At 26.8% G+C, this 144179-nt stretch overlaps 5 long non-coding RNA genes across 5 annotated transcripts; 2 read left to right on the forward strand and 3 right to left on the reverse strand.

Moving 5' to 3' along the window:
* Positions 1 to 11173: 11173 nt before the first annotated feature.
* On the forward strand, positions 11174 to 25814 carry LOC126313200 (uncharacterized). The gene is made up of 2 exons (XR_007555073.1): positions 11174 to 11866; positions 25341 to 25814. It is a non-coding gene; the product is annotated as an uncharacterized LOC126313200 (long non-coding RNA).
* LOC126313204 (uncharacterized) lies at positions 24642 to 40808 on the reverse strand. The gene is made up of 2 exons (XR_007555077.1): positions 40017 to 40808; positions 24642 to 25059 (listed from the first exon to the last, which is right to left on the reverse strand). It is a non-coding gene; the product is annotated as an uncharacterized LOC126313204 (long non-coding RNA).
* On the forward strand, positions 29980 to 46083 carry LOC126313208 (uncharacterized). Its single transcript, XR_007555080.1, has 2 exons — positions 29980 to 30088; positions 45515 to 46083. It is a non-coding gene; the product is annotated as an uncharacterized LOC126313208 (long non-coding RNA).
* An 8941-nt stretch (positions 46084 to 55024) lies between these two features.
* LOC126313203 (uncharacterized) lies at positions 55025 to 71720 on the reverse strand. The gene is made up of 2 exons (XR_007555076.1): positions 70795 to 71720; positions 55025 to 55175 (listed from the first exon to the last, which is right to left on the reverse strand). It is a non-coding gene; the product is annotated as an uncharacterized LOC126313203 (long non-coding RNA).
* A 1068-nt stretch (positions 71721 to 72788) lies between these two features.
* Positions 72789 to 101734, reverse strand: LOC126313207 (uncharacterized). Its single transcript, XR_007555079.1, has 2 exons — positions 100739 to 101734; positions 72789 to 72864 (listed from the first exon to the last, which is right to left on the reverse strand). It is a non-coding gene; the product is annotated as an uncharacterized LOC126313207 (long non-coding RNA).
* Positions 101735 to 144179: the final 42445 nt, after the last annotated feature.

Raw genomic sequence — 144179 nt, forward strand, 5'->3', positions numbered from 1 at the left:
CTACCACCTTCACTAACCCTTCTTCTTACTTCTTCTATAGTAGATAATGGTGCTGGTACAGGATGAACAGTTTACAATCCTCTAGCAGGAGCTATTGCACACGGGGGTCATCTGTAGATCTAGCTATTTTTTCACTGCACTTAGCAGGTGTATCATCTATTCTTGGTGCAGTGAATTCCATTACAACAGCAATTAATATACGATCAGAAAGTATAACTTTAGATCAAACACCTTTATTTGTATGATCTGTAGCTATTACAGCATTACTTCTCCTTCTTTCACTTCCAGTTTTAGCAGGAGCTATTACTATATTATTAACAGATCGAAATTTAAATACATCATTCTTTGACCCTCTAGCTATTTTTTCACTGCACTTAGCAGGTGTATCATCTATTCTTGGTGCAGTGAATTTCATTACAACAGCAATTAATATACGATCAGAAAGTATAACTTTAGATCAAACACCTTTATTTGTATGATCTGTAGCTATTACAGCATTACTTCTCCTTCTTTCACTTCCAGTTTTAGCAGGAGCTATTACTATATTATTAACAGATCGAAATTTAAATACATCATTCTTTGCCCCTGCAGGAGGGGGTGACCCAATTCTATATCAACATCTATTTTGATTCTTTGGACACCCAGAAGTTTATATTTTAATTCTACCGGGGTTCGGAATTATTTCACATATTGTATGTCAAGAAAGAGGAAAAATTGAATCATTTGGAACATTAGGTATAATTTATGCTATACTATCAATTGGACTAATAGGATTTATTGTATGAGCACATCATATATTTACAGTAGGAATGGATGTTGACACACGAGCATATTTTACATCAGCAACAATAATTATTGCTGTACCTACAGGAATTAAGGTATTTAGATGATTAGCTACATTATATGGAACTAAATTCAAGGTCAATCCACCATTATTATGAGCTCTAGGATTTATTTTCCTATTTACAATTGGTGGATTAACAGGATTAGTATTAGCAAATTCATCACTTGATATTGTATTACATGATACATATTATGTAGTAGCCCACTTTCATTATGTATTATCTATAGGAGCAGTATTTGCAATTATAGGAGGTGTCATTCAATGATATCCACTATTTACAGGATTAACTATAAATAATACATGATTAAAAATCCAATTTACAATTATATTCATTGGAGTAAATTTAACATTCTTTCCTCAACACTTCCTAGGATTAGCAGGAATACCTCGACGATACTCTGACTACCCAGACGCATATACATCATGAAACGTAGTATCAAGAATTGGGTCTACAATTTCTATTGTAGGAATCATTATATTCATTGTAATTATATGAGAAAGAATGATTACAAACCGAGCAATTATATTTAGAGCTAACATAAGAAGATCAACAGAATGACTACAAAATAACCCTCCTGCAGAACATAGTTACTCAGAATTACCATTAATCTCTAGATTCTAATATGGCAGATTAGTGCAGTAAATTTAAGCTCTACAAATAAAGGTTTGACCTTTTATTAGAAAATATTTATTAATGGCAACATGATCAAATTTATCTCTTCAAGATGGAGCTTCACCATTAATGGAGCAATTATCATTCTTTCATGATCATACTATGGTCGTATTATTATTAATTACAGTAATTGTAGGTTATGCCCTAAGTTATATATTATTTATTGCCTATACTAACCGTAATATACTTCATGGACATTTAATTGAAACAATCTGAACAGCTTTACCAGCAATTACATTAATTTTTATTGCCCTTCCATCATTACGACTATTATATTTACTTGATGATTCAGTAGATGCAATAATTACAATTAAAACCATTGGACGACAATGATATTGAAGATATGAATATTCAGACTTCATAGACGTAGAATTTGACACTTATATAACACCAGAACAAGACCTAGAAAATGATGGATTCCGACTACTAGATGTAGATAACCGAACAATCCTACCAATAAATACAGAAGTACGAGTATTAACAAGAGCATCAGATGTTCTACACTCATGAGCAGTTCCTGCATTAGGGGTTAAAATTGATGCAACGCCAGGTCGGTTAAATCAAGGAACATTCACAATAAATCGACCTGGATTATTCTTTGGGCAATGCTCAGAAATCTGTGGAGCAAACCACAGATTTATATCAATTGTAATTGAAAGAACTTCAGTAAATTTATTTATTAAGTGATTATCTAAGATAATTTAAGGAGTTAGTTAAAATAAATAACATTAGAGTGTCAATCTAAAGTAACTAAAAAAAATTAGTACACCTTGAAATTCATCAGATGACTGAAAGTAAGTAATGGTCTCTTAAACCAAATAATAGTAAATTAACGACTACTTCTGATGGGGAAATTATATCCAAATCCCTCAAATATCCCCTCTTATATGATTCTCACTATTCATTATATTTTCAGCTACATTAATCTTGTTTAATCAAATAAACTTCTTCTCATTTAAACCTAACCTTATTAAAAGAGCAGAAAAAGGAACAATTGAAATAAAAAACTTAAATTGAAAATGATAACAAATCTATTCTCAACATTTGACCCATCAACTAACATCCTTAATTTATCATTAAATTGAACTAGAACATTTCTAGGACTATTATTAATCCCATCACTATTTTGACTTACACCATCACGAATTAACATTATCTGAAATAAACTAAATTTAACCTTACATAATGAATTTAAAACACTTCTTGGACCAAAATCATTTAATGGAACAACATTCATTTTCATCTCAATTTTTATTATAATATTATTTAACAATTTCATAGGATTATTCCCTTATATTTTTACTAGAACAAGACATTTAGCATTAACATTTGCAATTGCCCTACCCATATGGCTAAGATTTATATTATTTGGATGAATTAACCATACTAATCATATATTTACACACCTTGTACCACAAGGTACACCACCTGCATTAATATCATTTATAGTACTAATTGAAACAATTAGTAATGTTATTCGACCAGGTACATTAGCAGTACGGTTGGCAGCAAATATAATTGCAGGACACTTATTATTAACCTTATTAGGAAACACAGGACCATCTATAGCAATAAACTTAATCTCATTACTAATTATTGGACAAATACTTCTATTAATTCTAGAATCAGCAGTAGCAATAATTCAAGCCTATGTTTTCTCAATTCTAAGAACTCTATATTCTAGAGAAGTATATTAAACCTATGTTAACAACTCACTCAAACCACCCATTCCACTTAGTAGACTATAGACCTTGACCATTAACAAGAGCAATTGGAGCAATAGTCCTAGTATCAGGACTAGCAAAATGATTCCACCTATTTAATATTAACTTATTCATAACTGGATTTGGAATTACCCTACTAACTATAATTCAATGATGACGAGATGTAGTACAAGAAGGAACATATCAAGGATTACATACAGGATTTGTATCAATTGGATTACGATGAGGAATAATTTTATTTATTGCATCAGAGGTATTATTTTTCGTTTCTTTTTTTTGAGCATTCTTTAGAAGAAGATTAGCACCAACAATTGAACTAGGAATACTATGACCTCCAATAGGAATTCAACCCTTTAACCCTATTAAATTCCATTACTTAATACAGCTATTCTTTTAGCATCAGGAGTAACAGTAACATGAGCACATCATAGTTTAATGGAATCTAATCATACTCAAGCACTACAAGGATTATTCTTCACAGTGTTATTAGGACTATACTTTACAATACTTCAAGCATATGAATATTGAGAAGCACCTTTTACCATTGCAGATGCAGTTTATGGATCAACATTCTTTGTTGCAACAGGATTCCATGGTTTACACGTAATTATTGGAACAATCTTTTTATCAACATGTCTACTTCGACACTCAATAAATCAATTTTCACCAAGACATCACTTTGGATTTGAAGCAGCAGCATGATACTGACACTTCGTAGACGTAGTATGATTATTCTTATATATCTCTATTTATTGATGAGGTAGATAATTGTTTTTCTAGTATAAATAGTACATTTGACTTCCAATCAGAAAGCTTGATATAAATCAAGAAAAACAATTCTAATTCTATCAACAAGAGTTTTCATTAGATTTATTATTCCAATAATTGTTATAATCCTGGCAACAACACTATCAAAAAAATTAATTAATGATCGAGAAAAAAGATCACCAGTTGAATGTGGGTTTGATCCAAAAAGATCAGCACGAATACCATTCTCAATACGATTCTTCCTAATCGCAGTAATCTTTTTAATTTTTGATGTAGAAATTGCACTAATTCTACCAATTGTAATTATTTTTAAAACTTCAGACATTAAAATCTGAACAGTATCAACAATATTTTTTATTCTAGTTCTATTAGGAGGACTATACCATGAATGAAACCAAGGAGCATTACAATGAGCAGAATAAGGGGTTGTAGTTAAATATAACATTTGGGTTGCATTCAAAAAGTATTGATATTATCAATCAACCTTAAATAGAATAAGAAGCGAAATATTGCAGTCACTTTCGACCTGGAAGATTGGTATGTACTACCCTTATTCTTATTAATTGAAGCCAAAAAGAGGCGTATTACTGTTAATAATATAATTGAACTATAATAGTTCCAATTAAGGAAATGTAAAGCCAATATGAAAGCTGCTAACTTTTTATATTAGCGGTTAAACTCCGTTAACATTTCTAAAATTTATATAGTTTAAATAAAACATTACATTTTCACTGTAAAAATAATATATCTATATTTATAAATACTTAAAAGTAAAAATACTTCCTTAACATCTTCAGTGTCACGCTCTAATTATAAGCTATTTAAGTAAACGAAAAACAATATTACCAAAATAAATATTCAAAAAATAAAAGTTAAAAGATAAATCTTGAAATTAGAATCATATCAACCTTGAATATAACCAATTAAATAAATAAATAATCTATATAAACCTTGACCACCAAGTAATTCACCTCAACCATAATCAAATGACTTAGATGAATAATAACCTATTTTAAAAGGAATATATCTAATAAACTTAGTTGAAAGAAAAGGTATAAATCATATAGAACCAGCAAATCTAACAAAAGAAAGTATACTTAAAGAAAATAAATTATGAGAAAAATCAAAATTAGAAATAAGATAACCTAAATAAGCACCTAAAATAACAACTGTAATAGTTAAAAACTTTAAATAATAAGGTAAAGCAATCACATGAGGAATAGGAAAAATTAATCAAGATAAAAGACTACCACCAAAAACAGCAACAAACAATAGACCAATTATTCCAAATGAAATATAATAACCCTTATCATCAAAAGAAAATCTAGAATAAAAATTATTATCACCAGATATTGAATAATAAAACAAACGAAAAGAATAAGAAGCAGTTAAACCAGTAGAAAAAAAATAAAGAAAAAAAATTAAACAATTAATTCATCTTAAACAAACCATCTCAAGAATTAAATCCTTTGAATAAAATCCCGCTAAAAAAGGTATACCACACAAAGATAAACTAGAAACATTAAAACAAACTGAAGTTAAAGGTATGAAATTAACAATTGATCCTATAAAACGAATATCCTGAGAATCCTTCAAATTATGAATTATTGAACCTGCACATATAAATAATAATGCCTTAAATAAAGCATGAGCCAATAAATGAAAAAATGCAAGCTTTGGATAACCTATAGCCAAAATTCTTATTATTAAACCAAGTTGTCTTAAAGTAGAAAGAGCAATAATCCTCTTTAAATCAAACTCAAAATTAGCGCCCAATCCAGCCATAAATATAGTTATACAACCAATTAAAAGTAAAAATCAACCACAATTATAAGTATCCAATATTGGTCTAAAACGAATTAATAAATAAACAACAGCAGTAACAAGAGTAGAAGAATGAACTAAAGCAGAAACAGGAGTAGGAGCTGCTATAGCAGCAGGAAGTCATGAAGAGAAAGGAATCTGAGCTCTCTTAGTTATAGCTGCTAAAACAATTAATATAGTAATGAGCTTTATTTCAAAAGAATTAGAAATAAAATCATAATAATAAATATAATTTCAACCACCAAAATTTAACATTCATGCAATAGAAAGTAAAATAGCAACATCACCAATACGATTAGAAAGTGCAGTTAATATACCAGCACTATAAGATTTTACATTTTGATAATAAATAACTAAACAATAAGAAACTAAACCTAAACCATCTCAACCTAATAAATTCTAATTAAATTAGGACTAATAATTAAAAAACCTATAGAAAGAATAAATATTAAAACAATAATAATAAAACGATTTATATTCTTTTCACCAGATATATAATCCTCTCTATAATAAATAACCAAAGAAGAAATATATATAACAAAAGATATAAAAATAAGAGATATTCAATCCAAAATTAAAGTTATAACAACTATAGAACCATTTAAATTGAAAAGCTCTCACTCAACAAAAACTCTATAATCAATTATTAAATAATAAATACCTAAAATAGAAAATTATAGTTCTCGAAATAAACAAAGAAAAAAAACTCAAAGAACAAATAGAAAATAAATTCACGGCCTAAGATGAAAAACTTCATATCATTGATTCCACAAAACAATATTTTTAATTAAAATACTTAAGCAAACTAAACAAAGAAATATTCACCCTTTAAACAGAGAATATTTAAAGGCAATCAATGTAAAAGTAAAAGATGATATTCACGAAAATAACCAAGAGAACAAGTATAAACACCAGAATAATAATTCCCATGCTGAGAATAAGAATATATATACAAAGTATAAACAGCTCTAAAAAAAGATAAAAAAATCAAAGCAAAGAATCTAAAAGAAGATCAAGATATAATTCTATTTAATAATCTAATTTCACCTACCAAATTTAAAGAAGGAGGAGCAGCCATATTTGATGATCTTAAAAGAAATCATCATAAAGCCATTCCTGGCATCAAATTAATTATACCCTTGTTAATTAATAATCTTCGTCTACCTAAACGTTCATAAATAATATTAGATAAACAAAATAAACCAGAAGAACATAAACCATGACCAACCATTAGAGAAAGAGAACCTACACAACCTCATCAATTCATAGTCATCAATCCACCAATAACCATTCTTATATGAGCAACAGAAGAATATGCAATTAAAGACTTTAAATCAACCTGACGAAAACAAATAAATCTTACAATAACACCCCCAGATAAACCTAAAGACAATCAAAAATAATTAAACTTTAAACCCAAATAAGAAATAACCTTTATAACACGAAAAATACCATAACCACATAACTTTAATAAAACACCAGCAAGAATTATTCTACCTGAAATAGGGGCCTCTACATGAGCCTTAGGAAGTCATAAATGAACCAAAAACATAGGTATCTTAACTAAAAAAGCCAAAATTATAAATACATAAAACATAAAATAATAAGAACCAAAATCAACCAATAAAGGAAAATATAAAGTATTAGAAAAATCATACACCTTAAATAAAACTAATAATAAAGGTAATCTAGCAACCAAAGTATAAAAAATTAAATAAACACCAGCCTGCAAACGCTCAGGTTGATAACCCCAACCCAAAATTAAAAGTAAAGTAGGAACTAATCTAGCCTCAAAAAAAAAATATAAAAAGAAAGAAGACTTAATCTAGCAAATGAACAATAAAGCATAATTATTAAAATCAAAACCATAAAAACAAAAAAATTAGAATGATATGAACTTAAATAAACTGAACCTCTAGCAGTGATTATTAAAGAACAAATCCAAAAACTAAGTAAAATTTAACTAAAAGAAAAATAATCAATACCAAAATAATATCTAATTATATTCAAATCAGCATATGAATAAACACAAATTATAAAAACAAAACCCGACAGAAACATTAAAGAATGAACCAACCATCAACAATTATTTAATAAACAAAGAGGGATCAAAAAATAGTTATAAATAAATACTTTAACATAAAGATAAACCAAAAGAATTAAAAAAATCATTACCATGAGAACGAATTATTGAAACTAAAATAGAAAGACCTAAAGCACCCTCACAAACAGAAAAAACTAAAAAAATAACAGGAAAAAAATAATCATAATCAAACTCAATAAGAAAAACAATAACTAACATAAATAAAGAAAGAACAATATATTCTAATCTCAAAAGAACCATTAATAAATGTTTACGTTTAGAAGAAAAAACATAAACACCAGCAAAATAAATCAATAAAGAAGTAAAAATAGAGAATATAAACATTAGTTTTAATAGTTTAAAAAAAACGCCGGTCTTGTAAACCGGAAATAAGTCCAGCCCCCACTTTTAAAACTTCAGAGGTGGAAAAGCTTCCATCATCGGTCCCCAAAACCGGTATTTTAAATAAACTAACCCCTGAAATGATCAAAATAATAATTATATCATTATCAAATGTAATAAATATTAATTTTATTAAATTAAGACACCCAATATCAATAATGCTTTTTATTATCCTTCAAACCTTCCTAGTTGGATTAATAACAGGAACAATAATAGAAAGATATTGATTATCATATATTTTATTTTTAACATTTCTTGGTGGTATACTAGTATTATTTATTTACATTACAAGAATTGCATTAAACGAAATATTTCAGCCTAAATCAATCACTATAATTATTACATTAATAATGTGAGTATTTATCATATTAATATTAATTATTCTAGATATATCTATATTTATAGACTTGTTCAAAAACACCGAAACTATAAATATTGATAATTCAATCAATTATCAAGAAATAACAATATCTTTAGAAAAATTATATAATAGACCAACATTCATTATTACAATAATAATAATAATTTATTTATTTTTAGCACTACTAGCAGTTGTTAAAATCACCAATATTAATCAGGGACCTATTCGTAAAATAAGATAATTACTAATGAATAAACCCTTACGATTAAGACATCCTTTAATTAAAATTATTAATAACTCTTTAATTGACTTACCTGCCCCAACAAATATTTCATTTTGATGAAATTTTTGATCCCTATTAGGGTTATGTTTGGTAATTCAAATCGTAACTGGACTATTTTTAGCTATACATTATACATCAAATATTGAAATAGCATTCAGTAGTGTAGTACACATCTGCCGAGACGTAAATAATGGTTGAATTATCCGAACCTTACACGCAAATGGAGCATCTATATTTTTTATTTGTATTTACTTACATGTAGGACGGGGAATTTACTATGGATCTTATATATATATATACATACCTGAATAATTGGTACAGTGATTTTATTTTTAGTTATAGCAACTGCATTTATAGGATATGTCTTACCCTGAGGCCAAATATCTTTTTGAGGTGCAACAGTAATTACTAATTTATTATCAGCAATCCCATACTTAGGAACAGATTTAGTCCAATGAGTATGAGGAGGATTCGCTGTTGATAATGCAACATTAAATCGATTCTTCACATTCCATTTTGTATTACCATTTATTATTGCTGCTATAGCAGCAATTCATTTATTTTTTCTTCACCAAACAGGATCTAATAATCCTCTTGGACTAAATGGAGATATTGAAAAAATTCCATTCCATCCATACTTTACCTTTAAGGATTCTATTACATTTGTAATAATAACATCATTATTAATTATACTATGTTTAATTAATCCTTACCTATTAGGAGATCCAGATAACTTTGTACCTGCCAACCCATTAGTAACACCAGTTCACATTCAACCAGAATGATATTTCCTATTTGCATATGCAATTCTACGATCTATCCCTAATAAGTTAGGAGGTGTTATTGCATTATTTTTATCAATTAGAATCTTAATAATTTTACCATTTTATAATAAAACACCTTTCCGAGGCATTCAATTTTACCCTATTAATCAAATTTTATTCTGAATTATAGTAGTTGTTGTATGCTTACTAACGTGAATTGGTAAACGACCTGTTGAAGAACCTTATATTATAACAGGTCAAATCTTAACAATTATTTACTTCACATATTTCTTAATTAATGTCCATGTCGCAAACGCATGAGATAAATTAATTAAGGAATAAAGTTAATTAGCTTAGGAAAAGCATATGTTTTGAAAACATAAAATTAGAAGTTTAACTCTTCCATTAACTTTTCTCAAAAAATTTCACTAAACAAATGAGATAAATAAAATCTTTAAACCAACAAAGAAAATAAAAAAATTCAAAGATAAAGGTAAAAAACTTTTTCAAGCTAAGTACATTAATTTATCATAACGGAACCGTGGTAATGTTCCACGAACCCAAATAAAACCAAAAGATATAATAGCAAGCTTAATAAAAAATATAAAAGAATAAAAATCACCGCCCAAAAAAATTAAAGCCAATAACATTCTTATGAAGACAATTCTAGTATATTCAGCTAAAAAAATTAAAGTAAAACCACCCGCACCATACTCAATATTAAATCCTGAAACTAACTCAGATTCCCCTTCAGCAAAATCAAAAGGAGTACGATTAGTTTCAGCTAAGCAAGAAGCAAAACAAGCTAAAGCTAAAGGAAAAGAAATAATAATAAATCAACAATAAAGCTGATAGTTTATAAAATCAAACATATTAAAACTACCAATTAAAATAATTAAAGACAATAAAATTAAAGCTAAACTAACTTCATAAGAAATTGTTTGAGCAACAGAACGAAGAGAACCTAATAATGAATAATTTGAATTAGAAGATCAACCAGCAATTATAACAGTATAAACACCTAATCTAGTACAACATAAAAAAAATAAAAATCCATAAGAAAAAGAACACATTTAAGTTAAATAAGGAAAAATTACTCAAACGGCTAAAGAAATCATTAAATTAAAAACAGGGGAAAAATAATAAAGTAGGTAATTAGATATAATAGGAATTGGCTGCTCCTTACAAATTAACTTAATAGCATCTCTAAATGGCTGAGAAATTCAAACAAAACCTACCTTATCTGGACCCTTTCGAATCTGAATATAACCTAAAACCTTACGCTCTAATAAAGTTAAAAAGGCAACACTAATTAAAACACAAATAACCAATAAAAGAAAATTCAAAATAAATATAAATAAATCATAAAGTATCAATACTATTTGTAGAAAAAATCTACATAAATGAATTCTAAATTCAACACATTAATCTGTCAAAATAGTAAATAAATTAATATTAATCAATATAACAAAAAATATTTTAACCATATGGTCCTTTCGTACTAATATGGATTAACAATCTTAGGATAGAAACCGACCTGGCTCACGCCGGTCTGAACTCAGATCATGTAAGATTTTAAAGGTCGAACAGACCTAATCATTGGGCTCCTGCACCCAAAATTTTTCTTAATCCAACATCGAGGTCGCAATCTGCTTTGTCGATATTAGCTCTCAAAAACAATTACGCTGTTATCCCTAAGGTAATTTAATCTTATGATCATAAATTATGGATCAAAATAACAAACATAAATAAATGATATAATAATGAAGAGTTTATCTATTCTTCATGTCACCCCAACAAAACATCATCATTAAATATAGAAAGACAAACAAAAAACTATATAAAAGTAAAATGTCAAGCTCTATAGGGTCTTCTCGTCCTAAACAAGAATTTAAGCCTTTTGACTCAAAAGTTAAATTCAAAAATTTATTAAGAGACAGTTGATTTCTCGTCAAGCCATTCATTCCAGCCACTAATTAAGAGACTAATGATTATGCTACCTTTGCACGGTCAAAATACCGCGGCTCTTTAAAAATACGCTCAGTGAGCAGGCCAGACCTCAAAATATAAACAAGAGGACATGTTTTTGATAAACAGGCGGAAATCAATTTTGCCTAGTTCCTTATAATAAGTTCACAAGGTAAAAATTTCATACAAATAAATATACTAATTCTATCATTATTACAAAAATTTTAAAATTAAATTAATAATCTTAATAAAAAACCTAAAATATTTATAAAATCAAAATAAAAAATAATGAACTAAAACGTAATCTTAAAGATAGCTGGTTTAAAGCTTACTATTATATTTCTATAAAATAAATTATAGGTTATTAACTTCAAAGCTTATCCCTTAAAGAATAAATAAGTTAATATTTTTACTTAAAAAATTAAATAAAAACAAATAACTTTAAAAAATTAAATTTTTTCTTAAGAAACTAGATATCTTGGGAAACGATTAACATCTCATTTCTATAAATAATTTAATAATAATTATGATACATTAACTATAAATTATTTATAAATCAACCCAAATCGAGACAAGTAAAATAAATACTAAAATTTTGATAAACCCTGATACAAAAGGTACAATAAATAAAATCTACTTAAAAAAATTTAAAATAATATTTCATAAAACACTCACATTACCAATAAACTATAATTTAAAAAATCAATTCTATAAAATATACTAAGACAAAAATACAATAAAATTATTTATATTAAATAATTAAATGAACAAAAAATAAATATAATAAAATAAATAATCAAGATATCCTGATTTGCACAGAAAAATTTTCAGTGTAAATGAAACACTTTACTAATAAGTTATATCTTGAAACTCTTCCTAGATACACTTTCCAGTACATCTACTATGTTACGACTTATCTCATCTAAATTGAAGCTACTTTAAAATAAAATAGAATAATCAATAATGAGAGCGACGGGCGATGTGTACACATCTCAGAGCCAATATCAGTTAAATTAAATAAATTAAATTACTATCAAATCCACCTTCATTAACAGTATTTCACTATCAAATCCGTTATAAACAAAAATCTATTGTAACCCACCTCCTCTTAACTATAAGCCGCACCTTGACCTGAAATATTTTATAATTATAAATCTTGAGAATTATAACTCTAAAAAGATTCTCTGATAACGGAGATATACAAACAAATAAATTAAGTAGAGTAAATCGTGTATTATCAATCATGGGGTAGGTTCCTCTGAATGGAATGAGATACCGCCAAATTCTTTGGGTTTAAAGACCTTAACTAATAGTACCCTGGTAAATATAATTAACATTTAAAATAATAGGGTATCTAATCCTAGTTTATTATTTAAATTTCACAGATTCATAAAAAGGGCCACAAATAAATTTTAACATTTCACCTTACAAATTTATATTTCAACCCTAATAATATAAACAACTGTTTTAACCAATAATATTCACTTGTATCAATCGTATAACCGCGGCTGCTGGCACGAATTATGCCGATAATAAATCAATTGCTAAATCCAAAATCACTTGATAATTAAATCAAATTACTGCAAAAAGAACATTTAGTCTAACAAAACTTACATGTAATACAAAGAAAAAGTAAATAAACAAGCAAGAATAAAACTTTTAAAAATAAAAAATAAGAAAATTTTAAATCTATTAATTCAGGAAAAAATAAAAGATTCAAATATTTAAAGAAAAAAAAAGAAAAAAACCACAAACATTAACAAAAAAAAAGAAACGCCCCTATGTATGACCACAACAACTTCTCTATTATATATAATTAAAGATTAATATGGAACATGTATAGCAATAAATGTATTATATTCTTTCTTATTTAATCTTTCTTTTCACTAATAAATAAATAAAGATTAAATAATATAATAAATATATTTTATACAATTATGTAATTTAATATAATATGTTATTAATATGAATTCTTTTTTATATTAAGTTAACTTTCATATATATTAGTTAAATAATCTAATTATAGATAATTTACATAATTATATTATTATAATTAATATAATTATTTATATTAATTATAATATTTTATATTTAAATTAATAATTTTATTTATTATATCCAATTATAATAATATTAAATATTAAATTACATATTATTATATATATTATATTATAATAACCTATTTTAAGCTAAAAACATAAGTAGCTATAATCCTAGGTAAATAATTGCATTAAAATAATCAATTGATAATGGTAAGATGAACTTATAATACTTTAATTTCAATTAAATGTAATATATTAATATAAATTATTTATTATATATATATATATATAAAAAATAAAATGAGCAGGATAAATTAATCCTAATTAAACAAAATTATACATAAAAGAATTTCAAAAAAAAACTTTCGATTTATATATTAAATAAATGAAGTGCCTGATTAAAGGGTTACCTTGATAGGGTAAATAAAGTAAATAAAATTACCTTCATTAAAATTACTTAAGATAGAATTAAACTACCTCCTTTAGTATCAAAAACTAACATGCATCATACACCTTAATGTAAAAAGGTAAGCTAAACAAGCTAATGGGTTCATACCCCATTTATAGAGGTATCAATCCTCTCCTTTTTAATGACCAACAACTCTACAAAACTTCTCTTCCTATCAACATTAATGATAGGAACGATCCTGTCCATTTCATCAAATTCCTGATTTGGGGTTTGAATAGGACTTGAGATCAACTTACTTTCATTTATTCCGCTCCTAACAAGAAATAATAATATAATAATAAATGAATCATCAATTAAATATTTTATTGTCCAAGCAATAGCATCGACAATATTATTATTTTCAATTTTGCTGATTCAAATAAAATATCCCATGGGATGGGAAACAGAATTTATCCCATCAATAATAATTAGATCTAGACTATTAATAAAGATTGGAGCTGCACCTTTCCATTTCTGATTTCCAGAAGTTATAGGAGCATCAAGATGAAATAATTGTTTAACATTAATAACATGACAAAAAATCGCCCCAATTATGGTCTTATCTTATTGTATTCAATTAAGAACTTTTATTTGAACAATTATTATCTTAAGAATTATTATTGGGGCAATAGGAGGTTTAAATCAAACATCCTTACGACAACTTTTAGCATATTCATCAATCAGACATCTAGGTTGAATAATTAGATCATTAACAGTCAGAGAAAACATCTGAGAACTATACTTCATTATTTACTCACTATTAAGATTAATTATAGTTTTATTATTTAAGCAAATAAATTTATTTTTCATAAATCAAATTTATTCAGCCAGAAATATAAAAACCGAAATTAAATTCATAATATTCTTATCTTTATTATCTTTAGGTGGACTACCACCATTCCTTGGATTCTTACCAAAATGAATTGTAATACAATCATTAATAGAAAACAATATAACAACTATTATAACTATTATAGTTGTATTAACTAGAATTACACTCTACTACTATATACGTATTAGATTCTCAGCTCTAATTATATCATACACAGAAAATTCGTGATCTATAAAGATAAAGTCCCAAAAATCAAGAATCAATCTTCCTATAACAGTAATAATTTCAACAATAGGATTGATTTCAACATCAACCTTAATTTCATTATTCTAAGGACTTTAGACGTAGAATTTGACACTTATATAACACCAGAACAAGACCTAGAAAATGATGGATTCCGACTACTAGATGCAGATAACCGAACAATCCTACCAATAAATACAGAAGTACGAGTATTAACAAGAGCATCAGATGTTCTACACTCATGAGCAGTTCCTGCATTAGGGGTTAAAATTGATGCAACGCCAGGTCGGTTAAATCAAGGAACATTCACAATAAATCGACCTGGATTATTCTTTGGACAATGCTCAGAAATCTGTGGAGCAAACCACATATTTATACCAATTGTAATTGAAAGAACTTCAGTAAATTTATTTATTAAGTGATTATCTAAGATAATTTAAGTAGTTAGTTAAAATAAATAACATTAGAGTGTCAATCTAAAGTAACTAAAAAAAATTAGTACACCTTGAAATTCATCAGATGACTGAAAGTAAGTAATGGTCTCTTAAACCAAATAATAGTAAATTAACGACTACTTCTGATGGGGAAATTATATCCAAATCCCTCAAATATCCCCTCTTATATGATTCTCACTATTCATTATATTTTCAGCTACATTAATCTTGTTTAATCAAATAAACTTCTTCTCATTTAAACCTAACCTTATTAAAAGAGCAGAAAAAGGAACAATTGAAATAAAAATCTTAAATTGAAAATGATAACAAATCATTCTCAACATTTGACCCATCAACTAACATCTTTAATTTATCATTAAATTGAACTAGAACATTTCTAGGACTATTATTAATCCCATCACTATTTTGACTTACACCATCACGAATTAACATTATCTGAAATAAACTAAATTTAACCTTACATAATGAATTTAAAACACTTCTTGGACCAAAATCATTTAATGGAACAACATTCATTTTCATCTCAATTTTTATTATAATATTATTTAACAATTTCATAGGATTATTCCCTTATATTTTTACTAGAACAAGACATTTAGCATTAACATTTGCAATTGCCCTACCTATATGGCTAAGATTTATATTATTTGGATGAATTAACCATACTAATCATATATTTACACACCTTGTACCACAAGGTACACCGCCTGCATTAATATCATTTATAGTACTAATTGAAACAATTAGTAATGTTATTCGACCAGGTACATTAGCAGTACGGTTGGCAGCAAATATAATTGCAGGACACTTATTATTAACCTTATTAGGAAACACAGGACCATCTATAGCAATAAACTTAATCTCATTACTAATTATTGGACAAATACTTCTATTAATTCTAGAATCAGCAGTAGCAATAATTCAAGCCTATGTTTTCTCAATTCTAAGAACTCTATATTCTAGAGAAGTATATTAAACCTATGTTAACAACTCACTCAAACCACCCATTCCACTTAGTAGACTATAGACCTTGACCATTAACAGGAGCAATTGGAGCAATAGTCCTAGTATCAGGACTAGCAAAATGATTCCACCTATTTAATATTAACTTATTCATAACTGGATTTGGAATTACCCTACTAACTATAATTCAATGATGATGAGATGTAGTACGAGAAGGAACATATCAAGGATTACATACAGGATTTGTATCAATTGGATTACGATGAGGAATAATTTTATTTATTGCATCAGAGGTATTATTGTTCGTTTCTTTTTTTGAGCATTCTTTAGAAGAAGATTAGCACCAACAATTGAACTAGGAATACTATGACCTCCAATAGGAATTCAACCCTTTAGCCCTATACAAATTCCATTACTTAATACAGCTATTCTTTTAGCATCAGGAGTAACAGTAACATGAGCACATCATAGTTTAATGGAATCTAATCATACTCAAGCACTACAAGGATTATTCTTCACAGTGTTATTAGGACTATACTTTACAATACTTCAAGCATATGAATATTGAGAAGCACCTTTTACCATTGCAGATGCAGTTTATGGATCAACATTCTTTGTTGCAACAGGATTCCATGGTTTACACGTAATTATTGGAACAATATTTTTATCAACATGTCTACTTCGACACTCAATAAATCAATTTTCACCAAGACATCACTTTGGATTTGAAGCAGCAGCATGATACTGACACTTCGTAGACGTAGTATGATTATTCTTATATATCTCTATTTATTGATGAGGTAGATAATTGTTTTTCTAGTATAAATAGTACATTTGACTTCCAATCAGAAAGCTTGATATAAATCAAGAAAAACAATTCTAATTCTATCAACAAGAGTTTTCATTAGATTTATTATTCCAATAATTGTTATAATCCTGGCAACAACACTATCAAAAAAATTAATTAATGATCGAGAAAAAAGATCACCAGTTGAATGTGGGTTTGATCCAAAAAGATCAGCACGAATACCATTCTCAATACGATTCTTCCTAATCGCAGTAATCTTTTTAATTTTTGATGTAGAAATTGCACTAATTCTACCAATTGTAATTATTTTTAAAACTTCAGACATTATAATCTGAACAGTATCAACAATATTTTTTATTCTAGTTCTATTAGGAGGACTATACCATGAATGAAACCAAGGAGCATTACAATGAGCAGAATAAAGGGTTGTAGTTAAATATAACATTTGGGTTGCATTCAAAAAGTATTGATATTATCAATCAACCTTAAATAGAATAAGAAGCGAAATATTGCAGTCAGTTTCGACCTGGAAGATTGGTATGTACTACCCTTATTCTTATTAATTGAAGCCAAAAAGAGGCGTATTACTGTTAATAATATAATTGAACTATAATAGTTCCAATTAAGGAAATGTAAAGCCAATATGAAAGCTGCTAACTTTTTATATTAGCGGTTAAACTCCGTTAACATTTCTAAAATTTATATAGTTTAAATAAAACATTACATTTTCACTGTAAAAATAATATATCTATATTTATAAATACTTAAAAGTAAAAATACTTCCTTAACATCTTCAGTGTCACGCTCTAATTATAAGCTATTTAAGTAAACGAAAAACAATATTACCAAAATAAATATTCAAAAAATAAAAGTTAAAAGATAAATCTTGAAATTAGAATCATATCAACCTTGAATATAACCAATTAAATAAATAAATTATCTATATAAACCTTGACCACCAAGTAATTCACCTCAACCATAATCAAATGACTTAGATGAATAATAACCTATTTTTAAAGGAATATATCTAATAAACTTAGTTGAAAGAAAAGGTATAAATCATATAGAACCAGCAAATCTAACAAAAGAAAGTATACTTAAAGAAAATAAATTATGAGAAAAATCAAAATTAGAAATAAGATAACCTAAATAAGCACCTAAAATAACAACTGTAATAGTTAAAAACTTTAAATAATAAGGTAAAGCAATCACATGAGGAATAGGAAAAATTAATCAAGATAAAAGACTACCACCAAAAACAGCAACAAACAATAGACCAATTATTCCAAATGAAATATAATAACCCTTATCATCAAAAGAAAATCTAGAATAAAAATTATTATCACCAGATATTGAATAATAAAACAAACGAAAAGAATAAGAAGCAGTTAAACCAGTAGAAAAAAAATAAAGAAAAAAAATTAAACAATTAATTCATCTTAAACAAACCATCTCAAGAATTAAATCCTTTGAATAAAATCCCGCTAAAAAAGGTATTCCACACAAAGATAAACTAGAAACATTAAAACACACTGAAGTTAAAGGTATGAAATTAACAATTGATCCTATAAAACGAATATCCTGAGAATCCTTCAAATTATGAATTATTGAACCTGCACATATAAATAATAATGCCTTAAATAAAGCATGAGCCAATAAATGAAAAAATGCAAGCTTTGGATAACCTATAGCCAAAATTCTTATTATTAAACCAAGTTGCCTTAAAGTAGAAAGAGCAATAATCTTCTTTAAATCAAACTCAAAATTAGCGCCCAATCCAGCCATAAATATAGTTATACAACCAATTAAAAGTAAAAATCAACCACAATTATAAGTATCCAATATTGGTCTCAAACGAATTAATAAATAAACACCAGCAGTAACAAGAGTAGAAGAATGAACTAAAGCAGAAACAGGAGTAGGAGCTGCTATAGCAGCAGGAAGTCATGAAGAGAAAGGAATCTGAGCTCTCTTAGTTATAGCTGCTAAAACAATTAATATAGTAATGAGCTTTATTTCAAAAGAATTAGAAATAAAATCATAATAATAAATATAATTTCAACCACCAAAATTTAACATTCATGCAATAGAAATTAAAATAGCAACATCACCAATACGATTAGAAAGTGCAGTTAATATACCAGCACTATAAGATTTTACATTTTGATAATAAATAACTAAACAATAAGAAACTAAACCTAAACCATCTCAACCTAATAAAATTCTAATTAAATTAGGACTAATAATTAAAAAACCTATAGAAAGAATAAATATTAAAACAATAATAATAAAACGATTTATATTCTTTTCACCAGATATATAATCCTCTCTATAATAAATAACCAAAGAAGAAATATATATAACAAAAGATATAAAAATAAGAGATATTCAATCCAAAATTAAAGTTATAACAACTATAGAACCATTTAAATTGAAAAGCTCTCACTCAACAAAATCTCTATAATCAATTATTAAATAATAAATACCTAAAATAAAAATTATAGTTCTCGAAATAAACAAAGAAAAAAAACTCAAAGAACAAATAGAAAATAAATTCACGGCCTAAGATGAAAAACTTCATATCATTGATTCCACAAAACAATATTTTTAATTAAAATACCTAAGCAAACTAAACAAAGAAATATTCACCCTTTAAACAGAGAATATTTAAAGGCAATCAATGTAAAAGTAAAAGATGATATTCACGAAAATAACCAAGAGAACAAGTATAAACACCAGAATAATAATTCCCATGCTGAGAATAAGAATATATATACAAAGTATAAACAGCTCTAAAAAAAGATAAAAAAATCAAAGCAAAGAATCTAAAAGAAGATCAAGATATAATTCTATTTAATAATCTAATTTCACCTACCAAATTTAAAGAAGGAGGAGCAGCCATATTTGATGATCTTAAAAGAAATCATCATAAAGCCATTCTTGGCATCAAATTAATTATACCCTTGTTAATTAATAATCTTCGTCTACCTAAACGTTCATAAATAATATTAGATAAACAAAATAAACCAGAAGAACATAAACCATGACCAACCATTAGAGAAAGAGAACCTACACAACCTCATCAATTCATAGGCATCAATCCACCAATAACCATTCTTATATGAGCAACAGAAGAATATGCAATTAAAGACTTTAAATCAACCTGACGAAAACAAATAAATCTTACAATAACACCCCCAGATAAACCTAAAGACAATCAAAAATAATTAAACTTTAAACCCAAATAAGAAATAACCTTTATAACACGAAAAATACCATAACCACCTAACTTTAATAAAACACCAGCAAGAATTATTCTACCTGAAATAGGGGCCTCTACATGAGCCTTAGGAAGTCATAAATGAACCAAAAACATAGGTATCTTAACTAAAAAAGCCAAAATTATAAATACATAAAACATAAAATAATAAGAACCAAAATCAACCAATAAAGGAAAATATAAAGTATTAGAAAAATCATAAACCTTAAATAAAACTAATAATAAAGGTAATCTAGCAACCAAAGTATAAAAAATTAAATAAACACCAGCCTGCAAACGCTCAGGTTGATAACCCCAACCCAAAATTAAAAGTAAAGTAGGAACTAATCTAGCCTCAAAAAAAATATAAAAAGAAAGAAGACTTAATCTAGCAAATGAACAATAAAGCATAATTATTAAAATCAAAACCATAAAAACAAAAAAATTAGAATGATATGAACTTAAATAAACTGAACCTCTAGCAGTGATTATTAAAGAACAAATCCAAAAACTAAGTAAAATTAAACTAAAAGAAAAATAATCAATACCAAAATAATATCTAATTATATTCAAATCAGCATATGAATAAACACAAATTATAAAAACAAAACCCGACAGAAACATCAAAGAATGAACCAACCATCAACAATTATTTAATAAACAAAGAGGGATCAAAAAAAAGTTATAAATAAATACTTTAACATAAAGATAAACCAAAAGAATTAAAAAAATCATTACCATGAGAACGAATTATTGAAACTAAAATAGAAAGACCTAAAGCACCCTCACAAACAGAAAAAACTAAAATAATAACAGGAAAAAAATAATCATAATCAAACTCAATAAGAAAAACAATAACTAACATAAATAAAGAAAGAACAATATATTCCAATCTCAAAAGAACCATTAATAAATGTTTACGTTTAGAAGAAAAAACATAAACACCAGCAAAATAAATCAATAAAGAAGTAAAAATAGAGAATACAAACATTAGTTTTAATAGTTTAAAAAAAACGCCGGTCTTGTAAACCGGAAATAAGTCCAGCCCCCACTTTTAAAACTTCAGAGGTGGAAAAGCTTCCATCATCGGTCCCCAAAACCGGTATTTTAAATAAACTAACCCCTGAAATGATCAAAATAATAATTATATCATTATCAAATGTAATAAATATTAATTTTATTAAATTAAGACACCCAATATCAATAATGCTTTTTATTATCCTTCAAACCTTCCTAGTTGGATTAATAACAGGAACAATAATAGAAAGATATTGATTATCATATATTTTATTTTTAACATTTCTTGGTGGTATACTAGTATTATTTATTTAGATTACAAGACTTGCATCAAACGAAATATTTCAGCCTAAATCAATCACTATAATTATTACATTAATAATGTAAGTATTTATCATATTAATATTAATTATTCTAGATATATCTATATTTATAGACTTTTTCAAAAACACCGAAACTATAAATATTGATAATTCAATCAATTATCAAGAAATAACAATATCTTTAGAAAAATTATATAATAGACCAACATTCATTATTACAATAATAATAATAATTTATTTATTTTTAGCACTACTAGCAGTTGTTAAAATCACCAATATTAATCAGGGACCTATTCGTAAAATAAGATAATTACTAATGAATAAACCCTTACGATTAAGACATCCTTTAATTAAAATTATTAATAACTCTTTAATTGACTTACCTGCCCCAACAAATATTTCATTTTGATGAAATTTTGGATCCCTATTAGGGTTATGTTTGGTAATTCAAATCGTAACTGGACTATTTTTAGCTATACATTATACATCAAATATTGAAATAGCATTCAGTAGTGTAGTACACATCTGCCGAGACGTAAATAATGGTTGAATTATCCGAACCTTACACGCAAATGGAGCATCTATATTTTTTATTTGTATTTACTTACATGTAGGACGGGGAATTTACTATGGATCTTATATATATATATACATACCTGAATAATTGGTACAGTGATTTTATTTTTAGTTATAGCTACTGCATTTATAGGATATGTCTTACCCTGAGGCCAAATATCTTTTTGAGGTGCAACAGTAATTACTAATTTATTATCAGCAATCCCATACTTAGGAACAGATTTAGTCCAATGAGTATGAGGAGGATTCCCTGTTGATAATGCAACATTAAATCGATTCTTCACATTCCATTTTGTATTACCATTTATTATTGCTGCTATAGCAGCAATTCATTTATTTTTTCTTCACCAAACAGGATCTAATAATCCTCTTGGACTAAATGGAGATATTGAAAAAATTCCATTCCATCCATACTTTACCTTTAAGGATTCTATTACATTTGTAATAATAACATCATTATTAATTATACTATGTTTAATTAATCCTTACCTATTAGGAGATCCAGATAACTTTGTACCTGCCAACCCATTAGTAACACCAGTTCACATTCAACCAGAATGATATTTCCTATTTGCATATGCAATTCTACGATCTATCCCTAATAAGTTAGGAGGTGTTATTGCATTATTTTTATCAATTAGAATCTTAATAATTTTACCATTTTATAATAAAACACCTTTCCGAGGCATTCAATTTTACCCTATTAATCAAATTTTATTCTGAATTATAGTAGTTGTTGTATGCTTACTAACGTGAATTGGTAAACGACCTGTTGAAGAACCTTATATTATAACAGGTCAAATCTTAACAATTATTTACTTCACATATTTCTTAATTAATGTCCATGTCGCAAACGCATGAGATAAATTAATTAAGGAATAAAGTTAATTAGCTTAGGAAAAGCATATGTTTTGAAAACATAAAATTAGAAGTTTAACTCTTCCATTAACTTTTCTCAAAAAATTTCACTAAACAAATGAGATAAATAAAATCTTTAAACCAACAAAGAAAATAAAAAAATTCAAAGATAAAGGTAAAAAACTTTTTCAAGCTAAGTACATTAATTTATCATAACGGAACCGTGGTAATGTTCCACGAACCCAAATAAAACCAAAAGATATAATAGCAAGCTTAATAAAAAATATAAAAGAATAAAAATCACCGCCCAAAAAAATTAAAGCCAATAACATTCTTATGAAGACAATTCTAGTATATTCAGCTAAAAAAATTAAAGTAAAACCACCCGCACCATACTCAATATTAAATCCTGAAACTAACTCAGATTCCCTTTCAGGAAAATCAAAAGGAGTACGATTAGTTTCAGCTAAGCAAGAAGCAAAACAAGCTAAAGCTAAAGGAAAAGAAATAATAATAAATCAACAATAAAGCTGATAGTTTATAAAATCAAACATATTAAAACTACCAATTAAAATAATTAAAGACAATAAAATTAAAGCTAAACTAACTTCATAAGAAATTGTTTGAGCAACAGAACGAAGAGAACCTAATAATGAATAATTTGAATTAGAAGATCAACCAGCAATTATAACAGTATAAACACCTAATCTAGTACAACATAAAAAAAATAAAAATCCATAAGAAAAAGAACACATTTAAGTTAAATAAGGAAAAATTACTCAAACGGCTAAAGAAATCATTAAATTAAAAACAGGGGAAAAATAATAAAGTAGGTAATTAGATATAATAGGAATTGGCTGCTCCTTACAAATTAACTTAATAGCATCTCTAAATGGCTGAGGAATTCCAACAAAACCTACCTTATTTGGACCCTTTCGAATCTGAATATAACCTAAAACCTTACGCTCTAATAAAGTTAAAAAGGCAACACTAATTAAAACACAAATAACCAATAAAAGAAAATTCAAAATAAATATAAATAAATCATAAAGTATCAATACTATTTGTAGAAAAAATCTACATAAATGAATTCTAAATTCAACACATTAATCTGTCAAAATAGTAAATAAATTAATATTAATCAATATAACAAAAAATATTTTAACCATATGGTCCTTTCGTACTAATATGGATTAACAATCTTAGGATAGAAACCGACCTGGCTCACGCCGGTCTGAACTCAGATCATGTAAGAATTTAAAGGTCGAACAGACCTAATCATTGGGCTCCTGCACCCAAAATTTTTCTTAATCCAACATCGAGGTCGCAATCTGCTTTGTCGATATGAGCTCTCAAAAACAATTACGCTGTTATCCCTAAGGTAACTTAATCTTATGATCATAAATTATGGATCAAAATAACAAACATAAATAAATGATATAATAATGAGGAGTTTATCTATTCTTCATGTCACCCCAACAAAACATCATCATTAAATATAGAAAGACAAACAAAAAACTATATAAAAGTAAAATGTCAAGCTGTATAGGGTCTTCTCGTCCTAAAGAAGAATTTAAGCCTTTTGACTCAAAAGTTAAATTCAAAAATTTATTAAGAGACAGTTGATTTCTCGTCAAGCCATTCATTCCAGCCACTAATTAAGAGACTAATGATTATGCTACCTTTGCACGGTCAAAATACCGCGGCTCTTTAAAAATACGCTCAGTGAGCAGGCCAGACCTCAAAATATAAACAAGAGGACATGTTTTTGATAAACAGGCGGAAATCAATTTTGCCTAGTTCCTTGTAATAAGTTCACAAGGTAAAAATTTCATACAAATAAATACACTAATTCTATCATTATTACAAAAATTTTAAAATTAAATTAATAATCTTAATAAAAAACCTAAAATATTTATAAAATCAAAATAAAAAATAATGAACTAAAACGTAATCTTAAAGATAGCTGGTTTAAAGCTTACTATTATATTTCTATAAAATAAATTATAGGTTATTAACTTCAAAGCTTATCCCTTAAAGAATAAATAAGTTAATATTTTTACTTAAAAAATTAAATAAAAACAAATAACTTTAAAAAATTAAATTTTTTCTTAAGAAACTAGATATCTTGGGAAACGATTAACATCTCATTTCTATAAATAATTTAATAATAATTATGATACATTAACTATAAATTATTTATAAATCAACCCAAATCGAGACAAGTAAAATAAATACTAAAATTTTGATAAACCCTGATACAAAAGGTACAATAAATAAAATCTACTTAAAAAAATTTAAAATAATATTTCATAAAACACTTACATTACCAATAAACTATAATTTAAAAAATCAATTCTATAAAATATACTAAGACAAAAATACAATAAAATTATTTATATTAAATAATTAAATAAACAAAAAATAAATATAATAAAATAAGTAATCAAGATATCCTGATTTGCACAGAAAAATTTTCAGTGTAAATGAAACACTTTACTAATAAGTTATATCTTGAAACTCTTCCTAGATACACTTTCCAGTACATCTACTATGTTACGACTTATCTAAATTGAAGCTACTTTAAAATAAAATAGAATAATCAATAATGAGAGCGACGGGCGATGTGTACACATCTCAGAGCCAATATCAGTTAAATTACATAAATTAAATTACTATCAAATCCACCTTCATTAACAGTATTTCACTATCAAATCCGTTATAAACAAAAATCTATTGTAACCCACCTCCTCTTAACTATAAGCTGCACCTTGACCTGAAATATTTTATAATTATAAATCTTGAGAATTATAACTCTAAAAAGATTCTCTGATAACGGAGATATACAAACAAATAAATTAAGTAGAGTAAATCGTGTATTATCAATCATGGGGTAGGTTCCTCTGAATGGAATGAGATACCGCCAAATTCTTTGGGTTTAAAGACCTTAACTAATAGTACCCTGGTAAATATAATTAACATTTAAAATAATAGGGTATCTAATCCTAGTTTATTATTTAAATTTCACAGATTCATAAAAAGGGCCACAAATAAATTTTAACATTTCACCTTACAAATTTATATTTCAACCCTAATAATATAAACAACTGTTTTAACCAATAATATTCACTTGTATCAATCGTATAACCGCGGCTGCTGGCACGAATTATGCCGATACTAAATCAATTGCTAAATCCAAAATCACTTGATAATTAAATCAAATTACTGCAAAAAGAACATTTAGTCTAACAAAACTTACATATAATACAAAGAAAAAGTGAATAAACAAGCAAGAATAAAACTTTTAAAAATAAAAAATAAGAAAATTTTAAATCTATTAATTCAGGAAAAAATAAAAGATTCAAATATTTAAAGAAAAAAAAAGAAAAAAACCACAAACATTAACAAAAAAAAAAGAAACGCCCCTATGTATGACCACAACAACTTCTCTATTATATATAATTAAAGATTAATATGGAACATGTATAGCAATAAATGTAATATATTCTTTCTTATTTAATCTTTCTTTTCACTAATAAATAAAGAAAGATTAAATAATATAATAAATATATTTTATACAATTATGTAATTTAATATAATATGTTATTAATATGAATTCTTTTTTATATTAAGTTAACTTTCATATATATTAGTTAAATAATCTAATTATAGATAATTTACATAATTATATTATTATAATTAATATAATTATTTATATTAATTATAATATTTTATATTTAAATTAAAAATTTTATTTATTATATCCAATTATAATAATATTAAATATTAAATTACATATTATTATATATATTATATTATAATAACCTATTTTAAGCTAAAAACATAAGTAGCTATAATCCTAGGTAAATAATTGCATTAAAATAATCAATTGATAATGGTAAGATGAACTTATAATACTTTAATTTCAATTAAATGTAATATATTAATATAAATTATTTATTATATATATATATATATAAAAATAAAATGAGCAGGATAAATTAATCCTAATTAAACAAAATAATACATAAAAGAATTTCAAAAAAAAACTTTCGATTTATATATTAAATAAATGAAGTGCCTGATTAAAGGGTTACCTTGATAGGGTAAATAAAGTAAATAAAATTACCTTCATTAAAATTACATAAGATAGAATTAAACTACCTCCTTTAGTATCAAAAACTAACGTGCATCATACACCTTAATGTAAAAAGGTAAGCTAAACAAGCTAATGGGTTCATACCCCATTTATAGAGGTATCAATCCTCTCCTTTTTAATGACCAACAACTCTACAAAACTTCTCTTCCTATCAACATAATGATAGGAATGATCCTGTCCATTTCATCAAATTCCTGATTTGGGGTTTGAATAGGACTTGAGATCAACTTACTTTCATTTATTCCGCTCCTAACAAGAAATAAAAATATAATAATAAATGAATCATCAATTAAATATTTTATTGTCCAAGCAATAGCATCGACAATATTATTATTTTCAATTTTGCTGATTCAAATAAAATATCCCATGGGATGGGAAACAGAATTTATCCCACCAATAATAATTAGATCTAGACTATTATTAAAGATTGGAGCTGCACCTTTCCATTTCTGATTTCCAGAAGTTATAGGAGCATCAAGATGAAATAATTGTTTAACATTAATAACATGACAAAAAATCGCCCCAATAATGGTCTTATCTTATTGTATTCAATTAAGAACTTTTATTTGAACAATTATTATCTTAAGAATTATTATTGGGGCAATAGGAGGTTTAAATCAAACATCCTTACGACAACTTTTAGCATATTCATCAATCAGACATCTAGGTTGAATAATTAGATCATTAACAGTCAGAGAAAACATCTGAGAACTATACTTCATTATTTACTCACTATTAAGATTAATTATAGTTTTATTATTTAAGCAAATAAATTTATTTTTCATAAATCAAATTTATTCAGCCAGAAATATAAAAACCGAAATTAAATTCATAATATTCTTATCTTTATTATCTTTAGGTGGACTACCACCATTCCTTGGATTCTTACCAAAATGAATTGTAATACAATCATTAATAGAAAACAATATAACAACTATTATAACTATTATAGTTGTATTTACTACAATTACACTCTACTACTATATACGTATTAGATTCTCAGCTCTAATTATATCATACACAGAAAATTCTTGATCTATAAAGATAAAGTCCCAAAAATCAAGAATCATTCTTCCTATAACAGTAATAATTTCAACAATAGGATTGATTTCAACATCAACCTTAATTTCATTATACTAAGGACTTAAGTTAATCAAACTAATAACCTTCAAAGTTATAATTAAAATAATAATCTTTTAGGCCTTAGTAAAATTTTACACCTCTAGAATTGCAGTCTAGAATCATAATTGAATATAAGACCTAAATATGATAAGAGAGAAAACATCTCATAAGTAGATTTACAGTCTACCACCTAAAATTCAGCCGTCTTACCGCAAAAATGATTATTCTCAACAAACCATAAGGACATTGGTACTTTATACTTCATATTTGGAGCATGAGCAGGAATAGTAGGAACATCAATAAGAATACTTATTCGTGCTGAACTTGGCCAACCCGGATCTCTAATTGGGGATGACCAGATTTATAATGTTATTATTACAGCTCACGCATTCGTAATAATTTTCTTTATAGTAATACCTATTATAATTGGTGGATTTGGTAATTGACTTGTTCCACTAATAATTGGTGCACCAGATATAGCATTTCCACGAATAAATAATATAAGTTTTTGATTACTACCACCTTCACTAACCCTTCTTCTTACATCTTCTATAGTAGATAATGGTGCTGGTACAGGATGAACAGTTTACCCTCCTCTAGCAGGAGCTATTGCACACGGGGGTGCATCTGTAGATCTAGCTATTTTTTCACTGCACTTAGCAGGTGTATCATCTATTCTTGGTGCAGTGAATTTCATTACAACAGCAATTAATATACGATCAGAAAGTATAACTTTAGATCAAACACCTTTATTTGTATGATCTGTAGCTATTACAGCATTACTTCTCCTTCTTTCACTTCCAGTTTTAGCAGGAGCTATTACTATATTATTAACAGATCGAAATTTAAATACATCATTCTTTGACCTCGACGATACTCTGACTACCCAGACGCATATACATCATGAAACGTAGTATCAAGAATTGGGTCTACAATTTCTATTGTAGGAATCATTATATTCATTGTAATTATATGAGAAAGAATGATTACAAACCGAGCAATTATATTTAGAGCTAACATAAGAAGATCAACAGAATGACTACAAAATAACCCTCCTGCAGAACATAGTTACTCAGAATTACCATTAATCTCTAGATTCTAATATGGCAGATTAGTGCAGTAGATTTAAGCTCTACAAATAAAGGTTTGACCTTTTATTAGAAAATATTTATTAATGGCAACATGATCAAATTTATCTCTTCAAGATGGAGCTTCACCATTAATGGAGCAATTATCATTCTTTCATGATCATACTATGGTTGTATTATTATTAATTACAGTAATTGTAGGTTATGCCCTAAGTTATATATTATATATTGCCTATACTAACCGTAATATACTTCATGGACATTTAATTGAAACAATCTGAACAGCTTTACCAGCAATTACATTAATTTTTATTGCCCTTCCATCATTACGACTATTATATTTACTTGATGATTCAGTAGATGCAATAATTACAATTAAAACCATTGGACGACAATGATATTGAAGATATGAATATTCAGACTTCATAGACGTAGAATTTGACACTTATATAACACCAGAACATGCCCTAGAAAATGATGGATTCCGACTACTAGATGTAGATAACCGAACAATCCTACCAATAAATACAGAAGTACGAGTATTAACAAGAGCATCAGATGTTCTACACTCATGAGCAGTTCCTGCATTAGGGGTTAAAATTGATGCAACGCCAGGTCGGTTAAATCAAGGAACATTCACAATAAATCGACCTGGATTATTCTTTGGACAATGCTCAGAAATCTGTGGAGCAAACCACAGATTTATACCAATTGTAATTGAAAGAACTTCAGTAAATTTATTTATTAAGTGATTATCTAAGATAATTTAAGGAGTTAGTTAATATAAATAACATTAGAGTGTCAATCTAAAGTAACTAAAAAAAATTAGTACACCTTGAAATTCATCAGATGACTGAAAGTAAGTAATGGTCTCTTAAACCAAATAATAGTAAATTAACGACTACTTCTGATGCGGAAATTATATCCAAATCCATCAAATATCCCCTCTTATATGATTCTCACTATTCATTATATTTTCAGCTACATTAATCTTGTTTAATCAAATAAACTTCTTCTCATTTAAACCTAACCTTATTAAAAGAGCAGAAAAAGGAACAATTGAAATAAAAAACTTAAATTGAAAATGATAACAAATCTATTCTCAACATTTGACCCATCAACTAACATCTTTAATTTATCATTAAATTGAACTAGAACATTTCTAGGACTATTATTAATCCCATCACTATTTTGACTTACACCATCACGAATTAACATTATCTGAAATAAACTAAATTTAACCTTACATAATGAATTTAAAACACTTCTTGGACCAAAATCATTTAATGGAACAACATTCATTTTCATCTCAATTTTTATTATAATATTATTTAACAATTTCATAGGATTATTCCCTTATATTTTTACTAGAACAAGACATTTAGCATTAACATTTGCAATTGCCCTACCTATATGGCTAAGATTTATATTATTTGGATGAATTAACCATACTAATCATATATTTACACACCTTGTACCACAAGGTACACCGCCTGCATTAATATCATTTATAGTACTAATTGAAACAATTAGTAATGTTATTCGACCAGGTACATTAGCAGTACGGTTGGCAGCAAATATAATTGCAGGACACTTATTATTAACCTTATTAGGAAACACAGGACCATCTATAGCAATAAACTTAATCTCATTACTAATTATTGGACAAATACTTCTATTAATTCTAGAATCAGCAGTAGCAATAATTCAAGCCTATGTTTTCTCAATTCTAAGAACTCTATATTCTAGAGAAGTAAATTAAACCTATGTTAACAGCTCACTCAAACCACCCATTCCACTTAGTAGACTATAGACCTTGACCATTAACAGGAGCAATTGGAGCAATAGTCCTAGTATCAGGACTAGCAAAATGATTCCACCTATTTAATATTAACTTATTCATAATTGGATTTGGAATTACCCTACTAACTATAATTCAATGATGACGAGATGTAGTACGAGAAGGAACATATCAAGGATTACATACAGGATTTGTATCAATTGGATTACGATGAGGAATAATTTTATTTATGGCATCAGAGGTATTATTTTTCGTTTCTTTTTTTTGAGCATTCTTTAGAAGAAGATTAGCACCAACAATTGAACTAGGAATACTATGACCTCCAATAGGAATTCAACCCTTTAACCCTATACAAATTCCATTACTTAATACAGCTATTCTTTTAGCATCAGGAGTAACAGTAACATGAGCACATCATAGTTTAATGGAATCTAATCATACTCAAGCACTACAAGGATTATTCTTCACAGTGTTATTAGGACTATACTTTACAATACTTCAAGCATATGAATATTGCAAAGCACCTTTTACCATTGCAGATGCAGTTTATGGATCAACATTCTTTGTTGCAACAGGATTCCATGGTTTACACGTAATTATTGGAACAATCTTTTTATCAACATGTCTACTTCGACACTCAATAAATCAATTTTCACCAAGACATCACTTTGGATTTGAAGCAGCAGCATGATACTGACACTTCGTAGACGTAGTATGATTATTCTTATATATCTCTATTTATTGATGAGGTAGATAATTGTTTTTCTAGTATAAATAGTACATTTGACTTCCAATCAGAAAACTTGATATAAATCAAGAAAAACAATTCTAATTCTATCAACAAGAGTTTTCATTAGATTTATTATTCCAATAATTGTTATAATCCTGGCAACAACACTATCAAATAATTAATTAATGATCGAGAAAAAAGATCACCAGTTGAATGTGGGTTTGATCCAAAAAGATCAGCACGAATACCATTCTCAATACGATTCTTCCTAATCACAGTAATCTTTTTAATTTTTGATGTAGAAATTGCACTAATTCTACCAATTGTAATTATTTTTAAAACTTCAGACAATATAATCTGAACAGTATCAACAATATTTTTTATTCTAGTTCTATTAGGAGGACTATACCATGAATGAAACCAAGGAGCATTACAATGAGCAGAATAAAGGGTTGTAGTTAAATATAACATTTGGGTTGCATTCAAAAAGTATTGATATTATCAATCAACCTTAAATAGAATAAGAAGCGAAATATTGCAGTCAGTTTCGACCTGGAAGATTGGTATGTACTACCCTTATTCTTATTAATTGAAGCCAAAAAGAGGCGTATTACTGTTAATAATATAATTGAAGTATAATAGTTCCAATTAAGGAAATGTAAAGCCAATATGAAAGCTGCTAACTTTTTATATTAGCGGTTAAACTCCGTTAACATTTCTAGAATTTATATAGTTTAAATAAAACATTACATTTTCACTGTAAAAATAATATATCTATATTTATAAATACTTAAAAGTAAAAATACTTCTTTAACATCTTCAGTGTCACGCTCTAATTATAAGCTATTTAAGTAAACGAAAAACAATATTACCAAAATAAATATTCAAAAAATAAAAGTTAAAAGATAAATCTTGAAATTAGAATCATATCAACCTTGAATATAACCAATTAAATAAATAAATAATCTATATAAACCTTGACCACCAAGTAATTCACCTCAACCATAATCAAATGACTTAGATGAATAATAACCTATTTTTAAAGGAATATATCTAATAAACTTAGTTGAAAGAAAAGGTATAAATCATATAGAACCAGCAAATCTAACAAAAGAAAGTATACTTAAAGAAAATAAATTATGAGAAAAATCAAAATTAGAAATAAGATAACCTAAATAAGCACCTAAAATAACAACTGTAATAGTTAAAAACTTTAAATAATAAGGTAAAGCAATCACATGAGGAATAGGAAAAATTAATCAAGATAAAAGACTACCACCAAAAACAGCAACAAACAATAGACCAATTATTCCAAATGAAATATAATAACCCTTATCATCAAAAGAAAATCTAGAATAAAAATTATTATCACCAGATATTGAATAATAAAACAAACGAAAAGAATAAGAAGCAGTTAAACCAGTAGAAAAAAATAAAGAACAAAAATTAAACAATTAATTCATCTTAAACAAACCATCTCAAGAATTAAATCCTTTGAATAAAATCCCGCTAAAAAAGGTATTCCACACAAAGATAAACTAGAAACATTAAAACAAACTGAAGTTAAAGGTATGAAATTAACAATTGATCCTATAAAACGAATATCCTGAGAATCCTTCAAATTATGAATTATTGAACCTGCACATATAAATAATAATGCCTTAAATAAAGCATGAGCCAATAAATGAAAAAATGCAAGCTTTGGATAACCTATAGCCAAAATTCTTATTATTAAACCAAGTTGTCTTAAAGTAGAAAGAGCAATAATCTTCTTTAAATCAAACTCAAAATTAGCGCCCAATCCAGCCATAAATATAGTTATACAACCAATTAAAAGTAAAAATCAACCACAATTATAAGTATCCAATATTGGTCTAAAACGAATTAATAAATAAACACCAGCAGTAACAAGAGTAGAAGAATGAACTAAAGCAGTAACAGGAGTAGGAGCTGCTATAGCAGCAGGAAGTCATGAAGAGAAAGGAACCTGAGCTCTCTTAGTTATAGCTGCTAAAACAATTAATATAGTAATGAGCTTTATTTCAAAAGAATTAGAAATAAAATCATAATAATAAATATAATTTCAACCACCAAAATTTAACATTCATGCAATAGAAATTAAAATAGCAACATCACCAATACGATTAGAAAGTGCAGTTAATATACCAGCACTATAAGATTTTACATTTTGATAATAAATAACTAAACAATAAGAAACTAAACCTAAACCATCTCAACCTAATAAAATTCTAATTAAATTAGGACTAATAATTGAAAAACCTATAGAAAGAATAAATATTAAAACAATAATAATAAAACGATTTAAATTCTTTTCACCAGATATATAATCCTCTCTATAATAAATAACCAAAGAAGAAATATATATAACAAAAGATATAAAAATAAGAGATATTCAATCCAAAATTAAAGTTATAACAACTATAGAACCATTTAAATTGAAAAGCTCTCACTCAACAAAAACTCTATAATCAATTATTAAATAATAAATACCTAAAATAAAAATTATAGTTCTCGAAATAAACAAAGAAAAAAAACTCAAAGAACAAATAGAAAATAAATTCACGGCCTAAGATGAAAAACTTCATATCATTGATTCCACAAAACAATATTTTTAATTAAAATACTTAAGTAAACTAAACAAAGAAATATTCACCCTTTAAACAGAGAATATTTAAAGGCAATCAATGTAAAAGTAAAAGACGATATTCACGAAAATAACCAAGAGAACAAGTATAAACACCAGAATAATAATTCCCATGCTGAGAATAAGAAAATATATACAAAGTATAAACAGCTCTAAAAAAAGATACAAAAATCAAAGCAAAGAATCTAAAAGAAGATCAAGATATAATTCTATTTAATAATCTAATTTCACCTACCAAATTTAAAGAAGAAGGAGCAGCCATATTTGATGATCTTAAAAGAAATCATCATAAAGCCATTCTTGGCATCAAATTAATTATACCCTTGTTAATTAATAATCTTCGTCTACCTAAACGTTCATAAATAATATTAGATAAACAAAATAAACCAGAAGAACATAAACCATGACCAACCATTAGAGAAAGAGAACCTACACAACCTCATCAATTCATAGGCATCAATCCACCAATAACCATTCTTATATGAGCAACAGAAGAATATGCAATTAAAGACTTTAAATCAACCTGACGAAAACAAATAAATCTTACAATAACACCCCCAGATAAACCTAAAGACAATCAAAAATAATTAAACTTTAAACCCAAATAAGAATTAACCTTTATAACACGAAAAATACCATAACCACCTAACTTTAATAAAACACCAGCAAGAATTATTCTACCTGAAATAGGGGCCTCTACATGAGCCTTAGGAAGTCATAAATGAACCAAAAACATAGGTATCTTAACTAAAAAAGCCAAAATTATAAATACATAAAACATAAAATAATAAGAACCAAAATCAACCAATAAAGGAAAATATAAAGTATTAGAAAAATCATAAACCTTAAATAAAACTAATAATAAAGGTAATCTAGCAACCAAAGTATAAAAAATTAAATAAACACCAGCCTGCAAACGCTCAGGTTGATAACCCCAACCCAAAATTAAAAGTAAAGTAGGAACTAATCTAGCCTCAAAAAAAATATAAAAAGAAAGAAGACTTAATCTAGCAAATGAACAATAAAGCATAATTATTAAAATCAAAACCATAAAAACAAAAAAATTAGAATGATATGAACTTAAATAAACTGAACCTCTAGCAGTGATTATTAAAGAACAAATCCAAAAACTAAGTAAAATCAAACTAAAAGAAAAATAATCAATACCAAAATAATATCTAATTATATTCAAATCAGCATATGAATAAACACAAATTATAAAAACAAAACCCGACAGAAACATTAAAGAATGAACCAACCATCAACAATTATTTAATAAACAAAGAGGGATCAAAAAATAGTTATAAATAAATACTTTAACATAAAGATAAACCAAAAGAATTAAAAAAATCATTACCATGAGAACGAATTATTGAAACTAAAATAGAAAGACCTAAAGCACCCTCACAAACAGAAAAAACTAAAAAAATAACAGGAAAAAAATAATCATAATCAAACTCAATAAGAAAAACAATAACTAACATAAATAAAGAAAGAACAATATATTCTAATCTCAAAAGAACCATTAATAAATGTTTACGTTTAGAAGAAAAAACATAAACACCAGCAAAATAAATCAATAAAGAAGTAAAAATAGAGAATATAAACATTAGTTTTAATAGTTTAAAAAAAAACGCCGGTCTTGTAAACCGGAAATAAGTCCAGCCCCCACTTTTAAAACTTCAGAGGTGGAAAAGCTTCCATCATCGGTCCCCAAAACCGGTATTTTAAATAAACTAACCCCTGAAATGATCAAAATAATAATTATATCATTATCAAATGTAATAAATATTAATTTTATTAAATTAAGACACCCAATATCAATAATGCTTTTTATTATCCTTCAAACCTTCCTAGTTGGATTAATAACAGGAACAATAATAGAAAGATATTGATTATCATATATTTTATTTTTAACATTTCTTGGTGGTATACTAGTATTATTTATTTACATTACAAGAATTGCATCAAACGAAATATTTCAGCCTAAATCAATCACTATAATTATTACATTAATAATGTCAGTATTTATCATATTAATATTAATTATTCTAGATATATCTATTTTTATAGACTTTTTCAAAAACACCGAAACTATAAATATTGATAATTCAATCAATTATCAAGAAATAACAATATCTTTAGAAAAATTATATAATAGACCAACATTCATTATTACAATAATAATAATAATTTATTTATTTTTAGCACTACTAGCAGTTGTTAAAATCACCAATATTAATCAGGGACCTATTCATAAAATAAGATAATTACTAATGAATAAACCCTTACGATTAAGACATCCTTTAATTAAAATTATTAATAACTCTTTAATTGACTTACCTGCCCCAACAAATATTTCATTTTGATGAAATTTTGGATCCCTATTAGGGTTATGTTTGGTAATTCAAATCGTAACTGGACTATTTTTAGCTATACATTATACATCAAATATTGAAATAGCATTCAGTAGTGTAGTACACATCTGCCGAGACGTAAATAATGGTTGAATTATCCGAACCTTACACGCAAATGGAGCATCTATATTTTTTATTTGTATTTACTTACATGTAGGACGGGGAATTTACTATGGATCTTATATATATATACATACCTGAATAATTGGTACAGTGATTTTATCTTTAGTTATAGCAACTGCATTTATAGGATATGTCTTACCCTGAGGCCAAATATCTTTTTGAGGTGCAACAGTAATTACTTATTTATTATCAGCAATCCCATACTTAGGAACAGATTTAGTCCAATGAGTATGAGGAGGATTCGCTGTTGATAATGCAACATTAAATCGATTCTTCACATTCCATTTTGTATTACCATTTATTATTGCTGCTATAGCAGCAATTCATTTACTTTTTCTTCACCAAACAGGATCTAATAATCCTCTTGGACTAAATGGAGATATTGAAAAAATTCCATTCCATCCATACTTTACCTTTAAGGATTCTATTACATTTGTAATAATAACATCATTATTAATTATACTATGTTTAATTAATCCTTACCTATTAGGAGATCCAGATAACTTTGTACCTGCCAACCCATTAGTAACACCAGTTCACATTCAACCAGAATGATATTTCCTATTTGCATATGCAATTCTACGATCTATCCCTAATAAGTTAGGAGGTGTTATTGCATTATTTTTATCAATTAGAATCTTAATAATTTTACCATTTTATAATAAAACACCATTCCGAGGCATTCAATTTTACCCTATTAATCAAATTTTATTCTGAATTATAGTAGTTGTTGTATGCTTACTAACGTGAATTGGTAAACGACCTGTTGAAGAACCTTATATTATAACAGGTCAAATCTTAACAATTATTTACTTCACATATTTCTTAATTAATGTCCATGTCGCAAACGCATGAGATAAATTAATTAAGGAATAAAGTTAATTAGCTTAGGAAAAGCATATGTTTTGAAAACATAAAATTAGAAGTTTAACTCTTCTATTAACTTTTCTCAAAAAATTTGACTAAACAAATGAGATAAATAAAATCTTTAAACCAACAAAGAAAATAAAAAAATTCAAAGATAAAGGTAAAAAACTTTTTCAAGCTAAGTACATTAATTTATCATAACGGAACCGTGGTAATGTTCCACGAACCCAAATAAAACCAAAAGATATAATAGCAAGCTTAATAAAAAATATAAAAGAATAAAAATCACCGCCCAAAAAAATTAAAGCCAATAACATTCTTATGAAGACAATTCTAGTATATTCAGCTAAAAAAATTAAAGTAAAACCACCCGCACCATACTCAATATTAAATCCTGAAACTAACTCAGATTCCCCTTCAGCAAAATCAAAAGGAGTACGATTAGTTTCAGCTAAGCAAGAAGCAAAACAAGCTAAAGCTAAAGGAAAAGAAATAATAATAAATCAACAATAAAGCTGATAGTTTATAAAATCAAACATATTAAAACTACCAATTAAAATAATTAAAGACAATAAAATTAAAGCTAAACTAACTTCATAAGAAATTGTTTGAGCAACAGAACGAAGAGAACCTAATAATGAATAATTTGAATTAGAAGATCAACCAGCAATTATAACAGTATAAACACCTAATCTAGTACAACATAAAAAAAATAAAAATCCATATGAAAAAGAACACATATAAGTTAAATAAGGAAAAATTACTCAAACGGCTAAAGAAATCATTAAATTAAAAACAGGGGAAAAATAATAAAGTAGGTAATTAGATATAATAGGAATTGGCTGCTCCTTACAAATTAACTTAATAGCATCTCTAAATGGCTGAGGAATTCCAACAAAACCTACCTTATCTGGACCCTTTCGAATCTGAATATAACCTAAAACCTTACGCTCTAATAAAGTTAAAAAGGCAACACTAATTAAAACACAAATAACCAATAAAAGAAAATTCAAAATAAATATAAATAAATCATAAAGTATCAATACTATTTGTAGAAAAAATCTACATAAATGAATTCTAAATTCAACACATTAATCTGTCAAAATAGTAAATAAATTAATATTAATCAATATAACAAAAAATAATTTAACCATATGGTCCTTTCGTACTAATATGGATTAACAATCTTAGGATAGAAACCGACCTGGCTCACGCCGGTCTGAACTCAGATCATGTAAGAATTTAAAGGTCGAACAGACCTTATCATTGGGCTCCTGCACCAAAAATTTTTCTTAATCCAACATCGAGGTCGCAATCTGCTTTGTCGATATGAGCTCTCAAAAACAATTACGCTGTTATCCCTAAGGTAACTTAATCTTATGATCATAAATTATGGATCAAAATAACAAACATAAATAAATGATATAATAATGAAGAGTTTATCTATTCTTCATGTCACCCCAACAAAACATCATCATTAAATATAGAAAGACAAACAAAAAACTATATAAAAGTAAAATGTCAACCTCTATATGGTCTTCTCGTCCTAAAGAAGAATTTAAGCCTTTTGACTCAAAAGTTAAATTCAAAAATTTATTAAGAGACAGTTGATTTCTCGTCAAGCCATTCATTCCAGCCACTAATTAAGAGACTAATGATTATGCTACCTTTGCACGGTCAAAATACCGCGGCTCTTTAAAAATACGCTCAGTGAGCAGGCCAGACCTCAAAATATAAACAAGAGGACATGTTTTTGATAAACAGGCGGAAATCAATTTTGCCTAGTTCCTTATAATAAGTTCACAAGGTAAAAATTTCATACAAATAAATATACTAATTCTATCATTATTACAAAAATTTTAAAATTAAATTAATAATCTTAATAAAAAACCTAAAATATTTATAAAATCAAAATAAAAAATAATGAACTAAAACGTAATCTTAAAGATAGCTGGTTTAAAGCTTACTATTATATTTCTATAAAATAAATTAATGGTTATTAACTTCAAAGCTTATCCCTTAAAGAATAAATAAGTTAATATTTTTACTTAAAAAATTAAATAAAAACAAATAACTTTAAAAAATTAAATTTTTTCTTAAGAAACTAGATATCTTGGGAAACGATTAACATCTCATTTCTATAAATAATTTAATAATAATTATGATACATTAACTATAAATTATTTATAAATCAACCCAAATCGAGACAAGTAAAATAAATACTAAAATTTTGATAAACCCTGATACAAAAGGTACAATAAATAAAATCTACTTAAAAAAATTTAAAATAATATTTCATAAAACACTTACAATACACCAATAAACTATAATTTAAAAAATCAATTCTATAAAATATACTAAGACAAAAATACAATAAAATTATTTATATTAAATAATTAAATGAACAAAAAATAAATATAATAAAATAAATAATCAAGATATCCTGATTTGCACAGAAAAATTTTCAGTGTAAATGAAACACTTTACTAATAAGTTATATCTTGAAACTCTTCCTAGATACACTTTCCAGTACATCTACTATGTTACGACTTATCTCATCTAAATTGAAGCTACTTTAAAATAAAATAGAATAATCAATAATGAGAGCGACGGGCGATGTGTACACATCTCAGAGCCAATATCAGTTAAATTAAATAAATTAAATTACTATCAAATCCACCTTCATTAACAGTATTTCACTATCAAATCCGTTATAAACAAAAATCTATTGTAACCCATCTCCTCTTAACTATAAGCTGCACCTTGACCTGAAATATTTTATAATTATAAATTTTGAGAATTATTACTCTAAAAAGATTCTCTGATAACGGAGATATACAAACAAATAAATTAAGTAGAGTAAATCGTGTAACTATCGTGTAACTATAAGCTGCACCTTGACCTGAAATATTTTATAATTATAAATTTTGAGAATTATTACTCTAAAAAGATTCTCTGATAACGGAGATATACAAACAAATAAATTAAGTAGAGTAAATCGTGTATTATCAATCATGGGGTAGGTTCCTCTGAATGGAATGAGATACCGCCAAATTCTTTGGGTTTAAAGACCTTAACTAATAGTACCCTGGTAAATATTATTAACATTTAAAATAATAGGGTATCTAATCCTAGTTTATTATTTAAATTTCACAGATTCATAAAAAGGGCCACAAATAAATTTTAACATTTCACCTTACAAATTTATATTTCAACCCTAATAATATAAACAACTGTTTTAACCAATAATATTCACTTGTATCAATCGTATAACCGCGGCTGCTGGCACGAATTATGCCGATACTAAATCAATTGCTAAATCCAAAATCTTTCTTTTCACTAAAAAATAAAGAAAGATTAAATAATATAATAAATATATTTTATACAATTATGTAATTTAATATAATATGTTATTCATATGAATTCTTTTTTTTATATTAAGTTAACTTACATATATATTAGTTAAAAAATCTAATTATAGATAATTTACATAATTATATTATTATAATTAATATAATTATTTATATTAATTATAATATTTTATATTTAAATTAATAATTTTATTTATTATATCCAATTATAATAATATTAAATATTAAATTACATATTATTATAAATATTATATTATAATAACCTATTTTAAGCTAAAAACATAAGTAGCTATAATCCTAGGTAAATAATTACATTAAAATAATCTATTGATAATGGTAAGATGAACTTATAATACTTTAATTTCAATTAAATGTAATATATTAATATAAATTATTTATTATATATATATATAAAAAAAATAAAATGAGCAGGATAAATTAATCCTAATTAAACAAAATAATACATAAAAGAATTTCAAAAAAAACTTTCGATTTATATATTAAATAAATGAAGTGCCTGATTAAAGGGTTACCTTGATAGGGTAAATAAAGTAAATAAAATTACCTTCATTAAAATTACGTAAGATAGAATGAAACTACCTCCTTTAGTATCAAAAACTAACGTGCATCATACACCTTAATGTAAAAAGGTAAGCTAAACAAGCTAATGGGTTCATACCCCATTTATAGAGGTATCAATCCTCTCCTTTTTAATGACCAACAACTCTACAAAACTTCTCTTCCTATCAAAATTAATGATAGGAACGATCCTGTCCATTTCATCAAATTCCTGATTTGGGGTTTGAATAGGACTTGAGATCAACTTACTTTCATTTATTCCGCTCCTAACAAGAAATAAAAATATAATAATAAATGAATCATCAATTAAATATTTTATTGTCCAAGCAATAGCATCGACAATATTATTATTTTCAATTTTGCTGATTCAAATAAAATATCCCATGGGATGGGAAACAGAATTTATCCCATCAATAATAATTAGATCTAGACTATTATTAAAGATTGGAGCTGCACCTTTCCATTTCTGATTTCCAGAAGTTATAGGAGCATCAAGATGAAATAATTGTTTAACATTAATAACATGACAAAAAATCGCCCCAATTATGGTCTTATCTTATTGTATTCAATTAAGAACTTTTATTTGAACAATTATTATCTTAAGAATTATTATTGGGGCAATAGGAGGTTTAAATCAAACATCCTTACGACAACTTTTAGCATATTCATCAATCAGACATCTAGGTTGAATAATTAGATCATTAACAGTCAGAGAAAACATCTGAGAACTATACTTCATTATTTACTCACTATTAAGATTAATTATAGTTTTATTATGTAAGCAAATAAATTTATTTTTCTTAAATCAAATTTATTCAGCCAGAAATATAAAAACCGAAATTAAATTCATAATATTCTTATCTTTATTATCTTTAGGTGGACTACCACCATTCCTTGGATTCTTACCAAAATGAATTGTAATACAATCATTAATAGAAAACAATATAACAACTATTATAACTATTATAGTTGTATTAACTACAATTACACTCTACTACTATATACGTATTAGATTCTCAGCTCTAATTATATCATACACAGAAAATTCGTGATCTATAAAGATAAAGTCCCAAAAATCAAGAATCATTCTTCCTATAACAGTAATAATTTCAACAATAGGATTGATTTCAACATCAACCTTAATTTCATTATACTAAGGACTTAAGTTAATCAAACTAATAACCTTCAAAGTTATAATTAAAAGAATAATCTTTTAGGCCTTAGTAAAATTTTACACCTCTAGAATTGCAGTCTAGAATCATAATTGAATATAAGACCTAAATATGATAAGAGAGAAAACATCTCATAAGTAGATTTACAGTCTACCACCTAAAATTCAGCCATCTTACCGCAAAAATGATTATTCTCAACAAACCATAAGGACATTGGTACTTTATACTTCATATTTGGAGCATGAGCAGGAATAGTAGGAACATCAATAAGAATACTTATTCGTGCTGAACTTGGCCAACCCGGATCTCTAATTGGGGATGACCAGATTTATAATGTTATTATTACAGCTCACGCATTCGTAATAATTTTCTTTATAGTAATACCTATTATAATTGGTGGATTTGGTAATTGACTTGTTCCACTAATAATTGGTGCACCAGATATAGCATTTCCACGAATAAATAATATAAGTTTTTGATTACTACCACCTTCACTAACCCTTCTTCTTACATCTTCTATAGTAGATAATGGTGCTGGTACAGGATGAACAGTTTACCCTCCTCTAGCAGGAGCTATTGCACACGGGGGTGCATCTGTAGATCTAGCTATTTTTTCACTGCACTTAGCAGGTGTATCATCTATTCTTGGTGCAGTGAATTTCATTACAACAGCAATTAATATACGATCAGAAAGTATAACTTTAGATCAAACACCTTTATTTGTATGATCTGTAGCTATTACAGCATTACTTCTCCTTCTTTCACTTCCAGTTTTAGCAGGAGCTATTACTATATTATTAACAGATCGAAATTTAAATACATCATTCTTTGACCCTACAGGAGGGGGTGACCCAATTCTATATCAACATCTATTTTGATTCTTTGGACACCCAGAAGTTTATATTTTAATTCTACCGGGGTTCGGAATTATTTCACATATTGTATGTCAAGAAAGAGGAAAAATTGAATCATTTGGAACATTAGGTATAATTTATGCTATACTATCAATTGGACTAATAGGATTTATTGTATGAGCACATCATATATTTACAGTAGGAATGGATGTTGACACACGAGCATATTTTACATCAGCAACAATAATTATTGCTGTACCTACAGGAATTAAGGTATTTAGATGATTAGCTACATTATATGGAACTAAATTCAAGTTCAATCCACCATTATTATGAGCTCTAGGATTTATTTTCCTATTTACAATTGGTGGATTAACAGGATTAGTATTAGCAAATTCATCACTTGATATTGTATTACATGATACATATTATGTAGTAGCCCACTTTCATTATGTATTATCTATAGGAGCAGTATTTGCAATTATAGGAGGTGTCATTCAATGATATCCACAATTTACAGGATTAACTATAAATAATACATGATTAAAAATCCAATTTACAATTATATTCATTGGAGTAAATTTAACATTCTTTCCTCAACACTTCCTAGGATTAGCAGGAATACCTCGACGATACTCTGACTACCCAGACGCATATACATCATGAAACGTAGTATCAAGAATTGGGTCTACAATTTCTATTGTAGGAATCATTATATTCATTGTAATTATATGAGAAAGAATGATTACAAACCGAGCAATTATATTTAGAGCTAACATAAGAAGATCAACAGAATGACTACAAAATAACCCTCCTGCAGAACATAGTTACTCAGAATTACCATTAATCTCTAGATTCTAATATGGCAGATTAGTGCAGTAGATTTAAGCTCTACAAATAAAGGTTTGACCTTTTATTAGAAAATATTTATTAATGGCAACATGATCAAATTTATCTCTTCAAGATGGAGCTTCACCATTAATGGAGCAATTATCATTCTTTCATGATCATACTATGGTCGTATTATTATTAATTACAGTAATTGTAGGTTATGCCCTAAGTTATATATTATTTATTGCCTATACTAACCGTAATATACTTCATGGACATTTAATTGAAACAATCTGAACAGCTTTACCAGCAATTACATTAATTTTTATTGCCCTTCCATCATTACGACTATTATATTGACTTGATGATTCAGTAGATGCAATAATTACAATTAAAACCATTGGACGACAATGATATTGAAGATATGAATATTCAGACTTCATAGACGTAGAATTTGACACTTATATAACACCAGAACAAGACCTAGAAAATGATGGATTCCGACTACTAGATGTAGATAACCGAACAATCCTACCAATAAATACAGAAGTACGAGTATTAACAAGAGCATCAGATGTTCTACACTCATGAGCAGTTCCTGCATTAGGGGTTAAAATTGATGCAACGCCAGGTCGGTTAAATCAAGGAACATTCACAATAAATCGACCTGGATTATTCTTTGGACAATGCTCAGAAATCTGTGGAGCAAACCACAGATTTATACCAATTGTAATTGAAAGAACTTCAGTAAATTTATTTATTAAGTGATTATCTAAGATAATTTAAGGAGTTAGTTAAAATAAATAACATTAGAGTGTCAATCTAAAGTAACTAAAAAAAATTAGTACACCTTGAAATTCATCAGATGACTGAAAGTAAGTAATGGTCTCTTAAACCAAATAATAGTAAATTAACGACTACTTCTGATGGGGAAATTATATCCAAATCCCTCAAATATCCCCTCTTATATGATTCTCACTATTCATTATATTTTCAGCTACATTAATCTTGTTTAATCAAATAAACTTCTTCTCATTTAAACCTAACCTTATTAAAAGAGCAGAAAAAGGAACAATTGAAATAAAAAACTTAAATTGAAAATGATAACAAATCTATTCTCAACATGTGACCCATCAACTAACATGTTTAATTTATCATTAAATTGAACTAGAACATTTCTAGGACTATTATTAATCCCATCACTATTTTGACTTACACCATCACGAATTAACATTATCTGAAATAAACTAAATTTAACCTTACATAATGAATTTAAAACACTTCTTGGACCAAAATCATTTAATGGAACAACATTCATTTTCATCTCAATTTTTATTATAATATTATTTAACAATTTCATAGGATTATTCCCTTATATTTTTACTAGAACAAGACATTTAGCATTAACATTTGCAATTGCCCTACCTATATGGCTAAGATTTATATTATTTGGATGAATTAACCATACTAATCATATATTTACACACCTTGTACCACAAGGTACACCGCCTGCATTAATATCATTTATAGTACTAATTGAAACAATTAGTAATGTTATTCGACCAGGTACATTAGCAGTACGGTTGGCAGCAAATATAATTGCAGGACACTTATTATTAACCTTATTAGGAAACACAGGACCATCTATAGCAATAAACTTAATCTCATTACTAATTATTGGACAAATACTTCTATTAATTCTAGAATCAGCAGTAGCAATAATTCAAGCCTATGTTTTCTCAATTCTAAGAACTCTATATTCTAGAGAAGTATATTAAACCTATGTTAACAACTCACTCAAACCACCCATTCCACTTAGTAGACTATAGACCTTGACCATTAACAGGAGCAATTGGAGCAATAGTCCTAGTATCAGGACTAGCAAAATGATTCCACCTATTTAATATTAACTTATTCATAATTGGATTTGGAATTACCCTACTAACTATAATTCAATGATGACGAGATGTAGTACGAGAAGGAACATATCAAGGATTACATACAGGATTTGTATCAATTGGATTACGATGAGGAATAATTTTATTTATTGCATCAGAGGTATTATTTTTCGTTTCTTTTTTTTGAGCATTCTTTAGAAGAAGATTAGCACCAACAATTGAACTAGGAATACTATGACCTAAAATAGGAATTCAACCCTTTAACCCTATACAAATTCCATTACTTAATACAGCTATTCTTTTAGCATCAGGAGTAACAGTAACATGAGCACATCATAGTTTAATGGAATCTAATCATACTCAAGCACTACAAGGATTATTCTTCGCAGTGTTATTAGGACTATACTTTACAATACTTCAAGCATATGAATATTGAGAAGCACCTTTTACCATTGCAGATGCAGTTTATGGATCAACATTCTTTGTTGCAACAGGATTCCATGGTTTACACGTAATTATTGGAACAACCTTTTTATCAACATGTCTACTTCGACACTCAATAAATCAATTTTCACCAAGACATCACTTTGGATTTGAAGCAGCAGCATGATACTGACACTTGGTAGACGTAGTATGATTATTCTTATATATCTCTATTTATTGATGAGGTAGATAATTGTTTTTCTAGTATAAATAGTACATTTGACTTCCAATCAGAAAACTTGATATAAATCAAGAAAAACAATTCTAATTCTATCAACAAGAGTTTTCATTAGATTTATTATTCCAATAATTGTTATAATCCTGGCAACAACACTATCAAAAAAATTAATTAATGATCGAGAAAAAAGATCACCAGTTGAATGTGGGTTTGATCCAAAAAGATCAGCACGAATACCATTCTCAATACGATTCTTCCTAATCGCAGTAATCTTTTTAATTTTTGATGTAGAAATTGCACTAATTCTACCAATTGTAATTATTTTTAGAACTTCAGACATTATAATCTGAACAGTATCAACAATATTTTTTATTCTAGTTCTATTAGGAGGACTATACCATGAATGAAACCAAGGAGCATTACAATGAGCAGAATAAAGGGTTGTAGTTAAATATAACATTTGGGTTGCATTCAAAAAGTATTGATATTATCAATCAACCTTAAATAGAATAAGAAGCGAAATATTGCAGTCAGTTTCGACCTGGAAGATTGGTATGTACTACCCTTATTCTTATTAATTGAAGCCAAAAAGAGGCGTATTACTGTTAATAATATAATTGAACTATAATAGTTCCAATTAAGGAAATGTAAAGCCAATATGAAAGCTGCTAACTTTTTATATTAGCGGTTAAACTCCGTTAACATTTCTAGAATTTATATAGTTTAAATAAAACATTACATTTTCACTGTAAAAATAATATATCTATATTTATAAATACTTAAAAGTAAAAATACTTCCTTAACATCTTCAGGGTCACGCTCTAATTATAAGCTATTTAAGTAAACGAAAACAATATTACCAAAATAAATATTCAAAAAATAAAAGTTAAAAGATAAATCTTGAAATTAGAATCATATCAACCTTGAATATAACCAATTAAATAAATAAATAATCTATATAAACCTTGACCACCAAGTAATTCACCTCAACCATAATCAAATGACTTAGATGAATAATAACCTATTTTTAAAGGAATATATCTAATAAACTTAGTTGAAAGAAAAGGTATAAATCATATAGAACCAGCAAATCTAACAAAGGAAAGTATACTTAAAGAAAATAAATTATGAGAAAAATCAAAATTAGAAATAAGATAACCTAAATAAGCACCTAAAATAACAACTGTAATAGTTAAAAACTTTAAATAATAAGGTAAAGCAATCACATGAGGAATAGGAAAAATTAATCAAGATAAAAGACTACCACCAAAAACAGCAACAAACAATAGACCAATTATTCCAAATGAAATATAATAACCCTTATCATCAAAAGAAAATCTAGAATAAAAATTATTATCACCAGATATTGAATAATAAAACAATCGAAAAGAATAAGAAGCAGTTAAACCAGTAGAAAAAAAATAAAGAAAAAAATTAAACAATTAATTCATCTTAAACAAACCATCTCAAGAATTAAATCCTTTGAATAAAATCCCGCTAAAAAAGGTATTCCACACAAAGATAAACTAGAAACATTAAAACAAACTGAAGTTAAAGGTATGAAATTAACAATTGATCCTATAAAACGAATATCCTGAGAATCCTTCAAATTATGAATTATTGAACCTGCACATATAAATAATAATGCCTTAAATAAAGCATGACCCAATAAATGAAAAAATGCAAGCTTTGGATAACCTATAGCCAAAATTCTTATTATTAAACCAAGTTGTCTTAAAGTAGAAAGAGCAATAATCTTCTTTAAATCAAACTCAAAATTAGCGCCCAATCCAGCCATAAATATAGTTATACAACCAATTAAAAGTAAAAATCAACCACAATTATAAGTATCCAATATTGGTCTAAAACGAATTAATAAATTAACACCAGCAGTAACAAGAGTAGAAGAATGAACTAAAGCAGAAACAGGAGTAGGAGCTGCTATAGCAGCAGGAAGTCATGAAGAGAAAGGAATCTGAGCTCTCTTAGTTATAGCTGCTAAAACAATTAATATAGTTATGAGCTTTATTTCAAAAGAATTAGAAATAAAATCATAATAATAAATATAATTTCAACCACCAAAATTTAACATTCATGCAATAGAAATTAAAATAGCAACATCACCAATACGATTAGAAAGTGCAGTTAATATACCAGCACTATAAGATTTTACACTTTGATAATAAATAACTAAACAATAAGAAACTAAACCTAAACCATCTCAACCTAATAAAATTCTAATTAAATTAGGACTAATAATTAAAAAACCTATAGAAAGAATAAATATTAAAACAATATTAATAAAACGATTTATATTCTTTTCACCAGATATATAATCCTCTCTATAATAAATAACCAAAGAAGAAATATATATATAACAAAAGATATAAAAATAAGAGATATTCAATCCAAAATTAAAGTTATAACAACTATAGAACCATTTAAATTGAAAAGCTCTCACTCAACAAAAACTCTATAATCAATTATTAAATAATAAATACCTAAAATAAAAATTATAGTTCTCGAAATAAACAAAGAAAAAAAACTCAAAGAACAAATAGAAAATAAATTCACGGCCTAAGATGAAAAACTTCATATCATTGATTCCACAAAACAATATTTTTAATTAAAATACTTAAGCAAACTAAACAAAGAAATATTCACCCTTTAAACAGAGAATATTTAAAGGCAATCAATGTAAAAGTAAAAGATGATATTCACGAAAATAACCAAGAGAACAAGTATAAACACCAGAATAATAATTCCCATGCTGAGAATAAGAATATATATACAAAGTATAAACAGCTCTAAAAAAAGATAAAAAAATCAAAGCAAAGAATCTAAAAGAAGATCAAGATATAATTCTATTTAATAATCTAATTTCACCTACCAAATTTAAAGAAGGAGGAGCAGCCATATTTGATGATCTTAAAAGAAATCATCATAAAGCCATTCTTGGCATCAAATTAATTATACCCTTGTTAATTAATAATCTTTGTCTACCTAAACGTTCATAAATAATATTAGATAAACAAAATAAACCAGAAGAACATAAACCATGACCAACCATTAGAGAAAGAGAACCTACACAACCTCATCAATTCATAGTCATCAATCCACCAATAACCATTCTTATATGAGCAACAGAAGAATATGCAATTAAAGACTTTAAATCAACCTGACGAAAACAAATAAATCTTACAATAACACCCCCAGATAAACCTAAAGACAATCAAAAATAATTAAACTTTAAACCCAAATAAGAAATAACCTTTATAACACGAAAAATACCATAACCACCTAACTTTAATAAAACACCAGCAAGAATTATTCTACCTGAAATAGGGGCCTCTACATGAGCCTTAGGAAGTCATAAATGAACCAAAAACATAGGTATCTTAACTAAAAAAGCCAAAATTATAAATACATAAAACATAAAATAATAAGAACCAAAATCAACCAATAAAGGAAAATATAAAGTATTAGAAAAATCATAAACCTTAAATAAAACTAATAATAAAGGTAATCTAGCATCCAAAGTATAAAAAATTAAATAAACACCAGCCTGCAAACGCTCAGGTTGATAACCCCAACCCAAAATTAAAAGTAAAGTAGGAACTAATCTAGCCTCAAAAAAAAATATAAAAAGAAAGAAGACTTAATCTAGCAAATGAACAATAAAGCATAATTATTAAAATCAAAACCATAAAAACAAAAAAATTAGAATGATATGAACTTAAATAAACTGAACCTCTAGCAGTGATTATTAAAGAACAAATCCAAAAACTAAGTAAAATTAAACTAAAAGAAAAATAATCAATACCAAAATAATATCTAATTATATTCAAATCAGCATATGAATAAACACAAATTATAAAAACAAAACCCGACAGAAACATTAAAGAATGAACCAACCATCAACAATTATTTAATAAACAAAGAGGGATCAAAAAAATAGTTATAAATAAATACTTTAACATAAAGATAAACCAAAAGAATTAAAAAAATCATTACCATGAGAACGAATTATTGAAACTAAAATAGAAAGACCTAAAGCACCCTCACAAACAGAGAAAACTAAAAAAATAACAGGAAAAAAATAATCATAATCAAACTCAATAAGAAAAACAATAACTAACATAAATAAAGAAAGAACAATATATTCTAATCTCAAAAGAACCATTAATAAATGTTTACGTTTAGAAGACAAAACATAAACACCAGCAAAATAAATCAATAAAGAAGTAAAAATAGAGAATATAAACATTAGTTTTAATAGTTTAAAAAAAACGCCGGTCTTGTAAACCATAAATAAGTCCAGCCCCCACTTTTAAAACTTCAGAGGTGGAAAAGCTTCCATCATCGGTCCCCAAAACCGGTATTTTAAATAAACTTACCCCTGAAATGATCAAAATAATAATTATATCATTATCAAATGTAATAAATATTAATTTTATTAAATTAAGACACCCAATATCAATAATGCTTATTATCCTTCAAACCTTCCTAGTTGGATTAATAACAGGAACAATAATAGAAAGATATTGATTATCATATATTTTATTTTTAACATTTCTTGGTGGTATACTAGTATTATTTATTTACATTACAAGAATTGCATCAAACGAAATATTTCAGCCTACATCAATCACTATAATTATTACATTAATAATGTGAGTATTTATCATATTAATATTAATTATTCTAGATATATCTATATTTATAGACTTTTTCAAAAACACCGAAACTATAAATATTGATAATTCAATCAATTATCAAGAAATAACAATATCTTTAGAAAAATTATATAATAGACCAACATTCATTATTACAATAATAATAATAATTTATTTATTTTTAGCACTACTAGCAGTTGTTAAAATCACCAATATTAATCAGGGACCTATTCGTAAAATAAGATAATTACTAATGAATAAACCCTTACGATTAAGACATCCTTTAATTAAAATTATTAATAACTCTTTAATTGACTTACCTGCCCCAACAAATATTTCATTTTGATGAAATTTTGGATCCCTATTAGGGTTATGTTTGGTAATTCAAATCGTAACTGGACTATTTTTAGCTATACATTATACATCAAATATTGAAATAGCATTCAGTAGTGTAGTACACATCTGCCGAGACGTAAATAATGGTTGAATTATCCGAACCTTACACGCAAATGGAGCATCTATATTTTTTATTTGTATTTACTTACATGTAGGATGGGGAATTTACTATGGATCTTATATATATATACATACCTGAATAATTGGTACAGTGATTTTATTTTTAGTTATAGCAACTGCATTTATAGGATATGTCTTACCCTGAGGAAAAATATCTTTTTGAGGTGCAACAGTAATTACTAATTTATTATCAGCAATCCCATACTTAGGAACAGATTTAGTCCAATGAGTATGAGGAGGATTCGCTGTTGATAATGCAACATTAAATCGATTCTTCACATTCCATTTTGTATTACCATTTATTATTGCTGCTATAGCAGCAATTCATTTATTTTTTCTTCACCAAACAGGATCTAATAATCCTCTTGGACTAAATGGAGATATTGAAAAAATTCCATTCCATCCATACTTTACCTTTAAGGATTCTATTACATTTGTAATAATAACATCATTATTAATTATACTATGTTTAATTAATCCTTACCTATTAGGAGATCCAGATAACTTTGTACCTGCCAACCCATTAGTAACACCAGTTCACATTCAACCACAATGATATTTCCTATTTGCATATGCAATTCTACGATCTATCCCTAATAAGTTAGGAGGTGTTATTGCATTATTTTTATCAATTAGAATCTTAATAATTTTACCATTTTATAATAAAACACCATTCCGAGGCATTCAATTTTACCCTATTAATCAAATTTTATTCAGAATTATAGTAGTTGTTGTATGCTTACTAACGTGAATTGGTAAACGACCTGTTGAAGAACCTTATATTATAACAGGTCAAATCTTAACAATTATTTACTTCACATATTTCTTAATTAATGTCCATGTCGCAAACGCATGAGATAAATTAATTAAGGAATAAAGTTAATTAGCTTAGGAAAAGCATATGTTTTGAAAACATAAAATTAGAAGTTTAACTCTTCTATTAACTTTTCTCAAAAAATTTCACTAAACAAATGAGATAAATAAAATCTTTAAACCAACAAAGAAAATAAAAAAATTCAAAGATAAAGGTAAAAAACTTTTTCAAGCTAAGTACATTAATTTATCATAACGGAACCGTGGTAATGTTCCACGAACCCAAATAAAACCAAAAGATATAATAGCAAGCTTAATAAAAAATATAAAAGAATAAAAATCACCGCCCAAAAAAATTAAAGCCAATAACATTCTTATGAAGACAATTCTAGTATATTCAGCTAAAAAAATTAAAGTAAAACCACCCGCACCATACTCAATATTAAATCCTGAAACTAACTCAGATTCCCCTTCAGCAAAATCAAAAGGAGTACGATTAGTTTCAGCTAAGCAAGAAGCAAAACAAGCTAAAGCTAAAGGAAAAGAAATAATAATAAATCAACAATAAAGCTGATAGTTTATAAAATCAAACATATTAAAACTACCAATTAAAATAATTAAAGACAATAAAATTAAAGCTAAACTAACTTCATAAGAAATTGTTTGAGCAACAGAACGAAGAGAACCTAATAATGAATAATTTGAATTAGAAGATCAACCAGCAATTATAACAGTATAAACACCTAATCTAGTACAACATAAAAAAAATAAAAATCCATAAGAAAAAGAACACATATAAGTTAAATAAGGAAAAATTACTCAAACGGCTAAAGAAATCATTAAATTAAAAACAGGGGAAAAATAATAAAGTAGGTAATTAGATATAATAGGAATTGGCTGCTCCTTACAAATTAACTTAATAGCATCTCTAAATGGCTGAGGAATTCAAACAAAACCTACCTTATCTGGACCCTTTCGAATCTGAATATAACCTAAAACCTTACGCTCTAATAAAGTTAAAAAGGCAACACTAATTAAAACACAAATAACCAATAAAAGAAAATTCAAAATAAATATAAATAAATCATAAAGTATCAATACTATTTGTAGAAAAAATCTACATAAATGAATTCTAAATTCAACACATTAATCTGTCAAAATAGTAAATAAATTAATATTAATCAATATAACAAAAAATATTTTAACCATATGGTCCTTTCGTACTAATATGGATTAACAATCTTAGGATAGAAACCGACCTGGCTCACGCCGGTCTGAACTCAGATCATGTAAGAATTTAAAGGTTGAACAGACCTAATCATTGGGCTCCTGCACCAAAAATTTTTCTTAATCCAACATCGAGGTCGCAATCTGCTTTGTCGATATGAGCTCTCAAAAACAATTACGCTGTTATCCCTAAGGTAACTTAATCTTATGATCATAAATTATGGATCAAAATAACAAACATAAATAAATGATATAATAATGAAGAGTTTATCTATTCTTCATGTCACCCCAACAAAACATCATCATTAAATATAGAAAGACAAACAAAAAACTATATAAAAGTAAAATGTCAACCTCTATATGGTCTTCTCGTCCTAAAGAAGAATTTAAGCCTTTTGACTCAAAAGTTAAATTCAAAAATTTATTAAGAGACAGTTGATTTCTCGTCAAGCCATTCATTCCAGCCACTAATTAAGAGACTAATGATTATGCTACCTTTGCACGGTCAAAATACTGCGGCTCTTTAAAAATACGCTCAGTGAGCAGGCCAGACCTCAAAATATAAACAAGAGGACATGTTTTTGATAAACAGGCGGAAATCAATTTTGCCTAGTTCCTTATAATAAGTTCACAAGGTAAAAATTTCATACAAATAAATATACTAATTCTATCATTATTACAAAAATTTTAAAATTAAATTAATAATCTTAATAAAAAACCTAAAATATTTATAAAATCAAAATAAAAAATAATGAACTAAAACGTAATCTTAAAGATAGCTGGTTTAAAGCTTACTATTATATTTCTATAAAATAAATTAATGGTTATTAACTTCAAAGCTTATCCCTTAAAGAATAAATAAGTTAATATTTTTACTTAAAAAATTAAATAAAAACAAATAACTTTAAAAAATTAAATTTTTTCTTAAGAAACTAGATATCTTGGGAAACGATTAACATCTCATTTCTATAAATAATTTAATAATAATTATGATACATTAACTATAAATTATTTATAAATCAACCCAAATCAAGACAAGTAAAATAAATACTAAAATTTTGATAAACCCTGATACAAAAGGTACAATAAATAAAATCTACTTAAAAAAATTTAAAATAATATTTCATAAAACACTTACAATACACCAATAAACTATAATTTAAAAAATCAATTCTATAAAATATACTAAGACAAAAATACAATAAAATTATTTATATTAAATAATTAAATAAACAAAAAATAAATATAATAAAATAAATAATCAAGATATCCTGATTTGCACAGAAAAATTTTCAGTGTAAATGAAACACTTTACTAATAAGTTATATATTGAAACTCTTCCTAGATACACTTTCCAGTACATCTACTATGTTACGACTTATCTCATCTAAATTGAAGCTACTTTAAAATAAAATAGAATAATCAATAATGAGAGCGACGGGCGATGTGTACACATCTCAGAGCCAATATCAGTTAAATTAAATAAATTAAATTACTATCAAATCCACCTTCATTAACAGTATTTCACTATCAAATCCGTTATAAACAAAAATCTATTGTAACCCACCTCCTCTTAACTATAAGCTGCACCTTGACCTGAAATATTTTATAATTATAAATCTTGAGAATTATTACTCTAAAAAGATTCTCTGATAACGGAGATATACAAACAAATAAATTAAGTAGAGTAAATCGTGTATTATCAATCATGGGGTAGGTTCCTCTGAATGGAATGAGATACCGCCAAATTCTTTGGGTTTAAAGACCTTAACTAATAGTACCCTGGTAAATATAATTAACATTTAAAATAATAGGGTATCTAATCCTAGTTTATTATTTAAATTTCACAGATTCATAAAAAGGGCCACAAATAAATATTAACATTTCACCTTACAAATTTATATTTCAACCCTAATAATATAAACAACTGTTTTAACCAATAATATTCACTTGTATCAATCGTATAGCCGCGGCTGCTGGCACGAATTATGCCGATACTAAATCAATTTCTAAATCCAAAATCACTTGATAATTAAATCAAATTACTGCAAAAAGAACATTTAGTCTAACAAAACTTACATATAATACAAAGAAAAAGTGAATAAACAAGCAAGAATAAAACTTTTAAAAATAAAAAATAAGAAAATTTTAAATCTATTAATTCAGGAAAAAATAAAAGATTCAAATATTTAAAGAAAAAAAAAGAAAAAAACCACAAACATTAACAAAAAAAAAAAGAAATGCCCCTATGTATGACCACAACAACTTCTCTATTATATATATTTAAAGATTAATATGGAACATGAATAGCAATAAATGTATTATATTCTTTCTTATTTGATCTTTCTTTTCACTAATAAATAAATAAAGATTAAATAATATAATAAATATATTTTATACAATTATGTAATTTAATATAATATGTTATTAATATGAATTCTTTTTTTTATATTAAGTTAACTTACATATATATTAGTTAAAAAATCTAATTATAGATAATTTACATAATTATATTATTATAATTAATATAATTATTTATATTAATTATAATATTTTATATTTAAATTAATAATTTTATTTATTATATCCAATTATAATAATATTAAATATTAAATTACATATTATTATAAATATTATATTATAATAACCTATTTTAAGCTAAAAACATAAGTAGCTATAATCCTAGGTAAATAATTGCATTAAAATAATCAATTGATAATGGTAAGATGAACTTATAATACTTTAATTTCAATTAAATGTAATATATTAATATAAATTATTTATTATATATATATAAAAAAAATAAAATGAGCAGGATAAATTAATCCTAATTAAACAAAATAATACATAAAAGAATTTAAAAAAAAAACTTACGATTTATATATTAAATAAATGAAGTGCCTGATTAAAGGGTTACCTTGATAGGGTAAATAAAGTAAATAAAATTACCTTCATTAAAATTACATAAGATAGAATTAAACTACCTCCTTTAGTATCAAAAACTAACGTGCATCATACACCTTAATGTAAAAAGGTAAGCTAAACAAGCTAATGGGTTCATACCCCATTTATAGAGGTATCAATCCTCTCCTTTTTAATGACCAACAACTCTACAAAACTTCTCTTCCTATCAACATTAATGATAGGAACGATCCTGTCCATTTCATCAAATTCCTGATTTGGGGTTTGAATAGGACTTGAGATCAACTTGCTTTCATTTATTCCGCTCCTAACAAGAAATAAAAATATAATAATAAATGAATCATCAATTAAATATTTTATTGTCCAAGCAATACCATCGACAATATTATTATTTTCAATTTTGCTGATTCAAATAAAATATCCCATGGGATGGGAAACAGAATTTATCCCATCAATAATAATTAGATCTAGACTATTATTAAAGATTGGAGCTGCACCTTTCCATTTCTGATTTCCAGAAGTTATAGGAGCATCAAGATGAAATAATTGTTTAACATTAATAACATGACAAAAAATCGCCCCAATAATGGTCTTATCTTATTGTATTCAATTAAGAACTTTTATTTGAACAATTATTATCTTAAGAATTATTATTGGGGCAATAGGAGGTTTAAATCAAACATCCTTACGACAACTTTTAGCATATTCATCAATCAGACATCTAGGTTGAATAATTAGATCATTAACAGTCAGAGAAAACATCTGAGAACTATACTTCATTATTTACTCACTATTAAGATTAATTATAGTTTTATTATTTAAGCAAATAAATTTATTTTTCATAAATCAAATTTATTCAGCCAGAAATATAAAAACCGAAATTAAATTCATAATATTCTTATCTTTATTATCTTTAGGTGGACTACCACCATTCCTTGGATTCTTACCAAAATGAATTGTAATACAATCATTAATAGAAAACAATATAACAACTATTATAACTATTATAGTTGTATTAACTACAATTACACTCTACTACTATATACGTATTAGATTCTCAGCTCTAATTATATCATACACAGAAAATTCGTGATCTATAAAGATAAAGTCCCAAAAATCAAGAATCATTCTTCCTATAACAGTAATAATTTCAACAATAGGATTGATTTCAACATCAACCTTAATTTCATTATACTAAGGACTTAAGTTAATCAAACTAATAACCTTCAAAGTTATAATTAAAAGAATAATCTTCTAGGCCTTAGTAAAATTTTACACCTCTAGAATTGCAGTCTAGAATCATAATTGAATATAAGACCTAAATATGATAAGAGAGAAAACATCTCATAAGTAGATTTACAGTCTACCACCTAAAATTCAGCCATCTTACCGCAAAAATGATTATTCTCAACAAACCATAAGGACATTGGTACTTTATACTTCATATTTGGAGCATGAGCAGGAATAGTAGGAACATCAATAAGAATACTTATTCGTGCTGAACTTGGCCAACCCGGATCTCTAATTGGGGATGACCAGATTTATAATGTTATTATTACAGCTCACGCATTCATAATAATTTTCTTTATAGTAATACCTATTATAATTGGTGGATTTGGTAATTGACTTGTTCCACTAATAATTGGTGCACCAGATATAGCATTTCCACGAATAAATAATATAAGTTTTTGATTACTACCACCTTCACTAACCCTTCTTCTTACATCTTCTATAGTAGATAATGGTGCTGGTACAGGATGAACAGTTTACCCTCCTCTAGCAGGAGCTATTGCACACGGGGGTGCATCTGTAGATCTAGCTATTTTTTCACTGCACTTAGCAGGTGTATCATCTATTCTTGGTGCAGTGAATTTCATTACAACAGCAATTAATATACGATCAGAAAGTATAACTTTAGATCAAACACCTTTATTTGTATGATCTGTAGCTATTACAGCATTACTTCTCCTTCTTTCACTTCCAGTTTTAGCAGGAGCTATTACTATATTATTAACAGATCGAAATTTAAATACATCATTCTTTGACCCTGCAGGAGGGGGTGACCCAATTCTATATCAACATCTATTTTGATTCTTTGGACACCCAGAAGTTTATATTTTAATTCTACCGGGGTTCGGAATTATTTCACATATTGTATGTCAAGAAAGAGGAAAAATTGAATCATTTGGAACATTAGGTATAATTTATGCTATACTATCAATTGGACTAATAGGATTTATTGTATGAGCACATCATATATTTACAGTAGGAATGGATGTTGACACACGAGCATATTTTACATCAGCAACAATAATTATTGCTGTACCTACAGGAATTAAGGTATTTAGATGATTAGCTACATTATATGGAACTAAATTCAAGTTCAATCCACCATTATTGTGAGCTCTAGGATTTATTTTCCTATTTACAATTGGTGGATTAACAGGATTAGTATTAGCAAATTCATCACTTGATATTGTATTACATGATACATATTATGTAGTAGCCCACTTTCATTATGTATTATCTATAGGAGCAGTATTTGCAATTATAGGAGGTGTCATTCAATGATATCCACTATTTACAGGATTAACTATAAATAATACATGATTAAAAATCCAATTTACAATTATATTCATTGGAGTAAATTTAACATTCTTTCCTCAACACTTCCTAGGATTAGCAGGAATACCTCGACGATACTCTGACTACCCAGACGCATATACATCATGAAACGTAGTATCAAGAATTGGGTCTACAATTTCTATTGTAGGAATCATTATATTCATTGTAATTATATGAGAAAGAATGATTACAAACCGAGCAATTATATTTAGAGCTAACATAAGAAGATCAACAGAATGACTACAAAATAACCCTCCTGCAGAACATAGTTACTCAGAATTACCATTAATCTCTAGATTCTAATATGGCAGATTAGTGCAGTAGATTTAAGCTCTACAAATAAAGGTTTGACCTTTTATTAGAAAATATTTATTAATGGCAACATGATCAAATTTATCTCTTCAAGATGGAGCTTCACCATTAATGGAGCAATTATCATTCTTTCATGATCATACTATGGTCGTATTATTATTAATTACAGTAATTGTAGGTTATGCCCTAAGTTATATATTATTTATTGCCTATTCTAACCGTAATATACTTCATGGACATTTAATTGAAACAATCTGAACAGCTTTACCAGCAATTACATTAATTTTTATTGCCCTTCCATCATTACGACTATTATATTTACTTGATGATTCAGTAGATGCAATAATTACAATTAAAACCATTGGACGACAATGATATTGAAGATATGAATATTCAGACTTCATAGACGTAGAATTTGACACTTATATAACACCAGAACAAGACCTAGAAAATGATGGATTCCGACTACTAGATGTAGATAACCGAACAATCCTACCAATAAATACAGAAGTACGAGTATTAACAAGAGCATCAGATGTTCTACACTCATGAGCAGTTCCTGCATTAGGGGTTAAAATTGATGCAACGCCAGGTCGGTTAAATCAAGGAACATTCACAATAAATCGACCTGGATTATTCTTTGGACAATGCTCAGAAATCTGTGGAGCAAACCACAGATTTATACCAATTGTAATTGAAAGAACTTCAGTAAATTTATTTATTAAGTGATTATCTAAGATAATTTAAGGAGTTAGTTAAAATAAATAACATTAGAGTGTCAATCTAAAGTAACTAAAAAAAATTAGTACACCTTGAAATTCATCAGATGACTGAAAGTAAGTAATGGTCTCTTAAACCAAATAATAGTAAATTAACGACTACTTCTGATGGGGAAATTATATCCAAATCCCTCAAATATCCCCTCTTATATGATTCTCACTATTCATTATATTTTCAGCTACATTAATCTTGTTTAATCAAATAAACTTCTTCTCATTTAAACCTAACCTTATTAAAAGAGCAGAAAAAGGAACAATTGAAATAAAAAACTTAAATTGAAAATGATAACAAATCTATTCTCAACATTTGACCCATCAACTAACATCTTTAATTTATCATTAAATTGAACTAGAACATTTCTAGGACTATTATTAATCCCATCACTATTTTGACTTACACCATCACGAATTAACATTATCTGAAATAAACTAAATTTAACCTTACATAATGAATTTAAAACACTTCTTGGACCAAAATCATTTAATGGAACAACATTCATTTTCATCTCAATTTTTATTATAATATTATTTAACAATTTCATAGGATTATTCCCTTATATTTTTACTAGAACAAGACATTTAGCATTAACATTTGCAATTGCCCTACCTATATGGCTAAGATTTATATTATTTGGATGAATTAACCATACTAATCATATATTTACACACCTTGTACCACAAGGTACACCGCCTGCATTAATATCATTTATAGTACTAATTGAAACAATTAGTAATGTTATTCGACCAGGTACATTAGCAGTACGGTTGGCAGCAAATATAATTGCAGGACACTTATTATTAACCTTATTAGGAAACACAGGACCATCTATAGCAATAAACTTAATCTCATTACTAATTATTGGACAAATACTTCTATTAATTCTAGAATCAGCAGTAGCAATAATTCAAGCCTATGTTTTCTCAATTCTAAGAACTCTATATTCTAGAGAAGTATATTAAACCTATGTTAACAACTCACTCAAACCACCCATTCCACTTAGTAGACTATAGACCTTGACCATTAACAGGAGCAATTGGAGCAATAGTCCTAGTATCAGGACTAGCAAAATGATTCCACCTATTTAATATTAACTTATTCATAATTGGATTTGGAATTACCCTACTAACTATAATTCAATGATGACGAGATGTAGTACGAGAAGGAACATATCAAGGATTACATACAGGATTTGTATCAATTGGATTACGATGAGGAATAATTTTATTTATTGCATCAGAGGTATTATTTTTCGTTTCTTTTTTTTGAGCATTCTTTAGAAGAAGAAGACGCACCAACAATTGAACTAGGAATACTATGACCTAAAATAGGAATTCAACCCTTTAACCCTATACAAATTCCATTACTTAATACAGCTATTCTTTTAGCATCAGGAGTAACAGTAACATGAGCACATCATAGTTTAATGGAATCTAATCATACTCAAGCACTACAAGGATTATTCTTCGCAGTGTTATTAGGACTATACTTTACAATACTTCAAGCATATGAATATTGAGAAGCACCTTTTACCATTGCAGATGCAGTTTATGGATCAACATTCTTTGTTGCAACAGGATTCCATGGTTTACACGTAATTATTGGAACAACCTTTTTATCAACATGTCTACTTCGACACTCAATAAATCAATTTTCACCAAGACATCACTTTGGATTTGAAGCAGCAGCATGATACTGACACTTGGTAGACGTAGTATGATTATTCTTATATATCTCTATTTATTGATGAGGTAGATAATTGTTTTTCTAGTATAAATAGTACATTTGACTTCCAATCAGAAAACTTGATATAAATCAAGAAAAACAATTCTAATTCTATCAACAAGAGTTTTCATTAGATTTATTATTCCAATAATTGTTATAATCCTGGCAACAACACTATCAAAAAAATTAATTAATGATCGAGAAAAAAGATCACCAGTTGAATGTGGGTTTGATCCAAAAAGATCAGCACGAATACCATTCTCAATACGATTCTTCCTAATCGCAGTAATCTTTTTAATTTTTGATGTAGAAATTGCACTAATTCTACCAATTGTAATTATTTTTAAAACTTCAGACATTATAATCTGAACAGTATCAACAATATTTTTTATTCTAGTTCTATTAGGAGGACTATACCATGAATGAAACCAAGGAGCATTACAATGAGCAGAATAAAGGGTTGTAGTTAAATATAACATTTGGGTTGCATTCAAAAAGTATTGATATTATCAATCAACCTTAAATAGAATAAGAAGCGAAATATTGCAGTCACTTTCGACCTGGAAGATTGGTATGTACTACCCTTATTCTTATTAATTGAAGCCAAAAAGAGGCGTATTACTGTTAATAATATAATTGAACTATAATAGTTCCAATTAAGGAAATGTAAAGCCAATATGAAAGCTGCTAACTTTTTATATTAGCGGTTAAACTCCGTTAACATTTCTAGAATTTATATAGTTTAAATAAAACATTACATTTTCACTGTAAAAATAATATATCTATATTTATAAATACTTAAAAGTAAAAATACTTCCTTAACATCTTCAGTGTCACGCTCTAATTATAAGCTATTTAAGTAAACGAAAAACAATATTACCAAAATAAATATTCAAAAAATAAAAGTTAAAAGATAAATCTTGAAATTAGAATCATATCAACCTTGAATATAACCAATTAAATAAATAAATAATCTATATAAACCTTGACCACCAAGTAATTCACCTCAACCATAATCAAATGACTTAGATGAATAATAACCTATTTTTAAAGGAATATATCTAATAAACTTAGTTGAAAGAAAAGGTATAAATCATATAGAACCAGCAAATCTAACAAAAGAAAGTATACTTAAAGAAAATAAATTATGAGAAAAATCAAAATTAGAAATAAGATAACCTAAATAAGCACCTAAAATAACAACTGTAATAGTTAAAAACTTTAAATAATAAGGTAAAGCAATCACATGAGGAATAGGAAAAATTAATCAAGATAAAAGACTACCACCAAAAACAGCAACAAACAATAGACCAATTATTCCAAATGAAATATAATAACCCTTATCATCAAAAGAAAATCTAGAATAAAAATTATTATCACCAGATATTGAATAATAAAACAAACGAAAAGAATAAGAAGCAGTTAAACCAGTAGAAAAAAAATAAAGAAAAAAATTAAACAATTAATTCATCTTAAACAAACCATCTCAAGAATTAAATCCTTTGAATAAAATCCCGCTAAAAAAGGTATTCCACACAAAGATAAACTAGAAACATTAAAACAAACTGAAGTTAAAGGTATGAAATTAACAATTGATCCTATAAAACGAATATCCTGAGAATCCTTCAAATTATGAATTATTGAACCTGCACATATAAATAATAATGCCTTAAATAAAGCATGAGCCAATAAATGAAAAAATGCAAGCTTTGGATAACCTATAGTCAAAATTCTTATTATTAAACCAAGTTGTCTTAAAGTAGAAAGAGCAATAATCTTCTTTAAATCAAACTCAAAATTAGCGCCCAATCCAGCCATAAATATAGTTATACAACCAATTAAAAGTAAAAATCAACCACAATTATAAGTATCCAATATTGGTCTAAAACGAATTAATAAATAAACACCAGCAGTAACAAGAGTAGAAGAATGAACTAAAGCAGAAACAGGAGTAGGAGCTGCTATAGCAGCAGGAAGTCATGAAGAGAAAGGAATCTGAGCTCTCTTAGTTATAGCTGCTAAAACAATTAATATAGTAATGAGCTTTATTTCAAAAGAATTAGAAATAAAATCATAATAATAAATATAATTTCAACCACCAAAATTTAACATTCATGCAATAGAAATTAAAATAGCAACATCACCAATACGATTAGAAAGTGCAGTTAATATACCAGCACTATAAGATTTTACATTTTGATAATAAATAACTAAACAATAAGAAACTAAACCTAAACCATCTCAACCTAATAAAATTCTAATTAAATTAGGACTAATAATTAAAAAACCTATAGAAAGAATAAATATTAAAACAATAATAATAAAACGATTTATATTCTTTTCACCAGATATATAATCCTCTCTATAATAAATAACCAAAGAAGAAATATATATAACAAAAGATATAAAAATAAGAGATATTCAATCCAAAATTAAAGTTATAACAACTATAGAACCATTTAAATTGAAAAGCTCTCACTCAACAAAAACTCTATAATCAATTATTAAATAATAAATACCTAAAATAAAAATTATAGTTCTCGAAATAAACAAAGAAAAAAAACTGAAAGAACAAATAGAAAATAAATTCACGGCCTAAGATGAAAAACTTCATATCATTGATTCCACAAAACAATATTTTTAATTAAAAAACTTAAGCAAACTAAACAAAGAAATATTCACCCTTTAAACAGAGAATATTTAAAGGCAATCAATGTAAAAGTAAAAGATGATATTCACGAAAATAACCAAGAGAACAAGTATAAACACCAGAATAATAATTCCCATGCTGAGAATAAGAATATATATACAAAGTATAAACAGCTCTAAAAAAAGATAAAAAAATCAAAGCAAAGAATCTAAAAGAAGATCAAGATATAATTCTATTTAATAATCTAATTTCACCTACCAAATTTAAAGAAGGAGGAGCAGCCATATTTGATGATCTTAAAAGAAATCATCATAAAGCCATTCTTGGCATCAAATTAATTATACCCTTGTTAATTAATAATCTTCGTCTACCTAAACGTTCATAAATAATATTAGATAAACAAAATAAACCAGAAGAACATAAACCATGACCAACCATTAGAGAAAGAGAACCTACACAACCTCATCAATTCATAGTCATCAATCCACCAATAACCATTCTTATATGAGCAACAGAAGAATATGCAATTAAAGACTTTAAATCAACCTGACGAAAACAAATAAATCTTACAATAACACCCCCAGATAAACCTAAAGACAATCAAAAATATTTAATCTTTAAACCCAAATAAGAAATAACCTTTATAACACGAAAAATACCATAACCACCTAACTTTAATAAAACACCAGCAAGAATTATTCTACCTGAAATAGGGGCCTCTACATGAGCCTTAGGAAGTCATAAATGAACCAAAAACATAGGTATCTTAACTAAAAAAGCCAAAATTATAAATACATAAAACATAAAATAATAAGAACCAAAATCAACCAATAAAGGAAAATATAAAGTATTAGAAAAATCATAAACCTTAAATAAAACTAATAATAAAGGTAATCTAGCAACCAAAGTATAAAAAATTAAATAAACACCAGCCTGCAAACGCTCAGGTTGATAACCCCAACCCAAAATTAAAAGTAAAGTAGGAACTAATCTAGCCTCAAAAAAATATAAAAAGAAAGAAGACTTAATCTAGCAAATGAACAATAAAGCATAATTATTAAAATCAAAACCATAAAAACAAAAAAATTAGAATGATATGAACTTAAATAAACTGAACCTCTAGCAGTGATTATTAAAGAACAAATCCAAAAACTAAGTAAAATTAAACTAAAAGAAAAATAATCAATACCAAAATAATATCTAATTATATTCAAATCAGCATATGAATAAACACAAATTATAAAAACAAAACCCGACAGAAACATTAAAGAATGAACCAACCATCAACAATTATTTAATAAACAAAGAGGGATCAAAAAAATAGTTATAAATAAATACTTTAACATAAAGATAAACCAAAAGAATTAAAAAAATCATTACCATGAGAACGAATTATTGAAACTGAAATAGAAAGACCTAAAGCACCCTCACAAACAGAAAAAACTAAAAAAAAACAGGAAAAAAATAATCATAATCAAACTCAATAAGAAAAACAATAACTAACTTAAATAAAGAAAGAACAATATATTCTAATCTCAAAAGAACCATTAATAAATGTTTACGTTTAGAAGAAAAAACATAAACACCAACAAAATAAATCAATAAAGAAGTAAAAATAGAGAATATAAACATTAGTTTTAATAGTTTAAAAAAAAACGCCGGTCTTGTAAACCGGAAATAAGTCCAGCCCCCACTTTTAAAACTTCAGAGGTGGCAAAAGCTTCCATCATCGGTCCCCAAAACCGGTATTTTAAATAAACTAACCCCTGAAATGATCAAAATAATAATTATATCATTATCAAATGTAATAAATATTAATTTTATTAAATTAAGACACCCAATATCAATAATGCTTTTTATTATCCTTCAAACCTTCCTAGTTGGATTAATAACAGGAACAATAATAGAAAGATATTGATTATCATATATTTTATTTTTAACATTTCTTGGTGGTATACTAGTATTATTTATTTACATTACAAGAATTGCATCAAACGAAATATTTCAGCCTAAATCAATCACTATAATTATTACATTAATAATGTGAGTATTTATCATATTAATATTAATTATTCTAGATATATCTATATTTATAGACTTTTTCAAAAACACCGAAACTATAAATATTGATAATTCAATCAATTATCAAGAAATAACAATATCTTTAGAAAAATTATATAATAGACCAACATTCATTATTACAATAATAATAATAATTTATTTATTTTTAGCACTACTAGCAGTTGTTAAAATCACTAATATTAATCAGGGACCTATTCGTAAAATAAGATAATTACTAATGAATAAACCCTTACGATTAAGACATCCTTTAATTAAAATTATTAATAACTCTTTAATTGACTTACCTGCCCCAACAAATATTTCATTTTGATGAAATTTTGGATCCCTATTAGGGTTATGTTTGGTAATTCAAATCGTAACTGGACTATTTTTAGCTATACATTATACATCAAATATTGAAATAGCATTCAGTAGTGTAGTACACATCTGCCGAGACGTAAATAATGGTTGAATTATCCGAACCTTACACGCAAATGGAGCATCTATATTTTTTATTTGTATTTACTTACATGTAGGACGGGGAATTTACTATGGATCTTATATATATATATATATACATACCTGAATAATTGGTACAGTGATTTTATTTTTAGTTATAGCAACTGCATTTATAGGATATGTCTTACCCTGAGGCCAAATATCTTTTTGAGGTGCAACAGTAATTACTAATTTATTATCAGCAATCCCATACTTAAGAACAGATTTAGTCCAATGAGTATGAGGAGGATTTGCTGTTGATAATGCAACATTAAATCGATTCTTCACATTCCATTTTGTATTACCATTTATTATTGCTGCTATAGCAGCAATTCATTTATTTTTTCTTCACCAAACAGGATCTAATAATCCTCTTGGACTAAATGGAGATATTGAAAAAATTCCATTCCATCCATACTTTACCTTTAAGGATTCTATTACATTTGTAATAATAACATCATTATTAATTATACTATGTTTAATTAATCCTTACCTATTAGGAGATCCAGATAACTTTGTACCTGCCAACCCATTAGTAACACCAGTTCACATTCAACCACAATGATATTTCCTATTTGCATATGCAATTCTACGATCTATCCCTAATAAGTTAGGAGGTGTTATTGCATTATTTTTATCAATTAGAATCTTAATAATTTTACCATTTTATAATAAAACACCATTCCGAGGCATTCAATTTTACCCTATTAATCAAATTTTATTCAGAATTATAGTAGTTGTTGTATGCTTACTAACGTGAATTGGTAAACGACCTGTTGAAGAACCTTATATTATAACAGGTCAAATCTTAACAATTATTTACTTCACATATTTCTTAATTAATGTCCATGTCGCAAACGCATGAGATAAATTAATTAAGGAATAAAGTTAATTAGCTTAGGAAAAGCATATGTTTTGAAAACATAAAATTAGAAGTTTAACTCTTCTATTAACTTTTCTCAAAAAATTTCACTAAACAAATGAGATAAATAAAATCTTTAAACCAACAAAGAAAATAAAAAAATTCAAAGATAAAGGTAAAAAACTTTTTCAAGCTAAGTACATTAATTTATCATAACGGAACCGTGGTAATGTTCCACGAACCCAAATAAAACCAAAAGATATAATAGCAAGCTTAATAAAAAATATAAAAGAATAAAAATCACCGCCCAAAAAAATTAAAGCCAATAACATTCTTATGAAGACAATTCTAGTATATTCAGCTAAAAAAATTAAAGTAAAACCACCCGCACCATACTCAATATTAAATCCTGAAACTAACTCAGATTCCCTTTCAGCAAAATCAAAAGGAGTACGATTAGTTTCAGCTAAGCAAGAAGCAAAACAAGCTAAAGCTAAAGGAAAAGAAATAATAATAAATCCACAATAAAGCTGATAGTTTATAAAATCAAACATATTAAAACTACCAATTAAAATAATTAAAGACAATAAAATTAAAGCTAAACTAACTTCATAAGAAATTGTTTGAGCAACAGAACGAAGAGAACCTAATAATGAATAATTTGAATTAGAAGATCAACCAGCAATTATAACAGTATAAACTCCTAATCTAGTACAACATAAAAAAAATAAAAATCCATAAGAAAAAGAACACATATAAGTTAAATAAGGAAAAATTACTCAAACGGCTAAAGAAATCATTAAATTAAAAAAAGGGGAAAAATAATAAAGTAGGTAATTAGATATAATAGGAATTGGCTGCTCCTTACAAATTAACTTAATAGCATCTCTAAATGGCTGAGGAATTCCAACAAAACCTACCTTATTTGGACCCTTTCGAATCTGAATATAACCTAAAACCTTACGCTCTAATAAAGTTAAAAAGGCAACACTAATTAAAACACAAATAACCAATAAAAGAAAATTCAAAATAAATATAAATAAATCATAAAGTATCAATACTATTTGTAGAAAAAATCTACATAAATGAATTCTAAATTCAACACATTAATCTGTCAAAATAGTAAATAAATTAATATTAATCAATATAACAAAAAATATTTTAACCATATGGTCCTTTCGTTCTAATATGGATTAACAATCTTAGGATAGAAACCGACCTGGCTCACGCCGGTCTGAACTCAGATCATGTAAGAATTTAAAGGTCGAACAGACCTAATCATTGGGCTCCTGCACCCAAAATTTTTCTTAATCCAACATCGAGGTCGCAATCTGCTTTGTCGATATGAGCTCTCAAAAACAATTACGCTGTTATCCCTAAGGTAACTTAATCTTATGATCATAAATTGATATAATAATGAAGAGTTTATCTATTCTTCATGTCACCCCAACAAAACATCATCATTAAATATAGAAAGACAAACAAAAATCTATATAAAAGTAAAATGTCAAGCTCTATAATGTCTTCTCGTCCTAAAGAAGAATTTAAGCCTTTTGACTCAAAAGTTAAATTCAAAAATTTATTAAGAGACAGTTGATTTCTCGTCAAGCCATTCATTCCAGCCACTAATTAAGAGACTAATGATTATGCTACCTTTGCACGGTCAAAATACCGCGGCTCTTTAAAAATACGCTCAGTGAGCACGCCAGACCTCAAAATATAAACAAGAGGACATGTTTTTGATAAACAGGCGGAAATCAATTTTGCCTAGTTCCTTATAATAAGTTCACAAGGTAAAAATTTCATACAAATAAATATACTAATTCTATCATTATTACAAAAATTTTAAAATTAAATTAATAATCTTAATAAAAAACCTAAAATATTTATAAAATCAAAATAAAAAATAATGAACTAAAACGTAATCTTAAAGATAGCTGGTTTAAAGCTTACTATTATATTTCTATAAAATAAATTATAGGTTATTAACTTCAAAGCTTATCCCTTAAAGAATAAATAAGTTAATATTTTTACTTAAAAAATTAAATAAAAACAAATAACTTTAAAAAATTAAATTTTTTCTTAAGAAACTAGATATCTTGGGAAACGATTAACATCTCATTTCTATAAATAATTTAATAATAATTATGATACATTAACTATAAATTATTTAAAAATCAACCCAAATCGAGACAAGTAAAATAATGTTTGTGGTTTTTTTCTTTTTTTTTCTTTAAATATTTGAATCTTTTATTTTTTCCTGAATTAATAGATTTAAAATTTTCTTATTTTTTATTTTTAAAAGTTTTATTCTTGCTTGTTTATTCACTTTTTCTTTGTATTATATGTAAGTTTTGTTAGACTAAATGTTCTTTTTGCAGTAATTTGATTTAATTATCAAGTGATTTTGGATTTAGCAATTGATTTAGTATTGGCATAATTCGTGCCAGCAGCCGCGGTTATACGATTGATACAAGTGAATATTATTGGTTAAAACAGTTGTTTATATTATTAGGGTTGAAATATAAATTTGTAAGGTGAAATGTTAAAATTTATTTGTGGCCCTTTTTATAAATCTGTGAAATTTAAATAATAAACTAGGATTAGATACCCTATTATTTTAAATGTTAATTATATTTACCAGGGTACTATTAGTTAAGGTCTTTAAACCCAAAGAATTTGGCGGTATCCCATTCCATTCAGAGGAACCTACCCCATGATTGATAATACACGATTTACTCTACTTAATTTATTTGTTTGTATATCTCCGTTATCAGAGAATCTTTTTAGAGTTATAATTCTCAAGATTTATAATTATAAAATATTTCAGGTCAAGGTGCTGCTTATAGTTAAGAGGAGGTGGGTTACAATAGATTTTTGTTTATAACGGATTTGATAGTGAAATACTGTTAATGAAGGTGGATTTGATAGTAATTTAATTTATTTAATTTAACTGATATTGGCTCTGAGATGTGTACACATCGCCCGTCGCTCTCATTATTGATTATTCTATTTTATTTTAAAGTAGCTTCAATTTAGATGAGATAAGTCGTAACATAGTAGATGTACTGGAAAGTGTATCTAGGAAGAGTTTCAAGATATAACTTATTAGTAAAGTGTTTCATTTACACTGAAAATTTTTCTGTGCAAATCAGGATATCTTGATTATTTATTTTATTATATTTATTTTTTGTTTATTTAATTATTTAATATAAATAATTTTATTGTATTTTTGTCTTAGTATATTTTATAGAAATGATTTTTTAAATTAGAGTTTATTGGTAATGTAAGTGTTTTATGAAATATTATTTTAAATTTTTTTAAGTAGATTTTATTTATTGTACCTTTTGTATCAGGGTTTATCAAAATTTTAGTATTTATTTTACTTGTCTCGATTTGGGTTGATTTATAAATAATTTATAGTTAATGTATCATAATTATTATTAAATTATTTATAGAAATGAGATGTTAATCGTTTCCCAAGATATCTAGTTTCTTAAGAAAAAATTTAATTTTTTAAAGTTATTTGTTTTTATTTAATTTTTTAAGTAAAAATATTAACTTATTTATTCTTTAAGGGATAAGCTTTGAAGTTAATAACCTATAATTTATTTTATAGAAATATAATAGTAAGCTTTAAACCAGCTATCTTTAAGATTACGTTTTAGTTCATTATTTTTTATTTTCATTTTATAAATATTTTAGGTTTTTTATTAAGATTATTAATTTAATTTTAAAATTTTTGTAATAATGATAGAATTAGTATATTTATTTGTATGAAATTTTTACCTTGTGAACTTATTATAAGGAACTAGGCAAAATTGATTTCCGCCTGTTTATCAAAAACATGTCCTCTTGTTTATATTTTGAGGTCTGGCCTGCTCACTGAGCGTATTTTTAAATAGCCGCGGTATTTTGACCGTGCAAAGGTAGCATAATCATTAGTCTCTAAATTAGTGGCTGGAATGAATGGCTTGACGAGAAATCAACTGTCCCTTAATAAATTTTTGAATTTAACTTTTGAGTCAAAAGGCTTAAATTCTTCTTTAGGGCGAGAAGACCCTATAGAGCTTGACATTTTACTTTTATATTGTTTTTTGTTTGTCTTTCTATATTTAATGATGATGTTTTGTTGGGGTGACATGAAGAATAGATAAACTCTTCATTATTATATCATTTATTTATGTTTGTTATTTTGATCCATAATTTATGATCATAAGATTAAGTTACCTTAGGGATAACAGCGTAATTGTTTTTGAGAGCTCATATCGACAAAGCAGATTGCGACCTCGATGTTGGATTAAGAAAAATTTTGGGTGCAGGAGCCCAATGATTAGGTCTGTTCGACCTTTAAATTCTTACATGATCTGAGTTCAGACCGGCGTGAGCCAGGTCGGTTTCTATCCTAAGATTGTTAATCCATATTAGTACGAAAGGACCATATGGTTAAAATAATTTTTGTTATATTGATTAATATTAATTTATTTACTATTTTGACAGATTAATGTGTTGAATTTAGAATTCATTTATGTAGATTTTTTCTACAAATAGTATTGATACTTTATGATTTATTTATATTTATTTTGAATTTTCTTTTATTGGTTATTTGTGTTTTAATTAGTGTTGCCTTTTTAACTTTATTAGAGCGTAAGGTTTTAGGTTATATTCAGATTCGAAAGGGTCCAAATAAGGTAGGTTTTGTTGGAATTCCTCAGCCATTTAGAGATGCTATTAAGTTAATTTGTAAGGAGCAGCCAATTCCTATTATATCTAATTACCTACTTTATTATTTTTCCCCTGTTTTTAATTTAATGATTTCTTTAGCCGTTTGAGTAATTTTTCCTTATTTAACTTATATGTGTTCTTTTTCTTATGGATTTTTATTTTTTTTATGTTGTACTAGATTAGGTGTTTATACTGTTATAATTGCTGGTTGATCTTCTAATTCAAATTATTCATTATTAGGTTCTCTTCGTTCTGTTGCTCAAACAATTTCTTATGAAGTTAGTTTAGCTTTAATTTTATTGTCTTTAATTATTTTAATTGGTAGTTTTAATATGTTTGATTTTATAAACTATCAGCTTTATTGTTGATTTATTATTATTTCTTTTCCTTTAGCTTTAGCTTGTTTTGCTTCTTGCTTAGCTGAAACTAATCGTACTCCTTTTGATTTTGCTGAAGGGGAATCTGAGTTAGTTTCAGGATTTAATATTGAGTATGGTGCGGGTGGTTTTACTTTAATTTTTTTAGCTGAATATACTAGAATTGTCTTCATAAGAATGTTATTGGCTTTAATTATTATTCTTTTATATTTTTTATTAAGCTTGCTATTATATCTTTTGGTTTTATTTGGGTTCGTGGAACATTACCACGGTTCCGTTATGATAAATTAATGTACTTAGCTTGAAAAAGTTTTTTACCTTTATCTTTGAATTTTTTTATTTTCTTTGTTGGTTTAAAGATTTTATTTATCTCATTTGTTTAGTGAAATTTTTTGAGAAAAGTTAATAGAAGAGTTAAACTTCTAATTTTATGTTTTCAAAACATATGCTTTTCCTAAGCTAATTAACTTTATTCCTTAATTAATTTATCTCATGTGTTTGCGACATGGACATTAATTAAGAAATATGTGAAGTAAATAATTGTTAAGATTTGACCTGTTATAATATAAGGTTCTTCAACAGGTCGTTTACCAATTCACGTTAGTAAGCATACAACAACTACTATAATTCAGAATACAATTTGATTAATAGGGTAAAATTGAATGCCTCGGAATGGTGTTTTATTATAAAATGGTAAAATTATTAAGATTCTAATTGATAAAAATAATGCAATAACACCTCCTAACTTATTAGGGATAGATCGTAGAATTGCATATGCAAATAGGAAATATCATTCTGGTTGAATGTGAACTGGTGTTACTAATGGGTTGGCAGGTACAAAGTTATCTGGATCTCCTAATAGGTAAGGATTAATTAAACATAGTATAATTAATAATGATGTTATTATTACAAATGTAATAGAATCCTTAAAGGTAAAGTATGGATGGAATGGAATTTTTTCAATATCTCCATTTAGTCCAAGAGGATTATTAGATCCTGTTTGGTGAAGAAAAAATAAATGAATTGCTGCTATAGCAGCAATAATAAATGGTAATACTAAATGGAATGTGAAGAATCGATTTAATGTTGCATTATCAACAGCGAATCCTCCTCATACTCATTGGACTAAATCTGTTCCTAAGTATGGGATTGCTGATAATAAATTAGTAATTACTGTTGCACCTCAAAAAGTTATTTGGCCTCAGGGTAAGACATATCCTATAAATGCAGTTGCTATAACTAAAAATAAAATCACTGTACCAATTATTCAGGTATGTATATATATATAAGATCCACAGTAAATTCCCCGTCCTACATGTAAGTAAATACAAATAAAAAATATAGATGCTCCATTTGCGTGTAAGGTTCGGATAATTCAACCATTATTTACGTCTCGGCAGATGTGTACTACACTAAGGAATGCTATTTCAATATTTGATGTATAATGTATAGCTAAAAATAGTCCAGTTACGATTTGAATTACCAAACATAACCCTAATAGGGATCCAAAATTTCATCAAAATGAAATATTTGTTGGGGCAGGTAAGTCAATTAAAGAGTTATTAATAATTTTAATTAAAGGATGTCTTAATCGTAAGGGTTTATTCATTAGTAATTATCTTATTTTACGAATAGGTCCCTGATTAATATTGGTGATTTTAACAACTGCTAGTAGTGCTAAAAATAAATAAATTATTATTATTATTGTAATAATGAATGTTGGTCTATTATATAATTTTTCTAAAGATATTGTTATTTCTTGATAATTGATTGAATTATCAATATTTATAGTTTCGGTGTTTTTGAAAAAGTCTATAAATATAGATATATCTAGAATAATTAATATTAATATGATAAATACTCACATTATTAATGTAATATTTATAGTGATTGATTTAGGCTGAAATATTTCGTTTGATGCAATTCTTGTAATGTAAATAAATAATACTAGTAAACCACCAAGAAATGTTAAAAATAAAATATATGATAATCAATATCTTTCTATTATTGTTCCTGTTATTAATCCAACTAGGAAGGTTTGAAGGATAATAAAAAGCATTATTGATATTGGGTGTCTTAATTTAATAAAATTAATATTTATTACATTTGATAATGATATAATTATTATTTTGTCATTTCAGGGGTTAGTTTATTTAAAATACCGGTTTTGGGGACCGATGATGGAAGCTTTTCCACCTCTGAAGTTTTAAAAGTGGGGGCTGGACTTATTTCCGGTTTACAAGACCGGCGTTTTTTTTAAACTATTAAAACTAATGTTTATATTCTCTATTTTTACTTCTTTATTGATTTATTTTGCTGGTGTTTATGTTTTTTCTTCTAAATGTAAACATTTATTAATGGTTCTTTTGAGATTAGAATATATTGTTCTTTCTTTATTTATGTTAGTTATTGTTTTTCTTATTGAGTTTGATTATGATTATTTGTTTCCTGTTATTTTTTTAGTTTTTTCTGTTTGTGAGGGTGCTTTAGGTCTTTCTATTTTAGTTTCAATAATTCGTTCTCATGGTAATGATTTTTTTAATTCTTTTGGTTTATCTTTATGTTAAAGTATTTATTTATAACTATTTTTTTGATCCCTCTTTGTTTATTAAATAATTGTTGATGGTTGGTTCATTCTTTAATGTTTCTGTCGGGTTTTGTTTTTATAATTTGTGTTTATTCATATGCTGATTTGAATATAATTAGATATTATTTTGGTATTGATTATTTTTCTTTTAGTTTAATTTTACTTAGTTTTTGGATTTGTTCTTTAATAATCACTGCTAGAGGTTCAGTTTATTTAAGTTCATATCATTCTAATTTTTTTGTTTTTATGGTTTTGATTTTAATAATTATGCTTTATTGTTCATTTGCTAGATTAAGTCTTCTTTCTTTTTATATTTTTTTTTAGGCTAGATTAGTTCCTACTTTACTTTTAATTTTGGGTTGGGGTTATCAACCTGAGCGTTTGCAGGCTGGTGTTTATTTAATTTTTTATACTTTGGTTGCTAGATTACCTTTATTATTAGTTTTATTTAAGGTTTATGATTTTTCTAGTACTTTATATTTTCCTTTATTGGTTGATTTTGGTTCTTATTATTTTATGTTTTATGTATTTATAATTTTGGCTTTTTTAGTTAAGATACCTATGTTTTTGGTTCATTTATGACTTCCTAAGGCTCATGTAGAGGCCCCTATTTCAGGTAGAATAATTCTTGCTGGTGTTTTATTAAAGTTAGGTGGTTATGGTATTTTTCGTGTTATAAAGGTTATTTCTTATTTGGGTTTAAAGTTTAATTATTTTTGATTGTCTTTAGGTTTATCTGGGGGTGTTATTGTAAGATTTATTTGTTTTCGTCAGGTTGATTTAAAGTCTTTAATTGCATATTCTTCTGTTGCTCATATTAGAATGGTTATTGGTTGATTGATGACTATGAATTAATGAGGTTGTGTAGGTTCTCTTTCTCTAATGGTTGGTCATGGTTTATGTTCTTCTGGTTTATTTTGTTTATCTAATATTATTTATGACCGTTTAGGTAGACGAAGTTTATTAATTAACAAGGGTATAATTAATTTGATGCCAAGAATGGCTTTATGATGATTTCTTTTAAGATCATCAAATATGGCTGCTCCTCCTTCTTTAAATTTGGTAGGTGAAATTAGATTATTAAATAGAATTATATCTTGATCTTCTTTTAGATTCTTTGCTTTGATTTTTTTATCTTTTTTTAGAGCTGTTTATACTTTGTATATATATTCTTATTCTCAGCATGGGAATTATTATTCTGGTGTTTATACTTGTTCTCTTGGTTATTTTCGTGAATATCATCTTTTACTTTTACATTGATTGCCTTTAAATATTCTCTGTTTAAAGGGTGAATATTTCTTTGTTTAGTTTGCTTAAGTATTTTAATTAAAAATATTGTTTTGTGGAATCAATGATATGAAGTTTTTCATCTTAGGCCGTGAATTTATTTTCTATTTGTTATTTGAGTTTTTTTTTTTGTTTATTTCGAGAACTATAATTTTTATTTTAGGTATTTATTATTTAATAATTGATTATAGAGTTTTTGTTGAGTGAGAGCTTTTCAATTTAAATGGTTCTATAGTTGTTATAACTTTAATTTTGGATTGAATATCTCTTATTTTTATATCTTTTGTTATATATATTTCTTCTTTGGTTATTTATTATAGAGAGGATTATATATCTGGTGAAAAGAATATAAATCGTTTTATTATTATTGTTTTAATATTTATTCTTTCTATAGGTTTTTTAATTATTAGTCCTAATTTAATTAGAATTTTATTAGGTTGAGATGGTTTAGGTTTAGTTTCTTATTGTTTAGTTATTTATTATCATAATGTAAAATCTTATAGTGCTCGTATATTAACTGCACTTTCTAATCGTATTGGTGATGTTGCTATTTTAATTTCTATTGCATGAATGTTAAATTTTGGTGGTTGAAATTATATTTATTATTATGATTTTATTTCTAATTCTTTTGAAATACAGCTCATTACTATATTAATTGTTTTAGCAGCTATAACTAAGAGAGCTCAGATTCCTTTCTCTTCATGACTTCCTGCTGCTATAGCAGCTCCTACTCCTGTTTCTGCTTTAGTTCATTCTTCTACTCTTGTTACTGCTGGTGTTTATTTATTAATTCGTTTTAGACCAATATTGGATACTTATAATTGTGGTTGATTTTTACTTTTAATTGGTTGTATAACTATATTTAAGGCTGGATTGGGCGCTAATTTTGAGGTTGATTTAAAGAAGATTATTGCTCTTTCTACTTTAAGACAACTTGGTTTAATAATAAGAATTTTGGCTGTAGGTTATCCAAAGCTTGCATTTTTTCATTTATTGGCTCATGCTTTATTTAAGGCATTATTATTTATATGTGCAGGTTCAATAATTCATAATTTGAAGGATTCTCAGGATATTCGTTTTATAGGATCAATTGTTAATTTCATACCTTTAACTTCAGTTTGTTTTAATGTTTCTAGTTTATCTTTGTGTGGAATACCTTTTTTAGCGGGATTTTATTCAAAGGATTTAATTCTTGAGATGGTTTGTTTAAGATGAATTAATTGTTTAATTTTTTTCTTTATTTTTTTTCTACTGGTTTAACTGCTTCTTATTCTTTTCGTTTGTTTTATTATTCAATATCTGGTGATAATAATTTTTATTCTAGATTTTCTTTTGATGATAAGGGTTATTATATTTCATTTGGAATAATTGGTCTATTGTTTGTTGCTGTTTTTGGTGGTAGTCTTTTATCTTGATTAATTTTTCCTATTCCTCATGTGTTTGCTTTACCTTATTATTTAAAGTTTTTAACTATTACAGTTGTTATTTTAGGTGCTTATTTAGGTTATCTTATTTCTAATTTTGATTTTTCTCATAATTTATTTTCTTTAAGTATACTTTCTTTTGTTAGATTTGCTGGTTCTATATGATTTATACCTTTTCTTTCAACTAAGTTTATTAGATATATTCCTTTAAAAATAGGTTATTATTCATCTAAGTCATTTGATTATGGTTGAGGTGAATTACTTGGTGGTCAAGGTTTATATAGATTATTTATTTATTTAATTGGTTATATTCAAGGTTGATATGATTCTAATTTCAAGATTTATCTTTTAACTTTTATTTTTTGAATATTTATTTTGGTAATATTGTTTTTCGTTTACTTAAATAGCTTATAATTAGAGCGTGACACTGAAGATGTTAAGGAAGTATTTTTACTTTTAAGTATTTATAAATATAGATATATTATTTTTACAGTGAAAATGTAATGTTTTATTTAAACTATATAAATTCTAGAAATGTTAACGGAGTTTAACCGCTAATATAAAAAGTTAGCAGCTTTCATATTGGCTTTACATTTCCTTAATTGGAACTATTATAGTTCAATTATATTATTAACAGTAATACGCCTCTTTTTGGCTTCAATTAATAAGAATAAGGGTAGTACATACCAATCTTCCAGGTCGAAACTGACTGCAATATTTCGCTTCTTATTCTATTTAAGGTTGATTGATAATATCAATACTTTTTGAATGCAACCCAAATGTTATATTTAACTACAACCCTTTATTCTGCTCATTGTAATGCTCCTTGGTTTCATTCATGGTATAGTCCTCCTAATAGAACTAGAATAAAAAATATTGTTGATACTGTTCAGATTATAATGTCTGAAGTTTTAAAAATAATTACAATTGGTAGAATTAGTGCAATTTCTACATAAAAAATTAAAAAGATTACTGCGATTAGGAAGAATCGTATTGAGAATGGTATTCGTGCTGATCTTTTTGGATCAAACCCACATTCAAATGGTGATCTTTTTTCTCGATCATTAATTAATTTTTTTGATAGTGTTGTTGCCAGGATTATAACAATTATTGGAATAATAAATCTAATGAAAACTCTTGTTGATAGAATTAGAATTGTTTTTCTTGATTTATATCAAGCTTTCTGATTGGAAGTCAAATGTACTATTTATACTAGAAAAACAATTATCTACCTCATCAATAAATAGAGATATATAAGAATAATCATACTACGTCTACCAAGTGTCAGTATCATGCTGCTGCTTCAAATCCAAAGTGATGTCTTGGTGAAAATTGATTTATTGAGAGTCGAAGTAGACATGTTGGTAAAAAGATTGTTCCAATAATTACGTGTAAACCATGGAATCCTGTTGCAACAAAGAATGTTGATCCATAAACTGCATCTGCAATGGTAAAAGGTGCTTCTCAATATTCATATGCTTGAAGTATTGTAAAGTATAGTCCTAATAACACTGTGAAGAATAATCCTTGTAGTGCTTGAGTATGATTAGATTCCATTAAACTATGATGTGCTCATGTTACTGTTACTCCTGATGCTAAAAGAATAGCTGTATTAAGTAATGGAATTTAATAGGGTTAAAGGGTTGAATTCCTATTGGAGGTCATAGTATTCCTAGTTCAATTGTTGGTGCTAATCTTCTTCTAAAGAATGCTCAAAAAAACGAAACGAAAAATAATACCTCTGATGCAATAAATAAAATTATTCCTCATCGTAATCCAATTGATACAAATCCTGTATGTAATCCTTGATATGTTCCTTCTTGTACTACATCTCGTCATCATTGAATTATAGTTAGTAGGGTAATTCCAAATCCAATTATGAATAAGTTAATATTAAATAGGTGGAATCATTTTGCTAGTCCTGATACTAGGACTATTGCTCCAATTGCTCTTGTTAATGGTCAAGGTCTATAGTCTACTAAGTGGAATGGGTGGTTTGAGTGAGTTGTTAACATAGGTTTAATATACTTCTCTAGAATATAGAGTTCTTAGAATTGAGAAAACATAGGCTTGAATTATTGCTACTGCTGATTCTAGAATTAATAGAAGTATTTGTCCAATAATTAGTAATGAGATTAAGTTTATTGCTATAGATGGTCCTGTGTTTCCTAATAAGGTTAATAATAAGTGTCCTGCAATTATATTTGCTGCCAACCGTACTGCTAATGTACCTGGTCGAATAACATTACTAATTGTTTCAATTAGTACTATAAATGATATTAATGCAGGTGGTGTACCTTGTGGTACAAGGTGTGTAAATATATGATTAGTATGGTTAATTCATCCAAATAATATAAATCTTAGCCATATAGGTAGGGCAATTGCAAATGTTAATGCTAAATGTCTTGTTCTAGTAAAAATATAAGGGAATAATCCTATGAAATTGTTAAATAATATTATAATAAAAATTGAGATGAAAATGAATGTTGTTCCATTAAATGATTTTGGTCCAAGAAGTGTTTTAAATTCATTATGTAAGGTTAAATTTAGTTTATTTCAGATAATGTTAATTCATGATGGTGTAAGTCAAAATAGTGATGGGATTAATAATAGTCCTAGAAATGTTCTAGTTCAATTTAATGATAAATTAAGGATGTTAGTTGATGGGTCAAATGTTGAGAATAGATTTGTTATCATTTTCAATTTAAGTTTTTTATTTCAATTGTTCCTTTTTCTGCTCTTTTAATAAGGTTAGGTTTAAATGAGAAGAAGTTTATTTGATTAAACAAGATTAATGTAGCTGAAAATATAATGAATAGTGAGAATCATATAAGAGGGGATATTTGAGGGATTTGGATATAATTTCCCCATCAGAAGTAGTCGTTAATTTACTATTATTTGGTTTAAGAGACCATTACTTACTTTCAGTCATCTGATGAATTTCAAGGTGTACTAATTTTTTTAGTTACTTTAGATTGACACTCTAATGTTATTTATTTTAACTAACACCTTAAATTATCTTAGATAATCACTTAATAAATAAATTTACTGAAGTTCTTTCAATTACAATTGGTATAAATCTGTGGTTTGCTCCACAGATTTCTGAGCATTGTCCAAAGAATAATCCAGGTCGATTTATTGTGAATGTTCCTTGATTTAACCGACCTGGCGTTGTATCAATTTTAACCCCTAATGCAGGAACTGCTCATGAGTGTAGAACATCTGATGCTCTTGTTAATACTCGTACTTCTGTATTTATTGGTAGGATTGTTCGGTTATCTACATCTAGTAGTCGGAATCCATCATTTTCTAGGTCTTGTTCTGGTGTTATATAAGTGTCAAATTCTACGTCTATGAAGTCTGAATATTCATATCTTCAATATCATTGTCGTCCAATGGTTTTAATTGTAATTATTGCATCTACTGAATCATCAAGTAAATATAATAGTCGTAATGATGGAAGGGCAATAAAAATTAATGTAATTGCAGGTAAAGCTGTTCAGATTGTTTCAATTAAATGTCCATGAAGTATATTACGGTTAGTATAGGCAATAAATAATATATAACTTAGGGCATAACCTACAATTACTGTAATTAATAATAATACGACCATAGTATGATCATGAAAGAATGATAATTGCTCCATTAATGATGAAGCTCCATCTTGAAGAGATAAATTTGATCATGTTGCCATTAATAAATATTTTCTAATAAAAGGTCAAACCTTTATTTGTAGAGCTTAAATCTACTGCACTAATCTGCCATATTAGAATCTAGAGATTAATGGTAATTCTGAGTAACTATGTTCTGCAGGAGGGTTATTTTGTAGTCATTCTGTTGATCTTCTTATGTTAGCTCTAAATATAATTGCTCGGTTTGTAATCATTCTTTCTCATATAATTACAATGAATATAATGATTCCTACAATAGAAATTGTAGACCCAATTCTTGATACTACGTTTCATGATGTATATGCGTCTGGGTAGTCAGAGTATCGTCGAGGTATTCCTGCTAATCCTAGGAAGTGTTGAGGAAAGAATGTTAAATTTACTCCAATGAATATAATTGTAAATTGGATTTTTAATCATGTATTATTTATAGTTAATCCTGTAAATAGTGGATATCATTGAATGACACCTCCTATAATTGCAAATACTGCTCCTATAGATAATACATAATATTAGATAAACAAAATAAACCAGAAGAACATAAACCATGACCAACCATTAGAGAAAGAGAACCTACACAACCTCATCAATTCATAGTCATCAATCCACCAATAACCATTCTTATATGAGCAACAGAAGAATATGCAATTAAAGACTTTAAATCAACCTGACGAAAACAAATAAATCTTACAATAACACCCCCAGATAAACCTAAAGACAATCAAAAATAATTAAACTTTAAACCCAAATAAGAAATAACCTTTATAACACGAAAAATACCATAACCACCTAACTTTAATAAAACACCAGCAAGAATTATTCTACCTGAAATAGGGGCCTCTACATGAGCCTTAGGAAGTCATAAATGAACCAAAAACATAGGTATCTTAACTAAAAAAGCCAAAATTATAAATACATAAAACATAAAATAATAAGAACCAAAATCAACCAATAAAGGAAAATATAAAGTATTAGAAAAATCATAAACCTTAAATAAAACTAATAATAAAGGTAATCTAGCAACCAAAGTATAAAAAATTAAATAAACACCAGCCTGCAAACGCTCAGGTTGTTAACCCCAACCCAAAATTAAAAGTAAAGTAGGAACTAATCTAGCCTCAAAAAAAATATAAAAAGAAAGAAGACTTAATCTAGCAAATGAACAATAAAGCATAGTTATTAAAATCAAAACCATAAAAACAAAAAAATTAGAATGATATGAACTTAAATAAACTGAACCTCTAGCAGTGATTATTAAAGAACAAATCCAAAAACTAAGTAAAATTAAACTAAAAGAAAAATAATCAATACCAAAATAATATCTAATTATATTCAAATCAGCATATGAATAAACACAAATTATAAAAACAAAACCCGACAGAAACATTAAAGAATGAACCAACCATCAACAATTATTTAATAAACAAAGAGGGATCAAAAAAATAGTTATAAATAAATACTTTAACATAAAGATAAACCAAAAGAATAAAAAAAATCATTACCATGAGAACGAATTATTGAAACTAAAATAGAAAGACCTAAAGCACCCTCACAAACAGAAAAAACTAAAAAAATAACAGGAAAAAATAATCATAATCAAACTCAATAAGAAAAACAATAACTAACATAAATAAAGAAAGAACAATATATTCTAATCTCAAAAGAACCATTAATAAATGTTTACGTTTAGAAGAAAAAACATAAACACCAGCAAAATAAATCAATAAAGAAGTAAAAATAGAGAATATAAACATTAGTTTTAATAGTTTAAAAAAAACGCCAGTCTTGTAAACCGGAAATAAGTCCAGCCCCCACTTTTAAATAAACTAACCCCTGAAATGATCAAAATAATAATTATATCATTATCAAATGTAATAAATATTAATTTTATTAAATTAAGACACCCAATATCAATAATGCTTTTCATTATCCTTGAAACCTTCCTAGTTGGATTAATAACAGGAACAATAATAGAAAGATATTGATTATCATATATTTTATTTTTAACATTTCTTGGTGGTATACTAGTATTATTTATTATTTATTATGGATCCCTATTAGGGTTATGTTTGGTAATTCAAATCGTAACTGGACTATTTTTAGCTATACATTATACATCAAATATTGAAATAGCATTCAGTAGTGTAGTACACATCTGCCGAGACGTAAATAATGGTTGAATTATCCGAACCTTACACGCAAATGGAGCATCTATAGTTTTTATTTGTATCTACTTACATGTAGGACGGGGAATTTACTATGGATCTTATATATATATACATACCTGAATAATTGGTACAGAGATTTTATTTTTAGTTATAGCAACTGCATTTATAGGATATGTCTTACCCTGAGGCCAAATATCTTTTTGAGGTGCAACAGTAATTACTAATTTATTATCAGCATTCCCATACTTAGGAACAGATTTAGTCCAATGAGTATGAGTAGGATTCGCTGTTGATAATGCAACATTAAATCGATTCTTCACATTCCATTTTGTATTACCATTTATTATTGCTGCTATAGCAGCAATTCATTTATTTTTTCTTCACCAAACAGGATCTAATAATCCTCTTGGACTAAATGGAGATATTGAAAAAATTCCATTCCATCCATACTTTACCTTTAAGGATTCTATTACATTTGTAATAATAACATCATTATTAATTATACTATGTTTAATTAATCCTTACCTATTAGGAGATCCAGATAACTTTGTACCTGCCAACCCATTAGTAACACCAGTTCACATTCAACCAGAATGATATTTCCTATTTGCATATGCAATTCTGCGATCTATCCCTAATAAGTTAGGAGGTGTTATTGCATTATTTTTATCAATTAGAATCTTAATAATTTTACCATTTTATAATAAAACACCATTCCGAGGCATTCAATTTTACCCTATTAATCAAATTTTATTCTGAATTATAGTAGTTGTTGTATGCTTACTAACGTGAATTGGTAAACGACCTCTTGAAGAACCTTATATTATAACAGGTCAAATCTTAACAATTATTTACTTCACATATTTCTTAATTAATGTCCATGTCGCAAACGCATGAGATAAATTAATTAAGGAATAAAGTTAATTAGCTTAGGAAAAGCATATGTTTTGAAAACATAAAATTAGAAGTTTAACTCTTCTATTAACTTTTCTCAAAAGATTTCACTAAACAAATGAGATAAATAAAATCTTTAAACCAACAAAGAAAATAAAAAAATTCAAAGATAAAGGTAAAAAACTTTTTCAAGCTAAGTACATTAATTTATCATAACGGAACCGTGGTAATGTTCCACGAACCCAAATAAAACCAAAAGATGTAATAGCAAGCTTAATAAAAAATATAAAAGAATAAAAATCACCGCCCAAAAAAATTAAAGCCAATAACATTCTTATGAAGGCAATTCTAGTATATTCAGCTAAAAAAATTAAAGTAAAACCACCCGCACCATACTCAATATTAAATCCTGAAACTAACTCAGATTCCCCTTCAGCAAAATCAAAAGGAGTACGATTAGTTTCAGCTAAGCAAGAAGCAAAACAAGCTAAAGCTAAAGGAAAAGAAATAATAATAAATCAACAATAAAGCTGATAGTTTATAAAATCAAACATATTAGAACTACCAATTAAAATAATTAAAGACAATAAAATTAAAGCTAAACTAACTTCATAAGAAATTGTTTGAGCAACAGAACGAAGAGAACCTAATAATGAATAATTTGAATTAGAAGATCAACCAGCAATTATAACAGTATAAACACCTAATCTAGTACAACATAAAAAAAATAAAAATCCATAAGAAAAAGAACACATATAAGTTAAATAAGGAAAAATTACTCAAACGGCTAAAGAAATCATTAAATTAAAAACAGGGGAAAAATAATAAAGTAGGTAATTAGATATAATAGGAATTGGCTGCTCCTTACAAATTAACTTAATAGCATCTCTAAATGGCTGAGGAATTCCAACAAAACCTACCTTATCTGGACTCTTTCGAATCTGAATATAACCTAAAACCTTACGCTCTAATAAAGTTAAAAAGGCAACACTAATTAAAACACAAATAACCAATAAAAGAAAATTCAAAATAAATATAAATAAATCATAAAGTATCAATACTATTTGTAGAAAAAATCTACATAAATGAATTCTAAATTCAACACATTAATCTGTCAAAATAGTAAATAAATTAATATTAATCAATATAACAAAAAATATTGTAACCATATGGTCCTTTCGTACTAATATGGATTAACAATCTTAGGATAGAAACCGACCTGGCTCACGCCGGTCTGAACTCAGATCATGTAAGAATTTAAAGGTCGAACAGACCTAATCATTTGGCTCCTGCACCCAAAATTTTTCTTAATCCAACATCGAGGTCGCAATCTGCTTTGTCGATATGAGCTCTCAAAAACAATTACGCTGTTATCCCTAAGGTAACTTAATCTTATGATCATAAATTATGGATCAAAATAGAGTTTATCTATTCTTCATGTCACCCCAACAAAACATCATCATTAAATATAGAAAGACAAACAAAAAACTATATAAAAGTAAAATGTCAAGCTCTATAGGGTCTTCTCGTCCTAAAGAAGAATTTAAGCCTTTTGACTCAAAAGTTAAATTCAAAAATTTATTAAGAGACAGTTGATTTCTCATCAAGCCATTCATTCCAGCCACTAATTAAGAGACTAATGATTATGCTACCTTTGCACGGTCAAAATACCGCGGCTCTTTAAAAATACGCTCAGTGAGCAGGCCAGACCTCAAAATATAAACAAGAGGACATGTTTTTGATAAACAGGCGGAAATCAATTTTGCCTAGTTCCTTATAATAAGTTCACAAGGTAAAAATTTCATACAAATAAATATACTAATTCTATCATTATTACAAAAATTTTAAAATTAAATTAATAATCTTAATAAAAAACCTAAAATATTTATAAAATCAAAATAAAAAATAATGAACTAAAACGTAATCTTAAAGATAGCTGGTTTAAAGCTTACTATTATATTTCTATAAAATAAATTATAGGTTATTAACTTCAAAGCTTATCCCTTAAAGAATAAATAAGTTAATATTTTTACTTAAAAAATTAAATAAAAACAAATAACTTTAAAAAATTAAATTTTTTCTTAAGAAACTAGATATCTTGGGAAACGATTAACATCTCATTTCTATAAATAATTTAATAATAATTATGATACATTAACTATAAAATATTTATAAATCAACCCAATTCGAGACAAGTAAAATAAATACTAAAATTTTGATAAACCCTGATACAAAAGGTACAATAAATAAAATCTACTTAAAAAAATTTAAAATAATATTTCATAAAACACTTACATTACCAATAAACTATAATTTAAAAAATCAATTCTATAAAATATACTAAGACAAAAATACAATAAAATTATTTATATTAAATAATTAAATAAACAAAAAATAAATATAATAAAATAAATAATCAAGATATCCTGATTTGCACAGAAAAATTTTCAGTGTAAATAAAACACTTTACTAATAAGTTATATCTTGAAACTCTTCCTAGATACACTTTCCAGTACATCTACTATGTTACGACTTATCTCATCTAAATTTAAGCTACTTTAAAATAAAATAGAATAATCAATAATGAGAGCGACGGGCGATGTGTACACATCTCAGAGCCGATATCAGTTAAATTAAATAAATTAAATTACTATCAAATCCACCTCCATTAACGGTATTTCACTATCAAATCCGTTATAAACAAAAATCTATTGTAACCCACCTCCTCTTAACTATAAGCTGCACCTTGACCTGAAATATTTTATAATTATAAATCTTAAGAATTATAACTCTAAAAAGATTCTCTGATAACGGAGATATACAAACAAATAAATTAAGTAGAGTAAATCGTGTATTATCAATCATGGGGTAGGTTCCTCTGAATGGAATGAGATACCGCCAAATTCTTTGGGTTTAAAGACCTTAACTAATAGTACCCTGGTAAATATAATTAACATTTAAAATAATAGGGTATCTAATCCTAGTTTATTATTTAAATTTCACAGATTCATAAAAAGGGCCACAAATAAATTTTAACATTTCACCTTACAAATTTATATTTCAACCCTAATAATATAAACAACTGTTTTAACCAATAATATTCACTTGTATCAATCGTATAACTGCAGATGCTGGCACGAATTATGCCGATACTAAATCAATTGCTAAATCCAAAATCACTTGATAATTAAATCAAATTACTGCAAAAAGAACATTTAGTCTAACAAAACTTACATATAATACAAAGAAAAAGTGAATAAACAAGCAAGAATAAAACTTTTAAAAATAAAAAAAAGAAAATTTTAAATCTATTAATTCAGGAAAAAATAAAAGATTCAAATATTTAAAGAAAAAAAAAGAAAAAAACCACAAACATTAACAAAAAAAAAGAAACGCCCCTATGTATGACCACAACAACTTCTCTATTATATATAATTAAAGATTAATATGGAACATGTATAGCAATAAATGTATTATATTCTTTCTTATTTAATCTTTGTTTTCACTAATAAATAAAAAAAGATTAAATAATATAATAAATATATTTTATACAATTATGTAATTTAATATAATATGTTATTAATATGAATTTTTTTTATATTAAGTTAACTTTCATATATATTAGTTAAATAATCTAATTATAGATAATTTACATAATTATATTATTATAATTAATATAATTATTTATATTAATTATATTATTTTATATTTAAATTTATAATTTTATTTATTATATCCAATAATAATAATATTAAATATTAAATTACATATTATTATATATATTATATTATAATAACCTATTTTAAGCTAAAAACATAAGTAGCTATTATCCTAGGTAAATAATTGCATTAAAATAATCAATTGATAATGGTAAGATGAACTTATAATACTTTAATTTCAATTAAATGTAATATATTAATATAAATTATTTATTATATATATATATATAAAAATAAAATGAGCAGGATAAATTAATCCTAATTAAACAAAATAATACATAAAAGAATTTCAAAAAAAACTTTCGATTTATATATTAAATAAATGAAGTGCCTGATTAAAGGGTTACCTTGATAGGGTAAATAAAGTAAATAAAATTACCTTCATTAAAATTACATAAGATAGAATTAAACTACCTCCTTTAGTATCAAAAACTAACGTGCATCATACACCTTAATGTAAAAAGGTAAGCTAAACATGCTAATGGGTTCATACCCCATTTATAGAGGTATCAATCCTCTCCTTTTTAATGACCAACAACTCTACAAAACTTCTCTTCCTATCAACATTAATGATAGGAACGATCCTGTCCATTTCATCAAAATTCCTGATTTGGGGTTTGAATAGGACTTGAGATCAACTTACTTTCATTTATTCCGCTCCTAACAAGAAATAAAAATATAATAATAAATGAATCATCAATTAAATATTTTATTGTCCAAGCAATAGCATCGACAATATTATTATTTTCAATTTTGCTGATTCAAATAAAATATCCCATGGGATGGGAAACAGAATTTATCCCATCAATAATAATTAGATCTAGACTATTATTAAAGATTGGAGCTGCACCTTTCCATTTCTGATTTCCAGAAGTTATAGGAGCATCAAGATGAAATAATTGTTTAACATTAATAACATGACAAAAAATCGCCCCAATAATGGTCTTATCTTATTGTATTCAATTAAGAACTTTTATTTGAACAATTATTATCTTAAGAATTATTATTGGGGCAATAGGAGGTTTAAATCAAACATCCTTACGACAACTTTTAGCTTATTCATCAATCAGACATCTAGGTTGAATAATTAGATCATTAACAGTCAGAGAAAACATCTGAGAACTATACTTCATTATTTACCCACTATTAAGATTAATTATAGTTTTATTATTTAAGCAAATAAATTTATTTTTCATAAATCAAATTTATTCAGCCAGAAATATAAAAACCGAAATTAAATTCATAATATTCTTATCTTTATTATCTTTAGGTGGACTACCACCATTCCTTGGATTCTTACCAAAATGAATTGTAAAACAATCATTAATAGAAAACAATATAACAACTATTATAACTATTATAGTTGTATTAACTACAATTACACTCTACTACTATATACATATTAGATTCTCAGCTCTAACTATATCATAAACAGAAAATTCGTGATCTATAAAGATAAAGTCCCAAAAATCAAGAATCATTCTTCCTATAACAGTAATAATTTCAACAATGGGATTGATTTCAACATCAACCTTAATTTCATTATACTAAGGACTTAAGTTAATCAAACTAATAACCTTCAAAGTTATAATTAAAAGAATAATCTTTTAGGCCTTAGTAAAATTTTACACCTCTAGAATTGCAGTCTAGAATCATAATTGAATATAAGACCTAAATATGATAAGAGAGAAAACATCTCATAAGTAGATTTACAGTCTACCACCTAAAATTCAGCCATCTTACCGCAAAAATGATTATTCTCAACAAACCATAAGGACATTGGTACTTTATACTTCATATTTGGAGCATGAGCAGGAATAGTAGGAACATCAATAAGAATACTTATTCGTGCTGAACTTGGCCAACCCGGATCTCTAATTGGGGATGACCAGATTTATAATGTTATTATTACAGCTCACGCATTCGTAATAATTTTCTTTATAGTAATACCTATTATAATTGGTGGATTTGGTAATTGACTTGTTCCACTAATAATTGGTGCACCAGATATAGCATTTCCACGAATAAATAATATAAGTTTTTGATTACTACCACCTTCACTAACCCTTCTTCTTACATCTTCTATAGTAGATAATGGTGCTGGTACAGGATGAACAGTTTACCCTCCTCTAGCAGGAGCTATTGCACACGGGGGTGCATCTGTAGATCTAGCTATTTTTTCACTGCACTTAGCAGGTGTATCATCTATTCTTGGTGCAGTGAATTTCATTACAACAGCAATTAATATACGATCAGAAAGTATAACTTTAGATCAAACACCTTTATTTGTATGATCTGTAGCTATTACAGCATTACTTCTCCTTCTTTCACTTCCAGTTTTAGCAGGAGCTATTACTATATTATTAACAGATCGAAATTTAAATACATCATTCTTTGACCCTGCAGGAGGGGGTGACCCAATTCTATATCAACATCTATTTTGATTCTTTGGACACCCAGAAGTTTATATTTTAATTCTACCGGGGTTCGGAATTATTTCACATATTGTATGTCAAGAAAGAGGAAAAATTGTATCATTTGGAACATTAGGTATAATTTATGCTATACTATCAATTGGATTAATAGGATTTATTGTATGAGCACATCATATATTTACAGTAGGAATGGATGTTGACATACGAGCATATTTTACATCAGCAACAATAATTATTGCTGTACCTACAGGAATTAAGGTATTTAGATGATTAGCTACATTATATGGAACTAAATTCAAGTTCAATCCACCATTATTATGAGCTCTAGGATTTATTTTCCTATTTACAATTGGTGGATTAACAGGATTAGTATTAGCAAATTCATCACTTGATATTGTATTACATGATACATATTATGTAGTAGCCCACTTTCATTATGTATTATCTATAGGAGCAGTATTTGCAATTATAGGAGGTGTCATTCAATGATATCCACAATTTACAGGATTAACTATAAATAATACATGATTAAAAATCCAATTTACAATTATATTCATTGGAGTAAATTTAACATTCTTTCCTCAACACTTCCTAGGATTAGCAGGAATACCTCGACGATACTCTGACTACCCAGACGCATATACATCATGAAACGTAGTATCAAGAATTGGGTCTACAATTTCTATTGTAGGAATCATTATATTCATTGTAATTATATGAGAAAGAATGATTACAAACCGAGCAATTATATTTAGAGCTAACATAAGAAGATCAACAGAATGACTACAAAATAACCCTCCTGCAGAACATAGTTACTCAGAATTACCATTAATCTCTAGATTCTAATATGGCAGATTAGTGCAGTAGATTTAAGCTCTACAAATAAAGGTTTGACCTTTTATTAGAAAATATTTATTAATGGCAACATGATCAAATTTATCTCTTCAAGATGGAGCTTCACCATTAATGGAGCAATTATCATTCTTTCATGATCATACTATGGTCGTATTATTATTAATTACAGTAATTGTAGGTTATGCCCTAAGTTATATATTATTTATTGCCTATACTAACCGTAATATACTTCATGGACATTTAATTGAAACAATCTGAACAGCTTTACCAGCAATTACATTACATTACCTCTGATGCAATAAATAAAATTATTCCTCATCGTAATCCAATTGATACAAATCCTGTATGTAATCCTTTATATGTTCCTTCTCGTACTACATCTCGTCATCATTGAATTATAGTTAGTAGGGTAATTCCAAATCCAATTATGAATAAGTTAATATTAAATAGGTGGAATCATTTTGCTAGTCCTGATACTAGGACTATTGCTCCAATTGCTCCTGTTAATGGTCAAGGTCTATAGTCTACTAAGTGGAATGGGTGGTTTGAGTGAGTTGTTAACATAGGTTTAATATACTTCTCTAGAATATAGAGTTCTTAGAATTGAGAAAACATAGGCTTGAATTATTGCTACTGCTGATTCTAGAATTAATAGAAGTATTTGTCCAATAATTAGTAATGAGATTAAGTTTATTGCTATAGATGGTCCTGTGTTTCCTAATAAGGTTAATAATAAGTGTCCTGCAATTATATTTGCTGCCAACCGTACTGCTAATATACCTGGTCGAATAACATTACTAATTGTTTCAATTAGTACTATAAATGATATTAATGCAGGCGGTGTACCTTGTGGTACAAGGTGTGTAAATATATGATTAGTATGGTTAATTCATCCAAATAATATAAATCTTAGCCATATAGGTAGGGCAATTGAAAATGTTAATGCTAAATGTCTTGTTCTAGTAAAAATATAAGGGAATAATCCTATGAAATTGTTAAATAATATTATAATAAAAATTGAGATGAAAATGAATGTTGTTCCATTAAATGATTTTGGTCCAAGAAGTGTTTTAAATTCATTATGTAAGGTTAAATTTAGTTTATTTCAGATAATGTTAATTCGTGATGGTGTAAGTCAAAATAGTGATGGGATTAATAATAGTCCTAGAAATGTTCTAGTTCAATTTAATGATAAATTAAAGATGTTAGTTGATGGGTCAAATGTTGAGAATAGATTTGTTATCATTTTCAATTTAAGTTTTTTATTTCAATTGTTCCTTTTTCTGCTCTTTTAATAAGGTTAGGTTTAAATGAGAAGAAGTTTATTTGATTAAACAAGATTAATGTAGCTGAAAATATAATGAATAGTGAGAATCATATAAGAGGGGATATTTGAGGGATTTGGATATAATTTCCCCATCAGAAGTAGTCGTTAATTTACTATTATTTGGTTTAAGAGACCATTACTTACTTTCAGTCATCTGATGAATTTCAAGGTGTACTAATTTTTTTTAGTTACTTTAGATTGACACTCTAATGTTATTTATTTTAACTAACTCCTTAAATTATCTTAGATAATCACTTAATAAATAAATTTACTGAAGTTCTTTCAATTACAATTGGTATAAATCTGTGGTTTGCTCCACAGATTTCTGAGCATTGTCCAAAGAATAATCCAGGTCGATTTATTGTGAATGTTCCTTGATTTAACCGACCTGGCGTTGCATCAATTTTAACCCCTAATGCAGGAACTGCTCATGAGTGTAGAACATCTGATGCTCTTGTTAATACTCGTACTTCTGTATTTATTGGTAGGATTGTTCGGTTATCTACATCTAGTAGTCGGAATCCATCATTTTCTAGGTCTTGTTCTGGTGTTATATAAGTGTCAAATTCTACGTCTATGAAGTCTGAATATTCATATCTTCAATATCATTGTCGTCCAATGGTTTTAATTGTAATTATTGCATCTACTGAATCATCAAGTAAATATAATAGTCGTAATGATGGAAGGGCAATAAAAATTAATGTAATTGCTGGTAAAGCTGTTCAGATTGTTTCAATTAAATGTCCATGAAGTATATTACGGTTAGTATAGGCAATAAATAATATATAACTTAGGGCATAACCTACAATTACTGTAATTAATAATAATACGACCATAGTATGATCATGAAAGAATAATAATTGCTCCATTAATGGTGAAGCTCCATCTTGAAGAGATAAATTTGATCATGTTGCCATTAATAAATATTTTCTAATAAAAGGTCAAACCTTTATTTGTAGAGCTTAAATCTACTGCACTAATCTGCCATATTAGAATCTAGAGATTAATGGTAATTCTGAGTAACTATGTTCTGCAGGAGGGTTATTTTGTAGTCATTCTGTTGATCTTCTTATGTTAGCTCTAAATATAATTGCTCGGTTTGTAATCATTCTTTCTCATATAATTACAATGAATATAATGATTCCTACAATAGAAATTGTAGACCCAATTCTTGATACTACGTTTCATGATGTATATGCGTCTGGGTAGTCAGAGTATCGTCGAGGTATTCCTGCTAATCCTAGGAAGTGTTGAGGAAAGAATGTTAAATTTACTCCAATGAATATAATTGTAAATTGGATTTTTAATCATGTATTATTTATAGTTAATCCTGTAAATAGTGGATATCATTGAATGACACCTCCTATAATTGCAAATACTGCTCCTATAGATAATACATAATGAAAGTGGGCTACTACATAATATGTATCATGTAACACAATATCAAGTGATGAATTTGCTAATACTAATCCTGTTAATTCACCAATTGTAAATAGGAAAATAAATAATAGAGCTCATAATAATGGTGGATTGAACTTGAATTTAGTTCCATATAATGTAGCTAATCATCTAAATACCTTAATTCCTGTAGGTACAGCAATAATTATTGTTGCTGATGTAAAATATGCTCGTGTGTCAACATCCATTCCTACTGTAAATATATGATGTGCTCATACAATAAATCCTATTAGTCCAATTGATAGTATAGCATAAATCATACCTAATGTTCCAAATGATTCAATTTTTCCTCTTTCTTGACATACAATATGTGAAATAATTCCGAACCCCGGTAGAATTAAAATATAAACTTCTGGGTGTCCAAAGAATCAAAATAGATGTTGATATAGAATTGGGTCACCCCCTCCTGCAGGGTCAAAGAATGATGTATTTAAATTTCGATCTGTTAATAATATAGTAATAGCTCCTGCTAAAACTGGAAGTGAAAGAAGGAGAAGTAATGCTGTAATAGCTACAGATCATACAAATAAAGGTGTTTGAGCTAAAGTTATACTTTCTGATCGTATATTAATTGCTGTTGTAATGAAATTCACTGCACCAAGAATAGATGATACACCTGCTAAGTGCAGTGAAAAAATAGCTAGATCTACAGATGCACCCCCGTGTGCAATAGCTCCTGCTAGAGGAGGGTAAACTGTTCATCCTGTACCAGCACCATTATCTACTATAGAAGATGTAAGAAGAAGGGTTAGTGAAGGTGGTAGTAATCAAAAACTTATATTATTTATTCGTGGAAATGCTATATCTGGTGTACTAATTATTAGTGGAACAAGTCAATTACCAAATCCACCAATTATAATAGGTATTACTATAAAGAAAATTATTACGAATGCGTGAGCTGTAATAATAACATTATAAATCTGGTCATCCCCAATTAGAGATCCGGGTTGGCCAAGTTCAGCACGAATAAGTATTCTTATTGATGTTCCTACTATTCCTGCTCATGCTCCAAATATGAAGTATAAAGTACCAATGTCCTTATGGTTTGTTGAGAATATCATTTTTGCGGTAAGATGGCTGAATTTTAGGTGGTAGACTGTAAATCTACTTATGAGATGTTTTCTCTCTTATCATATTTAGGTCTTATATTCAATTATGATTCTAGACTGCAATTCTAGAGGTGTAAAATTTTACTAAGGCCTAAAAGATTATTCTTTTAATTATAACTTTGAAGGTTATTAGTTTGATTAACTTAAGTCCTTAGTATAATGAAATTAAGGTTGATGTTGAAATCAATCCTATTGTTGAAATTATTACTGTTATAGGAAGAATGATTCTTGATTTTTGGGACTTTATCTTTATAGATCACGAATTTTCTGTGTATGATATAATTAGAGCTGAGAATCTAATATGTATATAGTAGTAGAGTGTAATTGTAGTTAATACAACTATAATAGTTATAATAGTTGTTATATTGTTTTCTATTAATGAATGTATTACAATTCATTTTGGTAAGAATCCAAGGAATGGTGGTAGTCCACCTAAAGATAATAAAGATAAGAATATTATGAATTTAATTTCGGTTTTTATATTTCTGGCTGAATAAATTTGATTTATGAAAAATAAATTTATTTGCTTAAATAATAAAACTATAATTAATCTTAATAGTGAGTAAATAATGAAGTATAGTTCTCAGATGTTTTCTCTGACTGTTAATGATCTAATTATTCAACCTAGATGTCTGATTGATGAATATGCCAAAAGTTGTCGTAAGGATGTTTGATTTAAACCTCCTATTGCCCCAATAATAATTCTTAAGATAATAATTGTTCAAATAAAAGTTCTTAATTGAATACAATAAGATAAGACCATTATTGGGGCGATTTTTTGTCATGTTATTAATGTTAAACAATTATTTCATCTTGATGCTCCTATAACTTCTGGAAATCAGAAATGGAAAGGTGCAGCTCCAATCTTTAATAATAGTCTAGATCTAATTATTATTGATGGGATAAATTCTGTTTCCCATCCCATGGGATATTTTATTTGAATCAGCAAAATTGAAAATAATAATATTGTCGATGCTATTGCTTGGACAATAAAATATTTAATTGATGATTCATTTATTATTATATTTTTATTTCTTGTTAGGAGCGGAATAAATGAAAGTAAGTTGATCTCAAGTCCTATTCAAACCCCAAATCAGGAATTTGATGAAATGGACAGGATCGTTCCTATCATTAATGTTGATAGGAAGAGAAGTTTTGTAGAGTTGTTGGTCATTAAAAAGGAGAGGATTGATACCTCTATAAATGGGGTATGAACCCATTAGCTTGTTTAGCTTACCTTTTTACATTAAGGTGTATGATGCACGTTAGTTTTTGATACTAAAGGAGGTAGTTTAATTCTATCTTATGTAATTTTAATGAAGGTAATTTTATTTACTTTATTTACCCTATCAAGGTAACCCTTTAATCAGGCACTTCATTTATTTAATATATAAATCGAAAGTTTTTTTTTGAAATTCTTTTATGTATTATTTTGTTTAATTAGGATTAATTTATCCTGCTCATTTTATTTTTTTATATATATATATAATAAATAATTTATATTAATATATTACATTTAATTGAAATTAAAATATTATAAGTTCATCTTACCATTATCAATTGATTATTTTAATGCAATTATTTACCTAGGATTATAGCTACTTATGTTTTTAGCTTAAAATAGGTTATTATAATATAATATATATAATAATATGTAATTTAATATTTAATATTATTATAATAGGATATAATAAATAAAATTATTAATTTAAATATAAAATATTATAATTAATATAAATAATTATATTAATTATATTAATATAATTATGTAAATCATCTATAATTAGTTTATTTAACTAATATATATGAAAGTTAACTTAATATAAAAAAGAATTCATATTAATAACATATTATATTAAATTACATAATTGTAAAAAATATATTTATTATATTATTTAATCTTTCTTTATTTATTAGTGAAAAGAAAGATTAAATAAGAAAGAATATAATACATTTATTGCTATACATGTTCCATATTAATCTTTAATTATATATAATAGAGAAGTTGTTGTGGTCATACATAGGGGCGTTTCTTTTTTTTGTTAATGTTTGTGGTTTTTTTCTTTTTTTTTCTTTAAATATTTGAATCTTTTATTTTTTCCTGAATTAATAGATTTAAAATTTTCTTATTTTTTATTTTTAAAAGTTTTATTCTTGCTTGTTTATTCACTTTTTCTTTGTATTATATGTAAGTTTTGTTAGACTAAATGTTCTTTTTGCAGTAATTTGATTTAATTATCAAGTGATTTTGGATTTAGCAATTGATTTAGTATCGGCATAATTCGTGCCAGCAGCCGCGGTTATACGATTGATACAAGTGAATATTATTGGTTAAAACAGTTGTTTATATTATTAGGGTTGAAATATAAATTTGTAAGGTGAAATGTTAAAATTTATTTGTGGCCCTTTTTATGAATCTGTGAAATTTAAATAATAAACTAGGATTAGATACCCTATTATTTTAAATGTTAATTATATTTACCAGGGTACTATTAGTTAAGGTCTTTAAACCCAAAGAATTTGGCGGTATCTCATTCCATTCAGAGGAACCTACCCCATGATTGATAATACACGATTTACTCTACTTAATTTATTTGTTTGTATATCTCCGTTATCAGAGAATCTTTTTAGAGTTATAATTCTCAAGATTTATAATTATAAAATATTTCAGGTCAAGGTGCAGCTTATAGTTAAGAGGAGGTGGGTTACAATAGATTTTTGTTTATAACGGATTTGATAGTGAAATACTGTTAATGAAGGTGGATTTGATAGTAATTTAATTTATTTAATTTAATTGATATTGGCTCTGAGATGTGTACACATCGCCCGTCGCTCTCATTATTGATTATTCTATTTTATTTTAAAGTAGCTTCAATTTAGATGAGATAAGTCGTAACATAGTAGATGTACTGGAAAGTGTATCTAGGAAGAGTTTCAAGATATACCTTATTAGTAAAGTGTTTCATTTACACTGAACATTTTTCTGTGCAAATCAGGATATCTTGATTGTTTATTTTATTATATTTATTTTTTGTTTATTTAATTATTTAATATAAATAATTTTATTGTATTTTTGTCTTAGTATATTTTATAGAATTGATTTTTTAAATTATAGTTTATTGGTAATGTAAGTGTTTTATGAAATATTTTTTTATATTTTTTTAAGTAGATTTTATTTATTGTACCTTTTGTATCAGGGTTTATCAAAATTTTAGTATTTATTTTACTCGTCTCGATTTGGGTTGATTTATAAATAATTTATAGTTAATGTATCATAATTATTATTAAATTATTTATAGAAATGAGATGTTAATCGTTTCCCAAGATATCTAGTTTCTTAAGAAAAAATTTAATTTTTTAAAGTTATTTGTTTTTATTTAATTTTTTAAGTAAAAATATTAACTTATTTATTCTTTAAGGGATAAGCTTTGAAGTTAATAACCTATAATTTATTTTATAGAAATATAATAGTAAGCTTTAAACCAGCTATCTTTAAGATTACGTTTTAGTTCATTATTTTTTATTTTGATTTTATAAATATTTTAGGTTTTTTATTAAGATTATTAATTTAATTTTAAAATTTTTGTAATAATGATAGAATTAGTATATTTATTTGTATGAAATTTTTACCTTGTGAACTTATTATAAGGAACTAGGCAAAATTGATTTCCGCCTGTTTATCAAAAACATGTCCTCTTGTTTATATTTTGAGGTCTGGCCTGCTCACTGAGCGTATTTTTAAAGAGCCGCGGTATTTTGACCGTGCAAAGGTAGCATAATCATTAGTCTCTTAATTAGTGGCTGGAATGAATGGCTTGACGAGAAATCGACTGTCTCTTAATAAATTTTTGAATTTAACTTTTGAGTCAAAAGGCTTAAATTCTTCTTTAGAACGAGAAGACCCTATAGAGCTTGACATTTTACTTTTATATAGTTTTTGTTGTCTTTCTATATTTAATGATGATGTTTTGTTGGGGTGACATGAAGAATAGATAAACTCTTCATTATTATATCATTTATTTATGTTTGTTATTTTGATCCATAATTTATGATCATAAGATTAAGTTACCTTAGGGATAACAGCGTAATTGTTTTTGAGAGCTCATATCGACAAAGCAGATTGCGACCTCGATGTTGGATTAAGAAAAATTTTGGGTGCAGGAGCCCAATGATTAGGTCTGTTCGACCTTTAAATTCTTACATGATCTGAGTTCAGACCGGCGTGAGCCAGGTCGGTTTCTATCCTAAGATTGTTAATCCATATTAGTACGAAAGGACCATATGGTTAAAATATTTTTTGTTATATTGATTAATATTAATTTATTTACTATTTTGACAGATTAATGTGTTGAATTTAGAATTCATTTATGTAGATTTTTTCTACAAATAGTATTGATACTTTATGATTTATTTATATTTATTTTGAATTTTCTTTTATTGGTTATTTGTGTTTTAATTAGTGTTGCCTTTTTAACTTTATTAGAGCGTAAGGTTTTAGGTTATATTCAGATTCGAAAGGGTCCAAATAAGGTAGGTTTTGTTGGAATTCCTCAGCCATTTAGAGATGCTATTAAGTTAATTTGTAAGGAGCAGCCAATTCCTATTATATCTAATTACCTACTTTATTATTTTTCCCCTGTTTTTAATTTAATGATTTCTTTAGCCGTTTGAGTAATTTTTCCTTATTTAACTTATATGTGTTCTTTTTCTTATGGATTTTTATTTTTTTTATGTTGTACTAGATTAGGTGTTTATACTGTTATAATTGCTGGTTGAACTTCTAATTCAAATTATTCATTATTAGGTTCTCTTCGTTCTGTTGCTCAAACAATTTCTTATGAAGTTAGTTTAGCTTTAATTTTATTGTCTTTAATTATTTTAATTGGTAGTTTTAATATGTTTGATTTTATAAACTATCAGCTTTATTGTTGATTTATTATTATTTCTTTTCCTTTAGCTTTAGCTTGTTTTGCTTCTTGCTTAGCTGAAACTAATCGTACTCCTTTTGATTTTGCTGAAGGGGAATCTGAGTTAGTTTCAGGATTTAATATTGAGTATGGTGCGGGTGGTTTTACTTTAATTTTTTTAGCTGAATATACTAGAATTGTCTTCATAAGAATGTTATTGGCTTTAATTTTTTTGGGCGGTGATTTTTATTCTTTTATATTTTTTATTAAGCTTGCTATTATATCTTTTGGTTTTATTTGGGTTCGTGGAACATTACCACGGTTCCGTTAAATAAATTAATGTACTTAGCTTGAAAAAGTTTTTTACCTTTATCTTTGAATTTTTTTATTTTCTTTGTTGGTTTAAAGATTTTATTTATCTCATTTGTTTAGTGAAATTTTTTGAGAAAAGTTAATAGAAGAGTTAAACTTCTAATTTTATGTTTTCAAAACATATGCTTTTCCTAAGCTCCTTAACTTTATTCCTTAATTAATTTATCTCATGCGTTTGCGACATGGACATTAATTAAGAAATATGTGAAGTAAATAATTGTTAAGATTTGACCTGTTATAATATAAGATTCTTCAACAGGTCGTTTACCAATTCACGTTAGTTAGCATACAACAACTACTATAATTCAGAATAAAATTTGATTAATAGGGTAAAATTGAATGCCTCGGAATGGTGTTTTATTATAAAATGGTAAAATTATTAAGATTCTAATTGATAAAAATAATGCAATAACACCTCCTAACTTATTAGGGATAGATCGTAGAATTGCATATGCAAATAGGAAATATCATTCTGGTTGAATGTGAACTGGTGTTACTAATGGGTTGGCAGGTACAAAGTTATCTGGATCTCCTAATAGGTAAGGATTAATTAAACATAGTATAATTAATAAAAATGTTATTATTACAAATGTAATAGAATCCTTAAAGGTAAAGTATGGATGGAATGGAATTTTTTCAATATCTCCATTTAGTCCAAGAGGATTATTAGACCCTGTTTGGTGAAGAAAACATAAATGAATTGCTGCTATAGCAGCAATAATAAATGGTAATACAAAATGGAATGTGAAGAATCGATTTAATGTTGCATTATCAACAGCGAATCCTCCTCATACTCATTGGACTAAATCTAAAAATAAAATCACTGTACCAATTATTCAGGTATGTATATATATATATAAGATCCATAGTAAATTCCCCGTCCTACATGTAAGTAAATACAAATAAAAAATATAGATGCTCCATTTGCGTGTAAGGTTCGGATAATTCAACCATTATTTACGTCTCGGCAGATGTGTACTACACTACTGAATGCTATTTCAATATTTGATGTATAATGTATAGCTAAAAATAGTCCAGTTACGATTTGAATTACCAAACATAACCCTAATAGGGATCCAAAATTTCATCAAAATGAAATATTTGTTGGGGCAGGTAAGTCAATTAAAGAGTTATTAATAATTTTAATTAAAGGATGTCTTAATCGTAAGGGTTTATTCATTAGTAATTATCTTATTTTACGAATAGGTCCCTGATTAATATTGGTGATTTTAACAACTGCTAGTAGTGCTAAAAATAAATAAATTATTATTATTATTGTAATAATGAATGTTGGTCTATTATATAATTTTTCTAAAGATATTGTTATTTCTTGATAATTGATTGAATTTTCAATATTTATAGTGTCAGTGTTTTTGAAAAAGTCTATAAATATAGATATATCTAGAATAATTAATATTAATATGATAAATACTCACATTATTAATGTAATAATTATAGTGATTGATTTAGGCTGAAATATTTCGTTTGATGCAATTCTTGTAATGTAAATAAATAATACTAGTATACCACCAAGAAATGTTAAAAATAAAATATATGATAATCAATATCTTTCTATTATTGTTCCTGTTATTAATCCAACTAGGAAGGTTTGAAGGATAATAAAAAGCATTATTGATATTGGGTGTCTTAATTTAATAAAATTAATATTTATTACATTTGATAATGATATAATTATTATTTTGATCATTTCAGGGGTTAGTTTATTTAAAATACCGGTTTTGGGGACCGATGATGGAAGCTTTTCCACCTCTGAAGTTTTAAAAGTGGGGGCTGGACTTATTTCCGGTTTACAAGACCGGAGTTTTTTTTAAACTATTAAAACTAATGTTTATATTCTCTATTTTTACTTCTTTATTGATTTATTTTGCTGGTGTTTATGTTTTTTCTTCTAAACGTAAACATTTATTAATGGTTCTTTTGAGATTAGAATATATTGTTCTTTCTTTATTTATGTTAGTTATTGTTTTTCTTATTGAGTTTGATTATGATTATTTTTTCCTGTTATTTTTTTAGTTTTTTCTGTTTGTGAGGGTGCTTTAGGTCTTTCTATTTTAGTTTCAATAATTCGTTCTCATGGTAATGATTTTTTTAATTCTTTTGGTTTATCTTTATGTTAAAGTATTTATTAATAACTATTTTTTTGATCCCTCTTTGTTTATTAAATAATTGTTGATGGTTGGTTCATTCTTTAATGTTTCTGTCGGGTTTTGTTTTTATAATTTGTGTTTATTCATATGCTGATTTGAATATAATTAGATATTATTTTGGTATTGATTATTTTTCTTTTAGTTTAATTTTACTTAGTTTTTGGATTTGTTCTTTAATAATCACTGCTAGAGGTTCAGTTTATTTAAGTTCATATCATTCTAATTTTTTTGTTTTTATGGTTTTGATTTTAATAATTATGCTTTATTGTTCATTTGCTAGATTAAGTCTTCTTTCTTTTTATATTTTTTTTTAGGCTAGATTAGTTCCTACTTTACTTTTAATTTTGGGTTGGGGTTATCAACCTGAGCGTTTGCAGGCTGGTGTTTATTTAATTTTTTATACTTTGGTTGCTAGATTACCTTTATTATTAGTTTTATTTAAGGTTTATGATTTTTCTAATACTTTATATTTTCCTTTATTGGTTGATTTTGGTTCTTATTATTTTATGTTTTATGTATTTATAATTTTGGCTTTTTTAGTTAAGATACCTATGTTTTTGGTTCATTTATGACTTCCTAAGGCTCATGTAGAGGCCCCTATTTCAGGTAGAATAATTCTTGCTGGTGTTTTATTAAAGTTAGGTGGTTATGGTATTTTTCGTGTTATAAAGGTTATTTCTTATTTGGGTTTAAAGTTTAATTATTTTTGATTGTCTTTAGGTTTATCTGGGGGTGTTATTGTAAGATTTATTTGTTTTCGTCAGGTTGATTAAAGTCTTTAATTCAATATTCTTCTGTTGCTCATATAAGAATGGTTATTGGTGGATTGATGACTATGAATTGATGAGGTTGTGTAGGTTCTCTTTCTCTAATGGTTGGTCATGGTTTATGTTCTTCTGGTTTATTTTGTTTATCTAATATTATGTATTATCTATAGGAGCAGTATTTGCAATTATAGGAGGTGTCATTCAATGATATCCACTATTTACAGGATTAACTATAAATAATACATGATTAAAAATCCAATTTACAATTATATTCATTGGAGTAAATTTAACATTCTTTCCTCAACACTTCCTAGGATTAGCAGGAATACCTCGACGATACTCTGACTACCCAGACGCATATACATCATGAAACGTAGTATCAAGAATTTGGTCTACAATTTCTATTGTAGGAATCATTATATTCATTGTAATTATATGAGAAAGAATGATTACAAACCGAGCAATTATATTTAAGCTAACATAAGAAGATCAACAGAATGACTACAAAATAACCCTCCTGCAGAACATAGTTACTCAGAATTACCATTAATCTCTAGATTCTAATATGGCAGATTAGTGCAGTAGATTTAAGCTCTACAAATAAAGGTTTGACCTTTTATTAGAAAATATTTATTAATGGCAACATGATCAAATTTATCTCTTCAAGATGGAGCTTCACCATTAATGGAGCAATTATCATTCTTTCATGATCATACTATGGTCGTATTATTATTAATTACAGTAATTGTAGGTTATGCCCTAAGTTATATATTATTTATTGCCTATACTAACCGTAATATACTTCATGGACATTTAATTGAAACAATCTGAACAGCTTTACCAGCAATTACATTAATTTTTATTGCCCTTCCATCATTACGACTATTATATTTACTTGATGATTCAGTAGATGCAATAATTACAATTAAAACCATTGGACGACAATGATATTGAAGATATGAATATTCAGACTTCATAGACGTAGAATTTGACACTTATATAACACCAGAACAAGACCTAGAAAATGATGGATTCCGACTACTAGATGCAGATAACCGAACAATCCTACCAATAAATACAGAAGTACGAGTATTAACAAGAGCATCAGATGTTCTACACTCATGAGCAGTTCCTGCATTAGGGGTTAAAATTGATGCAACGCCAGGTCGGTTAAATCAAGGAACATTCACAATAAATCGACCTGGATTATTCTTTGGACAATGCTCAGAAATCTGTGGAGCAAACCACAGATTTATACCAATTGTAATTGAAAGAACTTCAGTAAATTTATTTATTAAGTGATTATCTAAGATAATTTAAGGAGTTAGTTAAAATAAATAACATGAGAGTGTCAATCTAAAGTAACTAAAAAAAATTAGTACACCTTGAATTTCATCAGATGACTGAAAGTAAGTAATGGTCTCTTAAACCAAATAATAGTAAATTAACGACTACTTCTGATGGGGAAATTATATCCAAATCCCTCAAATATCCCCTCTTATATGATTCTCACTATTCATTATATTTTCAGCTACATTAATCTTGTTTAATCAAATAAACTTCTTCTCATTTAAACCTAACCTTATTAAAAGAGCAGAAAAAGGAACAATTGAAATAAAAAACTTAAATTGAAAATGATAACAAATCTATTCTCAACATTTGACCCATCAACTAACATCTTTAATTTATCATTAAATTGAACTAGAACATTTCTAGGACTATTATTAATCCCATCACTATTTTGACTTACACCATCACGAATTAACATTATCTGAAATAAACTAAATTTAACCTTACATAATGAATTTAAAACACTTCTTGGACCAAAATCATTTAATGGAACAACATTCATTTTCATCTCAATTTTTATTATAATATTATTTAACAATTTCATAGGATTATTCCCTTATATTTTTACTAGAACAAGACATTTAGCATTAACATTTGCAATTGCCCTACCTATATGGCTAAGATTTATATTATTTGGATGAATTAACCATACTAATCATATATTTACACACCTTGTACCACAAGGTACACCGCCTGCATTAATATCATTTATAGTACTAATTGAAACAATTAGTAATGTTATTCGACCAGGTACATTAGCAGTACGGTTGGCAGCAAATATAATTGCAGGACACTTATTATTAGCCTTATTAGGAAACACAGGACCATCTATAGCAATAAACTTAATCTCATTACTAATTATTGGACAAATACTTCTATTAATTCTAGAATCAGCAGTAGCAATAATTCAAGCCTATGTTTTCTCAATTCTAAGAACTCTATATTCTAGAGAAGTATATTAAACCTATGTTAACAACTCACTCAAACCACCCATTCCACTTAGTAGACTATAGACCTTGACCATTAACAGGAGCAATTGGAGCAATAGTCCTAGTATCAAGACTAGCAAAATGATTCCACCTATTTAATATTAACTTATTCATAATTGGATTTGGAATTACCCTACTAACTATAATTCAATGATGACGAGATGTAGTACGAGAAGGAACATATCAAGGATTACATACAGGATTTGTATCAATCGTATTACGATGAGGAATAATTTTATTTATTGCATCAGAGGTATTATTTTTCGTTTCTTTTTTTTGAGCATTCTTTAGAAGAAGATTAGCACCAACAATTGAACTAGGAATACTATGACCTCCAATAGGAATTCAACCCTTTAACCCTATACAAATTCCATTACTTAATACAGCTATTCTTTTAGCATCAGGAGTAACAGTAACATGAGCACATCATAGTTTAATGGAATCTAATCATACTCAAGCACTACAAGGATTATTCTTCACAGTGTTATTAGGACTATACTTTACAATACTTCAAGCATATGAATATTGAGAAGCACCTTTTACCATTGCAGATGCAGTTTATGGATCAACATTCTTTGTTGCAACAGGATTCCATGGTTTACACGTAATTATTGGAACAATCTTTTTATCAACATGTCTACTTCGACACTCAATAAATCAATTTTCACCAAGACATCACTTTGGATTTGAAGCAGCAGCATGATACTGACACTTCGTAGACGTAGTATGATTATTCTTATATATCTCTATTTATTGATGAGGTAGATAATTGTTTTTCTAGTATAAATAGTACATTTGACTTCCAATCAGAAAGCTTGATATAAATCAAGAAAAACAATTCTAATTCTATCAACAAGAGTTTTCATTAGATTTATTATTCCAATAATTGTTATAATCCTGGCAACAACACTATCAAAAAAAATAATTAATGATCGAGAAAAAAGATCACCATTTGAATGTGGGTTTGATCCAAAAAGATCAGCACGAATACCATTCTCAATACGATTCTTCCTAATCGCAGTAATCTTTTTAATTTTTGATGTAGAAATTGCACTAATTCTACCAATTGTAATTATTTTTAAAACTTCAGACATTATAATCTGAACAGTATCAACAATATTTTTTATTCTAGTTCTATTAGGAGGACTATACCATGAATGAAACCAAGGAGCCTTACAATGAGCAGAATAAAGGGTTGTAGTTAAATATAACATTTGGGTTGCATTCAAAAAGTATTGATATTATCAATCAACCTTAAATAGAATAAGAAGCGAAATATTGCAGTCACTTTTGACCTGGAAGATTGGTATGTACTACCCTTATTCTTATTAATTGAAGCCAAAAAGAGGCGTATTACTGTTAATAATATAATTGAACTATAATAGTTCCAATTAAGGAAATGTAAAGCCAATATGAAAGCTGCTAACTTTTTATATTAGCGGTTAAACTCCGTTAACATTTCTAAAATTTATATAGTTTAAATAAAACATTACATTTTCACTGTAAAAATAATATATCTATATTTATAAATACTTAAAAGTAAAAATACTTCCTTAACATCTTCAGTGTCACGCTCTAATTATAAGCTATTTAAGTAAACGAGAAACAATATTACCAAAATAAATATTCAAAAAATAAAAGTTAAAAGATAAATCTTGAAATTAGAATCATATCAACCTTGAATATAACCAATTAAATAAATAAATTATCTATATAAACTTTGACCACCAAGTAATTCACCTCAACCATAATCAAATGACTTAGATGAATAATAACCTATTTTTAAAGGAATATATCTAATAAACTTAGTTGAAAGAAAAGGTATAAATCATATAGAACCAGCAAATCTAACAAAAGAAAGTATACTTAAAGAAAATAAATTATGAGAAAAATCAAAATTAGAAATAAGATAACCTAAATAAGCACCTAAAATAACAACTGTAATAGTTAAAAACTTTAAATAATAAGGTAAAGCAATCACATGAGGAATAGGAAAAATTAATCAAGATAAAAGACTACCACCAACAACAGCAACAAACAATAGACCAATTATTCCAAATGAAATATAATAACCCTTATCATGAAAAGAAAATCTAGAATAAAAATTATTATCACCAGATATTGAATAATAAAACAAACGAAAAGAATAAGAAGCAGTTAAACCAGTAGAAAAAAATAAAGAAAAAAAATTAAACAATTAATTCATCTTAAACAAACCATCTCAAGAATTAAATCCTTTGAATAAAATCCCGCTAAAAAAGGTATTCCACACAAAGATAAACTAGAAACATTAAAACAAACTGAAGTTAAAGGTATGAAATTAACAATTGATCCTATAAAACGAATATCCTGAGAATCCTTCAAATTATGAATTATTGAACCTGCACATATAAATAATAATGCCTTAAATAAAGCATGAGCCAATAAATGAAAAAATGCAAGCTTTGGATAACCTATAGCCAAAATTCTTATTATTAAACCAAGTTGTCTTAAAGTAGAAAGAGCAATAATCTTCTTTAAATCAAACTCAAAATTAGCGCCCAATCCAACCATAAATATAGTTATACAACCAATTAAAAGTAAAAATCAACCACGATTATAAGTATCCAATATTGGTCTAAAACGAATTAATAAATAAACACCAGCAGTAACAAGAGTAGAAGAATGAACTAAAGCAGAAACAGGAGTAGGAGCTGCTATAGCAGCAGGAAGTCATGAAGAGAAAGGAATCTGAGCTCTCTTAGTTATAGCTGCTAAAACAATTAATATAGTAATGAGCTTTATTTCAAAAGAATTAGAAATAAAATCATAATAATAAATATAATTTCAACCACCAAAATTTAACATTCATGCAATAGAAATTAAAATAGCAACATCACCAATACGATTAGAAAGTGCAGTTAATATACCAGCACTATAAGATTTTACATTTTGATAATAAATAACTAAACAATAAGAAACTAAACCTAAACCATCTCAACCTAATAAAATTGTAATTAAATTAGGACTAATAATTAAAAAACCTATAGAAAGAATAAATATTAAAACAATAATAATAAAACGATTTATATTCTTTTCACCAGATATATAATCCTCTCTATAATAAATAACCAAAGAAGAAATATATATAACATAAGATATAAAAATAAGAGATATTCAATCCAAAATGAAAGTTATAACAACTATAGAACCATTTAAATTGAAAAGCTCTCACTCAACAAAAACTCTATAATCAATTATTAAATAATAAATACCTAAAATAAAAATTATAGTTCTCGAAATAAACAAAGAAAAAAAACTCAAAGAACAAATAGAAAATAAATTCACGGCCTAAGATGAAAAACTTCATATCATTGATTCCACAAAACAATATTTTTAATTAAAATACTTAAGCAAACTAAACAAAGAAATATTCACCCTTTAAACAGAGAATATTTAAAGGCAATCAATGTAAAAGTAAAAGATGATATTCACGAAAATAACCAAGAGAACAAGTATAAACACCAGAATAATAATTCCCATGCTGAGAATAAGAATATATATACAAAGTATAAACAGCTCTAAAAAAAGATAAAAAAATCAAAGCAAAGAATCTAAAAGAAGATCAAGATATAATTCTATTTAATAATCTAATTTCACCTACCAAATTTAAAGAAGGAGGAGCAGCCATATTTGATGATCTTAAAAGAAATCATCATAAAGCCATTCTTGGCATCAAATTAATTATACCCTTGTTAATTAATAATCTTCGTCTACCTAAACGTTCATAAATAATATTAGATAAACAAAATAAACCAGAAGAACATAAACCATGACCAACCATTAGAGAAAGAGAACCTACACAACCTCATCAATTCATAGTCATCAATCCACCAATAACCATTCTTATATGAGCAACAGAAAAATATGCAATTACAGACTTTAAATCAACCTGACGAAAACAAATAAATCTTACAATAACACCCCCAGATAAACCTAAAGACAATCAAAAATAATTAAACTTTGAACCCAAATAAGAAATAACCTTTATAACACGAAAAATACCATAACCACCTAACTTTAATAAAACACCAGCAAGAATTATTCTACCTGAAATAGGGGCCTCTACATGAGCCTTAGGAAGTCATAAATGAACCAAAAACATAGGTATCTTAACTAAAAAAGCCAAAATTATAAATACATAAAACATAAAATAATAAGAACCAAAATCAACCAATAAAGGAAAATATAAAGTATTAGAAAAATCATAAACCTTAAATAAAACTAATAATAAAGGTAATCTAGCAACCAAAGTATAAAAAATTAAATAAACACCAGCCTGCAAACGCTCAGGTTGATAACCCCAACCCAAAATTAAAAGTAAAGTAGGAACTAATCTAGCCTAAAAAAAAATATAAAAAGAAAGAAGACTTAATCTAGCAAATGAACAATAAAGCATAATTATTAAAATCAAAACCATAAAAACAAAAAAATTAGAATGATATGAACTTAAATAAACTGAACCTCTAGCAGTGATTATTAAAGAACAAATCCAAAAACTAAGTAAAATTAAACTAAAAGAAAAATAATCAATACCAAAATAATATCTAATTATATTCAAATCAGCATATGAATAAACACAAATTATAAAAACAAAACCCGACAGAAACATTAAAGAATGAACCAACCATCAACAATTATTTAATAAACAAAGAGGGATCAAAAAAATAGTTATAAATAAATACTTTAACATAAAGATTAACCAAAAGAATTAAAAAAATCATTACCATGAGAACGAATTATTGAAACTAAAATAGAAAGACCTAAAGCACCCTCACAAACAGAAAAAACTAAAAAAATAACAGGAAAAAAATAATCATAATCAAACTCAATAAGAAAAACAATAACTAACATAAATAAAGAAAGAACAATATATTCTAATCTCAAAAGAACCATTAATAAATGTTTATGTTTAGAAGAAAAAACATAAACACCAGCAAAATAAATCAATAAAGAAGTAAAAATAGAGAATATAAACATTAGTTTTAATAGTTTAAAAAAAACTCCGGTCTTGTAAACCGGAAATAAGTCCAGCCCCCACTTTTAAAACTTCAGAGGTGGAAAAGCTTCCATCATCGGTCCCCAAAACCGGTATTTTAAATAAACTAACCCCTGAAAAGATCAAAATAATAATTATATCATTATCAAATGTAATAAATATTAATTTTATTAAATTAAGACACCCAATATCAATAATGCTTTTTATTATCCTTCAAACCTTCCTAGTTGGATTAATAACAGGAACAATAATAGAAAGATATTGATTATGATATATTTTATTTTTAACATTTCTTGGTGGTATACTAGTATTATTTATTTACATTACAAGAATTGCATCAAACGAAATATTTCAGCCTACATCAATCACTATAATTATTACATTAATAATGTGAGTATTTATCATATTAATATTAATTATTCTAGATATATCTATATTTATAGACTTTTTCAAAAACACCGAAACTATAAATATTGATAATTCAATCAATTATCAAGAAATAACAATATCTTTAGAAAAATTATATAATAGACCAACATTCATTATTACAATAATAATAATAATTTATTTATTTTTAGAACTACTAGCAGTTGTTAAAATCACCAATATTAATCAGGGACCTATTCGTAAAATAAGATAATTACTAATGAATAAACCCTTACGATTAAGACATCCTTTAATTAAAATTATTAATAACTCTTTAATTGACTTACCTGCCCCAACAAATATTTCATTTTGATGAAATTTTGGATCCCTATTAGGGTTATGTTTGGTAATTCAAATCGTAACTGGACTATTTTTAGCTATACATTATACATCAAATATTGAAATAGCATTCAGTAGTGTAGTACACATCTGCCGAGACGTAAATAATGGTTGAATTATCCGAACCTTACACGCAAATGGAGCATCTATATTTTTTATTTGTATTTACTTACATGTAGGACGGGGAATTTACTATGGATCTTATATATATATACATACCTGAATAATTGGTACAGTGATTTTATTTTTAGTTATAGCAACTGCATTTATAGGATATGTCTTACCCTGAGGCCAAATATCTTTTTGAGGTGCAACAGTAATTACTAATTTATTATCAGCAATCCCATACTTAGGAACAGATTTAGTCCAATGAGTATGAGGAGGATTCGCTGTTGATAATGCAACATTAAATCGATTCTTCACATTCCATTTTGTATTACCATTTATTATTGCTGCTATAGCAGCAATTCATTTATTTTTTCTTCACCAAACAGGATCTAATAATCCTCTTGGAGTAAATGGAGATATTGAAAAAATTCCATTCCATCCATACTTCACCTTTAAGGATTCTATTACATTTGTAATAATAACATCATTATTAATTATACTATGTTTAATTAATCCTTACCTATTAGGAGATCCAGATAACTTTGTACCTGCCAACCCATTAGTAACACCAGTTCACATTCAACCAGAATGATATTTCCTATTTGCATATGCAATTCTACGATCTATCCCTAATAAGTTAGGAGGTGTTATTGCATTATTTTTATCAATTAGAATCTTAATAATTTTACCATTTTATAATAAAACACCATTCCGAGGCATTCAATTTTACCCTATTAATCAAATTTTATTCTGAATTATAGTAGTTGTTGTATGCTTACTAATGTGAATTGGTAAACGACCTGTTGAAGAACCTTATATTATAACAGGTCAAATCTTAACAATTATTTACTTCACATATTTCTTAATTAATGTCCATGTCGCAAACGCATGAGATAAATTAATTAAGGAATAAAGTTAATTAGCTTAGGAAAAGCATATGTTTTGAAAACATAAAATTAGAAGTTTAACTCTTCTATTAACTTTTCTCAAAAAATTTCACTAAACAAATGAGATAAATAAAATCTTTAAACCAACAAAGAAAATAAAAAAAATTCAAAGATAAAGGTAAAAAACTTTTTCAAGCTAAGTACATTAATTTATCATAACGGAACCGTGGTAATGTTCCACGAACCCAAATAAAACCAAAAGATATAATAGCAAGCTTAATAAAAAATATAAAAGAATAAAAATCACCGCCCAAAAAAATTAAAGCCAATAACATTCTTATGAAGACAATTCTAGTATATTCAGCTAAAAAAATTAAAGTAAAACCACCCGCACCATACTCAATATTAAATCCTGAAACTAACTCAGATTCCCCTTCAGCAAAATCAAAAGGAGTACGATTAGTTTCAGCTAAGCAAGAAGCAAAACAAGCTAAAGCTAAAGGAAAAGAAATAATAATAAATCAACAATAAAGCTGATAGTTTATAAAATCAAACATATTAAAACTACCAATTAAAATAATTAAAGACATTAAAATTAAAGCTAAACTAACTTCATAAGAAATTGTTTGAGCAACAGAACGAAGAGAACCTAATAATGAATAATTTGTATTAGAAGATCAACCAGCAATTATAACAGTATAAACACCTAATCTAGTACAACATAAAAAAAATAAAAATCCATAAGAAAAAGAACACATATAAGTTAAATAAGGAAAAATTACTCAAACGGCTAAAGAAATCATTAAATTAAAAACAGGGGAAAAATAATAAAGTAGGTAATTAGATATAATAGGAATTGGCTGCTCCTTACAAATTAACTTAATAGCATCTCTAAATGGCTGAGGAATTCCAACAAAACCTACCTTATTTGGACCCTTTCGAATCTGAATATAACCTACAACCTTACGCTCTAATAAAGTTAAAAAGGCAACACTAATTAAAACACAAATAACCAATAAAAGAAAATTCAAAATAAATATAAATAAATCATAAAGTATCAATACTATTTGTAGAAAAAATCTACATAAATGAATTCTAAATTCAACACATTAATCTGTCAAAATAGTAAATAAATTAATATTAATCAATATAACAAAAAATATTTTAACCATATGGTCCTTTCGTACTAATATGGATTAACAATCTTAGGATAGAAACCGACCTGGCTCACGCCGGTCTGAACTCAGATCATGTAAGAATTTAAAGGTCGAACAGACCTAATCATTGGGCTCCTGCACCCAAAATTTTTCTTAATCCAACATCGAGGTCGCAATCTGCTTTGTCGATATGAGCTCTCAAAAACAATTACGCTGTTATCCCTAATGGTAACTTAATCTTATGATCATAAATTATGGATCAAAATAACAAACATAAATAAATGATATAATAATGAAGAGTTTATCTATTCTTCATGTCACCCCAACAAAACATCATCATTAAATATAGAAAGACAAACAAAAAACTATATAAAAGTAAAATGTCAAGCTCTATAGGGTCTTCTCGTCCTAAAGAAGAATTTAAGCCTTTTGACTCAAAAGTTAAATTCAAAAATTTATTAAGAGACAGTTGATTTCTCGTCAAGCCATTCATTCCAGCCACTAATTAAGAGACTAATGATTATGCTACCTTTGCACGGTCAAAATACCGTGGCCCTTTAAAAATACGCTCAGTGAGCAGGCCAGACCTCAAAATATAAACAAGAGGACATGTTTTTGATAAACAGGCGGAAATCAATTTTGCCTAGTTCCTTATAATAAGTTCACAAGGTAAAAATTTCATACAAATAAATATACTAATTCTATCATTATTACAAAAATTTTAAAATTAAATTAATAATCTTAATAAAAAACCTAAAATATTTATAAAATCAAAATAAAAAATAATGAACTAAAACGTAATCTTAAAGATAGCTGGTTTAAAGCTTACTATTATATTTCTATAAAATAAATTATAGGTTATTAACTTCAAAGCTTATCCCTTAAAGAATAAATAAGTTAATATTTATACTTAAAAATTAGATAAAAACAAATAACTTTAAAAAATTAAATTTTTTCTTAAGAAACTAGATATCTTGGGAAACGATTAACATCTCATTTCTATAAATAATTTAATAATAATTATGATACATTAACTATAATTCGAGACAAGTAAAATAAAATACTAAAATTTTGATAAACCCTGATACAAAAGGTACAATAAATAAAATCTACTTAAAAAAATTTAAAATAATATTTCATAAAACACTTACATTACCAATAAACTATAATTTAAAAAATCAATTCTATAAAATATACTAAGACAAAAATACAATAAAATTATTTATATTAAATAATTAAATAAACAAAAAATAAATATAATAAAATAAATAATCAAGATATCCTGATTTGCACAGAAAAATTTTCAGTGTAAATGAAACACTTTACTAATAAGTTATATCTTGAAACTCTTCCTAGATACACTTTCCAGTACATCTACTATGTTACGACTTATCTCATCTAAATTGAAGCTACTTTAAAATAAAATAGAATAATCAATAATGAGAGCGACGGGCGATGTGTACACATCTCAGAGCCAATATCAGTTAAATTAAATAAATTAAATTACTATCAAATCCACCTTCATTAACAGTATTTCACTATCAAATCCGTTATAAACAAAAATCTATTGTAACCCACCTCCTCTTAACTATAAGCTGCACCTTGACCTGAAATATTTTATAATTATAAATCTTGAGAATTATAACTCTAAAAAGATTCTCTGATAACGGAGATATACAAACAAATAAATTAAGTAGAGTAAATCGTGTATTATCAATCATGGGGTAGGTTCCTCTGAATGGAATGAGATACCGCCAAATTCTTTGGGTTTAAAGACCTTAACTAATAGTACCCTGGTAAATATAATTAACATTTAAAATAATAGGGTATCTAATCCTAGTTTATTATTTAAATTTCACAGATTCATAAAAAGGGCCACAAATAAATTTTAACATTTCACCTTACAAATTTATATTTCAACCCTAATAATATAAACAACTGTTTTTACCAATAATATTCACTTGTATCAATCGTATAACCGCGGCTGCTGGCACGAATTATGCCGATACTAAATCAATTGCTAAATCCAAAATCACTTGATAATTAAATCAAATTACTGCAAAAAGAACATTTAGTCTAACAAAACTTACATATAATACAAAGAAAAAGTGAATAAACAAGCAAGAATAAAACTTTTAAAAATAAAAAATAAGAAAATTTTAAATCTATTAATTCAGGAAAAAATAAAAGATTCAAATATTTAAAGAAAAAAAAAGAAAAAAACCACAAACATTAACAAAAAAAAAGAAACGCCCCTATGTATGACCACAACAACTTCTCTATTATATATAATTAAAGATTAATATGGAACATGTATAGCAATAAGTGTATTATATTCTTTCTTATTTAATCTTTCTTTTCACTAATAAATAAAGAAAGATTAAATAATATAATAAATATATGATTAGCATGGTTAATTCATCCAAATAATATAAATCTTAGCCATATAGGTAGGGCAATTGCAAATGTTAATGCTAAATGTCTTGTTCTAGTAAAAATATAAGGGAATAATCCTATGAAATTGTTAAATAATATTATAATAAAAATTGAGATGAAAATGAATGTTGTTCCATTAAATGATTTTGGTCCAAGAAGTGTTTTAAATTCATTATGTAAGGTTAAATTTAGTTTATTTCAGATAATGTTAATTCGTGATGGTGTAAGTCAAAATAGTGATGGGATTAATAATAGTCCTAGAAATGTTCTAGTTCAATTTAATGATAAATTAAAGATGTTAGTTGATGGGTCAAATGTTGAGAATAGATTTGTTATCATTTTCAATTTAAGTTTTTTATTTCAATTGTTCCTTTTTCTGCTCTTTTAATAAGGTTAGGTTTAAATGAGAAGAAGTTTATTTGATTAAACAAGATTAATGTAGCTGAAAATATAATGAATAGTGAGAATCATATAAGAGGGGATATTTGAGGGATTTGGATATAATTTCCCCATCAGAAGTAGTCGTTAATTTACTATTATTTGGTTTAAGAGACCATTACTTACTTTCAGTCATCTGATGAATTTCAAGGTGTACTAATTTTTTTTAGTTACTTTAGATTGACACTCTCATGTTATTTATTTTAACTAACTCCTTAAATTATCTTAGATAATCACTTAATAAATAAATTTACTGAAGTTCTTTCAATTACAATTGGTATAAATCTGTGGTTTGCTCCACAGATTTCTGAGCATTGTCCAAAGAATAATCCAGGTCGATTTATTGTGAATGTTCCTTGGTTTAACCGACCTGGCGTTGCATCAATTTTAACCCCTAATGCAGGAACTGCTCATGAGTGTAGAACATCTGATGCTCTTGTTAATACTCGTACTTCTGTATTTATTGGTAGGATTGTTCGGTTATCTACATCTAGTAGTCGGAATCCATCATTTTCTAGGTCTTGTTCTGGTGTTATATAAGTGTCAAATTCTACGTCTATGAAGTCTGAATATTCATATCTTCAATATCATTGTCGTCCAATGGTTTTAATTGTAATTATTGCATCTACTGAATCATCAAGTAAATATAATAGTCGTAATGATGGAAGGGCAATAAAAATTAATGTAATTGCTGGTAAAGCTGTTCAGATTGTTTCAATTAAATGTCCATGAAGTATATTGCGGTTAGTATAGGCAATAAATAATATATAACTTAGGGCATAACCTACAATTACTGTAATTAATAATAATACGACCATAGTATGATCATGAAAGAATGATAATTGCTCCATTAATGGTGAAGCTCCATCTTGAAGAGATAAATTTGATCATGTTGCCATTAATAAATATTTTCTAATAAAAGGTCAAACCTTTATTTGTAGAGCTTAAATCTACTGCACTAATCTGCCATATTAGAATCTAGAGATTAATGGTAATTCTGAGTAACTATGTTCTGCAGGAGGGTTATTTTGTAGTCATTCTGTTGATCTTCTTATGTTAGCTCTAAATATAATTGCTCGGTTTGTAATCATTCTTTCTCATATAATTACAATGAATATAATGATTCCTACAATAGAAATTGTAGACCCAATTCTTGATACTACGTTTCATGATGTATATGCGTCTGGGTAGTCAGAGTATCGTCGAGGTATTCCTGCTAATCCTAGGAAGTGTTGAGGAAAGAATGTTAAATTTACTCCAATGAATATAATTGTAAATTGGATTTTTAATCATGTATTATTTATAGTTAATCCTGTAAATAGTGGATATCATTGAATGACACCTCCTATAATTGCAAATACTGCTCCTATAGATAATACATAATGAAAGTGGGCTACTACATAATATGTATCATGTAATACAATATCAAGTGATGAATTTGCTAATACTAATCCTGTTAATCCACCAATTGTAAATAGGAAAATAAATCCTAGAGCTCATAATAATGGTGGATTGAACTTGAATTTAGTTCCATATAATGTAGCTAATCATCTAAATACCTTAATTCCTGTAGGTACAGCAATAATTATTGTTGCTGATGTAAAATATGCTCGTGTGTCAACATCCATTCCTACTGTAAATATATGATGTGCTCATACAATAAATCCTATTAGTCCAATTGATAGTATAGCATAAATTATACCTAATGTTCCAAATGATTCAATTTTTCCTCTTTCTTGACATACAATATGTGAAATAATTCCGAACCCCAGTAGAATTAAAATATAAACTTCTGGGTGTCCAAAGAATCAAAATAGATGTTGATATAGAATTGGGTCACCCCCTCCTGCAGGGTCAAAGAATGATGTATTTAAATTTCGATCTGTTAATAATATAGTAATAGCTCCTGCTAAAACTGGAAGTGAAAGAAGGAGAAGTAATGCTGTAATAGCTACAGATCATACAAATAAAGGTGTTTGATCTAAAGTTATACTTTCTGATCGTATATTAATTGCTGTTGTAATGAAATTCACTGCACCAAGAATAGATGATACACCTGCTAAGTGCAGTGAAAAAATAGCTAGATCTACAGATGCACCCCCGTGTGCAATAGCTCCTGCTAGAGGAGGGTAAACTGTTCATCCTGTACCAGTACCATTATCTACTATAGAAGATGTAAGAAGAAGGGTTAGTGAAGGTGGTAGTAATCAAAAACTTATATTATTTATTCGTGGAAATGCTATTTCTGGTGCACCACTTATTAGTGGAACAAGTCAATTACCAAATCCACCAATTATAATAGGTATTACTATAAAGAAAATTATTACGAATGCGTGAGCTGTAATAATAACATTATAAATCTGGTCATCCCCAATTAGAGATCCGGGTTGGCCAAGTTCAGCACGAATAAGTATTCTTATTGATGTTCCTACTATTCCTGCTCATGCTCCAAATATGAAGTATAAAGTACCAATGTCCTTATGGTTGGTTGAGAATAATCATTTTTGCGGTAAGATGGCTGAATTTTAGGTGGTAGACTGTAAATCTACTTATGAGATGTTTTCTCTCTTATCATATTTAGGTCTTATATTCAATTATGATTCTAGACTGCAATTCTAGAGGTGTAAAATTTTACTAAGGCCTAAAAGATTATTCTTTTAATTATAACTTTGAAGGTTATTAGTTTGATTAACTTAAGTCCTTAGTATAATGAAATTAAGGTTGATGTTGAAATCAATCCTATTGTTGAAATTATTACTGTTATAGGAAGAATGATTCTTGATTTTTGGGACTTTATCTTTATAGATCACGAATTTTCTGTGTATGATATAATTAGAGCTGAGAATCTAATACATATATAGTAGTAGAGTGTAATTGTAGTTAATACAACTATAATAGTTATAATAGTTGTTATATTGTTTTCTATTAATGATTGTATTACAATTCATTTTGGTAAGAATCCAAGGAATGGTGGTAGTCCACCTAAAGATAATAAAGATAAGAATATTATGAATTTAATTTCGGTTTTTATATTTCTGGCTGAATAAATTTGATTTATGAAAAATAAATTTATTTGCTTAAATAATAAAACTATAATTAATCTTAATAGTGAGTAAATAATGAAGTATAGTTCTCAGATGTTTTCTCTGACTGTTAATGATCTAATTATTCAACCTAGATGTCTGATTGATGAATATGCTAAAAGTTGTCGTAAGGATGTTTGATTTAAACCTCCTATTGCCCCAATAATAATTCTTAAGATAATAATTGTTCAAATAAAAGTTCTTAATTGAATACAATAAGATAAGACCATTATTGGGGCGATTTTTTGTCATGTTATTAATGTTAAACAATTATTTCATCTTGATGCTCCTATAACTTCTGGAAATCAGAAATGGAAAGGTGCAGCTCCAATCTTTAATAATAGTCTAGATCTAATTATTATTGATGGGATAAATTCTGTTTCCCATCCCATGGGATATTTTATTTGAATCAGCAAAATTGAAAATAATAATATTGTCGATGCTATTGCTTGGACAATAAAATATTTAATTGATGATTCATTTATTATTATATTTTTATTTCTTGTTAGGAGCGGAATAAATGAAAGTAAGTTGATCTCAAGTCCTATTCAAACCCCAAATCAGGAATTTGATGAAATGGACAGGATCGTTCCTATCATTAATGTTGATAGGAAGAGAAGTTTTGTAGAGTTGTTGGTCATTAAAAAGGAGAGGATTGATACCTCTATAAATGGGGTATGAACCCATTAGCTTGTTTAGCTTACCTTTTTACATTAAGGTGTATGATGCACGTTAGTTTTTGATACTAAAGGAGGTAGTTTAATTCTATCTTATGTAATTTTAATGAAGGTAATTTTATTTACTTTATTTACCCTATCAAGGTAACCCTTTAATCAGGCACTTCATTTATTTAATATATAAAACGAAAGTTTTTTTTTGAAATTCTTTTATGTATTATTTTGTTTAATTAGGATTAATTTATCCTGCTCATTTTATTTTTTTATATATATATATAATAAATAATTTATATTAATATATTACATTTAATTGAAATTAAAGTATTATAAGTTCATCTTACCATTATCAATTGATTATTTTAATGCAATTATTTACCTAGGATTATAGCTACTTATGTTTTTAGCTTAAAATAGGTTATTATAATATAATATATATAATAATATGTAATTTAATATTTAATATTATTATAATTGGATATAATAAATAAAATTATTAATTTAAATATAAAATATTATAATTAATATAATTATTTATATCCAATAGGAATTCAACCCTTTAACCCTATACAAATTCCATTACTTAATACAGCTATTCTTTTAGCATCAGGAGTAACAGTAACATGAGCACATCATAGTTTAATGGAATCTAATCATACTCAAGCACTACAAGGATTATTCTTCACAGTGTTATTAGGACTATACTTTACAATACTTCAAGCATATGAATATTGAGAAGCACCTTTTACCATTGCAGATGCAGTTTATGGATCAACATTCTTTGTTGCAACAGGATTCCATGGTTTACACGTAATTATTGGAACAATCTTTTTATCAACATGTCTGCTTCGACTCTCAATAAATCAATTTTCACCAAGACATCACTTTGGATTTGAAGCAGCAGCATGATACTGACACTTCGTAGACGTAGTATGATTATTCTTATATATCTCTATTTATTGATGAGGTAGATAATTGTTTTTCTAGTATAAATAGTACATTTGACTTCCAATCAGAAAGCTTGATATAAATCAAGAAAAACAATTCTAATTCTATCAACAAGAGTTTTCATTAGATTTATTATTCCAATAATTGTTATAATCCTGGCAACAACACTATCAAAAAAATTAATTAATGATCGAGAAAAAAGATCACCATTTGAATGTGGGTTTGATCCAAAAAGATCAGCACGAATACCATTCTCAATACGATTCTTCCTAATCGCAGTAATCTTTTTAATTTTTGATGTAGAAATTGCACTAATTCTACCAATTGTAATTATTTTTAAAACTTCAGACATTATAATCTGAACAGTATTTTTTATTCTAGTTCTATTAGGAGGACTATACCATGAATGAAACCAAGGAGCATTACAATGAGCAGAATAAAGGGTTGTAGTTAAATATAACATTTGGGTTGCATTCAAAAAGTATTGATATTATCAATCAACCTTAAATAGAATAAGAAGCGAAATATTGCAGTCAGTTTCGACCTGGAAGATTGGTATGTACTACCCTTATTCTTATTAATTGAAGCCAAAAAGAGGCATATTACTGTTAATAATATAATTGAACTATAATAGTTCCAATTAAGGAAATGTAAAGCCAATATGAAAGCTGCTAACTTTTTATATTAGCGGTTAAACTCCGTTAACATTTATAAAATTTATATAGTTTAAATAAAACATTACATTTTCACTGTAAAAATAATATATCTATATTTATAAATACTTAAAAGTAAAAATACCTCCTTAACATCTTCAGTGTCACGCTCTAATTATAAGCTATTTAAGTAAACGACAAAACAATATTACCAAAATAAATATTCAAAAAATAAAAGTTAAAAGATAAATCTTGAAATCATATCAACCTTGAATATAACCAATTAAATAAATAAATAATCTATATAATCCTTGACCACCAAGTAATTCACCTCAACCATAATCAAATGACTTAGATGAATAATAACCTATTTGTAAAGGAATATATCTAATAAACTTAGTTGAAAGAAAAGGTATAAATCATATAGAACCAGCAAATCTAACAAAAGAAAGTATACTTAAAGAAAATAAATTATGAGAAAAATCAAAATTAGAAATAAGATAACCTAAATAAGCACCTAAAATAACAACTGTAATAGTTAAAAACTTTAAATAATAAGGTAAAGCAATCACATGAGGAATAGGAAAAATTAATCAAGATAAAAGACTACCACCAAAAACAGCAACAAACAATAGACCAATTATTCCAAATGAAATATAATAACCCTTATCATCAAAAGAAAATCTAGAATAAAAATTATTATCACCAGATATTGAATAATAAAACAAACGAAAAGAATAAGAAGCAGTTAAACCAGTAGAAAAAAAATAAAGAAAAAAAATTAAACAATTAATTCATCTTAAACAAACCATCTCAAGAATTAAATCCTTTGAATAAAATCCCGCTAAAAAAGGTATTCCACACAAAGATAAACTAGAAACATTAAAACAAACTGAAGTTAAAGGTATGAAATTAACAATTGATCCTATAAAACGAATATCCTGAGAATCCTTCAAATTATGAATTATTGAACCTGCACATATAAATAATAATGCCTTAAATAAAGCATGAGCCAATAAATGAAAAAATGCAAGCTTTGGATAACCTATAGCCAAAATTCTTATTATTAAACCAAGTTGTCTTAAAGTAGAAAGAGCAATAATCCTCTTTAAATCAAAGTCAAAATTAGCGCCCAATCCAGCCATAAATATAGTTATACAACCAATTAAAAGTAAAAATCAACCACAATTATAAGTATCCAATATTGGTCTAAAACGAATTAATAAATAAACACCAGCAGTAACAAGAGTAGAAGAATGAACTAAAGCAGAAACAGGAGTAGGAGCTGCTATAGCAGCAGGAAGTCATGAAGAGAAAGGAATCTGACCTCTCTTAGTTATAGCTGCTAAAACAATTAATATAGTAATGAGCTTTATTTCAAAAGAATTAGAAATAAAATCATAATAATAAATATAATTTCAACCACGAAAATTTAACATTCATGCAATAGAAATTAAAATAGCAACATCACCAATACGATTAGAAAGTGCAGTTAATATACCAGCACTATAAGATTTTACATTTTGATAATAAATAACTAAACAATAAGAAACTAAACCTAAACCATCTCACCCTAATAAAATTCTAATTAAATTAGGACTAATAATTAAAAAACCTATAGAAAGAATAAATATTAAAACAATAATAATAAAACGATTTATATTTTTTTCACCAGATATATAATCCTCTCTATAATAAATAACCAAAGAAGAAATATATATAACAAAAGATATAAAAATAAGAGATATTCAATCCAAAATTAAAGTTATTACAACTATAGAACCATTTAAATTGAAAAGCTCTCACTCAACAAAAACTCTATAATCAATTATTAAATAATAAATACCTAAAATAAAAATTATAGTTCTCGAAATGAAGATGAAAAACTTCATATCATTGATTCCACAAAACAATATTTTTAATTAAAATACTTAAGCAAACTAAACAAAGAAATATTCATCCTTTAAACAGAGAATATTTAAAGGCAATCAATGTAAAAGTAAAAGATGATATTCACGAAAATAACCAAGAGAACAAGTATAAACACCAGAATAATAATTCCCATGCTGAGAATAAGAATATATATACAAAGTATAAACAGCTCTAAAAAAAGATAAAAAAATCAAAGCAAAGAATCTAAAAGAAGATCAAGATATAATTCTATTTAATAATCTAATTTCACCTACCAAATTTAAAGAAGGAGGAGCAGCCATATTTGATGATCTTAAAAGAAATCATCATAAAGCCATTCTTGGCATCAAATTAATTATACCCTTGTTAATTAATAATCTTCGTCTACCTAAACGTTCATAAATAATATTAGATAAACAAAATAAACCAGAAGAACATAAACCATGACCAACCATTAGAGAAAGAGAACCTACACAACCTCATCAATTCATAGTCATCAATCCACCAATAACCATTCTTATATGAGCAACAGAAGAATATGCAATTAAAGACTTTAAATCAACCTGACGAAAACAAATAAATCTTACAATAACACCCGCAGATAAACCTAAAGACAATCAAAAATAATTAAACTTTAAACGCAAATAAGAAATAACCTTTATAACACGAAAAATACCATAACCACCTAACTTTAATAAAACACCAGCAAGAATTATTCTACCTGAAATAGGGGCCTCTACATGAGCCTTAGGAAGTCATAAATGAACCAAAAACATAGGTATCTTAACTAAAAAAGCCAAAATTATAAATACATAAAACATAAAATAATAAGAACCAAAATCAACCAATAAAGGAAAATATAAAGTATTAGAAAAATCATAAACCTTAAATAAAACTAATAATAAAGGTAATCTAGCAACCAAACTATAAAAAATTAAATAAACACCAGCCTGCAAACGCTCAGGTTGATAACCCCAACCCAAAATTAAAAGTAAAGTAGGAACTAATCTAGCCTCAAAAAAAATATAAAAAGAAAGATGCCTTAATCTAGCAAATGAACAATAAAGCATAATTATTAAAATCAAAACCATAAAAACAAAAAAAATTTGAATGATATGAACTTAAATAAACTGAACCTCTAGCAGTGATTATTAAAGAACAAATTCAAAAACTAAGTAAAATTAAACTAAAAGAAAAATAATCAATACCAAAATAATATCTAATTATATTCAAATCAGCATATGAATAAACACAAATTATAAAAACAAAACCCGACAGAAACATTAAAGAATGAACCAACCATCAACAATTATTTAATAAACAAAGAGGGATCAAAAAATAGTTATAAATAAATACTTTAACATAAAGATAAACCAAAAGAATTAAAAAAATCATTACCATGAGAACGAATTATTGAAACTAAAATAGAAAGACCTAAAGCACCCTCACAAACAGAAAAAACTAAAAAAATAACAGGAAAAAAATAATCATAATCAAACTCAATAAGAAAAACAATAACTAACATAAATAAAGAAAGAACAATAAATTCTAATCTCAAAAGAACCATTAATAAATGTTTACGTTTAGAAGAAAAAACATAAACACCAGCAAAATAAATCAATAAAGAAGTAAAAATAGAGAATATAAACATTAGTTTTAATAGTTTAAAAAAAACGCCGGTCTTGTAAACCGGAAATATGTCCAGCCCCCACTTTTAAAACTTCAGAGGTGGAAAAGCTTCCATCATCGGTCCCCAAAACCGGTATTTTAAATACACTAACCCCTGAAATGATCAAAATAATAATTATATCATTATCATTCGTAAAATAAGATAATTACTAATGAATAAACCCTTACGATTAAGACATCCTTTAATTAAAATTATTAATAACTCTTTAATTGACTTACCTGCCCCAACAAATATTTCATTTTGATGAAATTTTGGATCCCTATTAGGGTTATGTTTGGTAATTCAAATCGTAACTGGACTATTTTTAGCTATACATTATACATCAAATATTGAAATAGCATTCAGTAGTGTAGTACACATCTGCCGAGACGTAAATAATGGTTGAATTATCCGAACCTTACACGCAAATGGAGCATCTATATTTTTTATTTGTATTTACTTACATGTAGGATGGGGAATTTACTATGGATCTTATATATATATACATACCTGAATAATTGGTACAGTGATTTTATTTTTAGTTATAGCAACTGCATTTATAGGATATGTCTTACCCTGAGGCCAAATATCTTTTTGAGGTGCAACAGTAATTACTAATTTATTATCAGCAATCCCATACTTAGGAACAGATTTAGTCCAATGAGTATGAGGAGGATTCGCTGTTGATAGTGCAACATTAAATCGATTCTTCACATTCCATTTAGTATTACCATTTATTATTGCTGCTATAGCAGCAATTCATTTATTTTTTCTTCACCAAACAGGATCTAATAATCCTCTTGGACTAAATGGAGATATTGAAAAAATTCCTTTCCATCCATACTTCACCTTTAAGGATTCTATTACATTTGTAATAATAACATCATTATTAATTATACTATGTTTAATTAATCCTTACCTATTAGGAGATCCAGATAACTTTGTACCTGCCAACCCATTAGTAACACCAGTTCACATTCAACCAGAATGATATTTCCTATTTGCATATGCAATTCTACGATCTATCCCTAATAAGTTAGGAGGTGTTATTGCATTATTTTTATCAATTAGAATCTTAATAATTTTACCATTTTATAATAAAACACCATTCCGAGGCATTCAATTTTACCCTATTAATCAAATTTTATTCTGAATTATAGTAGTTGTTGTATGCTTACTAACGTGAATTGGTAAACGACCTGTTGAAGAACCTTATATTATAACAGGTCAAATCTTAACAATTATTTACTTCACATATTTCTTAATTAATGTCCATGTCGCAAACGCATGAGATAAATTAATTAAGGAATAAAGTTAATTAGCTTAGGAAAAGCATATGTTTTGAAAACATAAAATTAGAAGTTTAACTCTTCTATTAACTTTTCTCAAAAAATTTCACTTAACAAATGAGATAAATAAAATCTTTAAACCAACAAAGAAAATAAAAAAATTCAAAGATAAAGGTAAAAAACTTTTTCAAGCTAAGTACATTAATTTATCATAACGGAACCGTGGTAATGTTCCACGAACCCAAATAAAACCAAAAGATATAATAGCAAGCTTAATAAAAAATATAAAAGAATAAAAATCACCGCCCAAAAAAATTAAAGCCAATAACATTCTTATGAAGACAATTCTAGTATATTCAGCTAAAAAAATTAAAGTAAAACCACCCGCACCATACTCAATATTAAATCCTGAAACTAACTCAGATTCCCCTTCAGCAAAATCAAAAGGAGTACGATTAGTTTCAGCTAAGCAAGAAGCAAAACAAGCTAAAGCTAAAGGAAAAGAAATAATAATAAATCAACAATAAAGCTGATAGTTTATAAAATCAAACATATTAAAACCACCAATTAAAATAATTAAAGACAATAAAATTAAAGCTAAACTAACTTCATAAGAAATTGTTTGAGCAACAGAACGAAGAGAACCTAATAATGAATAATTTGAATTAGAAGATCAACCAGCAATTATAACAGTATAAACACCTAATCTAGTACAACATAAAAAAAAAATCCATAAGAAAAAGAACACATATAAGTTAAATAAGGAAAAATTACTCAAACGGCTAAAGAAATCATTAAATTAAAAACAGGGGAAAAATAATAAAGTAGGTAATTAGATATAATAGGAATTGGCTGCTCCTTACAAATTAACTTAATAGCATCTCTAAATGGCTGAGGAATTCCAACAAAACCTACCTTATTTGGACCCTTTCGAATCTGAATATAACCTAAAACCTTACGCTCTAATAAAGTTAAAAAGGCAACACTAATTAAAACACAAATAACCAATAAAAGAAAATTCAAAATAAATATAAATAAATCATAAAGTATCAATACTATTTGTAGAAAAAATCTACATAAATGAATTCTAAATTCAACACATTAATCTGTCAAAATAGTAAATAAATTAATATTAATCAATATAACAAAAAATATTTTAACCATATGGTCCTTTCGTACTAATATGGATTAACAATCTTAGGATAGAAACCGACCTGGCTCACGCCGGTCTGAACTCAGATCATGTAAGAATTTAAAGGTCGAACAGACCTAATCATTGGGCTCCTGCACCCAAAATTTTTCTTAATCCAACATCGAGGTCGCAATCTGCTTTGTCGATATGAGCTCTCAAAAACAATTACGCTGTTATCCCTAAGGTAACTTAATCTTATGATCATAAATTATGGATCAAAATAACAAACATAAATAAATGATATAATAATGAAGAGTTTATCTATTCTTCATGTCACCCCAACAAAACATCATCATTAAATATAGAAAGACAAACAAAAAACTATATAAAAGTAAAATGTCAAGCTCTATAGGGTCTTCTCGTCCTAAAGAAGAATTTAAGCCTTTTGACTCAAAAGTTAAATTCAAAAATTTATTAAGAGACAGTTGATTTCTCGTCAAGCCATTCATTCCAGCCACTAATTAAGAGACTAATGATTATGCTACCTTTGCACGGTCAAAATACCGCGGCTCTTTAAAAATACGCTGAGTGAGCAGGCCAGACCTCAAAATATAAACAAGAGGACATGTTTTTGATAAACAGGCGGAAATCAATTTTGCCTAGTTCCTTATAATAAGTTCACAAGGTAAAAATTTCATACAAATAAATATACTAATTCTATCATTATTACAAAAATTTTAAAATTAAAATAATAATCTTAATAAAAAACCTAAAATATTTATAAAATCAAAATAAAAAATAATGAACTAAAACGTAATCTTAAAGATAGCTGGTTTAAAGCTTACTATTATATTTCTATAAAATAAATTACAGGTTATTAACTTCAAAGCTTATCCCTTAAAGAATAAATAAGTTAATATTTTTACTTAAAAAATTAAATAAAAACAAATAACTTTAAAAAATTAAATTTTTTCTTAAGAAACTAGATATCTTGGGAAACGATTAACATCTCATTTCTATAAATAATTTAATAATAATTATGATACATTAACTATAAATTATTTATAAATCAACCCAAATCGAGACAAGTAAAATAAATACTAAAATTTTGATAAACCCTGATACAAAAGGTACAATAAATAAAATCTACTTAAAAAAATTTAAAATAATATTTCATAAAACACTTACATTACCAATAAACTATAATTTAAAAAATCAATTCTATAAAATATACTAAGACAAAAATACAATAAAATTATTTATATTAAATAATTAAATAAACAAAAAATAAATATAATAAAATAAATAATCAAGATATCCTGATTTGCACAGAAAAATTTTCAGTGTAAATGAAACACTTTACTAATAAGTTATATCTTGAAACTCTTCCTAGATACACTTTCCAGTACATCTACTATGTTACGACTTATCTCATCTAAATTGAAGCTACTTTAAAATAAAATAGAATAATCAATAATGAGAGCGACGGGCGATGTGTACACATCTCAGAGCCAATATCAGTTAAATTAAATAAATTAAATTACTATCAAATCCACCTTCATTAACAGTATTTCACTATCAAATCCGTTATAAACAAATATCTATTGTAACCCACCTCCTCTTAACTATAAGCTGCACCTTGACCTGAAATATTTTATAATTATAAATCTTGAGAATTATAACTCTAAAAAGATTCTCTGATAACGGAGATATACAAACAAATAAATTAAGTAGAGTAAATCGTGTATTATCAATCATGGGGTAGGTTCCTCTGAATGGAATGAGATACCGCCAAATTCTTTGGGTTTAAAGACCTTAACTAATAGTACCCTGGTAAATATAATTAACATTTAAAATAATAGGGTATCTAATCCTAGTTTATTATTTAAATTTCACAGATTCATAAAAAGGGCCACAAATAAATTTTAACATTTCACCTTACAAATTTATATTTCAACCCTAATAATATAAACAACTGTTTTTACCAATAATATTCACTTGTATCAATCGTATAACCGCGGCTGCTGGCACGAATTATGCCGATACTAAATCAATTGCTAAATCCAAAATCACTTGATAATTAAAACAAATTACTGCAAAAAGAACATTTAGTCTAACAAAACTTACATATAAACAAAGAAAAAGTGAATAAACAAGCAAGAATAAAACTTTTAAAAATAAAAAATAAGAAAATTTTAAATCTATTAATTCAGGAAAAAATAAAAGATTCAAATATTTAAAGAAAAAAAGAAAAAAACCACAAACATTAACAAAAAAAAAGAAACGCCCCTATGTATGACCACAACAACTTCTCTATTATATATAATTAAAGATTAATATGGAACATGTATAGCAATAAATGTATTATATTCTTTCTTATTTAATCTTTCTTTTCACTAATAAATAAAGAAAGATTAAATAATATAATAAATATATTTTATACAATTATGTAATTTAATATAATATGTTATTAATATGAATTCTTTTTTTTATATTAAGTTAACTTTCATATTTATTAGTTAAATAATCTAATTATAGATAATTTACATAATTATATTATTATAATTAATATAATTATTTATATTAATTAAAATATTTTATATTTAAATTAATAATTTTATTTATTATATCCAATTATAATAATATTAAATATTAAATTACATATTATTATATATATTATATTATAATAACCTATTTTAAGCTAAAAACATAAGTAGCTATAATCCTAGGTAAATAATTGCATTAAAATAATCAATTTATAATGGTAAGATGAACTTATAATACTTTAATTTCAATTAAATGTAATATATTAATATAAATTATTTATTATATATATATATATATATATAAAATAAAATGAGCAGGATAAATTAATCCTAATTAAACAAAATAATAATTAAAAGAATTTCAAAAAAAACTTTCGATTTATATATTAAATAAATGAAGTGCCTGATTAAAGGGTTACCTTGATAGGGTAAATAAAGTAAATAAAATTACCTTCATTAAAATTACATAAGATAGAATTAAACTACCTCCTTTAGTATCAAAAACTAACGTGCATCATACACCTTAATGTAAAAAGGTAAGCTAAACAAGCTAATGGGTTCATACCCCATTTATAGAGGTATCAATCCTCTCCTTTTTAATGACCAACAACTCTACAAAACTTCTCTTCCTATCAACATTAATGATAGGAACGATCCTGTCCATTTCATCAAATTCCTGATTTGGGGTTTGAATAGGACTTGAGATCAACTTACTTTCATTTATTCCGCTCCTAACAAGAAATAAAAATATAATAATAAATGAATCATCAATTAAATATTTTATTGTCCAAGCAATAGCATCGACAATATTATTATTTTCAATTTTGCTGATTCAAATAAAATATCCCATGGGATGGGAAACAGAATTTATCCCATCAATAATAATTAGATCTAGACTATTATTAAAGATTGGAGCTGCACCTTTCCATTTCTGATTTCCAGAAGTTATAGGAGCATCAAGATGAAATAATTGTTTAACATTAATAACATGACAAAAAATCGCCCCAATAATGGTCTTATCTTATTGTATTCAATTAAGAACTTTTATTTGAACAATTATTATCTTAAGAATTATTATTGGGGCAATAGGAGGTTTAAATCAAACATCCTTACGACAACTTTTAGCATATTCATCAATCAGACATCTAGGTTGAATAATTAGATCATTAACAGTCAGAGAAAACATCTGAGAACTATACTTCATTATTTACTCACTATTAAGATTAATTATAGTTTTATTATTTAAGCAAATAAATTTATTTTTCATAAATCAAATTTATTCAGCCAGAAATATAAAAACCGAAATTAAATTCATAATATTCTTATCTTTATTATCTTTAGGTGGACTACCACCATTCCTTGGATTCTTACCAAAATGAATTGTAATACAATCATTAATAGAAAACAATATAACAACTATTATAACTATTATAGTTGTATTAACTACAATTACACTCTACTACTATATACGTATTAGATTCTCAGCTCTAATTATATCATACACAGAAAATTCGTGATCTATAAAGATAAAGTCCCAAAAATCAAGAATCATTCTTCCTATAACAGTAATAATTTCAACAATAGGATTGATTTCAACATCAACCTTAATTTCATTATACTAAGGACTTAAGTTAATCAAACTAATAACCTTCAAAGTTATAATTAAAAGAATAATCTTTTAGGCCTTAGTAAAATTTTACACCTCTAGAATTGCAGTCTAGAATCATAATTGAATATAAGACCTAAATATGATAAGAGAGAAAACATCTCATAAGTAGATTTACAGTCTACCACCTAAAATTCAGCCATCTTACCGCAAAAATGATTATTCTCAACAAACCATAAGGACATTGGTACTTTATACTTCATATTTGGAGCATGAGCAGTAATACTAGGAACATCAATAAGAATACTTATTCGTGCTGAACTTGGCCAACCCGGATCTCTAATTGGGGATGACCAGATTTATAATGTTATTATTACAGCTCACGCATTCGTAATAATTTTCTTTATAGTAATACCTATTATAATTGGTGGATTTGGTAATTGACTTGTTCCACTAATAATTGGTGCACCAGATATAGCATTTCCATGAATAAATAATATAAGTTTTTGATTACTACCACCTTCACTAACCCTTCTTCTTACATCTTCTATAGTAGATAATGGTGCTGGTACAGGATGAACAGTTTACCCTCCTCTAGCAGGAGCTATTGCACACGGGGGTGCATCTGTAGATCTAGCTATTTTTTCACTGCACTTAGCAGGTGTATCATCTATTCTTGGTGCAGTGAATTTCATTACAACAGCAATTAATATACGATCAGAAAGTATAACTTTAGATCAAACACCTTTATTTGTATGATCTGTAGCTATTACAGCATTACTTCTCCTTCTTTCACTTCCAGTTTTAGCAGGAGCTATTACTATATTATTAACAGATCGAAATTTAAATACATCATTCTTTGACCTCGACGATACTCTGACTACCCAGACGCATATACATCATGAAACATAGTATCAAGAATTGGGTCTACAATTTCTATTGTAGGAATCATTATATTCATTGTAATTATATGAGAAAGAATGATTACAAACCGAGCAATTATATTTAGAGCTAACATAAGAAGATCAACAGAATGACTACAAAATAACCCTCCTGCAGAACATAGTTACTCAGAATTACCATTAATCTCTAGATTCTAATATGGCAGATTAGTGCAGTAGATTTAAGCTCTACAAATAAAGGTTTGACCTTTTATTAGAAAATATTTATTAATGGCAACATGATCAAATTTATCTCTTCAAGATGGAGCTTCACCATTAATGGAGCAATTATCATTCTTTCATGATCATACTATGGTCGTATTATTATTAATTACAGTAATTGTAGGTTATGCCCTAAGTTATATATTATTTATTGCCTATACTAACCGTAATATACTTCATGGACATTTAATTGAAACAATCTGAACAGCTTTACCAGCAATTACATTAATTTTTATTGCCCTTCCATCATTACGACTATTATATTTACTTGATGATTCAGTAGATGCAATAATTACAATTAAAACCATTGGACGACAATGATATTGAAGATATGAATATTCAGACTTCATAGACGTAGAATTTGACACTTATATAACACCAGAACAAGACCTAGAAAATGATGGATTCCGACTACTAGATGTAGATAACCGAACAATCCTACCAATAAATACAGAAGTACGAGTATTAACAAGAACATCAGATGTTCTACACTCATGAGCAGTTCCTGCATTAGGGGTTAAAATTGATGCAACGCCAGGTCGGTTAAATCAAGGAACATTCACAATAAATCGACCTGGATTATTCTTTGGACAATGCTCAGAAATCTGTGGAGCAAACCACAGATTTATACCAATTGTAATTGAAAGAACTTCAGTAAATTTATTTATTAAGTGATTATCTAAGATAATTTAAGGAGTTAGTTAAAATAAATAACATTAGAGTGTCAATCTAAAGTAACTAAAAAAAATTAGTACACCTTGAAATTCATCAGATGACTGAAAGTAAGTAATGGTCTCTTAAACCAAATAATAGTAAATTAACGACTACTTCTGATGGGGAAATTATATCCAAATCCTTCAAATATCCCCTCTTATATGATTCTCACTATTCATTATATTTTCTGCTACATTAATCTTGTTTAATCAAATAAACTTCTTCTCATTTAAACCTAACCTTATTAAAAGAGTAGAAAAAGGAACAATTGAAATAAAAAACTTAAATTGAAAATGATAACAAATCTATTCTCAACATTTGACCCATCAACTAACATCTTTAATTTATCATTAAATTGAACTAGAACATTTCTAGGACTATTATTAATCCCATCACTATTTTGACTTACACCATCACGAATTAACATTATCTGAAATAAACTAAATTTAACCTTACATAATGAATTTAAAACACTTCTTGGACCAAAATCATTTAATGGAACAACATTCATTTTCATCTCAATTTTTATTATAATATTATTTAACAATTTCATAGGATTATTCCCTTATATTTTTACTAGAACAAGACATTTAGCATTAACATTTGCAATTGCCCTACCTATATGGCTAAGATTTATATTATTTGGATGAATTAACCATACTAATCATATATTTACACACCTTGTACCACAAGGTACACCGCCTGCATTAATATCATTTATAGTACTAATTGAAACAATTAGTAATGTTATTCGACCAGGTACATTAGCAGTATGGTTGGCAGCAAATATAATTGCAGGACACTTATTATTAACCTTATTAGGAAACACAGGACCATCTATAGCAATAAACTTAATCTCATTACTAATTATTGGACAAATACTTCTATTAATTCTAGAATCAGCAGTAGCAATAATTCAAGCCTATGTTTTCTCAATTCTAAGAACTCTATATTCTAGAGAAGTATATTAAACCTATGTTAACAACTCACTTAAACCACCCATTCCACTTAGTAGACTATAGACCTTGACCATTAACAGGAGCAATTGGAGCAATAGTCCTAGTATCAGGACTAGCAAAATGATTCCACCTATTTAATATTAACTTATTCATAATTGGATTTGGAATTACCCTACTAACTATAATTCAATGATGACGAGATGTAGTACGAGAAGGAACATATCAAGGATTACATACAGGATTTGTATCAATTGGATTACGATGAGGAATAATTTTATTTATTGCATCAGAGGTATTATTTTTCGTTTCTTTTTTTTGAGCATTCTTTAGAAGAAGATTAGCACCAACAATTGAACTAGGAATACTATGACCTCCCATAGGAATTCAACCCTTTAACCCTATACAAATTCCATTACTTAATACAGCTATTCTTTTAGCATCAGGAGTAACAGTAACTTGAGCACATCATAGTTTAATGGAATCTAATCATACTCAAGCACTACAAGGATTATTCTTCACAGTGTTATTAGGACTATACTTTACAATACTTCAAGCATATGAATATTGAGAAGCACCTTTTACCATTGCAGATGCAGTTTATGGATCAACATTCTTTGTTGCAACAGGATTCCATGGTTTACACGTAATTATTGGAACAATCTTTTTATCAACATGTCTACTTCGACACTCAATAAATCAATTTTCACCCAGACATGACTTTGGATTTGAAGCAGCAGCATGATACTGACACTTCGTAGACGTAGTATGATTATTCTTATATATCTCTATTTATTGATGAGGTAGATAATTGTTTTTCTAGTATAAATAGTACATTTGACTTCCAATCAGAAAGCTTGATATAAATCAAGAAAAACAATTCTAATTCTATCAACAAGAGTTTTCATTAGATTTATTATTCCAATAATTGTTATAATCCTGGCAACAACACTATCAAAAAAATTAATTAATGATCGAGAAAAAAGATCACCATTTGAATGTGGGTTTGATCCAAAAAGATCAGCACGAATACCATTCTCAATACGATTCTTCCTAATCGCAGTAATCTTTTTAATTTTTGATGTAGAAATTGCACTAATTCTACCAATTGTAATTATTTTTAAAACTTCAGACATTATAATCTGAACAGTATCAACAATATTTTTTATTCTAGTTCTATTAGGAGGACTATACCATGAATGAAACCAAGGAGCATTACAATGAGCAGAATAAAGGGTTGTAGTTAAATATAACATTTGGGTTGCATTCAAAAAGTATTGATATTATCAATCAACCTTAAATAGAATAAGAAGCGAAATATTGCAGTCAGTTTCGACCTGGAAGATTGGTATGTACTACCCTTATTCTTATTAATTGAAGCCAAAAAGAGGCGTATTACTGTTGATAATATAATTGAACTATAATAGTTCCAATTAAGGAAATGTAAAGCCAATATGAAAGCTGCTAACTTTTTATATTAGCGGTTAAACTCCGTTAACATTTCTAAAATTTATATAGTTTAAATAAAACATTACATTTTCACTGTAAAAATAATATATCTATATTTATAAATACTTAAAAGTAAAAATACTTCCTTAACATCTTCAGTGTCACGCTCTAATTATAAGCTATTTAAGTAAACGACAAAACAATATTACCAAAATAAATATTCAAAAAATAAAAGTTAAAAGATAAATCTTGAAATTAGAATCATATCAACCTTGAATATAACCAATTAAATAAATAAATAATCTATATAAACCTTGACCACCAAGTAATTCACCTCAACCATAATCAAATGACTTAGATGAATAATAACCTATTTTTAAAGGAATATATCTAATAAACTTAGTTGAAAGAAAAGGTATAAATCATATAGAACCAGCAAATCTAACAAAAGAAAGTATACTTAAAGAAAATAAATTATGAGAAAAATCAAAATTAGAAATAAGATAACCTAAATAAGCACCTAAAATAACAACTGTAATAGTTAAAAACTTTAAATAATAAGGTAAAGCAATCACATGAGGAATAGGAAAAATTAATCAAGATAAAAGACTACCACCAAAAACAGCAACAAACAATAGACCAATTATTCCAAATGAAATATAATAACCCTTATCATCAAAAGAAAATCTAGAATAAAAATTATTATCACCAGATATTGAATAATAAAACAAACGAAAAGAATAAGAAGCAGTTAAACCAGTAGAAAAAAAATAAAGAAAAAAAATTAAACAATTAATTCATCTTAAACAAACCATCTCAAGAATTAAATCCTTTGAATAAAATCCCGCTAAAAAAGGTATTCCACACAAAGATAAACTAGAAACATTAAAACAAACTGAAGTTAAAGGTATGAAATTAACAATTGATCCTATAAAACGAATATCCTGAGAATCCTTCAAATTATGAATTATTGAACCTGCACATATAAATAATAATGCCTTAAATAAAGCATGAGCCAATAAATGAAAAAATGCAAGCTTTGGATAACCTATAGCCAAAATTCTTATTATTAAACCAAGTTGTCTTAAAGTAGAAAGAGCAATAATCTTCTTTAAATCAAACTCAAAATTAGCGCCCAATCCAGCCATAAATATAGTTATACAACCAATTAAAAGTAAAAATCAACCACAATTATAAGTATCCAATATTGGTCTAAAACGAATTAATAAATAAACACCAGCAGTAACAAGAGTAGAAGAATGAACTAAAGCAGAAACAGGAGTAGGAGCTGCTATAGCAGCAGGAAGTCATGAAGAGAAAGGAATCTGAGCTCTCTTAGTTATAGCTGATAAAACAAGTAATATAGTAATGAGCTTTATTTCAAAAGAATTAGAAATAAAATCATAATAATAAATATAATTTCAACCACCAAAATTTAACATTCATGCAATAGAAATTAAAATAGCAACATCACCAATACGATTAGAAAGTGCAGTTAATATACCAGCACTATAAGATTTTACATTTTGATAATAAATAACTAAATAATAAGAAACTAAACCTAAACCATCTCAACCTAATAAAATTCTAATTAAATTAGGACTAATAATTAAAAAACCTATAGAAGGAATAAATATTAAAACAATAATAATAAAACGATTTATATTCTTTTCACCAGATATATAATCCTCTCTATAATAAATAACCAAAGAAGAAATATATATAACAAAAGATATAAAAATAAGAGATATTCAATCCAAAATTAAAGTTATAACAACTATAGAACCATTTAAATTGAAAAGCTCTCACTCAACAAAAACTCTATAATCAATTATTAAATAATAAATACCTAAAATAAAAATTATAGTTCTCGAAATAAACAAAGAAAAAAAACTCAAAGAACAAATAGAAAATAAATTCACGGCCTAAGATGAAAAACTTCATATCATTGATTCCACAAAACAATATTTTTAATTAAAATACTTAAGCAAACTAAACAAAGAAATATTCACCCTTTAAACAGAGAATATTTAAAGGCAATCAATGTAAAAGTAAAAGATGATATTCACGAAAATAACCAAGAGAACAAGTATAAACACCAGAATAATAATTCCCATGCTGAGAATAAGAATATATATACAAAGTATAAACAGCTCTAAAAAAAGATAAAAAAATCAAAGCAAAGAATCTAAAAGAAGATCAAGATATAATTCTATTTAATAATCTAATTTCACCTACCAAATTTAAAGAAGGAGGAGCAGCCATATTTGATGATCTTAAAAGAAATCATCATAAAGCCATTCTTGGCATCAAATTAATTATACCCTTGTTAATTAATAATCTTCGTCTACCTAAACGTTCATAAATAATATTAGATAAACAAAATAAACCAGAAGAACATAAACCATGACCAACCATTAGAGAAAGAGAACCTACACAACCTCATCAATTCATAGTCATCAATCCACCAATAACCATTCTTATATGAGCAACAGAAGAATATGCAATTAAAGACTTTAAATCAACCTGATGAAAACAAATAAATCTTACAAAAACACCCCCAGATAAACCTAAAGACAATCAAAAATAATTAAACTTTAAACCCAAATAAGAAATAACCTTTATAACACGAAAAATACCATAACCACCTAACTTTAATAAAACACCAGCAAGAATTATTCTACCTGAAATAGGGGCCTCTACATGAGCCTTAGGAAGTCATAAATGAACCAAAAACATAGGTATCTTAACTAAAAAAGCCAAAATTATAAATACATAAAACATAAAATAATAAGAACCAAAATCAACCAATAAAGGAAAATATAAAGTATTAGAAAAATCATAAACCTTAAATAAAACTAATAATAAAGGTAATCTAGCAACCAAAGTATAAAAAATTAAATAAACACCAGCCTGCAAACGCTCAGGTTGATAACCCCAACCCAAAATTAAAAGTAAAGTAGGAACTAATCTAGCCTCAAAAAAAATATAAAAAGAAAGAAGACTTAATCTAGCAAATGAACAATAAAGCATAATTATTAAAATCAAAACCATAAAAACAAAAAAATTAGAATGATATGAACTTAAATAAACTGAACCTCTAGCAGTGATTATTAAAGAACAAATCCAAAAACTAAGTAAAATTAAACTAAAAGAAAAATAATCAATACCAAAATAATATCTAATTATATTCAAATCAGCATATGAATAAACACAAATTATAAAAACAAAACCCGACAGAAACATTAAAGAATGAACCAACCATCAACAATTATTTAATAAACAAAGAGGGATCAAAAAAATAGTTATAAATAAATACTTTAACATAAAGATAAACCAAAAGAATTAAAAAAATCATTACCATGAGAACGAATTATTGAAACTAAAATAGAAAGACCTAAAGCACCCTCACAAACAGAAAAAACTAAAAAAATAACAGGAAAAAAATAATCATAATCAAACTCAATAAGAAAAACAATAACTAACATAAATAAAGAAAGAACAACATATTCTAATCTCAAAAGAACCATTAATAAATGTTTACGTTTAGAAGAAAAAATATAAACACCAGCAAAATAAATCAATAAAGAAGTAAAAATAGAGAATATAAACATTAGTTTTAATAGTTTAAAAAAAACGCCGGTCTTGTAAACCGGAAATAAGTCCAGCCCCCACTTTTAAAACTTCAGAGGTGGAAAAGCTTCCATCATCGGTCCCCAAAACCGGTATTTTAAATAAACTAACCCCTGAAATGATCAAAATAATAATTATATCATTATCAAATGTAATAAATATTAATTTTATTAAATTAAGACACCCAATATCAATAATGCTTTTTATTATCCTTCAAACCTTCCTAGTTGGATTAATAACAGGAACAATAATAGAAAGATATTGATTATCATATATTTTATTTTTAACATTTCTTGGTGGTATACTAGTATTAATTATTTACATTACAAGAATTGCATCAAACGAAATATTTCAGCCTAAATCAATCACTATAATTATTACATTAATAATGTGAGTATTTATCATATTAATATTAATTATTCTAGATATATCTATATTTATAGACTTGTTCAAAAACACCGAAACTATAAATATTGATAATTCAATCAATTATCAAGAAATAACAATATCTTTAGAAAAATTATATAATAGACCAACATTCATTATTACAATAATAATAATAATTTATTTATTTTTAGCACTACTAGCAGTTGTTAAAATCACCAATATTAATCAGGGACCTATTCGTAAAATAAGATAATTACTAATGAATAAACCCTTACGATTAAGACATCCTTTAATTAAAATTATTAATAACTCTTTAATTGACTTACCTGCCCAACAAATATTTCATTTTGATGAAATTTTGGATCCCTATTAGGGTTATGTTTGGTAATTCAAATCGTAACTGGACTATTTTTAGCTATACATTATACATCAAATATTGAAATAGCATTCAGTAGTGTAGTACACATCTGCCGAGACGTAAATAATGGTTGAATTATCCGAACCTTACACGCAAATGGAGCATCTATATTTTTTATTTGTATTTACTTACATGTAGGACGGGGAATTTACTATGGATCTTATATATATATACATACCTGAATAATTGGTACAGTGATTTTATTTTTAGTTATAGCAACTGCATTTATAGGATATGTCTTACCCTGAGGCCAAATATCTTTTTGAGGTGCAACAGTAATTACTAATTTATTATCAGCAATCCCATACTTAGGAACAGATTTAGTCCAATGAGTATGAGGAGGATTCGCTGTTGATAATGCAACATTAAATCGATTCTTCACATTCCATTTAGTATTACCATTTATTATTGCTGCTATAGCAGCAATTCATTTATTTTTTCTTCACCAAACAGGATCTAATAATCCTCTTGGACTAAATGGAGATATTGAAAAAATTCCTTTCCATCCATACTTCACCTTTAAGGATTCTATTACATTTGTAATAATAACATCATTATTAATTATACTATGTTTAATTAATCCTTACCTATTAGGAGATCCAGATAACTTTGTACCTGCAAACCCATTAGTAACACCAGTTCACATTCAACCAGAATGATATTTCCTATTTGCATATGCAATTCTACGATCTATCCCTAATAAGTTAGGAGGTGTTATTGCATTATTTTTATCAATTAGAATCTTAATAATTTTACCATTTTATAATAAAACACCATTCCGAGGCATTCAATTTTACCCTATTAATCAAATTTTATTCTGAATTATAGTAGTTGTTGTATGCTTACTAACGTGAATTGGTAAACGACCTGTTGAAGAACCTTATATTATAACAGGTCAAATCTTAACAATTATTTACTTCACATATTTCTTAATTAATGTCCATGTCGCAAATGCATGAGATAAATTAATTAAGGAATAAAGTTAATTAGCTTAGGAAAAGCATATGTTTTGA

Source organism: Schistocerca gregaria, unplaced genomic scaffold (genome assembly GCF_023897955.1).
Source record: "Schistocerca gregaria isolate iqSchGreg1 unplaced genomic scaffold, iqSchGreg1.2 ptg000470l, whole genome shotgun sequence".
Classification (NCBI taxonomy): Eukaryota; Metazoa; Arthropoda; class Insecta; order Orthoptera; family Acrididae; genus Schistocerca; species Schistocerca gregaria.